This window comes from Hemiscyllium ocellatum, chromosome 28, assembly GCF_020745735.1.
Source record: "Hemiscyllium ocellatum isolate sHemOce1 chromosome 28, sHemOce1.pat.X.cur, whole genome shotgun sequence".
Lineage (NCBI taxonomy): Eukaryota > Metazoa > Chordata > Chondrichthyes > Orectolobiformes > Hemiscylliidae > Hemiscyllium > Hemiscyllium ocellatum.
The window spans coordinates 32,149,710-32,262,724 of record NC_083428.1 but is presented as its reverse complement, the minus strand read 5'-3'; the positions used below and the strand labels follow the sequence as shown (position 1 = coordinate 32,262,724).

Sequence of the window (113,015 nt, the reverse complement as noted above, 5' to 3'; positions counted from 1 at the left end):
CAGCTTTGCCATGTGAAACCATCATCTGGTATATGGAAATTGTGGTCATTTCATGTGACCTGGATGAGCACATGTGCTGTAATTGTCATTGGCTGCAGAAACTCCAGATTTTGGAGCTTGAGTGGAGGCTGGAGTCACTGTGGAGCATTATCAAGGCAGTGGGCTTCATGGATAACACAATTAGGAAATGATTTGGAGATGCCGGTGTTGGACTGGGGTGTGCAAAGTTAAAACTCACACAACATCAGGTTATAGTCCAACAGGTTTAATTGGAAGCACACTAGCTTTCGGAGCGACGCTCCTTCATCAGGTGATAGTGGAGGGCGCAATCCTAACACAGTTTATAGCAAAAATTTACAGTGTAATATAACTGAAATTACACATTGAAAAATCGATTTTTCAATGTATAATTTCAATCAATTTTTCAATGTATAATTTCAGTTACATCATACTGTAAATTTTTGCTATAAATTCTTTGTTACGATTGAGCCCTCCACTATCACCTGATGAAGGAGCGTTGCTCCGAAAGCTAGTGTGCTTCCAATTAAACCTGTTGGACTATAACCCAGTGTTGTGTGATTTTTAACAATTAGGAAAGTAATCATATTGCAGAAAATGGACATGTATGCAGATAGGGAATGGATGACCACCAGGCAGGCCAAGAAAGCCAAACAGATAGTGCAGGAGTCTTTTGAGACAATTCTACTTGTCAATCAGTTTTGCAATCTGAATTCTGATAGGGCAATGGTTCCTCACAGAAACAAGAGCCTCGCCTGTGGTACCATTGGTGGGCAGCTACATAAGAGGGAAGGAAGAAATGAGGAAGAATTGCAGTGATAAGGTTTTTTTTAAAGAGGAACAGCCTAGTACTTGTGTGGTTATAGGTGTGACACCAAATGGTGTGTTGCCTCTCTGGTGCCAGGGTCAAGAATGTCATAGAGTGACTGTAGGACATTCTTCTGTGGAGGGTAAGCAGTCAGAGATTGTGGGCCACTTGTACTAATGACAAGAGTAGGAATGTGAGCAAGGTCCTTCAGTCAGAATGTAGAGAGCTAGATAATAAATTAACAAGCAGAAGATTGGGAGGCAAGGTAGGAGAATGATGCTCACTGGTGCAGATACAGTGAGTGAAATGGTGATGCCCTACACCTTGACAATTCTCTGATTCTAATACATCACCAATCACTCTCAGATTGTCATTAACCCTCCAGGATTTGAAGATTTAATTTGTTACAAGTAACCAAGCAGAAAAATCAGAACATTATTCAGAAAGTTTTCTCATTTTATTTAGACAAATGCAGGAGTTGGGTTGAAAGGTTATTTGAATCATCCAATGAAAAGTTTATTAGCCTTTCATTTGGTGCAGCTATGACAATGTGCCATAAGGATGGACAAATGGGGTTGTTCAATAACCAGAGTATGGGGTAGGATGGTAAGAGGTGAGACTTTAGGTAATGAAACTTTTAAGAGTATGAATAACTGCAATCCTCACTCCTCTGGGTGAGGACTAAAACACCCTTTGATTCATACATAATAAAAGTTATGCCCTTTCCATGTGAAGATTTAAAGATACATTTAGTTCACTGCTTACATTCAGTAAGCAGATTCATGCTACAATAACATTCAATGCAGAGGATTTATCATATTTAGTGAACTACGAAGGCAATAAAAAGGCAATTACAAGATTAGAAAGCTGACATAATCCTTGTCAAAAATGTAGAACATTACCTTTAACAGTTTTATACTTCACAGCCTTTAACAGAGCCCAATGTGCTTTAGAGAGAGGAAGGAATGAACACTAAGCCTAGCGAGACAGCTAGATGTGTCAGAAAGTTAGATCAAAAATTTCCATATTAATGCTTTGAAGGTTGGAAGAGCTAAAGTGTACCAAATGAGTGGGAAGACATTTTAGAGAATGGAGCCAAAATGGTTATAGGTGTTACTACTAAGGGATTAACAGATAGCCAGAGTCAGGTATATGAGGGGCAAATGAGATGCTTGTAGATGTAGGTGGGGCAATTTGGAATTCATTAGTGAGCATGTTGAAGGCTGCTTGTTCAAATTGCTAACATCAATCAAAATCAAATTCTTGTCAATGTTGTTCCCTTTTTGTTTTGGTTGTGATTCAGGTGTCTCCTTTCTTTTCCCAATTCTGCTCCAGAATGTTCTCTTTGAATACTTACCTAAATTATTTTTTTTGAAAGGCAAGTGAACCTGCTTCCACCATAGTTTCAGACAGTGCATCACAGAAGGTAACGGCTCACACCATAAAGATGTTTTCCCTCATTGGCAAAAGAACAAAAGGCAATCTCTTTTAATCTATTTCTTCTGTTTTTCACATCTTACTTTGTGGAAACAGTTTCTCTTTAACTATTCCATCTACTCCCCTCTTGATTTTTAATGCATTTGTCAAATTTCTTCTTGACCATCTCTTCTCCAAGAAGAACATCTCCAAACTATCATGTAATTGAAGTCTCTTATCATTGAACCGACACTTACCAATCCTTTCTGCATCCCCTCTAAAGCCTGAATATAGTCTGAAAGCGAGGTGTCTGGAAATGGTTGTGGGCTTTCGAGCTTTTTATGAAGGTTCACTGTAACATCCTGGTTCCCTGTCAATTGGAGCTGAGACCAGCTAAAGAAAATGATCAATTTGGATAAGGTTATTTTCAGTTCTTTAACTCAGGGATGGATTCTCAAACACCTTCACAGAATTTCCTTTAAAGATGCCTGCCCACTATCTTGTATTTTCTGGAAACCCTGTCAGTTCCAGTGCTAATAATAAGGTTGCAGTCTAGTGAGTGCACATTATAATTATCAGTGCTATAATAACAGTGTGAAGTCACCCTACGCATTTAGAAGAGATGGGGACCTACTGTTCAACTGTTAAATCAGTTTCTTTTGTCACAACTAATTGCATACATTGAAATCAATTCTGCTGTGCTTCTAAGTATTTGGCCTATTTTGTTTGTTAAACCATTGTATTTCTTTAACAAAAAAAATTCAAAAGCTAGAAATCTGGACCAAAAATGTGACATTCCAGAAGTGTGCTATAAATCCATATGGAGAACAGACAGGTTAACATACTAAACATATTATGAAGAAGGACACAACCCAAAAAAACCTGCTGTCTGCATATTATATGCTTCTGGCATTTTCTGTGCTTATTTTCTTTCATGGTTGAGTTTTTCTGTGCTTCTTTCATGGTTCAGTTTTTTTCTTCGTCGCTAGAAATTGTTTATTTTTATAGGTGTGCAGGTTACACAAGCATCAGCCGACATCCTGTTAAAATTGAGGCAGTCAGCAAGATATTTAACTCTTGGTATTCGCTGTTTCTGATTGCTAAAAGAGGCTACTGGATAGTAAAGTGCATGTTTGATTAGGTTCAGATTTTATTGCCATGTGTACTCAAGCACTGGGGACAGGAGTACAATGAAAAGTGTACAATGCTGTCAGTCCTGTGTTGTCTTAAGTACCAAAGTATCTAGGTACAAAATCTTAGGTATGGCATCAGAGTTAGCCCTATTACCTCTACAGTCACAGTCTGTAAACTGCTGGCGTTTGGCCTGAATAACAAGAATGGTCAGTTGGATGAGATACAGGACATTGGGCAACATACTTAGAATCCATACGCAAAATTCTATTGCGCTGTGCTAACTTGCATTAACCATTATCCCTGAGATCAACATTGACTCCCATTCCTACAACAGTTAAAATGTAAAATTTTGTTTAAATCTAACCACCGACTTTACCTTTCTCTACCATAAAACTCCTCCAGCCATACAACCATTTATTCCCCTCACCAAGTCTGACCTCACGCTGATCTCCAATTTAACATTTCCCAGCATTTGGCAGTTGTGCCTTCAGCTGCCTAACGCCTAAGTTTAGCATTCCATGCCTAAGTGTCTCAGTATCACTATCTAGCTGTTTTCTGAGATGCACTTTAGAACTTATCTTTTCTGATGAAACTTTTGATCACCTTTCCAAACATTTACTTATGTCATATTGTGCCTGACAACTTGCCTGTGAAGTGCCTCAGGATGGTTTACAGTGCTATATAAAAGCATGTTATTGTTAATGTGTGGTAAGGAACTAACATCTTCAAAAAAGGAAGGGAGCATATGGAAAAAAGGAAAGAAAAAATGAATAAAATCAAAATTCATGTCAGATGCCTGCTTTGCAAAGAATGCTTACAAATTCAAAGGATGTCTGGAGATACTTAGTTTGCATAAGAGTTATCTACAGACTTCATAACAATAATCTTTGTTAACCAAGATCTCATCAGCCTAATTTTGATCAAACGTATGACCTAGAATTCCCCAGTTTCCTCATATTTGATATTCTGAGCTTGCTGCCATCTCAAGCTGTGTCAATCACTCCTCTCCCCTACAAGTTTTAGTGTAGTTTGGTAGGAGTTGGTGGTCAGCAGTTTAGTGAGATAGGTTCAAGGAAGCATGAAGATCAGTATTATGACTGCTATGGGAGGAATGTGCTCGTAATCATGCTCCACTACTCCTCCGGTCACATCTAGTATACATTTTCAATCACCAAAATGGCCAATTCCTTCTCTTTTGTACTGTAATCCAGAATAAAAGAGACTTTTATTAGATGTTTTTCATTGAACTCAAAAAAAGTCTGTTTGCTACAACCAAAATTTGGTCTTAAAAGTGGCATATAGTGATTAACATCAAAACTATGATCCTGAAATAAAATCACGTCCTCTTAATCCCAAACTCAGACACATTGATACAACACAAAAAGACAATAGTTTCTGCAGAGAAAATGTTTTCTTTCATAAAACTTAAAACATCCCTGTGTGCAAAGTTTCTGAAAACAAAAGAGCATGTGTTGATTTCTTGCAGTCCATCAGATTTTCTGTTGATTAAATCAAACTTGACATTCGTAAACTGATAGTAGTCAGAACTGAACATCTTCTATCAACCTAGATCTATGTCTTGAGAAAGTGATTAAAGTCCAGCTTTCAGATTTTACAAGGTAATTAGAAATACTATTTGAAAACTTTATCAGGTTCTTCCTAGACCTTTCCATTTCTATCTCAAGCGACAGAATCAACACGGACATTTATTATAAACCGACTGACTCCCACAGCTACCTAGACTACACCTCCTCCCACCCTGCCCACTGTAAAAACGCCATCCCATATTCCCAATTCCTTCATCTCCACCACATCTGCTCCCAGGAGGACCAGTTCCAATACTATACAACCCAGATGGCCTCCTTCTTCAAAGACTGCAATCTCCCCCCAGACGTGATCGACGATGTCCTCCACCGCATCTCCTCCACTTCCCGCTCCTCCGCCCTTGAGCCCCGCCCCTCCAATCGCCACCAGGACAGAACCCCACTGGTTCTCACCTACCACCCCACCAACCTCCATATACATCGTATCATCCATCGTTATTTCTGCCACCTTCAAACGGACCCCACCACCAGGGATATATTTCCCTCCCCTCCCCTATCAGCGTTCCGAAAAGACCAGTCCCTCTGTGACTTCCTCGTCAGGTCCACACCCCCCACCAACCCAACCTCCACTCCCGGAACCTTCCCCTGCAACCACAAGAAATGCAAAACTTGCGCCCACACCTCCCCCCTTACTTCCCTCCAAGGCCCCAAGGGATCCTTCCATATCTGCCACAAATTCACCTGCACCTCCACACACATCATCTATTGCATCCGCTGCACCCGATGTGGCCTCCTCTATATTGGGGAGATAGGCCGCCTACTTGCGGAACGTTTCAGAGAACACCTCTGGGACACCTGGACCAACCAACCCAACCACCCCATGGCTCAACACTTCAACTCCCCCTCCCACTCCACCAAGGACATGCAGGTCCTTGGACTCCTCCATCGCCAGACCATAGCAGCACGGCGGCTGGAGGAAGAGCACCTCATCTTCCGCCTAGGAACCCTCCAACCACAAGGGATGAACTCAGATTTCTCCAGTTTCCTCATTTCCCCTTCCACCACCTTGTCTCAGTCAAATCCCTCGAACTCTGCATCGCCTTCCTAACCTGCAATCTTCTTCCTGACCTCTCCACTCCCACCCCCACTCCAGCCTATCACCCTCACCTTGACCTCCTTCCACCTATCGCATTTCCAAAGCCCCTTCCCCAAGTCCCTCCTCCCTACCTTTTATCTTAGCCTGCTGGACACACTTTCCTCATTCCTGAAGAAGGGCTCAAGCCCAAAACGTTGATTCTCCTGTTCCTTGGATGCTGCCTCACCTGCTGCGCTTTTCCAGCAACACATTTTCAGCTCTCAGGAATATCAACTGAGTAAAGGGAGAGACCTGCATCTTCTGAGGTGTCGAGAAAATGTTGCTAGACAGCTATTAGCATAAAGACCTCCATTGTCTTTCCAAACTAAGTTTTCCAGTAAGTAAGGCCCATAAGACCCATCATTTACATCCTTGAAACCTTTGCATTTCTTTTTTCCAAAGTACTTTGACTCTTTTTCTTGATTAATCAGCACGTGGTTTACACTGCAAACTAAACTGTGGATCTCATGCCTTGGGAAAACTACTGAACCATTTGGGCCTCAAAGTAAACCTTTTTCACTCCACAAAGTATCCAAATCATTCCATATCTTCCAATTGTTCATATAAACCTTAAATACAAATACGTATACTCAACATCTACAAAGATGATCTCAGAGAGGGCATGAAGAGAATTAGGAGATTTTGAGCTATGGTAGGGGAAACTTTATGGGAGATTCCTCGCAGGTTACTAATCAGATGGTCTCAATCTTAGCAATAAAAAAAAGTCTGTGGTCTCATTGCTTCTGTTGTTAGAGGCAAGGTGGGGGAGATAGGAGAGAGGGTACTTAATATGATTTACAGTGGAAAGAAGGAGGAAGGGGTTAATTATGTAACTCCTCCTCCTTCCTTCTTAGGCAGCTTCTTGAAATCGAGGATGACTTGCTTCCACTCTGTTTTGAAATTCCAATGAGTGCTCTGCAGACCCTGTCTCTCATATGGTGGGTGATGCTTGGATGGTTGGCTAGATATGCTCCCTCCAACAGTTTGATTTTGCCTCTGAGTTCCTTTCAATGAGTTCAGTATCTTTTCAAATGAGCTTTCTCTGTTTTGTCAGTTATATGCCAGGAACTCCCAAGAATTGGCTGAGATGTTTGTTCTCTTCAAGGATGCTCTCAGGATACTTCAGAGCATTTCTGCCATCCCCTGGGGAGTTTCCTGCCATGACTGAGTTCAAAGTAGAGCTTCACCAATCCAGCGAAGCTGATTTTGGGTAATTAGCACTGCAATGCTGGGGACATCAGCGTGGGAGAAGATGCTGCTTTTGGACTATCTTTCCTGCTATGATATTTCAAAGATCTTACAAAAGAACTGTTGGTGCTGGCACTTTCTCAGTGATTTGAGGTACCTAATTGTCTGGACATGGAGATCTTTGCTTCCCAATAAATCATCACCGTCATCTTGTTTGTGAGATCTATGTCCTCTAATACTCTCTTCTTCACTTTGCCAGAGTTTCAACTGGCACACTGAAGGCAATAATTAATTTTGTCAACTGTCCGCCTTGGACAAGAGGAGTTAGGATTAGATTGCTCCAGTGGAAGATCTAGAACAAGCAAATGTAGGATGGAGTGAATGACTGCCTTTTGTTCTGCAATCTTTATTCTGGATGTAGGTTTGCTCGCTGAGCTGGAAGGTTCGTTTTCAGATGTTTTGTTACCGTACTAGGTAACTTCTTCAGTGAGTCTCTGGACAAAATACTGCTGATGTTTCCTGCTTTCTATTTGTACGTTTGGGTTATATGACTTGGACCCCATTTACCAACTCCTGAGAAAAAGAACAGGAAATTACATCAACACAGGAAATGACATCACCAACCCAAGGAAATCCAAACATTTAATGAACCTTCCAGCTCAGTGAACAAATCTACATCCAGAACCTCAACCTGAGCTACAAATCTTCTCATAACTTGCTGCAATCTTTATTTCTGATTGCAATTTCAATGCAATGAACACCTTCTGACCTTGTATTTTAAATGGTAATTCCTTGCATGACAGCATCACCAGGGCTTACCCATACCCATGGAAAGACCAATAGAGTCTGATGCTGTCCTCCCTCACATCCACACATGCACTTTCCATCAGGAATTAATGCATCTTGATGGAAAGAAAATTTGGCTGCATTCTTTCCCTCAAGTTTAGGGAAGTTATATCTCAAAGCCACAGCTTTTGTCAGTGATTAGTGATGTAGACTTTCCTTTCAAATAAATTGTATTTGAATTAGATTCACTTATAGTTTACTAATCTTTCAAAACTTGTTTCTGGTCACCATGAACAGTGTAATTTAAATGTATGAAGGTTAAAGATATGAATTAAACCACATATTGAAATGACTCTAGAGTTTTTCAGTGTCTATGGTAAGAACGAATGCCACATTTCTCATTGTTTACTAAGAAATGGTTAACAAGCAGCAGATTGTGATCCCAGCAGGAATGCTAACCTGCCACATTGAATATCCTTTGTTATTAAACAGTTTCACATTCTTGAATAATCTTTCTGTCACATCCTATCTACTGCTAACATTGTTATATTTAAAAATATTCAAAATTAGAATTCTAGAGCTATGACTCTGAATCACTTTGTCTTGTCACATCTCTCTCAATGTAACTTTACTAATATTACAATTTCTCTCCTTTTTTCCTGCAGTTGATGAAAGCTATTGGATTTCAACAAACACTTAGCCCTGTTTGTTGGCAAACCTGTGGTCAAGGATCAGTAGTGAATTTAGAAGTTTGTTTTATTCACTCATTGGACACAGGCTTCACTGACCAGGCCAGCATTTATTGTCTGTCCCGAGTTGCCTTTGAGAATGTGTTCCTGGCAGGTTATTGAATTGTCGCAAAACGACTGCCCAAACCTAATTCTGTCCTTAGCCGATGTATGTTCGTACATTTTCCATTGGTTGGGACTGGTTAATAACATTAAATAGTTATTAGGAGTAGAAACACTGATCAATTTCCCACTCATTAGCTCAGGAAAAGCTCCGACCAATGGTAGAGCTATTTATTTCCATTCAAGCTGAGTTCACTTGCTCATCACCCCTGTGTTTGCGGATCTATAGTGACTCCTACTCTAGCAGTGCTTTGATTTGAAATAATGATTATCCTTGTTTTCAAGTCTTTCCTTGTTTCTGAATCATGTCAAGGCCTCAACATTGCAAGGTGTCTGTGTTCTTTCAGTTCTGGCCTTCTGTGTATTCCCAATGTTAATCACTTCACCATTTGCAGACATAGCTGCCTAAGCCCTAAATTCAGCAACTCACTTCCTTATAATAATACAGTTTCTATTTCCCTTTTCCCCTTTGAAACATTTTGTAACAGTACCATCTTTGAGCAAGCTTTTGATCATCCGTTCTAATATCTATTTGTGACTCAGTGTCAAACTGTTTCATAAAGCTCCTGTGAAGCACCTTGGGATGACTACCAATGTTAAGGGTGCTGTACAATTAAAAATTATTGTTGTTGTTTAGATAGACCACATCAAATTTGAGTCTTTCTGTGTCTGGGTGGCTCAGAATCACATTAGATGAATCCCTTGGGCCATTAATGGGATTAAAAACAATTGGGAAAGGGACGTTAGCTGTCTTGCCTACTCCTTTTGCATGAGTTCCATATCCATCTCCCCACAGTCTATACTAGAAGTTCTTCTGTCACAAGACTATAGTTCTGATTAGAAGGAGCCATTAATGCCCGTCCTTTTAATCATGTGTTCTACATTAGTGCTATTGGGAAGAATTAGCAGTGTTAGTAATGTGTTGGTAACTCGCTGTTATTTCAAATACTTTGCTGTATTTGCTTTACAACAAAATTGGTTACTGTGTAAACGATCTTGCACCAGCCTCTGATCACTGTCACTCTTGCCTTGCCCAACATTCTTTCCCAATTCTACAAGCCACTGAATTTAAAACATTTACAATTCAGTCTTGTGACAACTTTGACTTGGAAACAGAACAGTAAATAAAATTTTGTGACTTCTTTAAAATGTGTGTCATATCTGTAATTATTTGTAAAAATACTTGAAAAGGACTTTTAAGTCTTTGAATCAATTGTTACGAAATCACTTGCAGTTTTCTTGAATAATAAGAAATGCTTGTTTTATATGACCCTGGACCTTGTATCATTACCAAGAGAAAGGAAGGAAATCCGAAAAAAACTGTGTGGCCGGACAAAGGACAGCTACAAGCAGAAGATCTGGAAGGTGAATAACTTATGCAGACCCAAAGAGAAAACACAGTTCAAAAAAGTACTATGCAGCATTCATGTAAAGACAAGAAACAAACCTCTGTCAGGAAAAGGTGTGCTTTTCTGTTTGTAAAGTAAGGAAATTGGAGTTCTTGAGCACAACATAAGAACTCCTGAAATAAACTTCTAAAACGTAGAAAGTTGTGTGAATAAGTTGAAGATTCTAAAGGTCTGAGTATTTTCCCAGAAGTGACCAAACTGTGAACTGATATGTTTTTGGTTGGTTGGAAGGCTACATCAGCAGGTCTGGTGTTACCCAAGCATTACCCGAGGTTTGCAGAATACATAAAGAATAAAAGTCAGGTGAAATCCTTAGATTCAGGAGCCTCATGTATTATCATAGCAGCTCTGACCACAGCAGATCTATAAGAAATTTGAAATAGTTCAATAAAATAAATAAAGAGTAACTTTTAACTGGAAAGTGGATTGGTAACCCGATGACAGATTTTTAAGATAAAATTGACAAAAAAAATTTAAAAAATATTCCAAAAGGGAAATAGATTTATACTTGAAGAGGAAAAAAATTGCAGGGTTTTTTTTAGGAAAGAGCAGTGGAGTGGGACAGTTTGGATAACTCTTTCAAAGAGTGAATACAGTTGTGATATGTTGAAGTAGGCCAGTTAGTTAACATGGTTAGAGTGTCATGCTAAATAATGCTAATGGATTAATTCCCAATGCCAGGGTAGTTCCTGGGTTAGTTTCTGTGAAGTTAAAGTACCATGATTATCAACCCTTGGGAACAAGCATGAAGGCAGAGAGATTGGCTGCATGGTCTGTATCTAGCTGTATAATTCTATATACAGTATATGACAACTTTTTGAGTACCACCCCTAACTTTACTGTAGGTAGAGCCTCTCTGCTTCTTATCTGACAATGATGGTCATTTAGCTCAGTTCTGCAGTGTGCAGAGCACATGTAAGCCCTCCATTAAGCAAAGTGAGGTTGGATCATGCTGCCAGTGTTAATTATTAATGAATTATAGAAATACAGAGGTTCACAATGCAGAAAGAACAAAATCAATTGTTTAGCACAAATTAAGTCTACCGTTCCATACAATTCTGACTGACTTTAGCAAGGCAAGAATAAATGATTTGGTATGAAAAACAGGAAGTGCTGGATAAATACAGCAGATCTGGCAGTGTCTGTGGTAAGAGAAACAGGTGATATTTTAAGTCCAATATGACTCTTCTTTAGAACACAAGTAGATGGTTGCCAGAGTTCCTTCCTGCTTGGAACACAAGGTTTAAACAAGATTTTTACTTTGACTTTGGTGCTTTCTGCAAATTGTTAACTTTTTTTTATTGACTATACAATCTCCAGGAATGTAAGTGCTGTAGGTTATCAGCAAACACAATCTTGGTGAGGTTGAATCAGGTGATTTTCAGCACCTTTATCCTCTACTCTTGTCTGTGGAATAATAATGGCAACAAACCTATAGAGGGAGCCATGCTGATACACAGCATAGCAACAAGGAATGACCGGGAATTGTAACTGTCTTGCCCTCACAGTTTTCATTCTGAACTGCACTGACCCATCTCAATACAACTTTGGACAAAAAAAAATTTAGAATTTTGAATAAACTGAATGAAAAACACATATCTAGAGAAAGCATAAATTATTGCTTCATAATATTTTGCGCTGGAAATCTTGAACATTTAAAGATTGTATTCTATCTCATTGCAACCATTGCTTTTATAATTCTTAATTTTATTAATTTATTATTCTGTTTTCATCACAAGATGTGACTTGTGAAGTCTGTTGGTTGCACAGAAGAAGTATCTTCTGAAGCTGATTCCTAAGTGGTCAATGCCCATGTATGAGTCTGGACATTGAGAGTTAGCAGGGTATTCAACTATGTGAAAGTAGAGTAGCCAATCCAAATTTTCATTTACATTTCCAGCAGGGATCACTAGAACAGGAACCTTCCCTGGTTTTCACACCACCGATCTGAGAGATGGAAGTCAAATGCCATGCTGTGGCATCTGTTTGTGCAGATCAGCTGTCTTAGCACAGACCAGATATAAAAGGTGACACTTTCCTAGTCTGTTTGGTTCAGCATCACTTGTGGTACCACATTTAACCATTCAGCCCAGACTGCTGTATTTGCTAATCACAGTTGAAGACAACCGCCAGAATATTTAAGGATCTACCTTTGGGAAAATGCTGAAGGAGTATGAGTGTGGTAAACATTGAATGTCATAACACCAGAAGTCAGGGCAGTCTTTCTAAGATGGTCAGGTGGTGGGCTGTGATCAATCCGGGGACTCTGATCACTGAAAGTCAGGGGGTTATCAGGGACCGGCTGTGGTGGGGATGCTGGGAAAGTCATTTTTGGAATTGGGGTTGGAGAGGGATAAATCAAGATGCCACCATTCCTCTCTTGGTAATCTCTGGCTGATTTCTTTGCTAACGATGCTCTACTCTAGTCTAAACAAGCATCAAGGCATCCATATCTGAGTTAGCAGAGGGTACAGTAGACAGCCTCACCAATGCTTTTAACCTTGGTCTATGTTTGTTAGTGACCTGACATCACTGAATGTAAACTATTGTGCTGTGAAAATTACAGATAGAATCCCTACAGTGTGGAACCAGGCCCTTTGGCCCAACAAGTCCACACCGTCCCTTCAAAGAGTAACCCACCCAGACCCATTCCCCTACCCTATTACTCTACATTTACCCCTGACTAATGCACCTAACCTACACATCCCTGAACATTATGGGCAATTTAGTATGGCCAATTCAGTTAACCTGCACAACTTTGCATTGTGGGAGGAAACCCATGCAGGCATTGGGAGATCTGAGAACAGTTATTTAAAAAGTCCTATGCTGCAAGCAAAGAGAAGGACAAAAACTCTATTTCACTCTGTGTTGCCAGTCAGACTTTGCTGAAGGAATCAGGACAAATGTGTTTCAATTCACCATCAAAGCCAAGAACCATTCAACTACCAACATCAATGCTTCTGGTTCCATTGACTGCAACAGCTACAATGTTCAACTATCTGCTCTTCAAAAGCAAATCTGTATATATCTTTTGAAATCTTAACTTTTTGGATTCACTTCTTAATTCAAATTTGAATGTAGGTATGTTGTGGTACTTTTCCTTCTTGCATTTAGTCATTAATAAACTCACTGTTTTTGTGAATCAAGAAAGTCTGGTTAAAATGACTCCTTTGAATACAAATTCATTTGGGTCAGGGAAAAACAGAAGGGATACTTTTGAATGAAACCTTGTTGTGACTTAAAAGGGAAATGGTAAATAACTAAGTGAAGCCAGTTCAGCCACACTCACTTGAAAGCTTAACAGTTCAAGGTAGCCCATTTGGAACCACAGCAAGTTGAGAAACCTTGCCTGAGGAAAGGTCGTAAGACAAGGTGAAATATGTAGTAGAGGTGGAAATAGATTGTGCGATTACCTATTGTGAAGTTTTACATGCAGTACAAAGTTAAACACAACATTAGGATGGCACACTTTGTGTTGAAGTTCAGGTTACATGGAATCAGGCATAGCAGAACTGAATTGGCAAGAACAAAATTGTGTATCTACATTGTGGAAGAGTTTATTGGCAGTGTGTGGAGGGGGTGTCTTCTTATGCAGTCCATTGAGTTGAGAATTACTTACTGTCTGTCTGGATGGATGAGTTATAAAATGGCTGTTGAGTCTAATGCATAGTCTGCAAACTTTGCCACAAGCAAGGAGTGCTTCTTGGAAGGTCACATAGATGAATTATCTGCAGGTTTGTACACTCCATCTGATATTCTCACTTCTGCAAGTTCCAAACAAAGGTTTTTTTAAAGTGTGCATTGCCTCCTTTACCTTCTCCATTTTGGTCAGTCACATGCCATTTAGGAAGAGCAGTGTATACCAAGGAATATCGAGGATGTTGTGATTATGGCTACATTCAAGAAGACAAACCGAATTGCAGTGACTACAGGGGGAACTACTTGCTCTCTGACGTGGGGGAGATCTTCACAAGGATCCTTCCAGAGTGACAGTGTTTTTTTTGCCCATTGATAGGCAACACAGATTATAATTTTAATTATGCTGCAAACCTAAGAAAAGCACAATTGGTAAAAATTTCATGATTACCATTTACAAAGACTAGCTTTTCAATTTCGGATTTACTAATTGAATTCAAATTTCATGAACTTTTATATTGGGATTTGAACCCATATCTCCAAAACATAACCTGAGGCTTTGGGATTTATAATTCGGTGATATTACCACTATGGTGATGTCCTCCTCTCTTTCTTTCCTTTAGCACCAGAAAGAGTTAATCTCTTTGTAAACCTGATACTTAACTGTAGGGTAATGAGGTGAGAGTTATCCGCCTACTCCTTCACCTAAGAACGGGCGGATTCTCTCTTTCAGTTGCCTCCAGTGGTTTGGTGCGTGCTATAAAACCTAAGAATGAAGAAAATATTTTATCAAGGGTGAGGATTTAAACAGCAAACTGCAGGATTTCCTCACTTTCTACACATAGGGACCTTTATCTTGGTGAGTAAAACTGCTATCTTTAAGAGGAAGCAATACCTGGGAAAAAACTTTGAATCAATGTTTTTCTTTTGGTGACTCCACCAAGTTTCAACCTGGGCACAATTGGAATGAATTTGATGCTGATCCTATTTTAACAGTCTTGTAGTTATGTTTTATTACCTATAAAAGATCAACTGCTAAATGACATTTTAGTATGTAAAATGAAAAAATATTTTAAATAAAGTTATGGTCATCATCCAATGAAATCTTAACGATCTAATGAAAAGGTGTATGAGATAGGTTTCAGATTTCAGCTCTAGTCCTTTGTACTTAATATTTGATTTACCTTGTATCATCTGTTTAAGATAAACCTGTGGCATCATTTCATTTAGACATTTTAATGTGAAAGCAATTGGCTTATCATAAAGTATTCCATGTCTAATTCTAGAATCTAGTTTTGGACGAATGATTTTTAGCTGAGTGGAATCTATAGAGCATTTAAAAATGTATAAGAATGGATTGAAATACTGCAGGTTCTACGTCTGTAAATGGCAGGAGCAATTTGAGACAATGATTCTACTGCTTACCAAGCAGCGCAAAAATGTTTTGAGAGCCACATGTTGAACACACCCAAAGTCAGTCCCTCAATATTATATCTGATATGTGCCTCATATACTCAACATAGAATGATTCTATTGTATCAGAAACTTGGATTCAGAATGATCTGCATCTTATTTTTAACTCATGGTTTCATCGGGAATAATGTAACACCCTGTTCAGTGTTTGTATGAATGCTGCTCTTCAAAACACATAACCCATTTCACATGTTCTGCACCTTTCCTATTCAACTTCTCTCTCCCTAGCTCCTTAAAATGCCAGAGTTCAGCTTATCCTCCAGTACCTCACTCCTCCTTGCTAGTGACTATCAGTAGGTTGTTCAATTGTGTGTGAAGGAGAGAATGTGGGACTTTGCCCAGAATCCACTTACACCAACTTAAAAGCAGGAATCAACAGTTAGTTAGTGAGTTCCCGTACCTCTCATGTCTGACAACAGTGTGACTATGTGTAGCTCACCAGACACTACCTGAGCATCTCACTCTTTATAAACCAGCATTCGAACCAGGGAGCTTCTTAATCAATGTGGTTTCATTATTCACTGGAGCAATCAAGAACCTGTCAATGATTTAATTGTTGGTAATGTGATGGTATTAAAGCTAAAGTGAGGCTAAAATTAATTGATTAAACTGCAGAGTAAGAAGATCTTCAAAGCTTTCGAAGATGATGTGCAGTTAGTGATATTTCATTGTACTAGTACCAATTTTTGTGATTTTGTGGACTCAAATGCAAGGTAAATATTAAGCACCTGAATTCACCAAGGCTCCTTCGAAAACACCTTCCATACCTCTGACCTCTACCACCTGGAAGGACAAGGGTAGCAGATGCATGGGATCACAACCACCTGTAAAATTTCCTTCCCAGGCAAACACCAACTTAGCTAAAAACTGAATTGCTAATCCTTAATTGTCAGTGTGGACACTGTTTTTCAAACTGTTCGTACTTCACTCACATTGTATAATTTGCTTGCAAAGTCCCATGATTTCCGATGGCTAGTCTGAGCAAGTCAATGACGACTGAAAAATTTCCATTGGTCATATTGGTGGATAGATGTATTATTTTTAACATAGGCAGCAGAATACAATAGGGAAAATAACAACTTGTGCATATATTTTGAATCTTTAACATTGTAAAACATCCCAAGAAATTTCACAAGAGTTACCAAACAAAATTTGATACCAACTCACCTAAAGAGACATAGGCAAGTGAAAACTCAAATTGGTTAGATTTTAAAATAGGAAAGAGGGAAACTATTCCTGAGTTCAGGGCCTTGACAGCTGATGATGGATCAACTAGGTTTGAAGGTGACATGAAATTAAACTTGGAGGAACATGGATAACCCTCACGGTGTACTTGGCTGGAGACATTTACAATGACAGGGAGAGCAAGATCACGAAGGAATTTGAATTAAAGTTGAGGCATTACCTAATTGGGAGCAAACATAAATCCACGAGAATAGGGATTATGGGTGAAAAGAATTTCGTACGAATAAGGACTACCCCACTGAAGGTGGTCATACAAGCCTGTGAGATACCTGGGCCCCTCTAATTTTGATCTGATGTTCACCCTTGAGTCTAATGAACTGAGGCACAGATGAAGGTTTGAGCATCAGGCTATGCAGGAGACAAAGAGATAGGTGATCTTAATGATGGAATGGTTGCCCAGGTTCACCTCAGGGTCACATTGGCGAGGTTGCTATCTGTCTGATTCAGCCTCGGATGTTTTCCAGTTAAAGACAGTGGTAAGAAGATTGAGTTTCTGTCAGGACTGAGGACAATGTGCTAATTTTCATAATATCTCATTAGAGAAAGTTCCTGCTTGTCGATTACTAAAAGCCATACATGCTGTCTGATAATTTAGAGATAATAGAGGAGATCAGTGAGGTGGTAGTAAGGTGGATCTGGGACTCACAAGCGTGCATGTGGAAACTAACACTGTTTTTGGATAAAGTTGGAGAATGCTGAAGGTGAGATGTTTTACCATATGTTACAATCACATAGGATTGTAATCAGTTACGACGTTCATAAAAATAATTTTTATAGGTAACGCGGGTGGAACCCTGATTGGAGTCTTTCAATAGAGTTCCCAAGAAAATAAGCACAGATATGGGATACAGCAGCACATTCAAAGACTTTGCAGCAAAAAGGGAGAAGAGACGGCATGATAATTTACAAAGCCAGTGTTATGGGTCAGACATTTGAAGAGCGGGCTGCTGAAAGTAAACTTGAAGAAGTTAGGGAAAGTACACAAAAGAAAACTATGAGCAAAATGAAGTTGGGTCATTAAGGATTAAGTCTGAATACAGTCAAAGGAAAAACAGATGAGTCTCAAGGACAAAGTGAACTTGAAGAAGCCATGAGGAAAGATAAGCTAGAGAAATGTGCAACTTCAAAGTTAAGACAAGAGACGCATTAGTGGATATTAAGCCTGGTGACCTATCTGAACTTAGTGGTAACTAAGTGAATAGTCTCAATCTTCGTGATAAAGAGCATACTTTTTCTTGCTTTTAAGGATTGAGGAGACGTTAAAGAATTCCTTTAAAAGCTATTTGCAGTGAAGGAAAGAAACTGTGAATTAGCTTTGCATTGTGGGACAATCCTGGAATACTGAGAAGTTTTGCCAGATGTGAACAGGATGTATAGTGCTGGATGAGGCTATTCTGATCTGGCAGAGCATGGTTAAACTGATTGTCTGCATTAGCTGTCCCAGTGTGTGAACAAGGTGGAAGGTTCAGCTGACAGTAATTTTTGGTCTATAAGTTTGCAGAAGACTAATGGTGCAACAAAACCAGCAAGTGAGAGCTAATGGCATAAGAATCGTTCTCTGAAATTACCAACCACTTAGCTATGCTGCTGTTCCTGCTGAACAAGTCTGACTGCTCAAAGGTTTCTGCTTGGCGACCCTGCCTAGAAACTCAGTTTCACAGCTACCTAAAAACTCTGAAGTTTTAAAAGAAGATTAGCATTATCCAAATATTCACTGATTTAAATTCAAACACTGAATGAAACATTGTTTGCTCATGAGTGTTGTTTCACTGATTGGATTAGTAAGTGCAGAGAGTTATTATTTTACACTTTAAATAGTAAAGTTTAAAACTTTTGGATAAGACTGGATTACCTGTCAATTCCCCACCACAACGTCTCACAGTCAGTTTAAAAGTTTTACAGACCTTGATTATGATTTATCTAGTTTTCTTAGCTCTCCAAATATTCAAAGATAAATTGCACTGCTTATTGTGGACTCAATCACAGAAACAAAGTTACATTTGTGTAGGGCCTTTCCCAAACACATGATATTTCAAAGTGCTTAGCAGCCGTTTAAGTATTTTTAGAAATATTGTCACAATGACATTGTAAAAACAAGGCAGATAGTTGGCTCACAGCATGATCCAAAAATCAGCTCTCACAGACTTGTTTTTTTTAAACTGATCATTTGTGGGATAAATACAGGAAAAAACACAGAAGATAACTGCCAAGGTCTGCTTTGAATGATGAGAAGGTTAACAGGACTGAGCGGATTAACGGGACCTTGAAGTCCCAGTTGAAAAATGGCATCTCAGCCAATGCAGCACTCCTACAGTCGTGCACTGAAGTGCCAACCTGCAGTTTATGTTGAAGTCTCTGGACTGAGAAATTAAGCAAGTACCTACTGACTCAGAATGTTACCACTAAGGCATGATTACCATCTGCATAAACCAAGAAGGTGCAGGTTTATCCCTGATTCATGTTATAGAGTCAGAGATGTACAGCATGAAAACAGACCCTTCTGTCCAACCCATCCATGCCGACTAGATATCCCAACCCAATCTAGTCCCACCTGCCAGCACCCGGCCCATATCCCTCCAAACCCTTCCTAAATGTTGCAATTGTACCAGCCTCCACCACATCCTCTGGCAGCTCATTCCATACATGTACCACCCTCTGCATGAAAAAGTTGCCCCTTCGGTCTCTTTTATATCTTTCCCCTCTCACCCTAAACCTATGCCCTCTGGTTCTGGACTCCCCGAACCCAGGGAAAAGACTTTGCCTATTTATACTATCCATGCCCCTCAATTTTGTAAACCTCTATAAGGTCACCCCTCAGCCTCCAACGCTCCAGGCAAAATAGCCCCAGCCTGTTCAGCCTTTCCCTGTAGCTCAGATCCTCCAACCCTGGCAACATCCTTGTAAATCTTTTCTGAACCCTTTCAAGTTTCACAGCATCTTTCCGATGGGAAGGAGACCAGAATTGCACGCAATATTCCAACAGTGGTCAAACCAATGTCCTGTACAGCTGCAACATGACCTCCCAACTCCTGTACTCAATACTCTGACCAATAAAAGGAAAGCATACCAAACATCTTCTTCACTTGTTAATTTAACTACAGAGTCTATTGTAGTCAAGCCAATAGCAGTGATCATTGGATAGTGGATGAGTGACTGTTCCTCATCCCTAACCCAATGGCATTGATAGAAAAAGCCACAACTGAACTACTGGTACAGCAAAAAGGGCACTACTAGACTGAATTGCTGCACCAACACAGTTTGTTGCATTAACACAGTTGTAGCACTGCCACATTATGTCACACTAATATACTGCATTACAGTGCTATTACACTGGATTAGAGCACAAATACACAGCATTAGAGCACTTAAACACACACTGTTATACACTTACATCACATTATAAAACTGCACAATTCTGCAGCACTATCAATATATTACAGGACACGGTTTTAATACACAAACGCGCTGTTAAGACATGAGGACGAGGAGCAAGAGTAGACAATTCAGCCCCTCAAGCCTGGCCTACTATTTAATACGATCATGACTGATCTCACCTTGGCCTCAAATCCACTTTCCTGCCCACTGTTTATAATCGTTAAACCCGTTACTAATTAAAAATCAGCCTGTCTCCTTAAATTTACTCAAATATACAGATTTACAGCAGTAACACACTGCACTGCAGCAATAACACACTGTGTTACAGCACTAATGCTCCATTTCATCATTAACAGTCCCATTACATCTCTAACACACTACATTACAGCACTAATATACAATACTGTGTTACAGCACAAGCACATTGCAATCTGAATTTTAGGCCACACCTCTAAATAAGGCTCAAGTTCTGATTGAGTGGTGGAGGTTCTGTGCTTGTTACCTTGCTGCTGCCAAAATACCAGTGGCAGTTCACTACCATCTTCTCAAGGACAGTTAAGGATGGAAAACAAATGCTGCCACTCAGCAACAAAATGTGCCCACCTCTACCACTTCTGAATTACAATGACAGCATTTTTAAAATTGATATTGCAACACAATAATACAGTCTTTTACTGCACAGGAATATAAATATAGTTTATTACTACAACAACCTGCATTTACGTAGCATCTTTAACACAGTAAAGTATTAGGCACTGCACAGGATTATTTTCAGACGAAATTCAGAGCACTAAACACAATGTAATATGGCACAAACAAATTCACACAGGGCAATTATATTAGCTTAATTATACAGCAATACAAGAACTCGGAGTTCTGGTGAAAAGTCATTGGCCTGAAACATTGGGCTGGATTTTCAATGATCTCAACACCCAGTTCGAATCCAGTACCACTCTGTGTCACTGTCAGGATGTGATTTTTAAATGTAACTGACCTAACTTGCCAGGAGTAGAGTAGACACATGATGCCAGTGATAAAGAATGTGTTAGCTGTGTTAGGAGCTGATGTTGCCCTGCCGATTGGAGCAGACAGCTCCTAGAAAAGACATAGAGGTGGAATGAGGTGAACAGAAGCCTGAAAGAACGAAGTCAGGTCCCAGCGCTTGTGACAGTTCTAGTTGAGCCCAAACATCTGGTTTCCAAGGCAGCTGCAGAGAGATTTCAGTTCCACAGTAAGCACGACAACTGTGTGCTGACATGAACGGGATTGTTAGGTCAAGAAATTGAAAACTACATTTAGGAACAGGCAGGCACCTTAACATTTTCCAGAAAGAGCTTAAAGAATTATTCATTTGAAACTGTCTGGAGTCATTTGGATTCCGAGACAATCTTTGAGACTGAGGATTTTGAAGCTCGCCTACATTGGGTCCCAACTTCACCAGATCCTGACCCTGTGGCTCATTGAAAATCCCAACTGTTGCATTTGTTCCCTTCTGCAGGTGCCATTAGTCATACTGAGTATTTACAGCATTTTCTGTTCTTAGATGTAAGCTCTGCAGTCCTGCCACATCCAGTTATGAATGATGGTGGACGATTAAATAACTCACAGAAGAAGGAGGCTTGACAAATATCCCCACCCTCAATGATGGAAGAGCCCAGCATATCAGTGCAAAAGATAAGACCGAAGCTTTCGCAGCAATCTTTAGCCAGAACTGCCAAGTGGATGATCCATCTCGGCCTCCTCCAGTGGTCCCCAGCAGTACAGATACCAGTCTTCAGCCAATTTGATTTCCTCCATATGATATTAAGAAATGGCTGGAGGTACTGCATACTGCAAAGGTTCCTGGCAACATTCCAGCAACAGTACTGAAGACTTGTGCTCCAGAACTTTCCACTCTCCTAGCCAAGCTCTTCTAGTGCAGTTACAACACTGGCATCTCCCCAACAATGTGGAAAACTGACCATTGGTCAGGCGTAAATATAATAGGGTAGGGGAATGGGTCTGGGTTGGTTACTGTTCAGAGGGTCAGTGTGGACTTGATGGGCCAAAGGGCCTGTTTCCGCACTGTAGGGATTCTCAATCATAAAATCAATTTTGAAATTCTAATGTGCAGTATTTTGCTTTTGGTTCCATGAGGTTTCTCTCAATTCCTAATGGGATGAGGGCTTTGCCAGTGAGGTCAGTGTCTATTGTCCAAACCTAACTGCCCTTTAAAAACTGATGGACAACATTTATTTGAATCTGTACAGTTCATATGTTGTTTATACAGACAACACTATCATCCTGTTCAAAATGACAAGATGTGCTGAGTAACTAAACAGAAGAATATGAAGGAGTTGAGTTTAAATGGCAGAGTAAAGAGGAGATATCTTCTCTTATTTCTGTTTCTATCAATGTCAATGGAATCTAGCATTCAGGAGAACTGTTTAACAGGTGGCTGAGCAGCTATTATGCATTTTATAAGGTCCAAGTGCACAAAATTCCTGCCTCCTCACCTTACCCATGCTTGTAGAATGGTTACCCTCAAGCTACAGATAACCAATTGTCCACTCTGATGGAGAGAAATGCTGTGGTCCTTTCTGAATTTTGACTCAAAGAACAAAGAGAATTACAGCAAAGGAAAAAGCCTTTTGGCCCTCCAAGCCTGTGCCAATCCAGATCCTCTATTTAAAACTGTTGCCTATTTGCTAAGGATCTGTATGCCTCTGCTCCCTGCCATTCATGTATCTGTCTAGATACATCTCAAATGGCGCTATTGTGCCCATCTCTACCACTTCTGATGGCAATGTGTTCCAGGCACCCACCATCCTCTGCTTAAAGAACTTTCCACGCATATCTCTCAAACTTTTCCCCTCTGACCTTGAACTCACGTCCCCTAGTATTTGAGTCCTCCACTCTGGGAAAAACCTTCTTGCTATCCACCCTGTCTATACCTCTCATGTTTTTTGTAGACCTCAATCAGGTCCCCTCTCCCTACCTTTTATCTTAGCCTGCTTGGCACACCCTCCACATTCCTGAAGAAGGGCTTATGCCCGAAACGTCGATTCTCCTGCTCCTTGGATGCTGCCTGACCTGCTGCACTTTTCCAGCAACAAGTTTTTCAACATTTTGATGAACCTCCTCTGCACCCTCTCCAAAGCATCCACATCTTTTTGGTAATGTGGCAACCAGAACTGTACGCAATATTCCAAATGTAGTCGATAAATGTCCGATACAACTGTGACATGAGCTGCCTACTCTTGTACTCAATACCGTGTCCAATGAAGGAAAGTATGCTGTATGCCTCCTTGACCACTATCGACCTGCATTGCCACCTTCAGGGTACAATGGACCTGAACACCCAGATCTCTCTGCTCTAAGACAAAGTGAGGACTGCAGATGCTAGAAATCAGAGTTGACAATGTAGCGCTGGAAATGCGCAGCAGGTCAGGCATCATCCAAGGAAGAGGAGAATCAATGTTTCAGGCATAAGCCCTTCATCAGGGATAGGCTTGTGGGCCAGGCCCTGAGAGATAAATGGGCTCACAGACCACAAGTCTATTCCTGATGAAGGGCTTATGCCCGAAACGTCGATTCTCTTACTCCTCAGATACTGCCTGACCTGCTGTGCTTTTCCAGTGCCACAGATCTCTCTGTACATCAATTTTCCTCAGGGCTTTTCCATTTACCATATAGTTCGCTCTTGAATTGGACCTTCCAAAATGCATCACCTCGCATTTGCTCAAATTGAACTCCATCTGCCATTTCCCTGCCCAACTCTTCAATCTATCGATACTCTGCTGTATTCTCTGACAGTCCCCTTCACTGTCTGCTACTCCACCAATCTGAGTGTCATCTGCAAACTTTCCAATCAGACCACCTATACCTTCCTCTAGATCATTTATGTACATCACAAATAACAGTGGTGCCATCAAAGATCCCTGTGAAACACCACTGGTCATAGTTCTCCATTTTGAGAAACTCTCTTTCATTATTACTCTCTATCTCCTACTGCATAGCCAGTTCTCTATCCATCTAGCTAGTACATCCTGGACCCCTTGCGACTTCACTTTTTCCATCAGCCTACCAAGGGGAACCTTATCAAACATCTTACTGAAGTCCATGTATATAACATTTACAGCCCTTCCCTCATCAATCAACTTCCTCTCAGAATTCTATTAAGTTGGTAAGACATCGCCTTCCCTGCACAAAACCGTGTTGCCAATCATTTATAAGCCCGTTTTCTTCCAAATGTAAATATATCCTATCCCTCAATATCTTCTCCAGCAGCTTCCCTACTAATGACGTCAGGTTCACCAGTGTATAATTACTCCTTATCAACTGTCATTGAAAGTCAAATTATTCTAACAGTAACAGACCGAATGGAAGTAGTCAGTTGCCTGGAGCCGTCAGGAATCTCTGGGGTCAGGCAGGGCTACATTTTGGTAAGGCAAACCATGGCAGAACATGTACTGTTAATGGTAGGGCCCTGGGGAGTGTTGCCAAACAAAGAGACCTAGGGGTGCAGATGCATAGTTCTTTGAAAATTGAGTCACAGGTATACAAGGTGATGAATAAAGCATTTTGCTTGCTTGCCTTCATTGGTCAGTACATTGAATTTAAAAGTTGAAGAGTGTGGTGCTGGAAAAGCACAGCCAGTCAGGCAGCATTGAAGGAGCAGGAGAATCGAAGTTTCGAGCCTAAGCCCTTCATCATTGAATATAGGAGTTGGGACATCATGTTACAGCTGTAAAGCACATTGGTGAGGCCACTTTGAGAATACTGTATACAATTCTGGTCATTCTTCTATAGGAAGGATGTTGTAAAACATGGGAAGGTGCAGGAAAGATTTACAAGGATGCTGCCAATACTTGATTCCATTGAGTTATAGAGAGAGGCTGAATAGGCTAAGGCTTTTTTCCCTGAAATGTCAGAGGCTGAGAGGTAACCTTATAGAGGTTTATAAAATCATTGGGGCATGGATGAGGTGAATAACCAAGGTCTTTTTCCTAGGGTGAGGGAGACCAAAACTAGGTTGCACAGGTTTAAGGTGAGAGGAGAAAGCACTAAAAAAAGATCTGAGGGATGACTCTTTCACAAAGAGGGTGATATGTATATGGAATGAACTGTCAGAGAAGATGGCAACTATAACATTTAAAAGGTATCTGGAAGGGTATATGAATAGAAAGGGTTTAAAAGAATATGGGACAAATGCTAGCAAATGGGACTAGGTCAGATTGGGAAGTCTGGTCGGTGCGAACGCGTTAGATCAAAGGGTCTGTTTCCGTGCTCTATGATTCTAGGACTCTTTAATGGATAATGTAATACCCTTTTGAGAAGGTAGGGAGGCAGAAGATAGGTAACTATACGTTGGTTACCAACTTCCATCATTGGTAAGATTTTATGGTCCATTATTAAGGATGAGATTACAGACTACTTGGAAGTGCGTGGTAAAATAGGGCTGAGTCAGCATGGCTTCGACAAGAGGAGGGCATGCCTGACAATTCTGATAAAATTCTTTGGAGGAGGTATCAAGTAAGTTAGAGGAAGGAGAGCCAGTAAATGTGATCTATTTAGATTTCTAGCAGGTCTTTGACAAGGTGCCACACGGGAGGCTGCTAAATAACACAAAATCCGATGGTGTTTGGCGCAAAGTACAGAGGATTGGCTCACTGGTTCTGGGGGAAGGCAGAAGAATGGGGTGAAGAAACATATCAGCCATGATCGAACAGACTTAATGAACCAAATGGTCTAATTCTGCTTCAATATCTTAAGTTCCTATAGTTCATTTTGTTTGCGCATATATTCACATCAATGGGAGACTCCATTTAAGATGGAGGTGAAGAGAAATATTTTTCAGTGTGTTGCTTGTCTTTGGAATTCTGTTTCCTGGAGCAGACTTGATTAGTCAGGCAGCCCTACTCCTGCTCCTGATTCATTTGTTTGTATGTTTGTATGCAACCAGTCTTTGTATTTACATACTCAATGCACCTTTTCTTTCCTATTGGTTTGTTCCATACCCAACTTGAGGAAATCCTTTCAGGTTGTTGCCAGGTTACACAGCAGGAGCTGGTGGAACCAGATGGACTCAGATCTTAGATTCTGATGTAAGTGATAGTAAAACTGAAACAGAAAGATGGTGAGTAGAATAGCAGAATGTGTTTAGCCTTCCCTATTGGGAACAAAAAGGAACTGCGGTTATCCTGGCTTCCTGTTATTTTTCATTTATACACTGTCCCTTGATGACACCACCTGAAAAAACAATGTCATGCTCCCCAAATACACTGACAACACCCAGTTCTATTTTACAGTCCTTGCTACTTGCATTGCCTACATTGTCAACTGCACACCTGGCATTCAGCACATCTCGGACAAAGTGAGGACTGCGGACGCTGGAAAAGCTGGTCAGGAGCATCCGAGGAGCAGGAGAATTGACATTTCAGCATAAGCTCTTCAACAGTAATGTGGAGGCGAAGGGGACTGAGAGATAAATAGGAGAGTGGGGGTGGAGTAGGGAGGAAGGTAGTTGGGAAGGTGATAGGTCGATGCAGATGGGGATGATGGTGATAAGTCAGAGAGGATGGTGGAGCGAATAGCTGGGAAGGAAGATGGGCAGGTAGAACAGTTCAAGAGGGCGGTGCCGAGTTGAAGAGTTGGATCTAGGATGAGGTGGGGGAGGCGAGATGAGGAAACTGGTGAAGTTGACATTGATGCCATGTGGTTGGAGGGTCCCAAGGCAAAAGATTAAGCATTCTTCCTCCAGGCTTGGGTGGCTTGGATTTGGGGGTGGAGGAGGCCCAGGACTTGCATGTCCTTGGTGGAGTTGAGGTGGGAATTGAATTGGTCAGCCGCAGGGCTGTGGGGCTGTTTAGTGCGTGTCCCCCAGATATGTTCCACGAAACATTCTGCTAGTCGGCACCCTATTTCCCCAATGTAGAGGAGACCACATTGAGAGCATCGGACACAGTAGATGAGGTGTTTGGATGTGCAGGAAAATCTCTGCCGGATGTGGAAGGATCCTTTTGGGGCCTTGGACGGAGGTGAGGGGAAGGAATGGGCAAATTTAAATGAGTAAAAATTTCCTTCAACTAAACCTTGGGTAGACTGAAGACATAGTTTGTGATGGGAAATGAAAACAGTCTCCCCTAATGACAGACTCTGTCCTGACCCCTGGAAATTGAACCAAATTGCTCATTATGGTCATGTTATCCTCCGGTACGTCATCTAACTGATAATTCTCCATATACAAGCACTGCAGATACCCACGGCATGGATAGGGGGATGGCTATCATGTACCCACTACCATCTGATCACCAGTGCAGGGCGTCATTGGATTAAGGTCAGGAATGGGTGCCCAGGTGAATATTTCCCTCACCATAGCCCAAAGACAGCTCTACTGTTATTTCAGTGTGGGTCAAATAACACAATTTTGGTTTCAGATCAAAACTATAGATTTCACAGACTCTCGGCTAATGACTGGTGTAGTTTCATCAAAGCTCCTGCTCAGGACAGGCAGGTCAGTCCAGCTATCTGTCCATCTCTGAGCCAGATTATCAATAAATGTCAACATTTGGATATTTTGTGTGCTATCTACTGGGAAATGAGACTAGCTAAACTTTATTTCTTACTACAAACTGCAGACAGCTGAAGTTTCATCTCATTATATGAACTGGATATGAACCCGGGAACTAAAGGTGCAAGGATTGATCTCACTGTGTTATTGTAGTCTACCTAGATTTTAGTAAATCATCGTGAGTGACAAAAAAAGTAAGAATTTAATTTAAATGAAAACAAGTGTAAAGTTAACTAAAGAACCTAAAACAGAACAGAAGGAGCACTTTTTAAGTGGTGAAAGATTAAGAGGTCCGAAGAGACTTAGGCATTCAAGCAATTGAAGTGTCCAGGCAAAGATAATAACCAAAATGGCTAGTGGAATATAGGATTTTATATTTGAAGGACAATAATTCAAGGATTTAGAAGTAATGCTGCAGTTTACAAAGCTGTATTAGACCATTCCAGGAGCCCAATGTTTAACTCTGGGCATTGCACTTTAGGAAAGATATCATGGCCTTGGAGAGAGTGCAGCGTAGATTTACCAAAATGATACCTGGATTCCAAGGATTAAATTACAATTGCATAAACTAGATTTTTATTCCTTGGAATTTAGAAGATTATGGGGTGATTTGTGCAAAATTCTCGATACATACATTAAGGGGAAGAGATAAGGAGAAATTATTTCTACTAGTTTACAAGTCTAGATCTGGGAGACATACAGTAATTTAAAATTAGATTAGATTACTTACATTGTGGAAACAGGCCCTTCGGCCCAACAAGTCCACACCAACCTGTCAAAGCACAACCCACCCATACATTTACCCCTTACCTAACACTACGGTCAATTTAGCATGGCCAATTCACCTGACCTGCACATCTTTGGACTGTGGGAGGAAACCGGAGCATCCGGAGGAAACCCACGCAGAGACAGGGAGAACGTGCAAACTCCACACAGTCAGTCGCTTGAGTCGGGAATTGAACCCGGGTCTCAGGCGCTGTGAGGCAGCAGTGCTAACCACTGTGCCACCGTGCCACCCACAATAGAACCATACATTTTCAGAGTAAAATTAGGAATCACAGAAAGAGTGGTAGAAATTTGAGATGTTCTTCTGTAAATAACAGCTAACACTAGGTCATTGTTCATTTTAAATCCGAGATTTGGAAGATTTTTGTTATCCAAACTAATATAGGACAAAGATGATATATAGGGAGTTATACGTGGATCAACCGTGTTCTCATTGACTGGCAGATCAGATTCATAGGAAGAAAGTTTACTTCTCATCCTATGTTCTTATATAAATGCAGATTCTTGCTTCTCACTTCTTCTTTCTCCACCTTTAGGCTGTATCACACAGAGGTCGTTATAGTCCCAAAGTGCCGCTGTCTCTTAAGAGAGAGCTGACTGGTGGTAACTACACCTCAGGAAAGGGAGAAGTTGAGAAGGAGGGCCTTTATGGTAACCTCAGCCAATGTAGTAATTAAACCTATGGTGTGTTACTTGATGTCACAAATCAGCTATCTAGCCAACTAAGCAAATCAACCCCTAGTTGCCATATAACTATTGGTTGTGGGAGGGAGTTGCCGATTTATGGAGGGTCTACATCATGGAAAGAGTTGAAAACAAGAATGAGTCATTTTATATTGATACATGACAACCAAAGTCCAACATTCATTTGCAGGAATAAGGTTAATGGGTGAATGAGGCTTGGGCATAATGTGAGCACTGCAGGGTTTTGGATGGAAACTGGAGGTTGACTGAAATGCATTGGAATAGTTATTTCCAGAGGTAAAGGCATCAATTTCAGGAACAGAAATATAGTTTCTGATCAACCTGTTCAGAGATGTTGTTGTACACCTCTGAAACAAGTGGGACTCAAACCTGTGCCTCCTTGATCAAAGATATGGACACTACCAACTCTGGGCAAGAGTCCTTTTCAGCAGCAGACCTGTGTTTAAATGAATGCATACACCTGTTGACCAGTGTTACAGGAAGCTATCCTAGAGTTTGAACAGGTGAATCCAGCACTGAGAACTGAGGCCAGTAGAAACAAACGGAAATAATCCAGTTTAGTAACTTGACTCTATGTGTGCGGAGAATTATGGCATGTCTACATCAATCTTGATATGCAAGGGGCACCTTCCCCCATACCAACTGGTTAATGTTTGATGATCTTTATAGTTCCTCTGGGCTGGGATCCTTTCCAGATACTCAGTTCATCAATGTGATTATGTTTCTGGATTTATGTCTGTAATTTTGGAATGTTGAGTAAATTGAGGGCCCTGGTGCAGAATGTATAGTAGGCCTCAAATTTCGAAACCCAAAATAATAGCTGTGTTTACCTGAAGTTGTGCAGTTGCTGTGACATCACTGGGCGGGGGCAGAGGTAGGCTGTGGCTTGTCAGCTCAGCAGGTTTCACTACTTTGTGGTTAAAGGTGCAGGTGTAACTTACCAGCGTGGAATTTGCTGCGCATTCTTTAACCAGGAACTATTGCTTACACCTCAAGCACAATCTCCACCCTCTTCAAACACAGGAGTGGCAAAAGAATTGCCCGAAAATTGGTAAACGCAATCAGGAGGACAGAGAGAAACCAAATCAGGAAATATGAGAAGATAATTGCAAAATGGCTGTCAGATTTCAGGATCCGGTAAGTGTAACTGAATATATTTTACTGGTTGAACCTGGACACTGCAGGGACTATAGGCTTAAATCAGAATGATAAAACCTATTAACTCACCTTGACAGATACACAAATCTCTGCTGTCTAGTGACTGTGTTTAAGTGACTTTACGTGCCAGCCTGACAGAGCACAGAAGGTTTTGTTTGTGAAATAAACGCAAAAGATAGACAGAAAAGAGTGGAGAGGGTTTCAATGCATCATCAAAAAGCTCAGAGGGGACTGGATCTGTACAAAGAGAAATAAGATCATACTCAATGAAATGGATCTTGGTGATTGAATGGTGCTGCATTGATGGGGAGTGCCATCTTTGAGCTGAGATGTTTGACTGTGCTTCTATTTGCCTGCTCAGGGCAGGATCTCGTGGCTTTCATACTATCTCAAACTGATCCAGACTGTTTGTAGCCTTAACATTGTATTTGAAGCTGATTGGAGCTACTGAGCATAGTTTCTGTATCATCAAGGCAGTCTGATTCCACCTGTACAATAATGATCTGTACCCACTTTTCACTGAAACCCTCACACACGCTTTGTTCCTTCCCATGATCATCTGTTTCAATATTCTCCCATCTTCTGCTCTCCATAAATCTCAACTCAAAACCCTACCATCCACATCATCACTTTGCGCCAAGGCCTTCATCCATCACCCTATGTTTGCTGACCTACATTAGATCTTGCCTCATTCAGAAATCAAATTTAAACTGATCAATCTTGTGCTCAAATCCATCTGTGACCTCATCATCCCTATCTCTGTCCTCATCGTCCCTATTTCTGTAACCTCTTTCAACCTTCTCGCCTTCTGAGAATGCTCTGTTCTACCCATTCTGTTTTATGTTAAGTAAACCTAACTTCTTCTACTCAATGAATGCCAGCCCTGCCTTTGCCTCCTGAGGCCTTTACATTTCCCTTTTTCTCCCTAAATCTCTACCTTTGCATCCCTCTCTCTCTCTCTTCCATCCTCCTTTGCGATGATAGGGAGAAGTATTGGAGAAAATTCTGAAGGAAAGAATTGACCTTCACTTAGAGAGACATGGTGTCTCAGTGGTTAGCATTGCTGTCACACAGTGCCAAGGAACCAGGTTCACTTCCACCTTCCAGCGACTGTGCGGAGTTTGCACATTCTCCTCATATCTGCATGGGTTTCCTCCCCCTGTCCAAAGATTTGCTGGTGATGTGGATTGGCCATGCCAAATTGCCCATAGTGTCCAAGTTTGTAGAGACTATTTGGATTAGCCATGGGAAATGGCAGGTTACAGGGATAGGATAAGAGGGAACAGATCTGGGTGGAGTGCTGTTTGAAGGATCAGTGTGGATTTGTGGGCTGAATGGCCTACTTCCACACTAAGGATTCTACGAGCAAAGTTTGATCAGGGACTGTCAACATAACTTTGTCAGATGGAGGTCATGTCTTACAAACTTAATTGAATTTTTCAAGGAGGTGACCAAGTGTATGGGTCAGTGTAGTGCAGTTGATGTAGTTTATATGAATTTTAGCAAAGCTTTTGATAAGGTCCCAAGTGGGAGACTGTAAAGAAGGTAAAAACACATGGCATCCAAGGTAACTTGGAAAGTTCAATCCAAAGTTGACTTTGTGGTAGGAGACAGAATGTGGTGGAGAAGGGTGTTTGATTTATAGAGTCATAGAGATCTACAGCATGGAAATAGACCCTTCGGTCCAACTCGTCCATGCTGACCAGATATCCCAACCCACTCTAGTTCCACCTGCCAGCACCTGGCCCATATCCCTCCAAACCCTTCCTACTCATTTTACCATCCAAATGACTTTTAAATATTGCAATTGTACCAGCGTCCACCACATCCCCTGGCAGCCCATTCCATACACACACCATCCTCTGCGTAAAACATTGTCCCTTAGATGATTTGATTTGATCTGATTTATTGTTGTCACATGAACGTAGGTACAACGAAAAGATTTGTTTTGTGCGTAGTACCGGCAGATCATACAATACAAAAGTGCAATAGAGTAATAGAATGGAACAAATTAAAAAAGGTATGCCTGCAGAGAAGGTGCACAGAGAAGGAGATCAAGAGTAATGTTAAAATTTGAGAGGCCCATTCATTAGTCTAATAAGAAGCTGTTCTTAAATCTATTCATACATATATGCTAATGCTTATATTTTAGCTCAACAGAAGAGGGTGAAAGAGAATATAACCAGTGTGGGAGGGGTCTTTGATAATACTGGTTGTTTTCCCAAGGCAACAGAAAGAACAGATGGAGTCAGTGAATGGAAGGCTGGTTTGCATAATGGACTGTGCTGCATTCGTGACTGTCTGTGGTTTCTTGCTGCCTTGTGAAGAGCAGTTGCTAAACCACACTTGGATGCATCCAGATAGATGCACCATAGAAAGCATCCTATGCTGAATTTCCTTGGCCTCCTGAGGAAGTAAAGACATTGTTGTGCTTCCTTGACTATTGAGTTAATGTGGGTGGACCAGGATAGATTAGCCATCACTCCAAAGAACGTGACACCCTCAACCATCTCCACCTCAGCACCATCGATACAGACAGGGGCATGCCTGCCATTCCATTTCCTGAAGTCAATGACCACCTCCTTCATTTTGCTGATGTTGATGGAGAGATTGTTGTCTTAACACCGTGCTGCTAAGCACTCAATCTCTTTACTGTATTCAGTCATGTCGTTGTTTGAGATCCAGCTGGTTTGTGTGACTACAGGCTGGTGAGCAGTGGATTACCACAGGGATCATGATATGTGTAAATAATATTAGAGAAAATTTTGGTGGATGATAAATAAGTTCATAGGAAGGATGACTGCTGTCTCACAGCGCCTGGAGACCTGGGTTCAATTCCCGACTCAGGCGACTGACTGTGTGGAGTTTGCACGTTCTCCCCGTGTCTGCGTGGGTTTCCTCCGGGTGCTCCGGTTTCCTCCCATAGTCCAACGATGTGCGGGTCAGGTGAATTGGCCATTCTAAATTGCCCATAGTGGTAAGGGGTAAGGGGTAAATGTAGGGGTATGGGTGGGTTGCGCTTCGGCGGGTCGGTGTGGACTTGTTGGGCCGAAGGGCCTGTTTCCACACTGTAAGTAATCTAATCTAAGTAATCTAATCTAATCAAAAGATTGGCCAGGCAGTTGACAGTGAGGAAGAAGGACCTAGGCAGATCAGTGATAGCTGGATTTATCCACTGGTAGGTGTGAGCTGATGCACTGTGGAAGACATTAGAAGACAAGGGAGTACTCAATAAAGGGAAGGACGCATAGAGGAGCAGAGGAAATTTGGAGTGTTTGTCCTCAAATCCCTGAAGGCAGCAGAACAAGTCAATGGAATAGTTAAGAGATGGGACAACTGTCTTTATCAGTCGTGGCACAGAGTTCAAGGGCAGGAAGGTTGGAGCTGTTCAGGACTTTAGTTAGGCTGCAGCTGGAGTACAGTGTACTATTCTGGTTGTCACTATAAGAAAGATGTGATCACACTGGACGGGTGCAAAAGAGATTCACCAGGATGTTGCCTGGGATGGACCAGTTCAGCAATGAAGAGAAGCTGGATAAGCTCAGGTTGTTTTAGAACAGAGATAGCTGACAGGGCACCTGATTAAGGTGTATAAATTATGAGGGGCATAGACAGGTTGGAAACAAAGAAGCTATTCCCTTTAGTTGAAGTTCAAGAATAAGGGGGCACACTTTTATAATGAAAGGCAGAGGTTTAGAGGGGACTTGAGGAAAGCATTTTTCATCCAGAGGTTGGTGAAAATCTGGAATGCAGTGCCCAGGAGAGTAGTTGAATAGAGAAACCTCTAAAAAGTACTTGGATAAACACTTGAAATGCCACAACATTCAAGGCTTTGGGTTAAGTTCTGGGAGATGGAACTCATGTAGATTTAGAGTAGTGTTTTAGTTGGTGCAGACTCAGTTATTTGATTAAGCTGGTTAAACTCCTATCAGTGTGTTGAGAAATTTATGCTAAAAGGTGCTATACAAATGCAGGCTGTTGTTGCTATTCTTCGAAGAAGTGCAGGGTGTTCTTCTCAGCTGAACCCAGCAGTTTACTGGAAGCTGCTAAACATGTGCGCTTGCTGGTCAGTGGCTGATTGGAATCAGAGTTCACATCAAATCGAGGTTAGGAGGTTGGGTGTTGCCAGCAGGCCTATAGCAATACACATTGGGGCTGGGTTGTGGGCTGATGACTGCAGTTGGAAACTGCAGCTAAGTTGCCTTCACACTGTGTTGCTCTCCATCAGCATCAAATTTTTGAAAGACTTGCCTAGAGTTGACAAGAAGTTGGCGACCGTCCCACTTTCAAACAAACGCTGGTTTATAATTGATCATCCAATGCGTCAGATTAATTAAAGCTGCTAGTTTTATAAAAATGTCTCATTTTATCATAAGTTGCAAAATACATTGTCTGCTGGAGCAGAAGTCAGTCTGAGAGTCACCTGAAATAACTCCACAGAGGCCACTATCACATCACCAAGTCATTATTTATTTACACGTAGAAAGTCCTTGACATTGATCCATCTTCCTCAGGGCCAGTTCTCAGAGTGAACAGAACCTCTGATGCTCCTATTTATATCCATCAACCAGAGCTCTTTGATTGGACCAGGTTAACACCTTTAACGAGTGAACTCATTCTAAGAGGCCCACCTGGCTGATCTCATTACAATCTCTACATCCCTTCCCCTATAAATCCAAGGACAGATGCTGGTTCTTTTTTTGTAGCTCCATTGGGGCATTTTAGCACTGGGTCTGCTTTCTCCAACTCTGCCTCTGATATGGGTGGTATCTAAAGCACTGTAGTTCACCTCTTGCTCCTGGAATGCCTCAGAAGAGATTCATTCTCTTCTTCAGGTAGTAAAGGCCTTAAGACAGTGACATCTGCTGTGTCCATCTCAAAATCTGAAGTACATTCAATGCTTGACAGAAAGGAAGAACTCATGGGTTCTGGAACAGTTTGAAAAGCTATTAAAAGGAACTGGGCATGTTTTGTTCATGCACTGGTCGCAAGTTTACAGCTTATAGTACACACATTTGTTCAGGACCATTTCACCTACCTGAACTCTATATCACTGGATCTGACCTCATGTTGACTATGCCTCTTACCCACGCAGACCCATTCCTGTGGTTCCAATATCAACTTGTCCCTGGAAGTAAACTGTCTTTCTCATTTAGCAGAGTCTTGTGCCCAGTGCTGGCATTCCTAATGCCATTTCACCCTTCCTCAGGTCCAGGAAGATCAGATTCAACCTGATGCAAAGATTTCTCCCCATTAATAACTCTGCTGGAGCTAGCCCTGTAGCTGCATGAGTGGTAATCCAATAATTAAATAGGAACTGGGACAATTTAGTATTTAGTGAAGCTGTAGGATGTTTATTTAAACTTGCCTTCAAAGTTTGGACTGCCATTTTGGCTAGAACGTCAGATGATAGATGGTATGGAGCGGTCATTATGTGTTGATTACTATTCAACTTTAGGAAATACTCAAATTCCTTGCTGGTAAATGATGGCCAACACTTCCAAGAGTCAGTGTATTGTAAAAGATGTGCACAGTTTTTCTATCATTCCTGTGTTTGATGAATGAACTCTATGCACATCCAACCACTTTCAATGGGCATCCACAATGAGAACATTGTGCAAGTCCTTCCATGGGCTCAGTCAACATGTAACGAAGTCCAGGGTTTACCCAGCCATTTCCTTGAATGTGGGGAGCTACTGATAAGTGTTGGTGGGATCCGTAATGCCAATAAGGACAAAAATTATGTTTGCATCCAATCCTGGCCACCAGACATAATTTTGGAAGAGCCCTGACAATTCGGATGGCATTCAGCCAGTATCTGGTGGCAACCTTTGCACTAGATAATAAGTTATGCTCCACATTACAATATGCTGTCTTCCACTGTGATCTGGTCTTTCTGGTTGTGATGGCCCTTTGGTTTCCCCCATCACTACCAGATGGGTCAGTTTCTCCAGGATGGGATCTTCCTAAAAAGACTGAGATTATCAGCTGTGACTGGAAGCATGTGCTGAAACTTTCAAGAATGACTCTTCCAGTGCCTGTTGTTTCACTGGTGGTGTACTGCCAGTGGGAGGTGGCTCAATGCATCTACATATGCTACTTAGCCTCCTGGTTGGTGTTTCAGCTTATAAATTTGCTGACTTAGTATTTAGAGTCTACCACTGAATTTCACCTGAAGCTATGGGTGACACTGCCTTGTCCTCTTTAACAAAGACCACCACTAGGTCTACTTTGTTAAAAGGTATTTATTCCAAATATGGCCTTCAAACCTTCCTTCTCTATCTGAGTATTATTTATGTTCTGCATTAGTTCTGGATGCATAGGCTATTGAGCATTCCTCTCCACTGGAACATCTATAAGCTGATACTGCATTGATACCATACAGGAAGGCATCACGTGTCAATACCAGATCTTACTTAGAACCATAGTATGCCTTCAAGCAATGGCTTGGCTACTTGATTATTTCCAAGGCTGACCGTTTAAGAGTTGATGCGAAGGTTCAAGGATGGAAGCCAGGTTAGGTTTCTACTTTCCCTATTGATTCACCAGCTTCATGAAAGAACTGAACTCTGGTACAGATGTGGGAGCTGGGCAGCTTTGATCATCTTCACTTTATCTTCCAACAGGCATAATCTAGTCTTTAGCCCAAGTGAGCCACTTGGGTGCCTGGAACACACATTTTCCCCTTCTAAGGCATATGCCTGCCTGGGAGAAATATTTACAGATATGTCCAAGTTCTCAGAATGTTCCTTATAGGTCTTCCTTGTTATTAGCACATTATCTAGATAACTAGCAGCCAGGGTAGATCTTTTAAAATAGTCTCAACTCTCTGCTGTAAAATTGCAGAGGCTGATACCCCAAATGGCAGTCTTGTAAATTGGTACAAACCCTTGTGTTCATTATAGCATACTTCCAGGAATCCTCATCTCACTGCAATTGCAAGTGCTCATGGCTCATGTCCAGCTTCGTGTAGGACAGTCCCCGCTAGCTTTGTGTATAAATCCTCTAAGCAACAGATTGCTTATTTATCCAGCTGCAAAAAAGCAGTTTACTATTCTTTAAGTCCCCACAAAAGGTAAGTTAACCTATCAAGATTCACAACCTGTACGACCAGTGCTGCCCCATTCTGCAAACTGGACTGGTTTGATGATTCCTTCTCTTTCCAGCTCCCTGATTTTTGCTTCTACTTTGTAATGAGTGGGCCTTGCAGAATTGCTTCCTGGACAATATGCAAGATGGCCTTGGCTCCTTTGATAGTCCCTAGACTTTCCTGAAAGACATCCGGGTTATTTAATTTAGACTCTAATCAGGCAGTCATTTTCTAATTGAAAAATGTTGAGCCAATCAATGTGAATCTTTCTCAAACAATTTTGATGATCTACTTTGGGACTGAGCCTTTTACTACAATCAGTGATAATTGAACAAAATTGCTTCTTATTCAAGACTGAAACCAAAGTTGTACCCTTAATCTGGAAAGGTTCCCCATGATAGGTTCTCCGTCTGACCGAGGTCTTGTGCAAACTTAGGGGTTGAATTTTGTTGAAGTCTGGTTCAGTGATCACTGAAGTGGCTGCGCTGGTATCAACCCCCATTAAAACTGAGTGACCATTTCACCAGACGTTTGATTGGTTCCGATTTGGATGTTACTAAGCAATTTAACTGATCCAAACCAGATGAAGGTGGACTTTCCAGGATACGGGCCTATGAGTCCTCTCACTCCACTTTAGGTCTAGTGAGACAGTTTGCTGTCAAAGTCCGCATACCAGCAGCAACTACAATGGTTTGCTGCCTGAATCCTGAAGAAAACGTTAACAGTTTGGCCAAGGCTTAGCATTGTTTTGAGGTTTTGCTGTGGCTGAACTGGAGTCCCTTCTGTTCAGGATATGTCCCGAGTGGTGCTATGCAATTGCCCTTATTCAAGTGGTGTCCCCCAGCCTCCAGACTGGCAGAGGTATCCACTTCCAACAGAATACCCTGCAACTCATATGCTCCACTTGCTACATTTTCCAGTAAAGAAACCAGTTGTAGTGCCAGTTTGAAGTCCAGTGGGTTTGAGCTATCAGGTACATCTTTAATCCCACATATCAAACAATCTCAGCATTTCGTTAAGGGTTAAACCAAAAAGTCACATGCTTCTGCCAGTCAAAAAATCCCAATATGTATTGCGCTGATTCTTGAACTGCCAAGTAAAACAGATAGCCTCTCAGAATTAGAGGAGATTTGGGGTCACAATATTCATTAACTAAATCTGTCAACTCTTGAAAGGTTTTAGTTTCTGGTGCCTCGGCGAAAGTTCGGCTCCTAATAACTGAAAAAGCTGCAGGTTCACAAGCTGTCTGGAGAATTACTTGTTGCTTCTCATCTGGCCCAATGTGACTTGTCCAAAAAAAAAAGCATTTTTCCACATACTAGGCCCAGTCTTCAGTAGCAAGTTTGGACAAGCCAAGCTTTCCAAATAGTGGAATATACCAGAAATGCTTACCCCAACTGAAAGACAACTGTTGTGAGCAAGTTTCTTCAGCAGCATACTATTCTCTCATCGCCATTGAAATAACCTCAGAGGCCAGTATCCCACCACCAAGTCATCCTTTATTTACATGTAGAATGCCCTTGACAGAGCTTCCTCAGAGCCAGCTCTCAGTGAGCAGAACCTCTGATACTCCTGTTTATATCTAATCAGCCAGGGGACCTTGATTGGACCAGGTTAACAGCCCCTATCAGGGAACTCATATTCTATGAGGTCCACTGGCTGTGTGCCAATCAGTACCTCATCCAGCCTGCTAGCTTGTGGGTAAATCATGGCTATAGTACAGGACTGATGACAAGAGGTCATGAATTAAATCTCATGACAAATTGTGTAACTGAATTTTACAAACTTTAAAAATTGTGGGCTTGAACCAAGCACTCCCAGATGCTTGTAAAATTCTGGCCTCAAATCCCAAGCTAAATGATTGGCTGTTATTCCCTCTGAAGTGGTCTAGCAAGCCCCTCAGTCATAAACAATCAGTTCAAAACACGACCCAAGAGTAAGATCATGTCAGACACGGTGGCACAGTGATTAGCACTGCTGCCTCAGTGCCAGAGACCCAGGTTCAATTCCCACCTCAGGCGACTGACTGTGTGGAGTTTGCATGTTCTCCCTGTGTCTGCGTGGGTTTCCTCCGGGTGCTCCGGTTTCCTCCCACACTCCAAAGATGTGCAGGTTAGGTGAATTGGCCATGCTAAATTGCCTGTAGTGTTAGGAAAGGGGTAAATATAGGGGTATGGGTGGGTTGTGCTTCGGTGTGGACTTGTTGGGCCGAAGGGCCTGTTTCCACACCAAGTAATCTAATCTAAAAAAAAACTGATAGACATCAACCTAATCATTAAAAACAAACGGACTTGTCCCTGCTAAGTTTTTATTTTCCCTATCATCAAGGAACTGATGTCCAAAAATTGGGAAGACTCAACTATTCACTTATCATTTTACAAGCTAGGGCTGACAGGGTCTTGGTAAAAGAAGTCCAATATGTGAAGACTCATTATTTGCCTGGATTATAGCAGCAACACAAACAAAACTTGACATCATTTTGGAGTGCACTACTATTGTTTCAAAACAAATTTCTATCACTGCTGTTCTAAGGCCAGAACCATCAGAGGATGAACTTCACAAATAGGGGATGGGGGGGGGGGGGGCGGGGAAAAGAAGTTCTCATACTATTTTGAAAGGAATAGGAAAACAACAAAAAAAGTTCCAAAAATACATCTCTGTTTACAGATAGACAAAGATTAAAATAGTTTTTTTAAATTCACCTCCTTTTGATAGTAGGAAAGATTCTAAACTTTAAGTATGAGCAAGGCCTTAGCTTGGGTGAAAATCCAAATGGGGGAGCCTTTACAGATTAACAAGTAAAACTGTGGATCTGGTCTCTTATGAAAAGCAGCTGGTTCAATTATAATCGGGCCACTGATTGTAGTAAAAAGCTTGGGTCCAATCTTGATGGGGCAAGATTGGTTAAGGAATACTCCGTTTGGCTTAACATTTTTCAATTGGAAAATGGCTGCCTAATTTAAATTCCTGATTAAATACCCATATATCGGAGGGCTACCATCTAATGATGTAATGCAGCACTTCATTGGACTTAGTTAACAAAAGCTTCCCAGATTTGAGCACTACCATCAGGAAGGACAAGAACAGCAATATCAGAGTTAAACCTTCACCTCAAGGTTCCCCTCTTTGAGCAATTAGAAAGAGCAATAAATATAGTTTCAGCAACATGGTCACATTCTGAGAAAAATGAAATATTACTCCAATATGATATAAAGGCCCCACAGATTCTCCCACTTGATTTATATTGGTAGTGTTCAGGTGGATCCCCTGCAAAATGCGACAAGTAGTGTTATAACACCTCCTTTCCATTTGCATGTGATTTAAATGCTCTAGCTTGTTTCTCTCACCCCCAGGGAGGAGGACCCAGGAAAATTAGCATCATGCATAAACAAAATGCTGTCTTCCAAGGTTCTAGATATTAGATGCAGCAATGGACCCAATATCTAGCAAAGACAGCAAGTTTAACAGTTTGATGGACTGGGTTATATACTAGTCATTCCCTTATGGGTTCAGAACAGTCCAGATTAGAGTGAAATGATTTCTAGGGAAGCGATTTAGAGAAATCTCAATTTTCTCAATGATGAGCATTGATTCAGAGCAGAAAATTGCCTCAGTTCAATAGTTTCATAGAGGCCACAGAATGCAAAGTGGATAGCATGGAAATTTGGCACATGGGCACAGTAAAGGCATCTCCCTGAGATGGAGATGCAGCCCACTGTTGTACTCTACATCTTATCAATGCTAAACCTGGCCTGGCATATTTGATGAGAAATTGGGAACTTGTTTGGGTCATTTCATTCCCCAGCATTGGCCTTACTCAATTTAAAGATCATGGAAAAAAAAGGTGTAAATTTTAAAATTCTTGTGTATTTCTCATCTTAGCCACATGACCAAAGAAAAAAAAAAATCACAAACAAAATCAAAGTAATCTGAAATAGATACTAAAAGGTCAGTGGCATTTAAAATTACATACATAATCAAGATAATTAACAGAATTTACATGTACTTACTTCATCCATGGCAACAGAACTGAACACACAATGTACAACACCATCTGCTTCAAGTGACTGTGCAGTGTCATGTGCTTAATAACCGTGAACTTACATAAAATGAACAGACCAGCTGCACTGCCTGACACTGGAACAGCCTCCTATTTGTACTCTGTTATCACTGGCACATCAACCCCCCACTTGAACTCATTCCATTTTTAACCCTTATCCACCCAGGCACTCAAAGGGGCACTGTTGAGCATAATGGAGAGGCCAAAGTCCACAGCTGCTCTGTTACAACTTCAATCCGCCTTTATCTCATGGCAGTACCAATGAAAACATCACCTAAAATATTCTAAACCTAGGTGTAGGACTGAACAAAAATCATACTGGAATCAAAAAGATAACCCTGTTTCTCTTTCCAAAGTTACTGCCAGACCTGCTGAGTTTCTTAAGCATTCTCTGTGTTTGTTTAAAATTTCCTGCATCCACAGTATTTTGCTTTTACCCCGGTTTAGGACGTCTCTTACTGACAAAAAGAAGTGAATTAACACTTTATTATTTTTCTCCTTGAATATTTTTAAGCAGAGGTGATTTTAGATTTTTTTCTTGTTTTCCTTTTCCCTTTCAAAATAGACTGGGTGTTTCTCTCCAACAAATCCCCTGTTTGCGAAGTCAAAATTTTAAATGACTCACAACAGACTCTCTTTAAGGTTAAAAAAAGGCATAGCTTATTAATGTGTTGAGACATGAACATTGATTATCTCAAGAAACATGTGCAACTGTACAAGGAAGAATAAAAGGAATGGAAAGCGGTTACAATTAGGAATAATTTAAAGCTTCAGGTTATGAATGTTAACTAACATTATTTTTGACTGAGTCCAGAAAGTCTGTGTTGAGTAAAGGTACTTTTCCTTGGGCTAATCTTGTATCATCTTGACATTCAATGATTGGATGTGTAGCAGTGTGGTTGGTTCTCTTTTCAAGTGAAAGCAGGATTTCTAGAAATGGATTTCAAAGCGATTGAGGTAAAAGCAGGCTCAGCTGATCCTTGAGTTTGGTCTTCTGTACAGAGAAATTTGCAGGTTAATAACAGATTAAAGTGAAGCAGACCGAAATTTATCATTAAAATTTTTCCAAAAACTAGGATTTTTTGTTATGTGCAAGGGTTCCTGGGATGAGTAATTCTAATAATGAGGTAGTTTCTGTATTTTTGGCCCTGACTATTGTTTTATGGTGTGAGGTAAATGGTGACAGCAACATCACTTCAGGTATAATGTGTTGCGATAGCCTCCTCCTTTGTGGAGGCAGAGGATCTACTGCTCCTTTGTGTGTTTTATTAATTACAATTCCTACAAAATGGGAGGTGTGACAGAAAGTTGTCATCTGAGTTCTGTTCTTCACCCTGCAGATTGGAAGTTTCCATAAGTTATGGTCAACTGGCAACATGTTTTGGTCATAGAATCATACAGACGTACAGCATGGAAACAAACCCTTTGGTCCAACCCGTCCAATCCAACCAGATATCTCAACTCAATCTAGTCCCACCTGCCAGCATCCGGCCCATATCCCTCCAAACCCTTCCTATTCATATACCCATCCTCTTAAATGTTGCAATTGTACCAGCCTCCACCACTTCCTCTGGCAGCTCATTCCATACACATACCACCCTCTGTATGAAAAAGTTGCCCCATAGGTCTCTTTTATATCTTTCCCCTCTCACCCTAAACTTATGCCCCTCTAGTTCTGGACTCCCTGACCCCGGGAAAAGACTTTGCCTATTTACCCTCTCCATGCCCCTCATAATTTTTTAAACCTCTATAATGTCACCCCTCAGGTTCCGACGCTCCAGGGATAACAGCCCCAGCCTGTTCAGCCTCTCCCTGTAGCTCAAATCCTCCAACCCTGGCAATATCCCTGTAAATCCTTTCTGAACCCTTTCAAGTTTCACAACATCTTTCCGATAGGAAGGAGACCAGAATTGTACGCAATATTCCAACAGTGGCCTAACCAATGTCCTGTACAGCCGCAACATGACCTCCCAACTCCTGTACTTGTGGGCATGATGATCTCCAATGTTCACATTTAGACAGTACTGCATGAACTGCAATCCTACCTCTTACTTTGCCTCACTTATGTTGCTCCTGACACCATCAATTCCAATGTATTTTTTATCCTGGAATAAATTCCTCCACAATAGCATGCTAGCCTCACATTAGCCCCTTGTTCCAGGTTGAAAGTGCACTCTGCCAATCTTGGCTGATCATATGTTTCATCCCCATTTCATCAGTGGTTGCAAAGCCTTCCATTTTAGCCCCATTCACTGCAAATGTTTGCCATTGACAATTCCTTTTCTCCCCTTTATTTTCTTTCTTACCTTGCGTTTGACTATGCCTTTGGTCAGTTGCCTGAATTCTCCTCTTACTATCATTCAGGGCCATTCTTTCCAATACCACAATCAATACCCCTCAACTACCATCATCCTGAAGTGACCCACATGTTTGGTGCACGGAAGCTTCTTGTAAAAGCACAGATTGTTGTAAATATTTAAAATCTGGGCTGAAAAATCATTCTTTAAGGTGAGCTCTCTAAAGGTGGTTTTTGGAAAATATTTCCTTCAACAAATGTGTAAGATTCAGGAAGAAAATTTATTTTTTATTTTTCTTGACAATTTTCTTCTTCAAACAGCATACATTTAAAAGGCATTTGGTTGGGTATATGAATAGGAAGGGTTTGGAGGGATATGGGCCGGGTGCTGGCAGGTGGGCTGGGTCGACATGGACGGGTTGGACCGAAGGGTCTGTTTCCATGCTGTACATCTCTATGACTCTATAACATCAACAAAATGTGCCCTCATTTGTGTGGAAATTAGATTTTGTGTTTCCAACTTCAATTCAGGAATAGTTAATTGGTCGTAAGCAATCTGGCATGCTCTGTAATTTATGATAAACAGTACAGACAGTGCCCATGTCTTCCGAGGAGGGGCAATTTGAGTTTTTTGCATTCAGACTGAGCTCACAGTTTCCACCAGCAATTCTAATCCTTACTTCTTCAGAAATAAAGAGTATGTCTGAAATCCACCTGTCCTCTTATAGAGTAGGATTGTCGGGGAAATCATCCAAGTCTCATTTTTAAGACAGTGGATACCATATTCTGTTTAGTTTAAATTTCCCAGGCTATGACTGTCAATTCTTTGTTTAGTATGAGCATCCACCTAACCACATCCTCCGACAGTGATCATTCCCATTCCATTGTCCTCCCTTCTTCACTCCACGAAAATACTCAACTCCAGGTTTCCCAATGTTTACCCCAAACACCCTTCCTGATGAAGGGCTCCTGCCCAAAACGTTGATTTTCCTGCTGTTTGGATGCTGCCTGATCCACTGTGCTTTTCCACAACCACTCTAATCTTGGCACTATTCTTCAAGTGTCGTGCTGTGCTCTTCCAGCACCACTAATCCAAAATCTGGTTTCCAGCATCTGCAGTCATTGTTTTTACAATCTACAACCCAGCACAGGATGCAGGTTGGCCCTTTCAACTCCCTGTGCTATTGAAGGAGCTCATTTTCAATACACTGCTGTTTGGTGGTTCCAGTTTCACCTTGCAGTTATAGCATTATTATTAGTTCATTTAACTTGTTCATAAAATCATAGAGCATACAATTAGGACATATTATGTCTGTTTTTGAGTAATACAGTTGAGTTTATAGGTTTAATATAGAATCTGCTGTGCGCACATGTGGTTCTGAGTTGTGTTGAAGACTATATTATTAAGGATTTTAGTGAGCTCTCATTTAGCAATGACCAGGAATATGTAGAGTTGGCAGAATAGGAAACCTATCGATGTGTAATGCTGCTATAATAGAGGTCAAAGCTTTTGCTAACACTTTCTGTTGATGACGTATGTCAGAATATATGTTCAGCAGGTTAAAAAAAAACCTCCCGTCACTGATGTTTAAAAGGATAAACAAATATGGCTCATGTGGCACTGTAGCAGTGTCCCTACCTCTGAACTAGAAGGCCTTGGTTCAAGTCCTACTATCCCAAAGTTGTACTGACATCCCTGAACAGGGTGATTAGTGAATATAAAAATAATTTCAGAAAAGTGGTCTATTTTGGTAAGAAAAATGCAAAGATTACAAAGGGTGTGATTTTAAAAGGAGTGCACTATCAGAAGAATGTGGGAGTATGTTCAGTTATAATAATCATTGAATGTGACAGGGAGGATTGAGGGAGTGGCTAATAAAGAATACAGAATCCTGGATTTTTAAAAATAGAGATATGGACAAGGCTAGGAAATTATGATAAACCTGTAAAAACACTGTTTGACTTTTATTTGAGAACTATGACAAATTCTGAGCACCACACTTTAGAAGGCACTTTAAAGGTGTGAAGGCATTAGAAAGGCTGGAGGAAATGTTCACAAGAGTGATTCTGGGGATGATGAACTTGAGTTAAGCGGATAGAGAAGGTGGGACTCCATTTTCCTTGCAGAGAAAGTTGAGGGGAGATTTGCTCTTCAAAATCAGGAGTGGTCTGGGCAGAGCAGATATGAAAAAACTGCTTCATTTTTGGAAAGATTAAAAACCAGAGGTCATCAATTTAAACTAATTAAGAAAAGAAGCAACAGCAACAAGAGGAAAATCTTTCTCACACAGTGTGTAGTTAGGATTGGAAATACATGGGCTAAGAGTGGGTGGGGGCATTTACAATTGTGGCTTTCAAGAGTGAGTTGGATCACATTTCCAAGAGAAAAATGTTTGCAGGATGACAGGAAAAAGGCAGGGAAGTGGGACTAAGTGACAGGGTGACAGAGTGATAGAGATGTACAGCATGGAAACAGACCCTTCAGTCCAACTCATCCATGCCGACCAAATAGCCCAACCCAATCTAGTCCCACTTGCCCACACCTGACCCATATCCCTCCAAACCCTTCCTATTCATATACCCATCCAAATGCCTCTTAAATGTTGCAATTGTACCAAACTCCACCACTTCCTCTGGCACCTCAAAGAACTGATAAAGATACAAGGGCCAATGCCATTATATGGCAACACAGTTCCGCAATTGCACTTCTTTTTTCAAGCGAGCAGGTCAGGAGTCCGTTCCTATCAGAAACTAAGCTGCCACCCAAGCTGCTGAGTATTTCCAGCATTTTCCTTTTATTTTTAGTTCAGGTTTCTAGCAAGGTGTTTTGCTTCTTAGTTTCTTATCCATTCCCAAGTTTTACCCTGGATCTCCATAGTTTGATTTTAATTATTTGAAATTAGCCTGTTTGAAATCTACTTTCTGCTCCCCAGACTCCCACATAACAATTTTCTGTACCGCCCTGAGATACATTCAGGTCTAATATTCCATGTCTTTTTTTTCACTGGAGAAGGATGTGGAAGCTAGAGAGTTTGGAGAAATGAATTGTGAGAACTTGAAAAGTGTCTGTTACAGAGGAGGAGTTTCAGGATGTCTTAAATTGCATCAAGGTGGATAAAGCCTTGGGACCTGATCAGGTGTATTCCAGAAATTTGTGGGAAGCTCGGGAAGTGATTGCTGGGCCCCTCCCTGACATATTGGTATTATCGTTCCTGACAGGTGAGGTGCTGGAAGACGGGTGCCATTCTTTTTTTTAAAAAAAAGGTGTTAACAAAAGGCCAAGGAACACGAGAACAGTGAGCCTGAAGTCAGTGGCAGGCAAGTTGTTGGAAGGGATTCTGAGGGACAGGATTTACATGTATTTGGAAAGACAAGGAATGATTAGAGAGTCAGCATGGCTTTGTGCATGGGAAATTGTTGCTCTAACCTGATTGAGTTTTTTTTTGAAGAAGTGATAGGAAGATTGATGAAGATAGACTGTGGACATTGTCTATATGGGCATTGAACAAGGTTCCACAAAGCAGACTGGTTAGCAAGGTTAGAGAACATGGAATGCAGGGAGAACTATCTATTTGGATACAAAACAGGCTTGAAGGTAGGAGACAGTGGGTGGTGATGAAGGGTTGCCTTGTGGACTGGAAGTCTCTGAAAAACAGTGTGCTGCAGGAATGGATTTTGGGTCCTTAAATAAATGACTTTGATGTGAATATATGAGGTAGGTTTACAGAAAATACAAAATTGTAGGTGTAGTGGACAGTGAAGAAGGTTAGTTTAGAATACAACAGGATCTTGATCAGATGGGCCATTTGAGTGAGGAATGGCGGATGAAGTTCAATTTAGACAAATGTGAGCTGCTGCATTTTGGTAAGGCAAATCAGGACAGCACTTAATGCATTTAATGGTAAGTTCCTGGGGAGTGTTGCTGAAAAAAGAGGTACATTGTTCCTTGAATGTAGAGTCGCAGGTCGGCAGGTAGTGAAGGTGGTGTTTGGTATGCTTATATTTATTGGTCAATGCATTGAATACAGAAGCTGGGACGTCATATTGTGGCTGGATTGGACATTTGACAATGAGAACCTTTTTCCACATATGGAGTCAGCTATTACGAGGGGGCATTGCTTTAAATTAAGGGGAGGTAGGTATAGGACAGATGTTAGGGGTAGATTCTTTACTCAGCGAGTCGTGAGTTCATGGAATGCCCTGCCAGTAGCAGTGGTGGACTCTCCCTTTTTATGGGCATTTAAATGGGCATTGGATAGGCAAATGGAGGATAGTGGGCTCGTGTAGGTTAGGTGGGCTTGGGTCGGCGCAACATCGAGGGCCAAAGGGCCTGTACTGCGCTGTATTTTTCTATGTTCTATGTTCTAAATACTGTCTAATTCTAAGGATGTATTCCTTTTCTGTCCTTTTAACATATTTAGGGCTTGCATCTTGTTTATGTTCAACCCCCCTCTGACCACCCATCTCACTGCACAACAGTGCATGGACTCTAACTGTCACAGCCGAGTTCTGTCCCAGTTGAGATTTGTTAATCCATCTTCAATCATTGATTGAACCTGGGGCCTCTCATCTAAACACCATATCACAATTAGCAGTGCATTTCACACTAGAGCCAACAAGGTGAACTGTGATTAGAAGTCTCGATATCTAAACTCAGTCCATATTGCTTGTGATAAAGAACAGTCTGCTGGTTGGTGACTTTCTTTGCAGCACATGAATAAACAAAACTGTTTTGGTTATCACTGCCTAAAATCTCTACACTCACAATTAATTATCCAGAAATTCTCATTACCTTTTGCTTTTGCATTGCTGCTGAATTTTATTGAGAGTCCTGTCTGGGATAAGAATCTGTTTTCCAGATGGTTGAACAATTCCATGCTGCAAAACAGTTCATGTCTGCCTCAGGTACAGAAGTCACATAGTCATTCCAGCTTCAAAGATAAATTTCTCATATTTATTTAAGGCCAGCTCACATTCCTAATACAAGTTACTGTAGACTGTGGTTGAGTGCAAACAAGACAGACTTTAATAAGGATTACCAAAAAAGAGCCATTTGTATAGCACCGGGTGTTTTTTAGTCAAGGAAATACTTTTGGAGTGTGATCATTGCTAAAATGTAGAAAACACAGCAGCCAATGTACAGGCTGCAAACTCCCACAGGCAGAGGCAACAACCAGATAATCTGATTTTATTTTTGTGACGTTGTTTGAGTGACAAACACTGCCCAGGACTTCAGGGATAACTTCCTTGCTCTTGTTCAAATATTTGACATCGACTTGAGATCACAGGTGACTTTAGTGAATCATCAAAAGGAGGAAGTTAAAACCCACACAACACCAGGTTATTTGGAAGGACAAGCTTTCCGGGTGCTGCTCCTTTGTCAGGTACAGGATGCTATAACCACTGGATGCATCTGAACTATTGTCTGACTCTTCTGAAAAATAGTCACTGGACCCAAAATGTTAACTCTGCTTTCTCTCCACAAATACTGTCAGACCTGCAGCAATTCCTGTTTTAGTTTAAGATCTCAGCATCTGCAGATTTTTGTTTGCTGTTGTCAGCTCCTGGCATTCTATGTGGCACACTCTAAACTGTCTGATGCAGTCGCACACTGAGCTACAGTAAATTTAAATAAAGTGCTTTACACTTAGGGAACCCAGGCTGCTTCATATTTGATGAATCACCTTAGAAGTGCAGAGAATTTTTCACCATGCAAGCCAGTGATCAATTTTCACGCAACAAGATGGCATAAAGAGCAGTGAGATAAATTATCAGTTATCCTTCTTCATTAATGTTCACTGAGGGAGAAATTACGGCCAGAATATCAGGTAAACGTGCTACTCTACTTCAAATAGTTCCATGGGATCTTCTAAATCCATCTGAAAAAAGCATGCAGTTTTGATATCTCACCTGAAAGATTGCACCTCAGACAAAGCAGAACTCCCTCAGTGTTCCATTGAATTATCCGTGTGGATTATGTACTCAAATTCTGGACTGTGTCTTGAACCCAACAGAATGAAATGGATACATATATAAACTAGTAGGTTGAAGAGAAACTGGAAATCTTCCCATCTCTTTTCCCCCTCCCCCAAACACCCCAACACCAACAATGTGGAAATGAAGTGATGCTGCTGTATCCCCTTTCTGCTAATTGGGCAAAGTTAGGTTTTGACATGCACTGGTTAAACAAAGACATTGCAACTATATAGGGCATTATAGATTCAACCTTGCTAGAACAATTTCTGGAATGTACCGGGAATTCATGCTGAACAGTGTAGATTAGAAGATAACATTGATCTTCTGGAATTTGCTCAAAGGTCAAAGGAATATTTCTTACTCAGCTTCTATCTTTATGAGGGTATCAGTAAGATTTCAAAATTTGAATTAGTTAGGCATCCTATCATATTTTAATTCAAATTGATTCTTTATAAAAAAAACATTCCTGTTATAAAGGTTAGTATGGTATCAGCAGATCCGACAATGAAAATGAATTAGCAGATAATCTGTTTTTGGGAAGAAAAATGCTGTCAAGAAAATATGAAATGCTTTGCTCCTCTAAAGTAACATTCACTTCAAATAGCAGTACAGGTTTCACAATGCTTATTCGTTACTGAAACATCTGCCTGCATTATATGTTCAAGTTTAAATGTGGAATTTGAACTCACAGCTTTGATTCCTAACAAAATTATATCGGAAATATTCAACCAATAACTAAGCAATGCAGATCATTTACTGTACCAAAAGATTCCAGCCACTGAGCTCCAGTTGGTAAACTTCAAACTATACAATACAAGCAGAACCCAGGTTATACTTCATGTCACTCCCTGATGTGGGTAGTGAGGTGGGGACATTTAATTGAGCTGGCAAATTCCTCCCAGCCTAACCCTGACCCATCTCCCCATTGATACTGATTAGATTAGATTCCCTGGTGTGGAAACAGGCTACTTGGCCCAAGAAGCCCACACCGACCCTCCGAAGAGTAACCCACCCAGACCGATTCTCCAACTCTATATTTATCCCTGACTAATGCACCTAACGCTATTGTGCACGAGCAATTCACCTGACTTGCACATCTTTGGATTGTGGGAGGAAACAAGAGCACCTGGAAGAAACCCATGCAGACACGGGAAGAATGTGCAAACTCCACATAGACAGTCGCCTGAGGCAGGAAACGAACCTGGGTCCCTGGCGCTGTGAGGCAGCAGTGCTAAACACTGAGCCACCATGCTGCCCTTTTGATACTGTTGATTAAGGCACAGCCCCTGCTCTCTAATTGGCCAGCAGCTCCTGGGAAGTAGGATTTCCACCCAAGGTCATTGGCACACAGAATGACCATCACTGCCCAGTGAAGTGCTTGATTTAAGTGTTTCATTTGGTAGCCTTCCCAAAACTAGACATTGTGGAGCTCAGACTGGTTTTGCAGCTGGTGGCTGAGGTTCCTATTGCCTACGTTAAATGATGCTCCAAATTTCCATTTGAATGGCTACAGATGGAGCTGAAGAATACCAGACACCAGACCAGCTCAGCAGTCTCTCCCAATTATAAAAAATGGTGGAAACAGGCCGGTCACATGACCAATACCTGTCTGGGTTCAAAATTTCTTTTTCAAATATGAGTCCAACCACCAACTAATCAAAGATAAATGATCCCTTTAAAGTTTGGGAGGATTGCAGTGTTGAGATTTAGATCAGTTTTGATTTTACCTTTTTGAGGTGGGTGTCCTGTGGAGGCTCCCAGATTGAGAGGGTTGTATATTCCCATGCCACATGATCATACAGTTCAGACCAATATTTTTCACTCCACCTCTCACTACAGACAGATAATTTAAGAATGGATGTCTGAGCAACATAAAGAGAGACAGTTTGACCCCATCATAAGCTACACTATCAAAAGACAGTCCTGAAGAAGGGCTCATGCCCGAAACGTCGATTCTCCTGCTCCTTGGATGCTGCCTGACCTGCTGTGCTTTTCCAGCAACACATTTTCAGCTCAGTATCAAACGACAGTGCCTAGTGAACTGTAGCCCAACAAAATTCAACAACCATGGAGCTGTATCACAGCTACTTATTGCCCAAGAGGGACAGAGCTCCAAGATAAATCATTGCCTGAGAACAAGAACTGAATAAGGTCAATGGCTCAGTCAGTATAGCTGCGGAAGATACACCATGAGACGTGTATCTGAGGAAGAGTTAACATTCATAATGGAAAGGGGTGTAATAAAGTTTTAAACAGGAATGTAATTTAATAATAATCTGTTTTATTCTTTGCAGTTTGTAGAAATGGAAGAAACTCTGATATGGGAGCAGCACACAGTGGTGATAAATCGGGTAAGTTTATGTTTTTTTATGTCTGCATAACTTTAGGTAAAAGTGAGAATGGCAAAGACTAATGTGCCATTTTTCATTTGTCTGAATGTAAACGATATACCCCAAAAAACAAAATTAGTGACAACATTTGGAATGTGGGTAGGGTGGTCCCAAAGAGAATGTTTGCTTTTTAGCAAAAATGCAGATCTGGATCCTGGAATTTTTTAAAGGTCTGTTAACAGTGGGAGATAAGGCAAATTTGCCTTTTTTTAAGAATGTTGTGGGTAGTCTCAGTTTGAATTTTGTTGATTATTTAAAAACGTTGTAGATTGTCTTAGCTATAGTGGTGAAATTTGTTCCAGCTGTCGAAATGTGAGCAGCATTTCCAGAACAGATTGTTGGATGTCGATTGGCCTGACGTTTCATTGGTGAAATGGAATCCCTTCATAAAAACACTTATCTACTTTAAAAACTGTGGTTACAGAGCATCAACCAGATGCTGGAAAAGCCTCAAGAAAGGTTTTGTGGGGGCGACAGGGACTCACGTTTGGTATGTTGCCTCCCAGGTGCAAGGGTACGTGATGTCGCTGATCGTGTTTTCCGGGTCCTTAAGGGGGAGGGGGAGCAGCCCCAGATCGTGGTCCACGTTGGCACCAACGATATAGGTAGGAAGAAGGGTGAGGATGTAAGGCAGGCTTTCAGGGAGCTAGGTTGGAAGCTCAGAGTTAGAACAAACAGAGTTGTAGTCTCTGGTTTGTTACCCGTGCCACGTGATAGAGAGTCGAGGAACAGGGAGAGAGAGCAGTTAAATGCGTGGCTACAGGGATGGTGCAGGAGGGAGGGATTCCGGTTTCTGGATAACTGGGGTCCTTTCTGGGGAAGGTGGGACCTCTATAAAAAGGATGGTCTACACTTGAACCTGAGGGGCACCAGTATCCTTGGGGGGAGGTTTGCTAGTGCTCTTTGGGAGGGTTTAAACTAACTCCGCGGGGGCATGGGAACCAGGACTGTAGCTTTAGGGTACAGGACCTTGAGTGTAGGGAGGTTAGGAATAATGCAGCGATCTCTAAGGAGGGTGACTGTAACCAGAAAGGTGGATTGAAGTGTGTATACTTCAATGCCAGAAGTATAAGGAATAAGGTAGGTGAACTTGCAGCGTGGGTTGGTACCTGGGACTTCGATGTTGTGGCCATTACAGAGACGTGGGTAGAACAGGGACAAGAATGGCTGTTGCACGTTCCAGGGTTCAAATGTTTTAGTAGGATCAGACATGGGGGTAAAAAAGGGGGAGGCGTGGCATTACTTGTCAAAGACAGTATCACAGCAGTGGAATGGACGATGGAAGAGGACTTGCCATCTGAGGTAGTTTGGGCTGAGGTTAGAAATAGGAAAGGTGAGGTCACCCTGTTAGGTGTTTTCTACAGGCCTCCTAATAGTCCTAGAGAAGTAGAGGATAATATTGCGAGGATGATTCAGGAAAAGAGTGAAGGTAGCAGGGTGGTTGTTATGGGGGACTTTAACTTCCCAGATATTGACTGGGAGAGCTATAGCTCGAGTTCATTAGATGGGTCGGTGTTTGTACAATGTGTGCAGGAGGGTTTCCTGACACAATATGTCGACAGGCCAACAAGAGGGGAGGCTATATTGGATTTGGTTCTAGGTAATGAACCAGGCCAGGTGTTGGACTTGGAGGTAGGTGAGCACTTCGGGGACAGTGACCACAACTCGGTGACTTTTACTTTAGTGATGGAGAGGGATAATCGTGTGCCGCAGGGCAAGAGCTATAGCTGGGGGCAGGGAAATTATGATGCAGTGAGGCATGACTTAGGATGTGTGGATTGGAAAAACAGGCTTCAAGAGAAGAACACTAATGAGATGTGGGGAGTGTTCAAGGAGCAGCTACTGCGTGTCCTCGATAGGTATGTACCAGTCAGGCATGGTGTAAAGGGCCTTGTGAGGCAGCCGTGGTTTAGTAAGGAATTGGAGTCCCTTGTGAAAGGGAAGAAGGCGGCATATGTAAAGATGAGGCGTGAAGGTTCAGTAGGGGCGATTGAGAGTTATAAGGTAGCCAGGAAGGAGCTAAAGAGGGAGTTAAGAAAAGCGAGAAGGGGACATGAAAAGTCTTTAGCTGGTAGGATTAGGGAAAACCCAAAGGCTTTCTATAGGTATGTCAAGAATAAAAGGATGACTAGGGTAGGTATCGGTCCAGTCAAGGATAGTAGTGGGAAGTTGTGTGTGGAGGCGGAGGAGATTGGAGAGACATTAAATCAGTACTTTTCATCAGTATTCACTCAGGAACAGGACACTGTTGCTGATGTGAATATGGAATCACAAATAATTAGAATGGATGCCCTGGAAATATGCAGGGAAGAGGTTTTGGGAATATTGGAAAGGATGAATATAGATAAGTCTCCTGGGCCTGATGGCATTTACCCCAGGATCCTATGGGAAGCTAGGGAGGAGATAGCAGAGCCATTGGCCTGGATTTTTATGTCATCGTTGTCAACAGGAATAGTACCAGAGGACTGGAGGATAGCGAATGTGGTCCCATTGTTCAAGAAAGGGAGTAGGGATAGCCCTAGCAACTATAGGCCAGTGAGTCTGACTTCAGTGGTGGGCAAAGTCTTGGAGAGAATGGTAAGGGATAAGATTTATGAACATCTGGGTAGGAATAACGTGATCAGGGATAGCCAGCATGGTTTTGTGAAGGGCAGGTCGTGCCTCACAAACCTTATTGAGTTCTTTGAGAAGGTGACCAAGGAAGTGGATGAGGGTAAAGCAGTAGATGTTGTGTATATGGATTTTAGTAAGGCGTTCGATAAGGTTCCCCATGGTAGGCTAATGCTAAAACTTCGGAGGTATGGCATTGAGGATACATTAGAGGTTTGGATTAGGAATTGGCTGGCTGGAAGGAGACAGAGGGTAGTAGTTGATGGATTATGTTCATCTTGGAGCGCAGTTACTAGCGGTGTACCACAAGGATCTGTTTTGGGACCATTGCTTTTTGTTATCTTTATAAATGATCTAGAGGAAGGACTTGAAAGCTGGGTAAGCAAGTTTGCGGATGACACAAAAGTCGGTGGAGTTGTGGATAGTGAGGAAGGAAGTGGTAGGTTACAGCGGGATATAGATAAGTTGCAGAGCTGGGCGGAAATGTGGCAAATGGAATTCAATGTAGCTAAGTGCGAAGTCGTTCACTTTGGTAGGAATAACAAGATGATGGATTACTGGGCTAATGGTAGGCTACTTGGTAGTGTGGATGAGCAGAGGGATCTTGGTGTCCATGTACACAGATCTCTGAAAGTTGCCACCCAGGTAAATAGTGCTGTGAGGAAGGCATATGGTGTACTGGGCTTTATTGGCAGAGGAATTGAGTTCCGGAGTCCTGAGGTCATGTTGCAGTTGTATAAGACTCTGGTGCGGCCTCATCTGGAGTATTGTGTGCAGTTCTGGTCGCCATACTATAGGAAGGATGTGGAAGCTTTAGAACGAGTGCAGAGGAGGTTTACCAGGATGTTGCCTGGAATGGTAGGAAAATCTTATGAGGAAAGGCTGAGGCATTGGGGCTGTTCTCATTGGAGAAGAGAAGGTTTAGGGGAGATCTGATAGAAGTGTATAAGATGATTAGGGGTTTAGTTAGGGTAGATACTAAGAACCTTTTACCGCTAATGGAGTCAGGTGTTACTAGGGGACATAGCTTTAAATTAAGGGGTGGTAGGTATAGGACAGATGTTAGGGGTAGATTCTTCACACAGCGGGTTGTGAGTTCATGGAATGCCCTGCCCGTATCAGTGGTGAACTCTCCTTCTTTATGGTCATTTAAGCGGGCATTGGATAGGCATTTGGAAGTTATTGGGCTAGTATAGGTTAGGTAGGATTCGGTCGGCGCAACATCGAGGGCCAAAGGGCCTGTACTGCGCTGTATCCTTCTATGTTCTATGTTCTAAAGAATTGTGTAATTGTAATACTGTTGGGCTAACCCACTGTGTCTACTTCATTGATCCTCAGTTTTACTTCAGCACCTATGATATTGGAACTGGTCAGCCTATCAATCCCACCTATCCCACATATCACTTCGCAATCTACTCTGTTATGAATCTCACCTCATCCACTGAATCTCCCTCCAGTTTCCAAGCATGATCCATTTACCATGGATCCTCCTAAATTATTTAATTGCTTAATACTTCTTGGTTCTCAGTGGGATCAATCGATGAAGAATTTTGCTTCTTTCCATTGATTTATTGTAACAGATTGAGCTTAAAGAATAAAAAAAACCTTTTAGGAAAAGAAAAGGATGCAGTGTCGGTAAACAAAAATATCTTAAGCTACTTTAATTCTGGTTGTTATTTTAATTCAACTTCCTGAAGACTGTGAACCAGTTCCCTATATTTGCACTGCTAAATCAGACTGTCTTATTCAGGAACAGACTCATGAACCAGAAAGAATTAAATCTGATAACAGGATAAGTGAACCAGATTTAGCAGCATTTCAATAAAAAAAATAAAAGCATTGGCCTTAATGATCCTTCCCAGCTATTTTTGGATCCTCGACATTTTGATGAGAACCTGAGATTAGGAGCTCAGGCAACCAGGAACAGGAAGAAACCTGTTTAATCTGTACAAGTCTGGGTTCTACCCAGTTAATAGGCCCACATTGGAGCATTGAAATGCCAATGGGTAGAACATAGGTCCTGCATGCTCTGAATATCATTCACTGGCTGTGACCAACCTAATCAGTGAACTTAACAGGACTGCTACATATCACTGAAAAAAATGCTTTAAAATAAAGATTGTACAAGATTGTTGTTAGATTAGTTTAAGAGGCTTGTCAATGATTTCTGTCGATCCAGCAGCAGCATTAAAGCCCTAAAATAAATTTTCCCTGTCCCTCAATGCCCAGCTTGCTGTAACTCTCCCCCATCATCATATTAATCCCATCTCCGTCATGCTAAACTTTTCATTTAACAGCTAGGATTTCTCACCCTCTTTGAGTGGCTTGCTGCTCAAACAGGCAGGCAGGTCTCCAACTTCCATCAGACTGGAGGCTCTCCAGTGGCTCTATGTATGAGAAATCAGGGTAAACCTTTTCTTTAGCAGTAACATAAAACCAATATCTGTTTACATTCTGCATCATTTTAATTCCCATTGGCTTAGTGTAAAATTAGCTCATAATGTACAATCGCCATTTATGCTCCTGGTCAGTCAATTTCAGTCAATGTTTACGATGGTAAGAATTAACCAATTAAGCACAGGTTGGTTGGGGGTGGTGTAGGGATGTCAGTTAGTTTAGCTAGCTAGGATGTGATGCAGAATGGCATCAATGGGCGTGGCGTCAATCCTTGTACTGGCTGAGATGATTCATGGACACCTGTTCCTCATCTTACCTCATACATGCAGAGTACTGCCCTTCAAGCTAACAGTGAGGCTAATAGAATCTGTCTAATGGAGAGAGACACCTATGATCATTTGTGGAGTACAATAAGTTCTCTCTACTATACCTTCGACCCAAACTCATAAAAGTATCTCCTGATGCACCCATTTAACAATCATTTCATCTTGCTGCCTGTAGTAATTCTTTGTCTTTTATAATTTTGTTGCAGGATTCAAAGATCGGATTTGGTATTGCAATATCTGGAGGAGTAGATAAACCCAACAGTACCACTGGAGAAACTGCCATTCTTGTTTCAGATGTTGTACGATTCGGACCAGCTGAAGGGAAAATTATGTGAGTAAAAAGATCAAAGTTACTGTATCCATCATTTAAAGATGCAAAGATATATATCACAAGTCTTGAAATATGTGTACCTGTATCTCTTTACGTGCACACTAGAGGGTTCCCAAAAATGAGTTAGTATATTGTAGCAATTGCTCTTAGAAGTTTCCTTCTGACATCTCAATCAGATATTCCAAAATGTTTGATTGAAAAACACCTATTGCATTGTTACACCAGCTTCAGTGCTTCTAATATTATGATCTCTTCCAGTCAGCAAAGCTGGTGATTTAATTCTGGAGTAAAGCAACACAAATAATGGCTTATTATATTTTATTAATAGCTTGTAACATTATACTCCAGATCATCACAGTCGTTCAGAATTCATTGGATCTACAGTTGTACATGAAACTATCACCAGGTCCCAAGTGCACCTCAGATTATAACGACAGATCATTACAATAGTGGCTGAAAGAAATAAAGAGGAGGAGATGTGATTCAAACTTCATCTCAGGGAATATTAATAATTATAATAACAGCTAGACCATTGGCAAAAATAAATCTTGATTGGTCTGCTGTGCTGATGCATTCATCACCTTGAACCAAGAGGACAGTGAGGCAATCTAATCTTGGATCTCTTGATGAGCTGCTAAGAGACAGGCACATAGAATAATTGTTCCATGACGTGATTGAGATAACGAACTCAAATTCCAGAGCATTGTGAGAGTTACAACCCAATCACACTCCCAGAATTCAAAATACTCATTGTCAAAATTCAGCCATTTTATATTCTTACTTCAAGTGTAAAACTGATTTTGATGTGAGATCAACACAAAGTACAAATTATCTGTCTCATTTCCGTGCACAAGCCTCAAGAAACACAATGATAGCTTGATCATTTTTGTGCTGATTGAAGTATCCTGTCAGTGGTGATTAACCACTGTCAAACCACTTTTCCAACCTGGTTCTCCCTACACTGTTTGTTCCCAGAAGGCTAAGTACTGACTGATAAGATGCAAATTAAATCCTCCTCAATGCTGTCCCATCACGCACATCCCTGTCATCCACGTCAGGGGTTTACTACAAACTGAAGCCCCTTTTGTACTACCCTAAGAAATTACAATGCCTATTCCATACAAATGCCTCTGCTACGGCTGGGGGATATCTTTCCACCATGTGAAGGCTGCCTGATTTAAGATCCATGCATAAGCAGGTTCCAACAGGGGTAACAGAATAATAATCACAAGCAGGAAACCTGGTGAATATTTTCTGTTAAAGTCCAAAAACCAGTTACAACACACCCTCGAGACCATCCCAGTTGAAATCAGCCAATTCAAGAGGCAAATCTGAGGCAGATTTTGCCAATACAAGAATTGGAGAGAGTTGATGGAGGTGAACTGAAACGCTGTAACAAGTATCATCAAACTCAAAACCACTCATAGAATAACATTGAATAAATTCATTAGCTCAGTGACCTTACTCAGTAATGAAATAATGAACCAAAACCTCAGATAATACCAGATTTATTCTCTGTCTGTCTGATCCCAGCAAAAACAAAAGCTGCGGAGCAGAATTTTCCTCAGCTCTGTCACTACTGTTATGAAGATGTGGGTGTACTGTACCTTTAAGAAAGTTAAAAGCTAACAGAACTACCTGACAGCACCAAGTGTTCTGAAAAAGATGTAATATAACCTTTTACTCGAGCAGTTAGTATAGCTGGCTGCCTGGAGACAAAAAATTTTAAATTATGCCAATCAGTTTAAATTATACCCTGAAAAATACCAAACTCCAATCAAGTTTGAATTTAGTATACTGACAATATTAAAAGCCAATGACACAATCTGATGCTTTGTGAGTATAAGACCAGGAAAAATTGAACAGTTGGGAGAGAACTGCCATGCCATCAGCATGTACTGACTGCCCGAAAAATAGCTCTCTTAAAGGTATCTTTATCGATCAGTGACCTATGAAACAGAAATCCCTAAGAAGAAGAAAAGAAGATAGAGGACGATGAAGAAAAGATTCAACAGCTGGCTGGTTTAGAGATTTCAATTTTGATAAATCTTAATCAGGGGTTTTATCAGACTCATATTATAGAAGGGTAAGTAAAATATAGGTTAGAGGAAGGGGTTGTAGATAGTTGTTAGTTAGCTATTCTCTGCATTCCTTTCAGAAATAAAGTTGTTAATTTTTACTTAAAGTAGTTCTTGGCCTCTCGAATTTGCACAAATTACTGCACGGGATAAATCTTTTCTATGGTTTAAATTAAGCAAGACAGTTTACCCCATGATGTAACGCTATTAAGAGAGGATAAATTATACTGGGTATCTGCTCCTTCCAGGTTTCATGTAGAAACTGGAAGCTAAATCTGAAAGGACAGAAATCAGGCAATATCCTATCAATCACATCTTACACGTTCTGGTCAATACTCACTTGTCCCGATTTCAATTACCTAGTGCACTGTATAATCAACAGTAACTGTGATTCAAGTCTTTAGAGATCCAGTCCATGTCCTATTTCAAGCCTAGTGTTCAAACAACAAGATTAGAGTTGGATGGAAATCTGGCTACAATTTAATATCCTGGAAACAATTCTGCCTGAAATTTCTCTCCAGAGTTGGAAGTATAGGTTAGGGACAAGCCCCAGTGCTGCAAATCTGACTCGGGATTGAATTTGAATTTTGAATTTTCATTGAAGGAAGGGGCTTTTGGGAGCTGTGGCAGGTGACCCTGGAAATAGCACAGAACTGCCAGGGGTGGAGACAGGTTGTGCATAAGGCCTGCATCTTTGTTCTGATACATTGTTGATAATTTAGAAAATGGAATGAAGTAAAAATCATGCCTCTGATAAATGCATTGCCCCTCCTTTTCTCTATTCTCCATTCATAGTAACTCATGCCATCGCCTGCCCTCCATACTATCTCCCAATGGAGCTTCATACCAGCCCATGCCTATCAGTTAACTCCCTATAGCCCTGTATAGACCCTATGCTAACAGTACCGACTCATGCCAACCCATGACGCACTCACTATCTTTGCGCCTATACCTCCCATGCCATCTCACCCAGTATCCATATTAGAATGACCTTAGGATCCATGGTGAGATTAAATACATCTTTAATCTACTTGAGGAGTTGTGGATCTTGTCTCCTGGCTGGAGAGCTGCAGAGAGACATGTACCACCCCATTCAGGAATGGCCCACCAAAACACGTGCCAATCCGACAAGGTCACAAGCCCCCATCCAGGCCTTCCCCTGGAATCAAGACCCTGTGGGTGCAAGTCCTGCCCAGGAAGAGCTGGTTGCCAATCAGGACCCTAGCAGCTCTTGTGTTCAATGGCAACAGAGAACACAGGACAAAGGTAAATGATGTGGGAGGTTAGAGATTTCTCAGGAGGAGAACGGGGACAGATGGTCGAAAGGATTCGGGAGGTGACTCCCAGCTCATAACCCCTGCATGATGTCCAGTTGCTCAAGCAGGCTTAACTGATTATTTTTACCAAGGGTGCCCCTGAAGGAGTGACAAGCCACCCACAGGTTGGCAACTGTCGTAAATGCTGCATGGTGAAATGCCCGCCTGTAAGTGGGTAAACCACAATGTTCCTACCAGTTGCAAGTTGCACTTGTCATGTTTCCCACTCCTGGCAATGAAAACCAAATTATTGGAGGCAGCTGCTGTTTTATTGGGCAGCTGCCTTCCTGAACCATGGATGTGCAATTTGAAACCCCCTTTAAATCCCATCCTTTTAAAATGGTTGGTGCCATGTTAAGGGACAGGACTCTGGATTATGCCCTCTGCAGCTTATTTGGAGAGAGAGTCTCCATTGTTTCAAAAAGTTGGATCTCAGTATCTTGGACTTGCACATCAACATGCTGAGACCATCTCCTGCAAAGGTTTAGAGAGGAACGGAACAATTTGCTAACAGGAAATAACATAAAGCTGTCTTGTGATATGGTGTAATTCCAACTTTAATTTGAAATGGTTCTTTCTCTTCAGGATAAAGGACAGGATCGTTATGGTGAATGGTGTTTCTATGGACAATGTGACCTCCTCTTTCGCCATCCAGAATCTAAAGCGTTCTGGAAAATCTGTGAACATAGTGAGTATGAAAAAATTCTGTGTTGGTCTTAGGCAAAAATCCTTAGAGTCTGAAATATCTATTATTATCTCTTTGCTCTGAGTCACAACAGTATAGGTGTGGCAACCCAAAAATTATGCATTAAATTGCACCAGACAGAGTGTAAATTGAGTTAAGTATTTGTTCAGTATTGGACCAGCAACAGAAGCAAAAAACATCTGCAAGCTGCCTCCTCATCAGCAGAATTCATTCAGTTTAATTTGTTCCTTTAGAATGCCCCTTCTAAACTAGCTTGGCCCATTTGTAATGTCATGCCAACATTTTTTGTTCTTAATCGCCTCAGGGTAAACAGGCATAAATAATAATCCCTGGTTTGTCAGTTTTAACTGGATTGCAAGAACATATTGTAAAAAGATTAAATAGAAGAGACACAATTAACTTGTGATGACCTAACATAATGTGAAACATTTCTCGTCAATGAAGGTCTTTTTAACTAAAAATCACTTTTGTAATATAAGGAAAAGCAGCAGGCAGTTTAGCTACAGGAAGATCCTCCAGATGATGATCAATTAAACTGTTTATTGCTTACTTGAGGGATAAATATAATCATAGAGCTGTACAGCACAGAAACAGACCCTTTGGTCCAACTTGTCCATGCGACCAGATATCCCAAATCAATCTAGTCCCATTTGCCAGCATTTGGCTCATAGCCCCCAGTACCCTTCCTCTTCATGTACCCATCCAGATGTCCTCTTTTAAATGTTGTAATTGTAATAGCCTCCACCACCTTCTCTGGAAAGCTCATTCCATACACACACCATGCTCTGTATGAAGATATTGCCACTTAGTTCTCTTCTAAATCTTTCCTTAAACCTACGCCCTCTAGTTTTGGACTCCCCGACCCTGGAGAAAAGATTTTGGGTGTCCACCCTATCCATGCTCCTCATGATTTTATAAACCTCTGCAAAGTCGCCCTTCAATCTCTGACACTCAGGGAAAACAGCATCAGCCTATTCCGCCTCTCCCTATAGTCCAAACACTCCAGTCCCGGCAACACTCTTGTAAATCCTTTCTGAACTCTTACCAAGTTTCACAACATCTTTCCTTTAGCAGGGAGACCAGAATTGAAAGCAGTATTCCAAATGTGGCCTAACTAACTCTTCTTTAAATAGTGTCATGGGAATTGTTATGTCAGCTTGAAAGGTTCTCAATTTAACACATCCAAAGATGGTACCTTTGAAAATGTAGCACTACTGCAATGAAGTGCCAGTTGAGATTTTGTGCTCAAGTTTTGAAGAACCCATGAGGTGCTGAGCTGTCACTGAGTAGAAGGTGGTAATTAAATAACACTATATATATTATAGAAATGGGAATAATGCAATGGTTGTGAATTTCCTTTACTTAATCAATGTTCCAAATGAAAGAGAGAGCAAACAGAATCATTGTCTCGTCATTAACTGAAAAATGTTCATGCAAACTTATCTGTGAGCTCTACCATGGTCAGTCAGACAGTCAGCACTCTAATCTAATCAGAATCATTTTAATGTTAGTAATATTTGAACAGTCAGAGACAGGAGGAAGGGACAAACCATTGGACGAATGCAACACAAAGTACTGGAAAGAGCAAAGGCATGGCCAACTCCTGCCAAAGTTCCACTAAATTCCTTTGCTTTTAACAATAAAAAGGAAACCCAAATCTTTCTGTGATTCTCATGGAATGAGATCAGATTGTATAAATGTTGAGAGAATAACTTTACAGAAGTGCATTGTGTCAACAAAAATCAAATATTTAAACATGGGAGGTTTTCTTGGATTTAATTTAAGAAGTAGAAGTTAAGGTATTTTATGGAATCAGCAAAAACCTTTAGTCCCAGCAGAGCCAATTCTTTTCAGAGATTAGCCTTACCTATGCCCTTCTTATCACTTCTATTAATGGTGTACACATACCCCACATGGAGCATGAGCTAAAGATGGGGCATTATCAATTTCTCCAACCCACGCTTACTACAAATGCTGATCCACACTAGAAATGTGAAGTTGTGGGATACAGCCTTGTATCTTCCTCTAGAAACACATTCATTCATTCACCCCATTTGAGACTTATCAATTCAACATCTTCCCAGTAACATATTCTACAAATATATTACACTTAGGGTGATAAGTTTTTGGCTGACCTCCAATCTGATTCCTCACATTCTCATTTTAAACTGACTGCATTTACTTAACGTGTTCTTTTTGGAAGTCCTTGTTTTGATATACAAGTACTTGTTTGACTTCAGTGCTGAGTGATTTCATGCTAACTAATGGCTATGGCCTTTCTTTCAAGACACTGAAGAGGCCCCATAAAGTACAGATTCCTGTGACTAACACAGCACCAGCAGCCAGCTATTATTCTAGTCGATCAGACTATGCTCACGATGATGCCTCTGATGAGGATGAGGACTATGATCCAGCTGACAGGAGATTGAGAAGGATTCAAAACCAAAATCTATACCACGGTGACTCCCATCATAATAATAACTATGATCAGGATTCTAGCAGAAACAATAGCTATGATCGAAGTCCGAGTCCCTCAAGGAGCTATGATCGAAGTCCAAGTCCCTCAAGGAGCTACAATCGAAGTCCCAGCCCCTCAAGGAGTCATAATTATCAGCACAACCACCGGGATCACGATGCTAGAAGGGCTGAACGAGAACACAACCCAAGTGGAAGTTACTATGATGAGTCTGATGATGATGATATTCATTATGACCAGGTTAAGAAACCCATCAAGAGTTACCTTATTAAAAATAGTGCTAATGAAGGTGAGATTTCTCTTGATGGAAAACCAGTATTTCAAAAAGGGAAACATATTTAGCATTGTACACTATGAATAATTGTTACTACTGCTTTCTCTCTGTATGACTGTTCTTGTTGCTGTCTATGAATCACCATTAGTACTGCTTCCTCTGAATCATCATTAGTTCAGCTCTGTCTGCATCGCCATTAGTACTGCTCTCCCTGAATTACCACTAATACTGTTCTCTCTGAATCATCATTATTACTGTTCTCTGTGAATCACCGTTCATACTGCTGCCTCTGAATCTCCACTCGTACTGCTCCCTCTAAATCACCATTAGTGTTCCCTCTGAATCACCATTAGTGTTGTTCTCTGTGAATCACCATTAGTACTGTTCCCTCTAAATCACTATTAGTATTCTTCTCTGTGAATCATCATTAGTTTTGCTCTCTGTGAATCACCATTGCTATTGTTCTCTCTGAATCACTTGTTTGCTACTCTGTCTAAATGATCATGAGGGCTATTATGCCTGATCACCTTTGAGGTAAATATTTTTGATAAATTTTGTCATTGGATGTGATTTTGGGGAAGTGGTATAGTTACTCACATAACTATTAGCTCAGTAAAGTTGTCACTGAACTCAATATCTCTTTGCAAAAGCTGACCAAGTGCAAACTAACTCCACGGCTTTCTTCTTCGAAAATGGTGAAAGGTTTACAACTGGATATTTATCTACAATCGAATGCCTTTGGCAGGAATTAAGCACCAATTTGTCCTGCAAAAATATGTGAATAGGAGGACATCATTTAGCTCCATATACTTGGTCGGCCATTCAATGAGATCATGACTGATGTGTCACCAAACTATGACCCATCTGTGCTCTCAATACCTCTGGGTGACAAACTGTTCTCTAAATTCTAGGTTTAATGAGCATCAGTTGCAGTTTGCTAAAGAAAATTCCATATTGCTACCATTGCTTCTGTGTAAAAGTATTTCCTATTTCACTCCTGAAAGGCTGGGTTTTAATTTTTAATTTATATCCTCTAGTCCTAAGTTCCTCAACTAGCAGAAATTTATATTTCTATCTATCTTTTCACTGCTCCTTAACAGTTTAAAAATTTTAATCAAGTCACCTCTTCTAAAGTCCAAGGAATACAACCATCTCTTGTGTAATCTTCTGTTGTAATTTATTCTTTTGAGTTAGGTATCATTCTAATAAATTTACACTGTAATTTCTCCAAGGTCAATATATCCTGTCCTTGGTACTTCAATTGTGTCAAAGCTAGGACTTTGTAAGCTGAGGCATAATTTTTACCACCTTGTATTCTATTCATCTAGTTCTAAAAGCCAGCATTCCATTCAGTGTTTATAATTGTTTTCTCTCCCTGTCCGTGACATTTATCAATTTATCTGGACTCCCAAGTCTTTTTGGATTTCCAGTTTCCAATGTTTTGCTACTTATCCTTCTTTTATAGGTTGAAAGCGGATGGCCTCACTTTTGATTACATTGAAATTCATTTGTCGCAATTTTGTTCCATTTGCTTCATCTACTAGTAGTCTAGGTTTTGCTGTCAGTGGTAAAGTCATGATACTCCCTGATGACTTTGAAGAAAGCTGCCTACAAAAATCTAGTGATCATTATAGTGTGGATTCCTCATTCTTGACAGCAGTTTAAATTTGGGACCAAGCCAAAGAGAGTTCAAGGCATCAGCACAAATCATGTCAGCAAGTAAAGTAAGCAGCTAATCCAGTGGAGTGTTCTCACAGAAAGCAATGCATGAAAATTAAAAGCACTCAATCCTTTCACTTATAAGTATTTCAGATCATGACATAAGTTATGATTGAATTGAGCTGGAAGCCAATATATCACAGAAAGCTTTAGAATTTGTTTTTAATTATATGAAACACTTGTATCATATGAAGAACTTTGACATTCCACAAGTATAAAATTAGCATTTCAGGGCCAGTGAGGCTGTTTAGAAACAAATATGTACTTAAGATGCCACTAAAAACCCAACAAGAAGACACTTCTTTGGATGTTTTTTACAATGAAACAGAGTGTGAATGAAGCTTCTCCTTGAATCATCGACTGGGAGAGCTAAGGCATTGATCCTTTAGAAGAACGTGGAATCCCCGACAGGAACGACTGGACTTCCATGTTGCATTGAACAATGTGGATACCCAACATTGCTGCCAATTTCAATGGAGTAATAATGACAAACACTGACATTTTTACAATCAATACCGCAGTAAAATCTAGGCCTTCATTTCTCTGTAAACTTATTCTTCCAGGTTAGAGCTGCACTTAACCAGTCTCCCTTGTGAAGGATCATTGTACAAGCTTTGGCTTTCAGTCTCTACTGCTTGTATTTATATAAAATGTACAATTCAATTCAATTAAACAACCGGTGGTTGTTTGATGCTCAGAGTGGACAATGAAGCCATGGAGAGAGTACCCAGTCTGTTATCTTATTTGGCCCTGTCATATTGTCTCCATTTTGGTGTGAGGGTATTGGCCCCAGGTGGGTGACATTGCATTTAGACACCACGATTTAAGTCCACACTCCTGCCTTTAATCTTCCAGAAGAGGGCTTGGAGATCTGCTTTAGTAATGTTGTGTGTTTACCTCCAGCTTGTGGGCACATATGATACTTACATTATCATTCTTCTGTAAAAGTGCATGACAATACTGATGTGACAGGCAGTGAGTAAAGTTCTGTTTCTCTTATATCCATTGTCCTCCAATTCACTGGTGAAGTGCATTTGAATATATTTTTAGGGACAGCTCAAGATTTTTTTCACCAGTTTCACCCTGTCATCTGTTTGTCTTCTTGTTAAAAAAAAAGTTACATCTTGTTCAGTGTACTGGATTTTTAATGGCATACTAACTATATACTTGCAGCTAAACAGCCTCTGAGAAGCTAATTTCATATTTGTGTGTGTCATGTCAAATATTGAATTAATTAGCTCAGATCTTTCCAAGTGCCTATTAAGAATTTCCCTATTGTCACTAACATCTTGCCACCACTGATGTTAAAATGACTGGCATGTAGTTTCCAGGAATGTTTTTAGACTTTATTTTAAATATGGCTGCCGCATTGCCAACTGGAGAAGAAATTTTGTGGACCAAGCCACTTATCTGTTGTAAGCAAATCTATCGCATCATCTCCTTCTTGTCATCTTCTTCCCATTTGTCAACATTTTTTTCTTCTATAAACTACTGAATAAAGTACTCATTAAAGAGTCTTACTTTTCACTGTGTCTTTGGGAGGCTATCATCTTTATCCCTAAGGTAAAGTTCTTGGTCTTAGTGGATCATAGGGCTGCTCAATCATTAGAAAGATATGACAGTGGTGACTTAACCTGAGGGGCACTGTGCCTCAGGTAAGGGGAGTGGTTGAGAAGAAGAGTCCTTCATGCTAACCTTAACTGGGATGTGGGAATTGAATCCACAAAATTGGCATCACTCTGCTCTGCAAGCTAGCCATCTAGCCAACTGAGCTAACAGTCCCCCTTTGTCCCTAGCATCACTGGGGGGTTTCTAAAGTTTTAATAAGCTTTACACTTTGTAAGCTAACATATCTGAGTGGGCTTTTCTCAGCTACCTGCTGTGAAGTTATACATTTGTGTTGCTGACCTATCATTTTGCCTTTAACGAACTCTCCGAAGAATAATTAAACTGCATGTGCCCAGCTTTAAACCAGAGCAAGGTAGCAGAGAGATAAAATTAAAGTCTTGCATTGTAAGCATTTCAGAGCAGTTTAACAGGTGAATTCCTAACTATCTTTGTGTGCCATTTTTTCTCACAGAATATGGCTTGAGGTTGGGCAGTCAAATTTTCATTAAACATATGTCATCGGATGGCCTTGCTTCAAAGGAAGGAGTCTTAAAGGAGGGAGACATTATACTAAAGGTAAAATATCTATTATCAAATACCATGGAGCAACTAATTAATGAAGATAAGAGGTTATATTTGCAGATCTACAGTTGGGTAAGTAGCCCGTTTAGAAGTGATGAATGGATGGCACATAATCAATGGGATGCAATGTTCACAAGGTGCTTAAACCTGAGAATCACAAGAAGAAAGGGTTGAAGAAAAAACTATGATGCTGTAGTGTGACTCCCTTGACCTGAAGGCACAGGTGCCCACTAGCAATGTGTGAACTATCCTGGAGAGCCATTGTCTGATGATGTTCAACACCCAGTTTAGCTTAAAACTACCACATATTTTCCATGAATAAATTATAAAGTGCAGCTATTGTTAAGGGAACAGATTCCTAATAGATGAAAAGGGGAACAGAGAGTTAGAATCAGTTGGTCCAAATCCTTAATATCGCAATCCAATCATTTCCCAGTGTGTTCAACCAATGTAGTAGAGTCAGAGAGTGAGAGAGATGTACAGCATCTTCAGTCCAACTTATCCATACTGACCAGCTATCCCAACTCAATCTAGTCCTATTTGCCAGCACTTGACCCATATCCCTCCAAATCCTTTGTACTCACATACCCATGTAGATGCCTTTTAAATGCTGTAATTGTACCAGCCTCTATGAAACCCTTTGGCTGCTCATACCAAAGTCACACCACCTTCTGCATGAAATAGTTGCCCTTTAAGTCTATTTTATATCTTTCCCCTCTCATGCTAATCCTATGCCCTCTAGTTCTGGACTCGCCCACCCCAGGGAAAAGACTTTGTCTATTTATCCTATCCATGCCCCTCATGATTTTATAAACTTCTATAAGGTCACCCCTCAGCCTCTGACACTCCAGGAAAAATAGCCTAATCAACTTCTCCCTATAGCTCAAACCCTCCAACCCTGGCAACATCCTTGTAAATCTTTTCTGAACCCTTTCATGTTTCACAACATCCTTCCGATATTCCAATATTCCAAAAGTGGCCTAACCAATGCCCTATACAGCTGCAACATGACCTCCCAACTCCTGTACTCAATACTCTGACCAATAAAGGAAAGCATACCAAGCGCCTTCTTCACTATCCTACCTACTTGTAACTCCACTTTCAAGGAGCTATGAACCTGCACTCCAAGGTCTTTGTTCAGCAACACTTCCTAGGACCTTACCATTAAATATATAAGTCCTGCTAAGATTTGCTTTCTCAAAATGCAGCACCTCGCATTTATCTAAATTAAACTCCATCTACCACTCCTCAGCCCATCGGCCCATCTGATCAAGATCCCATTGTACTCTGAGGTAAACTTCTTTGCTGTCCACTACACCTCCAATTTTGGTGTCATCTGCAAACTTACAAAGTATACCTTCCAGGGGTTCACATTCAAACCATTTATATAAATGACAAAAAGCAGTATACCCAGCACCAATCCTTGTGTCAGACTGCTGGTCACAGGCTTCCAGTCTGAAAGGCAACCCTCCACCATCACCCTCTGCCTTCTATCTTCGGTCCAGTTCTGTATCCAAATAGCTAGTTCTCCCTATACTCCGGGTGATCTAATCTTACTAACCAGTCTACCATGAGGGACTTTGTTGAACGCCATACTGAAATACATATAGATCACATCCACCGCTCTGCCCTCATCAATCCCCTTTGTTACTTCCTCAAAAAATTCAATCAAGTTCATGAGACATGATCTCCCACACACAAAGCCATGTTGACTATCCCTAATCAGTCCTTGCCTTTCTAAATACATGTAAATTTTGTCCCTCAGGATTCCCTCCAACAATTTGCCCACCAGCAATGTCAACCACATTGGTCTGTAGTTGTCTGGCTTCTCCTTACCAGCTTTTTTAACCAGTGGCACCACATTAGCCAAACTTCAGTCTTCTGGCACCTCACCTGTGACTATCAATGATCCACATATCTCAGCAAGGGGCCCAGCAAACACTTCCCTAGCTTCCCACAGCGTTCTAGGATACACCTGATCAGGTCCTGGGGATTTATCCACCTTTATGCGTTTTAAGACATTCAGCACCTCCTCCTCTGTAATATGGACATTTTTCAAGATGTCACCATCAATTTCCCCACATTCTAAATCTTCCATGTCCTTCTCCATAGTAAACATTGATGCAAAATACTCATTTAGTATCACCCCCATCTCTTTCAGTTTCATACATAGGCTGCCTTGCTAATCTTTGAGGGGCCCTATTCACTCCCTAGTTACCCTTTTGTCCTTAATGTTTTTATAGAATTTCTCTGGATTCTCCTTAACCCTATTTGCCAAAGCTACCTCATGTTCCACTTTTGCCCTCCTGATATCCCTCTTAAGTATACTCCTACTGCCTTTATACTCTTCTGAGGATTCACTCAATCTCTGTAGTCTATATCCGGCATATGCTTCCTTTCTCTTAATCAAACTTCAATTTCTCTAGTCGTCCAGCATTCCATACACCAGCCTTTCCTTTCACCTCTTGTTATCCCATTTTTGAAGGCTTCTCATTTTCCAGCTGTCTCTTTCCCTGCAAACATCCACCCCCAGTCAACTTTTGAAAGTTCTTGCCGAATACTGTTAAAATCGGCCTTCCTCTAATTTAGAACTTCAACTTTTGGATTCTGTCCATCTTATTCCAACACCACTTTCAAACTAATAGTATTATAGTTCCTGGCCCCAAAGTGCTCTCCCACTGACACCTCAGTCACCTGCCCTGCCTTATTTCCCAAGAATAGGTCAAATTTTGTACTTTCTCTAGTAGGTACATCCATGTGTTGAATCAGAAAGTTTTCTTGAGCACACTTAACAAGTTCCTCTCCATCTAAACCCTTAACACTATGGCAGTCCCAATCTATGTTTGGAAAGTTATAATCCCCCACCATAACCACCCTATTATTCTTACAGATAACTGAGATCTCCTTACAAATTTATTTCTCAATTTCCTGCTGATTATTGGGAGATCTTTAATACAAGTCCAATAAACTAACCATCCTTCTCTTATTTCTCAGTTCCACTCAAATAACTTCCCTGGATGTATTCCTGGGAATATCCTCCCTAAGTACAGCAGTAATGTTATCCCTTATCAAAAACATTATTCCCCTGCCTCTCCTGCCACCTTTCTAGCCTTCCTGTAGTGTTTTTATCCTGAAACATTAAGCTACCAGTCCTGTCCATCTCTGAGCCATGTTTCTGTAATTGCAATGATATCCCAGTCACATGTTCCTACCCATGCTCGGAGTTTATCTCCCTTCCCTGTTAGGCCTCTTGCATTGAAATAAATGCAGTTTAATTTATCAGTCCTACCTTGTTCTCTGCTTTGTTCCTGCCGGCCCTGACTGTTTAACTCTCTCCTTTTCCTCCTTTTCCCAACCGTACCAGTCTCAGAGTGATCTCTTTCCTCACTATTTCTCTGGGTCCCACCACCTGCACACAACCCCCAGTCCCTCGTGAACCCCCAACCCCCCCCGGACCAACTCTGGCAAATCTCCCTGCCAGTATATCAGTCCCATTTCAATTCAGGTCCAATCCATCCACTTGTGCCATCATCCCCTCCATTTTCCAAAACAACATACTTGATTGAGATGGGGATAGCCACAGGAAACTCCTGCACTACCCCAGAAGAGATTCCAATGATCCGAAAATGTGAACCCTTCTCCCCTGCACCAGCTCCTCAGCCATGCATTCACCTGTGCTATCCTCTTATTCTTATCCTTACTAGCTCAAAGCACTGGGAGTAATCCAGATGTGAATACCATCAATGACAACCTTTTTAAATTCCTGCCTAACTTTCCATATCCTCCCTTCCGAATCTCATCATTTTTCCTTCTTATGTCCTTATTCCAATATGTGCAATGACCTTCTACTGGTCACTCTCCCCTTTGAGAACATTCTGCACCTTCTCCGAGATAGCGTTGATCCTGGCACCAACAAGGTAACACGCCATTCTGACTTTTCACTGCCGGCCACAGAAACATCTGTCTGTGCCTCTGACTAGAGAGTCCCCTGTCACAATTGATTGCTTGGAACCTGATGTATCCCTTGTTACATTAGAGTCAGTCTCAGTACCAGAAACTTGGCTGTTTGTGTTACATTCCCTTGAGAGTCCATCACCCCCTACATTTTCCAAAACAACATACTTATTTGAAATGGGGATAGCCACAGGAGACTCCTACACTACCTGCCTCCCTCTCCTATCTTTCCTACAGTTAACCCATCTACCTTACTGTATCTGTGGCTTTTCTCCCTTCCTATAACTGCCATCTATCATACCCCTGGCTCCTGTAAATTTCTTATTGTCCCTAACTGCTACTCCAACTGATCCATGCAATCTGATAGGATTCACAACCAAAGACACTTCCCGCAGACATAATCATCAGTAACATGGAAACTCTCCCTAAACTCCCACATCTGACAGGAAGAGCACATCACTCTACTAAAGCTCATCATTGTTCCTTCACAATCTACAGACCAAAGAAAATAACCCTGCCTTATTGTTCTAAAATAAACACTGCTCCAAGCTAACTTAATGCTTTTGGTTTATATTTTTAAAATTTAATCAAGAGATAGATCTCAATAAAATATGTAATCAAGAAAGAACCCACTCTACTCACTATTGTTGATTTACAGCAAGGTTACACTTAAAACCTATGCACTTACCTGTTCCCGTGCTGTGAGGTCTCCCACATGGGTTCCTCCAAGGTCAGCGACCTTGATTTAAATAATCCACCTTGATTTCCTCTCAACTTGCTAGAACAATGACAAATAAATATCAGGGAATGAGTTTAACTATGAGAAATGCAAAATGGAAAATTAAATAAGTTTAAGGGTAAACAGAGATCATTTTGGGAATTCATGAGCAGGGAAAGCATTCCCAGTGGAAGGTATCAATAGGGTGAAGAAGTTAGGAGATAGTTGCTTAATGGTGCCATCACAGGGCTAGTAATCCAGACATCCAGGCTGATTTTCTGAGACACATTTAAATCCCACTACAGCAGCTGGTGGTGACTGCATCAGCTATCATTGATTGTCACTATGCTCTTTAGGGAAGGAAATCAGGTCATCCTTACCTGATCTGGTCTACGTGCAATTCTGGACCCAATGTAGTTGATTTTCAACTTCCCTCTGAAATGGCTGAGAAAGTCATTCAGTTCAAGGAGGATTAGGAATGATCAACAAATGCTGCCAGCAACACTGAGTGTGTGGAAAAACACATGGCAAATGCAGTACAATGTGGATAATTGTTTCACTTAAAAGTTTATTTTCACTTTGGTGTGGAAAATAGATTGGAAAAGCTTTTTGATTAATGGTAATATATCAGGAAATGCAGATGTCCAAAGGCATCCAAGCATCCTCATACACCAATCAATGAAAGTTAACAGGGAAGTGCAACAAGCAGTTAGGAAGGCATATTTGTATGGTGGCCTTCATTGCAAAAGGATTTGAAGTAGGAATGTCTTACAGCAGTTATACAGAGCCTTGGTGAGACTGCACCTGGAGTATTATGTGCAGTTTTGGTCTCCATACTATAAAGGTATTCCCTCTATTTGTCATAGAGGGAATATAGTGAAGTTTCATTAGACTGATACCAGAGATGACAGGCTGAGAGAAATTGTTTTAACTAAGCCTACAATCATTAGAGTTTAGAAGAATTAGAGTGACTTGATTGAAACATACAAAATTCTAGCAGAGCTCGACAGCCTGGACACAGAATAAATGGATCCCCTGGTTGTGGAGTCTTGAGCCAAGGCTGTCCAAGCCTCAGAATACAGATTAGGTCATTTAGGACCGACATGGGGAAATTTCTTTTTCCCTTCACAGTGTGATCAACATACTACCACTCGACTGTGACGGCCAGTTCACTCGATATAACCAAAAAAGAGGTGCATACATTTTTAAAGGCATTAAGGGGTATGGAGGGAAAGTGGAAATGTAGTATTGAGATAAAGGATCAGCCGTGATTGTGTTGAATGGTGGAGAAGGCTTGAAGAACCAAATGGCCTACTCCTGCTCCTACATTCTGATTCTACACACATTCCGTTCAAAATTAAAAAAAATCTCTTGATCATGAAGGTATGAAGGATTATATGATATAGTTGGTAGGTTATGTTGAGATCGATTTAAATAGGGCTAGATTAGCTTATTTTGAGTATCTTTATGTTTCTAATGGACAAGTGTTGGAAGACGTGATGGTGATGGATCATTTCCTTTGTCTAGATTAATGGTGTAGTAACTGAGAATATATCATTGGAAGATACAAGGACATTAATTGAGAAGTCAGAGGGGGAGCTGAGGTTGGTGGTCCTACGAGATAATGAACAGTTTCTAATCAATGTTCCTGAACTGATGGACAGTGAGGAAAACAGCTTGGAAGGTAAGTGGCCAAACTACAAAACAATATTATGAGATTCTGACTTTAATTCCTCAATTACCAGAATCTCCAGGGGAATTCTGTTGCCTTTTGATTTGTCCCCATTTCACATCCTCTTGGCTGAAGTTTTTGCTCTTGCTAGTGATAAGCTTGCAGGTGGGAAGGGATTTGGTTGGGCCAGCAGTGTGGACATGAACCCTCCCTCCATCAGAATGAAGTTCGGGGTGGAACAGCTTTTGGCTGATTCTTCCATTCCACTAACATTTGGGGCCCTAAAGTGGCCCATTAATCACCATTTAAGGGCCTCATCCCATTGCTACTGATATTAACCTTGCTGGAGGTGGCTTGTCTTCATACAAGGTGCCAAACAGCTGAAACTGTGCAACAAGCCTGACCCTTCTTGAGGTGGGACTAGTCAATCTCATTGAAGCATCAGGGCTGTTGCCTGTTGGCTGGGGAACTGGTGAGATATCGTTGAACCACATGCCAATTCATCAATGACAAGGAAAATGGAGCAACTTCCCCAGGAGGGGAGGTCTCACCCACTGAAAGGTGCCAGCCAATCAGAGACCACCAACACTTGTGCTCAGTACCACCACTTGCAAGGCCACAGCACCTGCTGGAAGGACAGGCTGCAGAGTCCCAGAATAGTGGAGTAACCCAGATCACCAGAGGGTAATGTAGGAGTGATGAGGTTTCACAGGATGTACATCACTTCAACAAGATTCCACCCTACAACACTGAAACACACATTAACCTTGCAATAATAAGCTTACTGCATGGACAGCATGCTAAATACTATGTGATATAACTTTCAAAAGGTTACACCAATCTCTCACTGTAACTTTTGCAGAAGATTGGTAGAACTGTTGAAAAACAATGTTAATGGCTGTATACTCCATGACTCCAGGGTTTGTGCTGACTTCAGCCAAGAACTCCACTAAAAACGGCCAGTAGAGAAAAAAATCAATAATCATTGGCTAATATCACGGACAGTAATTTCCACTGCAATCTCTTTCCAATGCTGAAAATCCATAGTATCGCCATCTGCAAATGGACCAGAACGCAATTAGGTATCGATGATGGTGTTTGTGGTTTTAAATAGGGGTTTGAGTTCTAATATTCACTTGGTTGCAGCTAACTCCTTTGCAAGACAGAGCTGAAAACTTTTAAAGCAGGCTTTTGATGTCCAACTTTCTCTTTCGAAACTTCCAGTTAAAAACCACATTACCTGTCCCAATCTCATTGGTGATGACTGTTGTCATAAGAGACAAAAATGGATTAATTTTTTCAAAGCAGATGTGGAATAAAGCTTCATTTCTCAAATCATTCTGATGATCTGTATTTTTCTGTATAGAATATTCAGACATTGAGCCTGAACGTACAGATTCACCAATTGAGAATTGGCCAAAGCATACTGTGGGGGATCCTCGCAACACAATGAAGAGCAATGGAAGGTAATCTTTTTACTGAGCACAGCAATGGAGAGGCCAATTTACAAAGTGCAGAAACTGACATGAAGGCCGCTTTGTCTAGTACTAAGGCCAGTGTTTTTAACTTCTAGTTAGATTCCTTTAAATACTGACACCGTGGTTACCACATCTTCAACCAAGAAACCAAAGGCTAAGAATCCAATATCTGCTGTGCCATGATTTATGGTCAGTATACCATTCAGAAGCATGCTCATGATGTCATCATTGTATCAAAGTATATGAGCTGAGGGAGTAAACATCTCACACTCCATCTTACCTCAGAGATCACGTGATTACTTGCATACTGTTGAACGTATGCTATTCCTTGTAATATAATGTTTGTGTGTAATATTGGCACAACTTAATAAGGTAGTGCACTGGAAATCAATCCCTACTATTCCCAGAGTGTCACAAAATTGAAAAGATTTAATTTATCTCTCCAATATACCTGACTGATGAGCCTAGGATAAAAGAAAACATCATTAGGTTTCTGTACTTAACAAGAAAGCAATTATTTATTGCAAACAGATTGTGTTACTTGTCTGCTATTGATTAAAAACAAATTATTAATTCACTGACTCTACCCTTTTGTTAAAAAAGAAGTGTCCACATACTGACACACGAAAGAGACAAGACACAAATATTTTGGGTGAGGAAGCAACAACAAATGATATCAGTAAAGCATAGTTCTGGCAATAGTGTGGATTACAGTTGTCAATGAGACATTTTCCTTCCGTTTCCCTCTGCTTCCTTTATATACACTGAGTAGGATGTGGGATTGTAGACATACCAATTCTCAATTTTACAATCACTTGTTGAAGATTTGTCCTATTAGTGTCTTTCAAAGTTCTTTTCCATTTGCTTTTCAAGAAAAGAATTTGCAGAGAGAGAAAGTGTCACTGATGATTTGGAATGTTCTTTTACCTCACCACTCACAAAGATATTTTCTCCTTCACCAGCTGGATGTTTCTGCTATATTATCCACATCCACTCCTGAATCCAGGCTAAATACCCAGGAATTAATCAAGTCACTGTACAATGCTGAGTTCTCCTGAGTGCCTGCAATGGTCCTGGTGGTTGAAGAACCAATCAAAACTCTATCATTGGACTAAACTGCACCTGGATACTCTCAGAGCCAAGATGTCTAACATCTACCCCAAGTGCTTGAATAAAGCAATGTTGTAGATATGGCACACAATGAATTCCAATAACTCATTTTATTTTTAAAAATTACAACACCTTCTACAACAGTCCCTATTTAAATCAGTAACTTCATATTTTCAAGTCCACAGTCCAACTAATAAAACATAGTTTATTATAATAGTTGGCTGTAATCAATGTCGGTTAGATTCTCCAGTCCAGGATGTCTACAGCCAGTTACCGAGATAAGGTAAGCATTGTTGCAATAGGTAAAGTACCCTGCCAGAAACAAATTCATTTCATTGTCCATTATCATGTGCCCCACAGCCTTGTGGGTTAAACCTTTAAAACCCAAACTGGTTGAGAGATAACAATGTCAATAACAAATCCGTGAAGAATAATAAACAAATTCTTAACAGCTCTGGACATAGTTTGTTTGCTTTCATGCCTTAAGCATTAGCCCGTTTAAAGTGAATGAACTCCTATATTGAAATAATGCACAAAGAGAATTGTGTATACATATGATCAATGTTTAAATTTCTTGTGATGGATGCCTGGATTAAGTTGGTGCTGCAAACCAATCCTTTTATTTTGCCTTATGTTCAAGGCTTGGTTGATGCTGATAAGAATTCTCACTTCTTTTCCAGCTTGAAGCCAAACACAAAACCAGTGTCAGAGTTAGAGGTCAGACCTACAGCCTCCAAACCTCCTCATGGTGAGTACCAGTGAGAATCAGTCCATTCCTAGTGCAAAATCTCAGTTGAAAGTCAGTTCTACTATTTTGGTGCTTACTGATTGATTTTCACAGCCGTACTTCACAGCAATGAGTGCATTTAGTTTAGCAATTTATTGTTTATGAATTACTTTTAATAATCATTTAATTGACAGCTCTGCTGCTGACAGTAGCCATGACTGGGTCCAGTGTTCTACAGTAAATTAGATGGGGCTATTCGCTCCATGATTTGAAGACACACAGCTTGAATTTCCTGTGAGCTGTGGGAACCAGCCTAGAGGGGAAATGAGGGTCCATAGCCCACAATGGCTAAGAAGCTGATGAACAAAGTTATTTTCCAGAGATGACCTCCTGATTTGAAATTTCCACATTTGCTGTCCAATTGAGGACAATGAGCCATTCCCAAATTGGTAGGGTTCTAAGGAAGCCATTCATCATGGAAAGTCAAAAAGTCAAAAGTGCAATCTCAATTGTGGCAGTGTGTGTGTGTGTGTGTGTGTGTGTGTGTGTGTGTGTGTGTGTGTGTGAGATAGAGAGTGAATGAGGGCAAGAGGGACACTATCCTCTTATGACATAGGTGGGCTTGAGGAAATTGCTCATCTTGGTCACAAATGATGGTCATAAAAATCAAAAAACTCCACAGAGGCAGGTATCCTGTCATCCTTTATTTACACATGTATAGTACTTGACACTGGTCTGGCTTCCTCAGAGCCAGCTCCCAGAGTGAAGAGAACCTCTGACAGTCCTGCTTATATCTGTTAACCAAGACTCCCTGATTAGACCGATTAACAGCTCCAGTCAGGGAACTCATATCTTGTGAGATGCAATTGGCTGACCTCGTAACAATCACTACAAAAGTGAATGAAATGATTAACACCACTGAACAGTAAGAGGATAGTGTCCCTCTTGCCCTCATTCACTCTCTATCTCACACACACACACACACACACACACACAGAAATGCGCACTGCCACAATTGAGATTGCACAATAACTTTAAGCATAAGGCTTCCACATGTGATGGGAGCACTATCTGCTCTTGGACAAATGCCACTGAGCCCCTGGATCACTCCTATTTGGAGCCTTAAATGTGCAAATTGACTTCCCGCCTTCATGAAATAGGCAGCCATTCCTGAAATTACCCAGTCATTAGGAATGCATCAAAAGAAGAAGTCACAGCTCTGCTCTGTTTACTTGAGACTTCCCTCTTCCAAGCCCACTGTGCCCTGGAAGGGAAAATTTAGCCCTGCTTTTAGTAAACTCCAGAATCAGCAACTCAAATATTAGCTCTAATGCAACCTGTATTAATTCTACTACTGCTTAATTTGACCACTAATATTCATCAGTTCTAATTGTCAAGAAATGCAAAAACAAGGGGCCGAAGATTGAGGTGATTTCAGAATGGAAGGCAAGAAAAAGGACAGAGAATTGTGAAGTTAAGGAATTCATTACAGGAGTTAGTGATTGAGACAATAGCTGCTGCAACATTCAAGTTGAGATTGGAAAGGAGGCTGAAGATATCTGAGAACATGCTGTGTGAATGTTATTTGAATTGTTTGGTTGTGCAGAGTGGGAAAGTTAACATGAGCTGCTCCAACCAACATCCTGTTTCTTTGTTGTAAGTTCTCTGTTCATATATCACTGGCAGAAATGGGGAACCTGAATCTTGCTGCATAGAGATCAAATACCTCAGTTCCATCAGTCACACCTATCATAGAATACATTTCCTTCCAATATATGTAAAGTCACTACCTGTTTCATTAATTTCATTTCTCAACTGAAGGTACTGCATCTCTGATGAATTACACAGTTTCTCAGCAGCCCTGTGTAGTCTCAGCTCAGTGATCATGTCTGAGCCTGGGGAGCTGGAGTAACCAAGCTGTCCAAACCCAGTAGCTGAGAACACAAGGTCAAACCTAATCTAGTCTCCATGGCCCACCAGGTAACTGCACAGTGCAGTAGAAATAGCCAGAATAGAATCAAGACCAAAATCCAGACTGATCTTACCCACCATACCAAAGTCAATATTTATGAAACAGTATGAGAATCCAGAGCTACTCCCAAATTGCTGCGCTGAAAAAACATTTTATCTTCAAGAAGTGAGTGGCTGGATCAAATAGTATAGTCAAGAGTTTTACAGTGCAGTGAGCAGCTGATTGTGTAGGAATTTTGTTTTCTTCATTTCTTGAAGGTCGCTTCTCACTGTAATTCTTTGACTTCACTTTTCCAGATGCAGTTGTTGAGGAGCGAACATATGCTTCTCCTATAAAGACTTCAAACACAAGGCCACAGGATGAATATAATGTTGGGTAAGTGCCAATAGACTATGAAGCCAAATTAGCAAAGGGCGATGTGCAATATCTGCATGACTGCAAGTTGACGAAAAGTTGACTTACTCATTTAGCCGAGGGAACAACAAAATCTAACTCATTCACCTCTTCTCCTCTCCACAAGGTGCTGACTGGTGCTTGGGACACAGTCTCAAGGCCATTCAGTATCCTGTTGCATTCTTGTTGCTAGTTGTACCCTGGAGCATGATGAAAGGCCATTTGCACAAGATACAGTCGGTTCTGATACAGCATGATAGTGCCGTTCTTGTGCAACCTCGCGTTATAAAAAAAAATCACGCAATAGCATGATTTTAAATTAATGGGACCAAAATCGCATTATAGCTAATATAGGTAAGGAAAACTTGCATTCTACAAATAATGGTCTAAATTCTTCAATTGCGCTTAAGCAGATTTGCTGAAGAAATACGTATTATAGCAGAACCGACTGTACCAGAGGATGACCAGGGCTATTAGGGGAGAGGGGAGAAAAGTATGTTGTCCCACAATGTAAATTTATTAGCAGATCTGTTGATGATATGAAAGTAAAAAACTAAAAACATAATGTCATGATTTAAATAAACTTTGGTCTCCTGAAGGCTAAAGTATCCTGAAACTCTCTTCTCCCTAATCAACTATTACTCCTTGTTGTATAAACAATTGATGTTAACACCTTTAGCAAGCATCTCCCATAAGATGTAAAAATGAGACTTATGGTAGTAGAGGCTAGCTTTACATCATGCTAGCAAGCAATAAGTTTGGCCCCTTGCTAATGCTTGTAGTCAATGACCAACTCAGAGCAGACAGCATGAAATTCCTGTGATGCTTGCATCCAAATAAAAGGACACAAGATAATCACACATTACAAGTTCCATGCTTGTTTTTGGGTCTATTAAGTTTAGTCCCTAATATGTGCTCACTAACTAAATAACCATGTATATCAACATTTAGCTACAGTCCAGACATGAAAGTGGCAAGGTTTGTCAAGGATGCCAGTGTTGGCCTGCAGTTAGCTGGAGGCAATGATGTTGGAATATTCGTATCTCGAGTTCTCGATGAAAGTCCTGCAGCCAGACAGGGAATCCAGAAAGGAGACCAGATTCTGCAGGTAACTGAATGCTCAACTCTAATTTATTAGTATTGATATTCCAAAACCTCTCTTGCCATTATCTTATGGAGTTTTTAACATGAATATTTGGCTTATTAATGTGAAGAATTTATCTGGGTAAAGGTCGTAAGTGGTCCACTTTCACCCATAACCACCTACTGAGGCCCAGGTTCAAATCCCATTTGCGTCAGAGGTGTATAAGAACATGGCTGAGCAGGTTATTGAGAAAATATCTACCCCCACAATAGGTGTTCACTGAAATTGGATCATCTGAAAGATGTCCAAGGAAGGACAAAGGCAACTCTCAACAAGAGGCACAAAATCGGGATGATCACAGGATAAAAGGGGAAATTAGAAGATTTAGTTTTGTCACAAAGGGATATTAAAATATGGAGTAATTTACCAAAAACCTATTGCAGAGGAAACTAAAATACAATTTAGAACAATGTAAGTGTTCATAAAGGAAGAATACAAAGGATTCAGGAAAGAGGCAGTAGGAGGGATTAGAATAGATTCCATAATCAGTTAGAATGCGGAATCCTAAACTAATTGTTGCTGAAATAGGAAGCAAAGATTGGTTTAAAAGAGAACAGTGTAGTTTCTTGGAAAAGAGAAATATCACAGGATACCAGGAGGAACTTTTTTGTTCATGAAAGAGAAAAAAGCACTGGTACAGTTTCTGGGTTAATTTTGAACTGAACGTTTTACTATTCTGTACTGGTGCGAGAGAGCCAGATTTCTCACTAAGGTTGATGCAGTGACATTGACCTTTGATGTGATAAAATAGACACTAGACAATAGACAATATGCCTAAGACCAGAGAGTAGATGTTCCTGCTCACTCCCGTGTGCCGCTGCCTGTAAGAGTGGCTGTTTGTACAATTTAGTTTGTCACCATAAAGAGAGAGCAATGCACTGAACATGTGTGGAATTTCAGCAAAAGGCAACAACACTCTCCATCAGTTAATAGATAACCATGTAATATTGATCTGTACAGATTGGAAAAGCTGCATCTTGGATGAGTTTTGCAGTGGAGGTGCTGCGTCTGGCTTGTTGTATTACTGCTCATTATTACTATTCAGCAATTCTTGTTGAAAGGGCATAAATTGATGTTAAGTGAGAACAAGGTTGAATGTGTTTGTGATTTCATTGCAGTCCAGAGCCTGCAAACAAACACTGGTTCACTCATGAGAAATGGCCCATAGACACTCTGCTCTGCAATTAAAGAACAACGTTGAAAATGTCAGTTCTCACTGCAAAGCTCAACCATTGTTTTTCTTTTCCCTGAGTAGGTGAACAATGTCAACTTCCAAAATCTCACCCGTGAAGAAGCAGTGCTGCTCATGTTAGATATCCCCAAAGGAGAGCTGGTGGAAATTAAAGCTCAGAGGAAGGAAGGCAGTAAGTACTTCTAGATTTGTATCTGTTTCAAATTTTTCAGCCGATCAGTCATCCATCCTCTGCTGAAGACTGATCAAAATATGAATATAAATTCTCAGACTCTTTCCAGTACCTCACCCAAAGTAAGTAATTGTCATGTGTGAACTCAGTTCAAGAGCTTCAGTTGACCAGTGAGGGCATTAACATAATGGATGATGCTGTCCTTACTCTGTGTCCATACCCAGTTTTAGCACCTCCATTGCCAAACTCAGTGGATAATGATCAAGAACAAGAACTTGCTGAGGTTCCCTCCTTATCCCCAAACCATCGTGCTCCCTTACTGTTGCTTAAACTGAGATTAACTGTGTTGATACAGTATCTGTTATACATCTTTTAAAACCCCAATACCATGGCTGTTTGATCAGCAGGATACCTAATACATGTGAAAAACTCATCTCCATGTTTAGCAGTCTCAAAACTAAACTACTAATTAAGATACATCTGCAGAACTTGTGTGTACTTGATAGAGAGTGGATGCTTGCTCTTTCTGTAGAATCACGCCTGAACTACCAGAGCAGAGAACGTAAGGTGTAGCCCCAGGTGTCCACAGAGATCGCTCAGGTTTTAAACATTTAAACCTGTGGATGCAGTTGAGCATTGATGGTAGAATGATCTGGGAAGAAACCCAGCCCCAAGTGTCATATCTACGACCCATACTCTAATGAGCTGGGTAGGTTCATCAATTATCATCAATGCCTGTAGACCTGTCTAGATTACCATGTCTGCCATGGAGAGTTCCATACCTGCCTCCCCAGATGTGCCATGTTTGATGTTGCTCCCAAAAAAACCTGATCTACTTCTCATTAATTATTCTTACCCTATCTTGTATGAAGATAGTCACAAATTGGCCTTCAAACAAACAATAGGAGTGGATATTAAGAAGAAAGTTTAAAGACATTGGTAATACACAGCAGGTGACTGCTAGTTTAGAGTTTGGGTGTACCCTATCACCAGGACTGTCCTACTCTTTGCATGTGATTGACCTTCTCAGCATTGCTCACAGATTGGAATGCAGTTTGGATGTTAAATTTGTCCAATCCTTTCAATGTCACTGTTCAGATCAGCTGTGTGGATAAATATCACATGGAGCTGGTTACAGAGAGGAGCTTCTATTCCTTCATACCTGGAATAAACGGCAGATCATGGTATTATGAAAGACTGGCTCACCAAGTTTAAAAAAAAACAATAGGATAAGTTTCAGATTCCTGTTTTTTTTGTGCTTTGACACTTGAAGTTTGACACATCTGAAGTATGAGTAATAGGCATTAGACTAAAAGCTTTTAGAAAGAGTAATGAAGAAAACAGATATCTAGAGATTAAATTTAGTTTAAATATGAGCATTAATATTGACAATAGAGGAATGTAAGTTATTTGAAACATTGTTCATAAATGCAAAATTATATATTAGTCCCATCCTTTTCAGTTTATCAAAAGATGATCAACTCAAATGTCGGAGACTCCTTCTATGTACGAACGCACTTTGACCATGAGGTAGAAGGAACACAGGAGCTAAGCTTCAGGAGAGGTGAGGTTTTCCGAGTTGTCGACACCATGCACAAAGGAAAGTTAGGAGCATGGTATGCTGTGAGAATTGGCCGAGACTTCAAGGAACAGGACAAAGGCACCATCCCCAGCAAGAACAGGTCAGTCATCTGACTGGGATTCTGTAAAGAAAGGTCGCTAAGGGATGGCGTTATTTCAATCTGTCTCAGGATTGACAAGTAGTTCCTTCTAACAAAATTATTTATAAGTTGCATCAAGTTAATGAATCTCGCACACCTTGGCTCTTCAATGTGCTGACTCATTAATTACAATGATACCATCTTACCCGCTACCTTGGCTAAGATGAACAAACTCAGGATGAGCCAGAAATTGAACCCGGGCCCTTTTATGCTGTAAATACTCTGTGAATCAATTTTAATTAAATTAATTCCCCATGCCCACAGTAATTTTCTCCAGGAATCTTTGCACAGCAGGGAGCTATAGGTTGTGATAAGCTAATAATATAAACTGCAGATCCAATTCAGGATGATCTTCACCTGCAACTTTTACATATTTGCTAGCTTAACCATTTCAGAGAGAAAGCTGTAAAATTTGGACTTTAGAAGCAAATTGAATAGCGTTGTATTTACTTTGAGTTTCTGACCTTATAAAAGATGTGTTTCAAATTAATTTTTCGGATGTTGGTGACACTGGACAAATCAGTATATCATGCCCTGAGAAAGTGGTGGTGAACTTTCTAACTGAATAGTTGTTTGATGTAATTGAGTGGCCAATCAGTGACTAGAGAGATCAGTTATGAATTAGCCAGTTTAGTGGAATCACACATGGACCAGACCTGATAAGGACACTCAGTATCTTCGCTCAGGTACATTGGTGAGCCAGCAAGGTTTTCATTCAAACCTGACAATATGGTCACTTTTACCCATCGCAGATTTTAAAAACTAAGTTTAAATTCTCAAACTACCATGATGGAACTTAAACTGACATCCTTGTTTTTTCTGTTCTTCTATGGGATATGAGCATCACTGGCTAGGCCAGCATTTATTGCCCATGTCTAAATACCATTGCGAAGGAGAGGGTGAGCTCCCTTCTTGAACCACTGTAGTCCAAGTGGCTGTAGATTGACCCACACACAATTAAGAAGGGGAGTTTCAGGATTTTGACCAAATAACAGTGAAGGAATGGTGATATATTCCCAATTCAGAATGCTGTGGCTTGGAGGGGAAATTGCAGGCAGTATTGTTCACAGTCACCTCCTTCCCTTGTTCTTCCAGATGGTAAAGATGGGTTTCAAGGTGTGTTGAGGGAGCCTTGATAAGTTGCTGCAGTGCATCTTGTAGATAGCACACACTGCTGACATTGACATTAACCTTAGGGTCACCATGCCTCAGGTGAGGGAAGGATTGAGTGTTGAAGGTGGTGGTTGGACGGTACAAGAGGGCAGTGCTGCATTGGAGGGTTGGATCTGGGATAAGGTGGGAGGGAAAGGAAGTGAGGAAACTGGTGAAATTGACATTGATGCCGTGTGGTTGGAGCATCCCAAGGTAGAGCTCTGGCATTATTCCTCCAGGTGGCTAGGATTTGGCAGTGGAGGAGGCCCAGGACTTGCATGCCCTTGGTAGAGCGGGAGGGGAGTTGAAGTGGTCGACCACAGTGCAGTGGGGTTATTTGGTGTATGTATCTCTGGGACACATGCACCAAACAATTCCACCGCACTGTGTCCCACACCACCAAGGACACGCAAGTCCTGGGCCTCCTCCACTGCCAAATCCTAGCCACCCGACGCCTCATCTTCCATTTTGGCACCCTCCAACTACATGGCATCAATGTCGATTTCACCAATTTCCTCAACTCCCCTCCTCCCACCTCATCCCAGGTCCAACCCTCCAACTCGGCACCGCCCTCTTGTACTAACCCACCTGTCCATCTTCCTTCCCATCTATCTGCTCCACCCTCCTCTCTGACCTATCACCATCAACCCCCACTTGCGTGTACCTATCGCCTTCCAAATGACCTTCGCCCAGCCCCACCTCCTCCTACTTATCTCTCAGCCCCCTTAAACCTTCCCCCCCACATTCTTGATGAAGGGCTTATGCTCGAAGCGGCAACTCTCCTGCTCTTTGGATGCTGCCTGACCTGCTGTGCTTTCCACATTTTTTGACTTTGATCTCCAGCATCTGCAGTACTCACTTTCTCTTCGGAATTAGTGAGTCAAAAGATGAATTACTCATTGAAGATTTCCCAGCCTCTGATATGCTCTTGTAGTCACAATGTTTTAATGGCTGGTCCAGTTCAGGTTCTGGTCAGTCATAACCTTCAGGATTATTAGTCCAGACTCCTGGATTATCAGCGTAACACACGACGATATTGCAGCCTTGTGCAAAGCAATTAGTCCATGTTGCTTTTACTTATGGGATGATTAACTGTGTAATGACAGGGGTTGGTTAATTCACTTGGTTGGATGGCTGGTTTGCAACGCAGAGAGACCCATGGGTTCAATTCCTGTACTGGTCTGACTGCCTCAACTGTGCCCCTCACTTGAGGCATGGTGACCCTCAGGTTAAAATCCCTACCAATCATCTCTGTCTAATGAGTGAGCAGCCTGGGACTATGGTGACTTCACTGTGTTTCCATAATTTTATGTCAATTTTGTGCTCTTTATTTCCTAACAGGGCTGAACAAATTGCCAAAGCTGAAATTACTCAGAAAGCTTCATCCAGTTCATCAAGTGGAGCACGGGCAGAATTCTGGAAAATGCGTGGCCTGAGAGGTGCAAAGAAAAACATCAGGAAGAGCAGAGATGACCTTTCCGCCTTGACTATTCAGGGCAAATATCCCCCCTATGAAAGGGTCATTCTGAGAGAAGGTACAAACATACAGAGTGTTGCTGGAACAAGGTCTAAGATTTTTTTTTACATGACTTAGCAAGTGTCAAGAGTTAACTGTGGGGGATTCAATCATTTAAAAGAACCATAAAGCCCAATGATGCATGAGCTTCAGAGACCTCCTGCTGAAAAAGAGTGGAGATGGGGCAGGAGAGAGAAAAGAGAGAGTGTGTGCTTCAGAGAGAGACACACACAGATACACTGAGAGCAGAAAGAGGAGGAATTAAATTCAAGAGCAGGAGAGAGACACAAAGACAAATGTAAAGGAATAGCAATAGATAGCAGAGAATAGAAATGGAAAAGACGTTGCCAGAGAGACATGCAGAGAAAGGTAGGGAAAAGGAAGAAAGGGTTATTGAGAGTTATAGAGTGTGTAAATTATGAATTTCACAGTGAGAAAGGATTTGGAAATCTATTACAACCAACATACCTAAATCCTTGGAGGCAACAGGACAAGGTGGAACAACGTTATTTAATGTAGGAACATAGGAGTAAGAGAAAGTCATTCAGCCCCTCAAACATTATGGGGATAAGGCAAGAACAGGATACTGCTTGAGGATAATCAGCCATGATCATAATGAATGGTGGTGCTGGCTCGAACGGAAGAATGGCCTACTCCTGAACCTATTGTCTATTGTGTATCTATTGTGTACTCCATATTCCAGATGATCACTGATCAACAACCTCAATACCGTTTTCCCACACTATACCATATTCTGATCTCTGGATGTCATTAGTAACTAGACATCAATCAATCTCTATCTTGAGCTTGCTCAATGACTGAGCTTCCTCAGACCTCAGGAAGACAGAATTCTGAAAATTCCCCACCCTCTGGCTCTGAGTGGAAAAATCCTCCTCAACTCAGTCTGAAAAGACCAGCCCCTCATTCTGAGTCTGCGTTCCTTGGTTGTAGACACCCAGCCAGTGAAAATATTTCTTTTACATCTACCATGTCTATACTGTTGAAAATTTTGTAAGTTTTAATAAGGTCATTTCTCATTCATCTAACCTGTAGAGAACATACCTTCTCAGGAATTAGTTTGGTGAACCTCAACTCCATTCTCTCAATGGCACGTCTATGCTTTCTTTGATAAAGGATCAAAACTCATAGTACTCCAGGTACTCTCACCTGGATCCTATGCAACTGATGCAAGACATCTTCACTTTTGTATTCAAATTCTCTGATACTTATGGCCAGCATTGTGTTTGCCTTCCTAAAGAAAAGCATATGGGATCCCTAGCTTTATAACTAGATAGATTTTGGTATACACAAGCAAGGAAACTTTTTAAAATCCATGGTCAGGTCTCATCTATTCAATTCTGGGTACTACAGTTTAAAGAAAAAGGCCTTAGAAGGAGTTCAGAGGAGATTTACCACAATAAGAGAGGAGGGACTTAAACTATGTGGAGAGACTAAAGAAGCTGGGATTATTCTTACTACAGAAAGTTTAAGGGAAAATTTGGTAGAGATTTTCAAAATCTTGAAGTATTTATTAGTAATTTACTAGAATTACTTGAATGGTTGCCAACCCAACAACACAGATTTTACAAAATTGACAAAAACAGAGGGGAGGCGAAAGTGAGGATTGCAGATGCTGGAGATCAGCGTCAAGATTAGAGTGGTGCTGGAAAAGCACAGCAGGTCAGGCAGCATCCGAGGAGCAGAAAAATCGACATTTCAGGCAGGAGCCCTTCATCAGGAACGGGGTTTTATTAAAAGAGAGAGGAGATGAGCATTTGTTTCCACAGTATATTGTGATGATCTGTAATACACTCCCCCTGTAAGAGTGATGGAGGCAGACTCAATAGAACATAGAAGGAGGAGGAGATTGTTCAGCTCTTCAACCTGACTTCCCCATTCTAAATCACTGTGAATGATCTATGTCAATGCCATTTTTCCATGCTATCCTTAACATCCTTCTTTCAACTATTCTGTCTATCCAATTAGAATTTTATAAGCTTTGAACTTTGGAAAAAGAATTGAATAAATACTTGAAAATGAAAATTCTGAATGTCTCAGAACAATAGCAGGGGAAATGGAAGAAATTGGATCTCTCAGTGGAGGGTGGCTCAGAGGTTAGCACTGTTGCTTCACAGCACTGGGAACCCAGGTTCAAGTCCACCTTTGGGCAACTCTCTGTGTGGAGTTTGCACATTTGCCCTGTATCTGCATGATTTCCTCCCAAAAATGTGCAGATTAGGTGGATTGGCTATGGGAAAATGCAGGTTTAAAAGGATAAGGTAGAGATCTGGGTCTTGGTGGGATATTCTTTGGAGGGTCAGTGTCGGCTGATTGGCCTGCTTCCACACTGTATTTTATCTCTGGCATACGCATAATCATCCAAATGGCCTCTTTCTCTTCTGTATGTATTCATGTACACAATACCAGATGAACTCCCTTGACAATATTAACCCCTTTACAGTATCAGTTCTCTGACAGTCTTAAATGCCCAATAGATCAGGTATTTGATAGTATCAAGTCCTCTACAGTCTCAGATTGGTGACAACTTTAGTGCTCACAATCTATTTGGCCTCTCTCTATATATATAGTTTTATGTGATCCTCAAAACGTATTTCCTTTGACATTGAAATTTGGTTGGTGCAGGGGCAGAAATCTGGAAATTGAAACAGCTGATATGGAAATGACATTTGGGGTTGTTGTATATCGAACCAACAATGATAACATCAGTTCGTGTATTCGCTGATTCACCAATTATGTTTCTCTTGATAATTTATCTATTTTCATCCATCATGGGTCATGCCAGTGACTTGAACTCCTACTCTAGTACAGTACTGAGGGAATACTACACTGCTGGATGATTTATTTGGAAGGTTTAACAGATCACACCTGTACTTTGGTGGATGCAGAACATCCTGTAGCTCAATTCATAGAAGGGAAATGGAGTTCTCCAGATATTCTGACCAAATACTTATCCATAAAATGTTACGAAAATAGGGGATTTTTCTCATTTCTGTAGAGACCTTATTGTGCATAAACTAGCTGCCATACAAATACCACTTTTAAAAGTGTTCAATTGATTATGAAGTCTTTTGCGATATCCTAAAGTTGTGGAAAATTCGATACAAGATACAGGTTTTTTTTCTAATCACATCTCTTTGAAATGTCTGACAGCCTTTGAATATAACAAATTCATTATAATGCACTATCGTGTTATTGTGGGCAAATGCTACCTCCATTTTGTGCAAACAACTATTGGTTGAATGTCTAGTTAATGTACTTTCGGTGGTATTGGATGAGGAAGGCCAGGGTCTAGAGAACTCTATGCTTTTCTTTGAATAGCATCGTGAGGTCTTAAACATCCACCTGAGGCACTGAAGCAATCAGCCAGGGTTTCCAGTTTAACATGCCATCTCAAGGACAGAGAGTTGATATGAACAAGACTCTGGGTTGCCTCATTTTGGTGCAGACAAAACTAAACTGTGGTGAACACCAATTCTAAACGGCTATTATATTCACTAAACAAAGATGTATTTTTTTCTGAAGTGCAAAACATTATATTATTTATTAATCGACATTGCTTTAATAAACAAATGTCTTTGTTACAGCCCCTTATAAAAGGCCTGTTGTGATTCTTGGACCAATTTCTGACATTGCTACTCAGAGACTGGCCAGCGATCTGCCTGACCAGTTCGAACTTGCCCGTGAGTATTCATGGTACTCTGGCTTCAGTCATATGGCAAAATAGTCAGTGGTGGGTTGGTTGGTTTTAGGGCACAAGCTCAGTTGGATAGGTGCCATCTTGCATTTACACCTTCATGTTCATTCAGGTGTTCACCAATCCCAGAACCATGAGATGAGAAAAAAAAGTGTTAGTTATTTGAAAATTAACCAATAATCGGGATTGTGCAATCAAAAAGGCACTCCCTGCCCAAGGGAGACTTTTGCTAGTCATGTCTATCTCTCTCTCTCTCTCTCATTTGACAAACATAGAAACTAGCAGATAGGAAAAAATAAACAATTTTATTAACCCTCTCTCAAATCGTGATCCTGGAGCAGAATGATTAGATGCTTATTTTCTTCCTGTAACCACGTAATTACCTGAAAGAGGAAATAAACAGAGATAAAATACTAGAGAGCCACAAAGGGGGAAAAAATTTGGGAAATTCATCTCCAATCCCCTTAGGTAATCAAAATAAGTCCGTGGCATCACATTAGCCATGCTTATGGGAATTGGTAAATTGCGAACCTTTTATAAAATGTGACATCTGTTGTAATGTAAATCATTTTCTGTATCCAGATAGAGTATCAGCAAATATCTGACAAGCTGACAATGTAGTTTTACTGCTCTCTGGGAAAGGAGGGGCTACTCAACATTGACCTTATTCTCAGCCTTGCAAAGTTTAAATGCACAATCTCTGGTTTTCCCCAATCTTTCAAGCAGAAATAATCAATCAAATGCTGCCCTTTTGTTACTTTATACACTCTTATCAGGTCACCTGTAAGTCAATCTAATCTATAAATCTCCATAACAGTAATTTATGATTTTTCAGATGAGATTTATTCACATGCCTCTCAGAATTTTTACCAAAACTGCCGTGTCGTTCACCGTGCGAGAGAAACAGAACTGAACTCAGCCAATATAATGTAACCAATGACCTGGACAAGGAAAGGATAGTATCCTTCAATGTGTGTTCAATGGTTCTATTATAACCTAGTACTCTGCTTTATTTGGCTGTGACTGCTCTGTATTGGTCATGAACCCAGAGTGATCTGCACACAATATCCATACCCTTTTCTAAAAGAAGTGCAACATATTGTAGATGCTGTAAATTTGAAATAGAAATGCTGGAAATGTCAGCAGGTCTGGCAGCATCTGTGATGAGAGAAAAAGTGTTCATATTTCATGTCATTACTTTGTCCTTTAGATAACTTATTTTCTTCCTTGACTAGATTAGATTAGATTAGATTAGATTACTTACAGTGTGGAAACAGGCCCTTCGGCCCAACAAGTCCACACCAACCCGCCGAAGCGCAACCCACCCATACCCCTACATATACCCCTTACCTAACACTACGGGCAATTTTAGCATGGTCAATTCACCTGACCCGCACATCTTTGGACTGTGGGAGGAAACCGGAGCACCCGGAGGAAACCCACGCAGACACGGGGAGAACGTGCAAACTCCACACAGTCAGTCGCCTGAGGCGGGAATTGAACCCAGGTCCCTGGCGCTGTGAGGCAGCAGTGCTAACCACTGTGCCACCGTGCCGCCCACTACTTTCAATATTCCTCATAAATGGTAATAAGCATATTTAGTATTCATCTTCCCTACTTATTCCCCACTGAAATTGTCTACTTTGAATGCCATTTGCCACTATTTGGCCCATATCTCCAGTGTATCTCCATATCTTTGCAAGAGACTATTGCCTTTACAATAGTTTGTTGACTTTACAGACCGAAAAATTAAGATATTCCTCAGTGAGAGCGTTTTCAATTTGTGCATGACAAACGTGCTTCAATTTGAAAAATAAAGACCCTTTCCCAAGGTAACCTAATGTGTTTATCATCTTGGCTAAAGGTTATTGTTTGATTATTTTCAAACATATCCTGAACTAAACAGCTCTGAAATAACAAAGTATAATGCTTTCTTGCATTTACATATACTAACATCACATCCTCAGGATGTCCTGAAGCATGACAGGTTCACTTAGTTAGATTCCAAATGTAGTCAGGTTTTCAAGGAGGCTGATGTGGTTGACAAACTGTATGCAAAAAGATCCAACAGTAGCTTTTAAGATCAATGACCAGGTTATTTATTTGCATTCATCATTGCATTATGATTGACATGGATATTCTGAGTTCTCACTAATCTTGACAATGTGTCCATTCTAGAAATGGTACAGAGGAATTCTGAAGAAGTAGGATCATCCTCTGTCATCAAACTTGAAACTGTACGGCTAATTGCTCAAAAGGTGAGATGAGCTTGGTTGATTTTGTAATGGTTAATCGTTGTTTATTCAAATTTTTAACAAGCAAATAATAGCTCTTTAGGTTAATTTGGCACATTTGGACCAATACAGACCAGGAAAATCCCAGGTTTAGTATCTGACGTGGGTTCATTGATCTTCATTCTAGCAGAGGTTGGGATATTGCTTCAGAGTTAGAAAGGGAGCAAAATGCAACACAGTAATCAATCCATTATACACAAATGTGGACATTAGTAAGCACAAAGAGAAATATTTGCTCTTGTGAAGGAGTCCATAACAAGGGAACACAAGGTCACATTCAAGCGAGGCTGTTCAGCAGTGACGAGTTCTTCACACAATGCATCATGGAAATATGGTACTGTCCCTCAAAATCACTGTTAACACTAAGGGAGTGGAGACATTTGAAAATTCAAACCTTATTCTTTAATTTTTGTGAGGCAGGCATATTAAAGATTTCAGAAGCAAGTCAAGGGGTTGGGGTTCAGTCATGTCTATTTGAATGGTGGACCAGACTCGAAGGATGACAGTATTGCCTACAGTTGAATACTTTGTTATGCTGACTCTTTATGCTCACATTTACATTAGAGCCTCAGACACTGGAGGGTCATCAATGCACACGGAAGTGGAGCCTATCCAGGATTTAGGAGAGAGAAGGAGCAGGAGAATAATTAATTAAATAGACCAATTTATTGACCAAATAGACAAAGTATTGGAGTGACTCTCAATGATAAATATAATTTCAATTCAATTCACAGAACAAACATGGCCTGCTGGATATCACGCCTTCCGCCATAGAGCGACTAAATTACGTCAAGTGGTACCCGATTGTGGTATTCTTTAATCCAGAGAACAAACAGGAAGTGAAAGCCATGAGGCAGCACCTCTACCCTCAGTCAAGGAAAAGCTCCAAGAGTCTCTACAATCAAGCTGTAAAGCTGAGGAAATACTGGTCTCACCTCTTTACAAGTAAACACTTCTGCTTCCAGTACATGAGATATTTTGGTGACATAATTTCTCAACAGCTTCCCAACAATGATTATTATTGACTTATTGTTGCATTTTGTTACCTTAGCTCTGAAGTGGTTTGTATAAAAATGCCTCTGAACACATTTCACAGAATGTGGTGACTGGATTTATCCAATCTGTGTTAATAAGAATTCCATCTTGAGAATTGATCTATCTCATTAGCAAAATACTGCAGCCAAATGTCCTGCCATTGCTGTCTACAGTAATTACATTTAATTTAGTGCGCTTCAGGAAGTCAGATAATTACACGAGGTAAAATGGATGTGCTGATAGGGTTGGATTAAGGCTGGGTGGAGGCTTACATGGCGCATAGAGCAGCTGGGCCAAATGGTCTGTTTCCCAGGTAGACATTCCCTGTAATTTCGACTTTCAGATTATGTATCAAGGGATTTCCAACAGCTTTGAGGAATTGAACTGACCAGAGGCATCTGCAGGAGATGAGGGGAGGCCAGCAACTTGCATCTGGGAATGGTTAGTTAAAGTCAGTAGACCCCACCCATCTCTACAAGCTTTACGTATTTTCCAACCAACCTGCTCAAAGATGTTCTTACACACCGATGGAGTTGCTGGGACTTGAACTCAGGTCTCCTGGCCCTCTCAGAGATGATATGAGCATGATTCTGGCTCCTATTTAGCCAATTTCAGCTATATTGAAAAAGCTGATGACAATGTTCTTTTTCTTTTGCTGACAAGTTGCAGATTGAAGTGTTAAAGCAGCTGAACTCATACTCAGTCTCCAACATGTGAAAAGGGAGAATTAATTCCAATACCCTTGTTAACATCAGATGATAGATTTTATTTCACCTGCTGATGGGGCTGAGGAGTGAGGGGCTTTGTTAAATTCAACGTGCAGCCTGCCCACTGCCAGCCTGCCTGTGCCCCATTGCAATGTTACCAAGGTTGGGCAACATCCACCTCCCAGCCCTGCCAGTGGATGAACTGAGACCATTAAATAGTCAATTGATTCCTACTTAAGGGCCTGATCCCACTGCTATGAGGAATTAACAATAGGTTGGAGCGGCCCAACACAGTCTGGCCGGGCTGGCAATGGACACAGTTATCCATTCCTGGGCTCATTGAAGAGACTTCACAAGGTTTGACCCCAGATTGCCTTTCCCCAAATTGGCTTCTCAAACTCTAGTGCCCCCACCTACTTTATTTTCTGCCTTGGGACCCTTCAACCACATGGCATCAACATTGATTTCACTAGTTTCCAAATTTCCCCTCATCCACCTCATGCCAGAACCAATGCTCCATCTCGGCACTGCCCTGTTGAACTGTCCTACCCGTCCATCTTCGTTCCCACCATCCACTCCACCTTCCCCACTGACCTATCACAATTACCTCCTACCTATACCCACCTATTGCCTTCCCACCTACCATTCCCCCAGCCCTAGCCCCCTATTTATCTCTTATCCCCCTTTCCCCTTCCACATTCCTGATGAAGGGCTTATGTCTGAAATGTCGACTCTTCTCCTCCTCGGATACAGCCTGACCTGCTGTGCTTTTCCAGTGTCACCCTTTTCAACTCTGACTCTTCTGCAGTCCTCACTTTCACCCAGTGACATCTCCAAATCTTGATTTAACATTGCATGTCTGTCCTGAAGCACTGGAGTATTTTGTTGACCTTTGGTTGGCAGCTCTCTGAGGTTGGATGTCTGTCCTGATGGTTGGAAACTCTGCCTCCTGTGCAGTAGTAATGGCTGTGAGCTATTAGGCATTCCCATTGATGATTTCCTTCCTGTCCTTTTAACCAGGGGATAGCAAGTTTGGTGCGCCATGTAATTCAGCCCCATATATTTCAGGGAATTACATTTATTCATCTATGATAACTGAAGAGGCATCAGCTATGAGCAGGGATAATAGATTTTCTGTGGTTGTGTCTCTTTGAATACAGCTCTCATCGAAGAGTTGACAGAGATATAAGAAGATATATGACTAGATAGAGATATGTTAGGCCATGGAGGAGATGAGAGCACATGTTCTTCATATAAAGAGTGATTTTCAGACTCAATGGGCTAGATAGGTTACCATTGCTCATATACTCCTCTGTGTTTCTCTATGTTTCTATTAACTGTTGTCACGGGTTGGCAGGACTGGTTTTAGGGTGTTTGAGAAACAGTTGCTTTTATCGAAGAATGAGATACCTGTTTTACCTGCAGTTTCGCAGATTGTCCCAGACGCACCTCAAATACATGAAGGTCCAACTTGATGCAGACAATGTGGTCAGTCCGTCTATTGGCCAGCTTCCAGTCTGCTTAACACTCTCCACAGCAGAACTGCACTAATGCACTGCAGTGAATTTACATTGCTGTTTTCCTTTGTTCCTATAATTATTAGGCAGCGACTAGTCACAGCCACATCCCTCATAATGGGTTTGTCAACTAAAATGCAAAGGATTGTTTTATGACATTCTGTTGACAGCCTCCTTAGCAATGAATGTGGATGGGACTTGTCTTGGTTACAGTCCTACAACCATTACTCTGGCAGATGATAACCTCTCTCTCCTTTACCAAGTGACTTCTACAGAGCCATTCAACATTTGTGCAAATTCCTAGTTTGTTCCTATTCAAATACAAGTCCAAACAGAGTGGTGAACCAATCTGAATAGCTTTTTGGATGAGTACATTCTTCAATTTTATGTACTTTATTCACAGGTACAATAAGTCTGAATTCTGGTTCTAGTGCCTGGTATGAAGCTTTGAAAGCAACAATTAAGGAGCAGCAGACTCAGGCTGTGTGGTTTCCTGAAGAAAAAGTAATTATATTTTCTTTTTGAATATTCCAGTTGAGTTATTCCATGCAACAAACTCCAAATGTTATCAGCTCACAGTATGTTCCCACCTCATGTGGAAGGTGTCATTGAAGATGGCATATCATTAGCTTCTCAATGAGTCAGGCAGTAAGTACACCACCTGAAGAGATTCTGAGCCAAAAATGATTAGAAAGGTCTGAGATTTTGTTCTGAGTGAGTTGACCTCCTGGTGTCCTGGTGAAAAATCTTCTCTCAAACAGCATTGTCAAATTGGAGCTAGTTTATGGGGATTCTTTTGCAAACAATTTTGTTGTTAATCTGTCAAATAAATATTGTTGTAACACACTTAATCCACTCCATTTTATGGTATACGGCTCCAATGATGTCGGCCTTAGAATGGGTGAGGCTGGTGATTAAGTATTGCCTGTAGGAGCAGCAGTGTAATGAAGAATAATGGAACAATGAGGATGAAATTTTGCCACATTGCTAAGGCAAATCTGAATACTTAGATTAGATTAGACTTACAGTGTGGAAACAGGCCCCTCGGCCCAACAAGTCCACACCGACCCGCCGAAGCGCAACCCACCCACACCCCCACATCCACCCCTTACCTAACACTACAGGCAATTTAGCTTGGCCAATTCACCTGACCCGCACATCTTTGGACTGTGGGAGGAAACCGGAGCACCCAGAGGAAACCCACGCAGACACGGGGAGAACGTGCAAACTCCACACAGTCAGTCGCCTGAGTCGGGAATTGAACCCGGGTCTACAGGCGCTGTGAGGCAGCAGTGCTAACCACTGTGCCACCGTGCACTTACTTAGATCTTTGTATTAAACTAATGGGAGAAGTGTCTGTGATAAGGTCAATAGTAAGTAGCAAGTTAAACAGGACAATAGGAACAAAAAAGGAAAGACTTGCATTTATGTATACTTGTAATTTTCGCAACCATTAGACATCTCAAAGCAATTTATTATCAATACAGTATTGTTGTAATGTAGGAAACATGGCAACCAATTTGTGCACAACAAACTCCTGCACAAACAGCAGTAGAATGAAGATTACATAGTCTGTTTTATTTTGTCATGTAAGTTGAGGGATAAATATTGGCTAGGTGAGTGGGAATAAACATCCATCCAGCTCTTTTACATCCACCGGAGCAGATGGATAGAGCCCTAGTTTAAAGTCTCATACAAATAAGGGTTTATCTGACAATGCAGCACTCCTTCGGTGCAGGAGTGTAAGTCTAAATTTATTTCTGGGAGACTCAAGTACAATTTGAACTCAGAACCTTGTGATATCGATGCGAGAGTGCAAACATCTGAGCCGTGGCTGACACCATAAGGAGTAGAATTAGAGTTAAAGGACCAAGCAGCCTTTCCTTATTCTGTACTTTCTTTCAGTCTGACGAAACAGACACTGAAAACCTGGAACTGCTGAACCGAGCGACCAGCATGAGTATGGATTATCTGAGCTGTGATGAGAGCAGAGCAAACAGCGATTACGAGGACACAGACGCAGAAGGTGGAGCTTACACTGATAATGAATTGGATGACACACTCGATGAGCCTGCAATCATTAGATCTTCTGAACCAATCAGGAACGAACCATCCCACATCTCCAATGAAGCAACCCAGGAAGCACCAAAGACCTACTCACAGGTAAGTGAAGTGATAGATGCAGTCTTAAATCATGCTTAAAAGATGCTTAAATCAGAAAAGGGTAACTGTGGGTCCAACAGAACTCTCCACAACTTCTAGATTTGAAGGCCTGAATCCTAGGATTGTAAAAGAATTGGATGCACTGGTTATAGTCTTCCAAAATTCCTTAGACTCTGGGAAGTTTCCAGTGGATTGGAAAATCACAATTGTAACTTCTCTATTGAGGAAAAAAGAGAGACAGGAAAGCAGGAAACTGTAGGCTAGTTAACCTAACATCTGTTGTGGGAAAATACTGGAATCTATTCATAGGAAATCGTAGCAAAACATTTAGATCACAATACCATCAATCGGAATCAACATAATTTTGAGAACAGGAAATCAATGTTTGGTAAATAAAGCAACAAGTTGGATGGATAAAGGAGAATTAGGAGAAGCTGTGTACTGTACAGGTTGAAGATTGTGGGGGTGGGAGTGATATATTATTTAGAACAAATTCAACTGTTCACAATTTAATAATAACTTGGAAAAAGTGGCAGACTGTACTATAGTCAAAGTTAGGAAAACAAATTATGAGGAGGAACAAATTGTCTGCAGGGAAATATAGAAAGGTTATGTAATTGAGGAAAACTTTAGCAGATAGACTACAATGTTAGGAAACATAGCTTTTTAATAAGTGAGGCAATCAAGGGTTATGGGGAAAAGGCAGCAAAGTGGAGTTGAGAGTTACCAAATCAGCCCCGATCTCATTGAATGGGGGAGAAAACTCAATGGGGCAAGCAGCTTATTGCTCCTAGCACTTATTGTTTTAAACATGTACACTTTGGCGGGAAGAATAGGAAATCAGAATATTTAAATTGCAAGAACAATGCGGTTGACTCTTAAATACCCTCTGGGCAATTAGGGAGGGGTAATAAATGCTGCCCTAGGCTGCAACGGCCTCATCCGTGAATGAATGAAAAAAACTACATAATGCTGCAGTACAGAGGGATCTGGCAAATTGGCAAGCAGGTGTGGAGGGAATTACAAAAGTAAATGGAATGTTGGCTCTTACACAAGGAGATAGAGTTGCTACAAGCTGCACAGGGCTTTGGTGAGACACACCTACTGTAACTGTGTACAATTTTTGTCTACTTACTTGCCTATTTGAGACCAAGACGAGGGGCAATGTTACCTCTCAGAGGATTGCTAGCGTCCAAAGGGAGCAGTGGAGGCTGAGTCATTAATTATATTGAAGGCAGAGTTAGACAGTCTTTTGATGCTCAAGTGAATCGAAATTTATGGAGGCAGGCAGGAAAGTAGAGCTACGCCCACGTCACTCATGATCGTTTTGAATGGTGGGCCAGGCTTGATGGGCTGAATGGTGGACTCCTGCTGCTATTTGTTTTTATGAGGGGGTGAGATAGCTTAGTTTGCGATGCAGAGTGATGCTAGCAGCTTGGGTTCAATTCTCATGTTGGCTGAGTTTACCATGAGGACTCTCCTTCTCAACCTCTCCCCTCACCCAAGGCACAATGATGCTCAGGGTAAACATCACTATTTGTCTCTTTCTAATAAGAGAGCAGCTCTTTGATCTGGTAAGTCTATGACAACTTTACCTTTTAGTTTCTTACGACCTTGAAATTTAGAACAGTAACTGGAATCATATGGTGATCAAGCCAGTCATTTTTTCATTTGAAAAGTCAAATACAAAATTCCTAAAGGTAATGTTTTGCCCAACAGATGGGGAAATAGAAGCACAGGATTATAACAACCCTCTCTGGATCTATTAATAGAAGTATAAACAGTCTCCAACCAGTCTCAGTGGGAACAACTTCCTGAACTGTGGCACAAGAGCAGTACCAGAGTAACATTATCAATTAACAGTGTTTAGAAAAATCAGACCAAAGGGAATGAGAGGTATAATTGTGTATAGTAGTATATACAACATTGTGACAGTGCACAACTCTGTATTCTACCCGCCACAGTTATCGGGCAACTGGTCCTGATTTTTCATTTCAAAATAAAATGAAGGACCTTTTTTCTTCAAGCTTAGTTTTAATATTAAATGTGGGAAGCCAACTTCAGCATTGCACTTTTCCACAACTCAAACTATAGAAATACTCAATGTAAACCTTTGTGAAAGTTGTTGTATTGAACCACTTGGGTTTGTTTGTTTGTTCCCTAGATCCAGCCTCAGGGTCAGTACAGGGATCCTCACTTCACAAGGTGAGTATTGATGGGGAATCTCTCTTATGGCCATTTCATTACAGTAGCCTTCTGTGCACACATTCCAACAGACCACATGGTTTTTGCACCATGAAACTGTAATTCTCCATTAGGCTAATGTGAGAGCACAACTCTCACCAGATTTCTTTAATATGAGAAACATCTAGAATTCAAGGTATAACAAAAGAGGGAGGAATATTGAAATTTTCATGGAGATGACAGCTCATTAAACTGTTGCAATATGAGACCTGGAAATGTGAGATTTACTGTTCATTATGAGTGTACATCTTACATTTTGATAAGTTGTTAATGGGTGTTTCATTTTAGAGAGATACAATGCCATATCAGGAGTTAAACATTAGAGCTGAGCCCCTGACTACCCATGAACAAAGGTGCTGCAGATTTCCCAGGTCACACACTTAAACACATTTGCAAGCTTTTAATAATTCTAATTCTAATTCTAAAATTCTAAACCTGATCACAGTTCTTCAGTCAAGCCTCTTTCTGATTTCTTCAGCTGAACTCCAATTTGCCCATTGGTTAATGTTTGTTATGTGTAAATCCCAAGTTTACAAATAAAGAATTGGCAACCTCCTCCCAACTCCAAATCCAGTCTTAGTAGTGCTTATTGCCTTTGATGAGAAGGAACGTGGAGATAGTTGTTTGGGGAGGGGTTTAAAGAACGATTCTACAGTGTTGAGTCAGTCAGTTCAGAACTTCATTCATTCAGAGTCAAACAACTCCATTCAAGTCCCCTACATGACCACATAATCTAGGCTAACATCAGGACAACACTGAATATTGTATCAGTGGAGGTGCCATCTCCTTCGGGACGGCACAGTGGTTAGCATTGCCGCCTCACAGCACCAGGGACACAGGTTCAATTCCAGCTTTGGGCAACTATCCATGTGGAATTTGCACATTCTCCCCGTGTCTCTGTGGGTTTCCTCCGGTTTCCTCCCACAATCCAAAAATGTGCAGATTAGGTGAAGTGGCTGTGCTAAATTACCCAGGTTAGATTAGGTGCATTAGTCAGTGGTAAATCTGGGGAATGGGTTTGCACGGGATACACTTCAGAGGGTCGGTGTGGACTTGTTGGGCTGACGGGCCTATATCCACACTGGAGGGATTCTGTGAGAAGGTAAAATGGGCTCCTCCATGTGGACTTCCATGGCACCATTTGAAAAACAGCAGAAAGTGTCTTATTTCTCAACCAAGCATCAAAAACTTCACAAAATAGTTTGGTGACTGTTATGCATTCACATTTGGCAGTTTCTTGGTTTCAGAATCTTCTTCCTTTAATTGGAGTTGGCCCACCCTACCCAATACCTAATTGTTACAGTTAGACAATAGAAATATATTTTGGCAGGATCTATTTGTGATGTAGATCAAATTAACTTTGTCTTTGTCTGTCAGGAGACTGGGTGAGATGAAGCTTGATGAAACATAAAGAGCAACGAATAGAATTAATAGTTTTGTTGGTACTACTCAATTCACTGTAATATAAAACATCATTGTTGTGGTTCTGTTCACCGAGCTGGGAATTTGTGTTGCAGACGTTTCGTCCCCTGTCTAGGTGACATCCTCAGTGCTTGGGAGCCTCCTGTGAAGCGCTTCTGTGATCTTTCCTCCGGCATTTGTAGTGGTTTGTCTCTGCCGCTTCCAGTTGTCAGTTCCAGCTGTCCATTGCAGTGGCCGGTATATTGGGTCCAGGTCGATGTGCTTATAGATTGAATCTGTGGATGAGTGCCATGCCTCTAGGAATTCCCTGGCTGTTCTCTGTTTGGCTTGTCCTATAATAGTAGTGTTGTTCCAGTCGAATTCATGTTGCTTGTCATCTGCGTACAGTTTCCAGTTCACTTCTTTGGACAACTTGCCAAAAATTCCAGAGAATGACTGTTGGGAAAAAGCAAAAACAAATTAACTGATCATTCTCTAATTTTGTTTGTTGGGTTTTGCTACTTCAAATTGACTGCTTGAAGTCACCACATTTCAAGGTAATTCACTGGATTTTATAGTATGATATGTGAATGCAGGCTATTAATTTGGATAGGTGTTGAACATCTCTATTATTCTCTTTAAAAGATTGGATAGACAGGATCTCAATGCAATCACGTCCAGGCGAGATCTAATCTACAGTTCGGATGAAGATGATGATGACGATGAATGGAATGGTCCAGCCACTGAGTTATAACCAAGCCCCATCAAACAACTCATCTTGCAATGGAACAGTGTTGAAACAAACAGAGGACAGTTCTACTGCTCTAAGCAGTAACTAAATTTGTTTTTAACTCTTTCATAAATGATTTATTTTAAACAAACATGACGTTGTTACAATAATTCCCATTTCTCAGTAATTAGAAAAAAGGCAAATGCTTTGACATACATGAGCTTCTGAAACACTGAATTACTGTGTCATTCAGTATGGTATGGGACTCCATGTTTCCATTCAATCCTTGGTCTGTGAAATTAACGGCATACTGTGAAGTGATTTTAGGGCTGTTCTTGGAATCATGCCCTACCTCTTCCCAAGTCCAGGAGGACAAATCTGTCGAGGCTTCTGTTCTGTAGTTATTCAGCAGCTCCTGATGGAAGGTACTTGTGTCGATGTCACTTCCACTCTGTTGATTTCATGGACCAAAAAATTAAACCTGAGACTCTCTGAATCTTGTTCTTCTTAATAGAATCATCCTCATAAGACTTTTCGTCCACATTTTTATCATCCGCTGTACAGTCACAGATAAGAACGAAAAAAGCTGGGAGTATCAGCAAGTCAGGAAGCATAGATGACTGTTGGGTGACTGGTCATCAGAGGACCTGCTGCCCAAAGTTTTCTTACAGAGGGTTTATGATTGAGCTTTCACCAAGCAGAAAATTTGTGGCTTGTTTCTGTGAAATGTTTAGAGTAATGCACTGAGTTATTTGCAAATAAAGATTGTTTGAGGATTTTTTATTTAAAAATTCCCCACCATCCCAATAATTGTGAATACTCCACCTGCCACTTGATGGCAGAAACAGATGAATATTTCAGATTCAATGATGGTGCAATGTTTCTTTTGATTCACTCACAAGATGAGCGCAGCTGGCAAGGCTGACAATCATCAGCCTTCCCTAATTGTCCTTGGGAAAAGTGAGCTACCTTCTTGAATCACCTCAGTCCATCTGGCATGGATACACCCAGAGTGCTCTTAGGGAAGAAATTCCAAGATAAGTGCCCAGGCATAATGAATGCATGGCTTGGAGGTGAACTTGCAAGTGTTGGTGTTCCAAAGAAGGGTATTTAAATAGGACTCAATGTCTCGAGATAGCCTCTGACCTCTCACCAATCTCTGCTGAAAAGGGCACAGTAAGTGACTGCAGTGAAATATAAACAGAAACATTCTTTCAGTAATCAATGGTTGGGCAGCCATCTATTGGAAAAGCAACACTTAACATCTCAAGTTGATGGAATAGGCTTTAAGCAAGTACAGACGTGGGGAACAAAATGAGAGGTCTCAGGTTAGATGGCTAGAAAGATTAAACAACAAAAAGGGATGCTGAAGCAAGACAGGAGAGCAGGTGATTGGACAAGAAACAAAAATGGATTTAAAGGAGGTTTAAATTTAGCTGCTGTATAAAAATAGGAGAAGAGGTTATGATTTGAAATTGTTGCACACAATGTGAGTCCAGAAGCTGAAAAATGCCTAATTGAAAGATAAAATGCTGTTGCTCATTCTAAATCTGAGTGTTATTGAAATATAGAAGGTCAAGGACAGAGATCTGAGTGACAATCAGTTGGATACTGAAGTGACTGAATTCAATACTGATCCCTTAACATCAATCATTCGCAGAAATTTGAAGGAAAATAAATCATGAGTTAATTCAATGACTTTGAAGAAGTGATAAACGTATTTCCAAGTCAGGATGATGTCTGGCTTGGAAGAAATCTTGTAGGTGGTGGTGTTCCAATGCGTCTACTGCCCTTTTCCTTCTAGATGATAGAAATTGTAAGTTTGGAAGGTGATGCTGGACATTTGCTCCAGTGCACCTTGTATATTGCACACATAGCTACCCCTCCTTAAGGTGGTGGGTAGTGTGTCACTGATAATTTCAAGCTTCTTGCATGTTGTTGGAGCTGCACACATCCAGACAAGTAAACAGTATTCCATCACACTCCTAACTTATATCTTGTAGATGGCAGATAGGGTTTCGGAAGATAGAAAGTGAGAAAATCACCACAAAATTCTCAGTTGAGTGCACAAGTTGGAATGTCTTACTTCTTCCAAATTTAATGTATTCTTTAATCCAAACATGCACATAATCAGTTTAATCTGAATTTTGATATGATATTCAATGCTTGAAAAAGAGAGTAACAGGTATGCTGAGGTAATGTGCAGCCTGAAGCAGTGAACTCAGTTCGTGCCCAGTTTGACCAATAACAAACAATGCCAACTGCATTGCAACCCTTTATGCTGGGAGTATGGTAAAGAGGGAGGGTAATCCTAAACTGTATGAATATTCGGTCTGCTGGGTTATCTCATTTAATCATTGGAGTATTCATAGAATCGAAATCAGAGCACAGGACGCCTTCCAGTCCATCTTGTCTGCGTCAGCTACTTTGAGGGCAATCCACTCAAACCAACATTCCTCATGTAGCATCAGAGCAAGTTAAGAACAATTATTCAGCATTTCCCTTCTCTTGCTCCGCTTTCAGCTCTTTTCACATATAATATTGTTGCTCATTGACTGATTCTGTCAACAATTCCTGCCACTTTCCTTGCCATATTTATCTGTATAGATGGCATTAATGCCCTTCTGTAAGGGGAGACATTTTACAGGATTCTGTGATGTTACGTACTGACCTGTCCATGAACACCATCCAGGATCACACTAGTGCCAATGGAACTGAATATGAACAGGAGAAAGTTGATGCATGTGCAGAGCAGTGAGAGTTGGAAGTAATCTAAATGTCAACTTAATTGAGCATCCAAATCATAAAGCCTTTAAACATCCACTATGTGGGTAACTAGATTCAACTTAAGCTTTTTTTTTTGTAAATGTTGTTGCATTGAGAATAAAAGTAGACAATCTTTAAAATGTACTCATAGTTCTTCCTGTGATGTTCAGTTTAACTTATAAGAAATAGGTTTGGCCAACCTCACTTAGTGATGAGGAAAGGTCCCCAGCATGAAGCTATCCCTAATTTGACATTTAACAACTATTTTCATTCTTTCATGAAGTGGGAAATGATGGAAAATGCATGGATATCAGAATGTCACTACTATTCTCCATCGACATTACAGACCAGGAATTGAAGTTGGGACTTTATGGCCTTGCTGCATTCAGTAATTTTTTTTAAAAGATATTTTTATTAGAAATTTAACATTTTTACAAGTTTACAAAAATAAACAAAACTCTCAAATACAAACATTGATGTACAATTAAATCAAATATACAATAGCCAAAATTTAACAAAGGAAAAAAAAATTGCCAAAATAAAAAAAAACAAAACTCAACTTTCTACTAATCTAACCTATCACTAACCAGAGTGTGGACTTAAGTCTCTTACATGCTCGGAATGTAATAACATCAAATGTAATAAAACCCGTATTCGTGCGGGATTCCTCTCCCAAGGGGCCCCGGAGCAGCCAGGTTTGTGATCTTCATTAAATAAAAGCCCTTGTTAGGATGGCCGAAATATCTGCATTTATGTAATTCAAAAAGGGCTGCCATATTTTATAAAATAATTCAGTCTTTCGGTGCACCATATTTGTAAGGAAGTCAAGGGGAACACATGCATTCAGTAATATTGATAATCCTTTTGAAGTACATTTTTTTAAAAAATGAATTCTACAATCATAAGTGAATTATATCAACTGTAACTGCCACTAATTAGACAGATGATACACTGAGCCTAGGAAATTCCCACATTGATCTGGGTTCAGTAGTTGGGATATCACAATTGGTGCTCAGTGTCTCTGAGGCAGGAAGGAGCACGTTCCGAGGGATGCACCTTTCTGAGCGGGGAAGACTTGACAGTCACACATATGCTGTCTGAGCTGGACACGTGTTCAGTTACCCTGTACCTTGAGCATGCAAAAATTACCGTTGGATCTATAATCTGCTGAGGAGGGTAAGGAGTCAGCAATATCTTGTATGCAATAAATGAAAGGCAAGGAGTGTAGAACTCCGCTGCAGCATTGGTTGTGCCAGATTACCTTTGAAGAGGTTTGTGCTGGAACACAGGCACGTGCTGGCCCTTTCTGTAACCTTTCTATAATCAGGAGCTTTTTGTCTTGACAAGTTCTCTTGCAAGCAACTGTTTTTGTAAGATTACACACATATATGTCAATAAAATGTCTGTTTTTACTATATGTTAACTCATTCATTACTGGTAATATACCGTTACTATGTAACCTTGCCAGAGTTCAGAAGATTTGCTGTCCTATTTATTCTCTGTTCAGTATCGTATTCAAGCACCTGACACATTGAGCTGGGAGGTAGGCAAACAACAAATTAGCCTCTCTCCCACCCCCACCCCCCAGCTGCCTTTTAAATGTTGCAATTGTACCAGCCTTCACCACTTCCTCTGGCAACTCATTCCATACACGTACCACTCTCTGAGTGAAAACGTTGCCTCTTAGGTCTCTTTTAAGTCTTTCACCTCTCACCCTAAACCTATGCCCTCGAGCTCTGCACTCCCCCACCCCAGGGAGAAGACTTTGTCTATTTATCCTATCCATGCCCCTCATAATTTTATAAATCTCCATAAGGTCACCCCTCAGCCTCTGACACTCCAGGAAAAACAGCCCTAGCCTATTCAACCTCTCCCTATAGCCAAACCCTGGCAACATCCTTGTAAATCTTTTCTGAACCCTTTCAGGTTTCACAACAACTTTCCGATAGGAAGGAGACCAGAATTGTACACAATATTCCAACAGTGGCATAACTAATGTCTTGTTCAGCCGCAACATGACCTCCCAAATCTTGTACTCAATACTCTGACCAATAAAGGAAAGCATATCAAATGCTTTTTTCACTATCCTATCTACCTGTGACTCCACTTTCAAGGAGCTATGAACCTGCACTCCAAGGTATTTTTGCTCAACAACACTCTAGGACCTTACCATTGAGTGTATAAGTCCTGCTAAGATTTGCCCTCTCAAAATGCAGCAACTCGCATTTATTTAAATTAAACTCCATCTGCTACTTCTCAGCCTATTGGCCTATCTGATCAAGACTCTGTTGTAATCTAAGGTAACCCTCTTCACTGTCCACTACACTTCCAATTTTGGGGTCATCTGCAAACTTACTAACTATACCTCTTATGCTCACATCCAAATCATTTATGAAAATGATGAAAAGTAGTGGACCCAGCACCGATCCTTGTGGCACTCCACTGGTCACAGGCCTCTAGTCTGAAAAACAACCCGCCACCACCACCCTATGTCTTCTACCTTTTAGCCAGTTCTGTATCCAAATGGCTAGTTCTCCCTGTATTCCATGAAGTCTAACCTTGCTAACCAGTCTCCCATGGGGAACCTTGTCAAACGCCTTATTGAAGTTCATATAGATCACATCTACCGCTCTGACCTCATCAATTCTCTTTATTACTTCTTCAAAAAACTCAATCAAGTTTATGAGACATGATTTCCCACGCACAAAGCCATGTTGACTATCCCTAATCAATCCTTGCCTTTCCAAATACATGTACATCCTGTCCCTCAGGATTCCCTCCAACAACTTGCCCACCAACAGCGTCAGGCTCACTGGTCTATATCCCCCGGCTAGTCCTTACAACCATTCTTAGACAGTGGTACCACGTTAACCAACTTCCAGTCTTCCAGCACCTCACCTGTGACTGTCTATAATACAAATATCTCAGCAAAAGTCCCAGCAATCACTTCCCCAGCTACCCACAGAGTTCTAGGGTGCACTTGATCAGGTTCTGGGGATTTATCCACCTTTATGCATTTCAAGACATCCAGCACTTCCTCCTCTGTAATCTGGACATTTTTCAAGATGTCACCATCTATTTCCCTACATTCCATATCTTACATGTCCTGTTCCATGGTAAATACTGATGCAAAATATTCATTTAGTATCTCTCCATCTCCTGTGGCTCCACACAAAGGCTGCCTTGCTACTCTTTGAGGGGCCCTATTCTCTCCCTAGTTACCCTCTTGTGCTTAATGTATTTGTAAAAACCCTTTGGTTTCTCTTTAACCCTCTTTACCAAAGCTATCTCACATCCCCTTTTTCCCCTGCTTATTTCTCTCTTAAGTATACTCCTACTTTCTTTATACTCTTCTAAGGATTCACTTGATCTATCCTGTCTATACCTGACATATGCTTCTTTCTTTTTCTTAACCAAACCCTCAATTTCTTTAGTCATCCAGCATTCCCTAGACCTACCAGCCTCTCCTTTCACCCTGACAGGAATATACTTTCTCTGGATTCTTGTTATCTCATTTCTGAAGACTTCTCATTTTCCAGCCGTCCCTTTACCTGCGAACATCTGCCTCCAATCAGCTTTTGAAAGTTCTTGCCTAATATCGTCAAAATTGGCCTTTCTCCAATTTAGAACTTCAACTTTTAGATCTAGTCTGTCCTTTTCCATCACTATTTTTAAATCTAATGGAATTATGGTCGCTGGCCCCAAAGTGCTCCCCCACTGACACCTCAGTCACCTGCCCTGCCTTATTTCCCAAGAGTAGGTCACGTTTTGTACCTTCTCTAGTAGGTACATCCACATACTGAATCAGAAAATTTTCTTGTATACACTTAAATTCCTCTCCATCTAAACCTTTAAACACTATGGCAGTCCCAGTCTATGTTTGTAAGGTCAAAATCTCCTACCATAACCACCCTGATATTCTTATAGATAGCTGAGATCTCCTTACAAATTTGTTTCTCAATTTCCCTATGACAATTAGGGGGTCTATAATACAATCCCAATAAGGTGATCATACCTGTCTTATTTCTCAGTTCCACCCAAATAACCTTCCTGGACGTGTTTCTCAGTACCGTTGTAATGCTATCCCTTATCAAAAAGGCCGCTCCCCTTCCTCTCTTGCCTCCCTTTCTGTCAATAGACAATAGGTGCAGGAGTAGGCCATTCTGCCCTTCGAGCCTGCACCACCATTCAGTATGATCATGGATGATCATCCTTAATCAGTATCCTGTTCCTGCCTTATCTCCATAACCCTTGATCCACTATCTTTGAGAGCTCTATCCAACTCTTTCTTAAATGAATCCAGAGACTAGGCCTCCACTGCCCTCTGGAGTAGAGCATTCCACACAACCACCACTCTCTGGATGAAGAAGTTTCTCCTCATCTCTGTTCGAAATGGTCTACCCCGTATTTTTAAGCTGTGTCCTCTGGTTCGGCACTCACCCAGCAGCGGAAACATGTTTCCTGCCTCCAGAGTGTCCAATCCTTTAATAATCTTATATGTCTCAATCAGATCCCCTCTGTCTTCTAAACTCAATGGTATACAAGCCCAGTCGCTCCAGTCTTTCAGCATAAGGTAGTCCCGCCATTCCAGGAATTGACCTTGTGAACCTACGCTGTACCCCCTCAATAGCCAGAATGTCTTTCCTCAAATTTGGAGACCAGAACTGCACACAATACTCCAGGTGTGGTCTCACCAGGGCCCTGTACAGCTGCAGAAGAACCTCACAGGAGGCTCCCAAGCACTGAAGATGTCACCTAGAAAGGGGACAAAACGTTTGCAAGAAAAACTCCCAGCTCGGCGAACAGAACCACAACAACGAGCACCCGAGCTACAAATGTTCTCACAAACTTTGAATTCCTCATTGCTTCTAACTGCCTCTCTAACCGATCCAATCGATTTCATTGAATTTTCAACCAATGGCATTTATTGCAGATATAATCCTCAGTAACCCGTAAACTCTCCCTAAACTCCAACATCTGACAAGGATATCACTCTACTAAGGGCCATTTTTGCTTATTTCAACCTACTGACCCAGAAAATAGCACTGTCTTATTCGTCTACAAAACACTGCTCCAAGTTAAATTAATACTTATGGCTTATATTTTAAGTTTAATCAAGAGGCATAAATCAATAAAACATATAATCAAGAAAGAACCTTCTCTACTTACTACTGCAGACTAATTTTAAGACTGCGCTTAAAATCCACTTATCTGCTTCTGTGCTGTGACCTTTCCCAAACAGGTCCCTCCAAGATCGTACTCATGATTTGGAGATGCCGGTGTTGGACTGGGGTGGACAAAGTTAAAAATCACACAACACCAGGTTATAGTTCAACAGGTTTAATTGGAAGCACACTAGCTTTCGGAGCGACGCTCCTTCATCAGGTGATAGAGCCTATCATCTGATGAAGGAGTGTCGCTCCGAAAGCTAGTGTGCTTCCAATTAAACCTGTTGGACTATAACCTGGTGTTGCGTGATTTTTAACCCTCCAAGATCAGTTCAAAATTCACTGTTTTTTAATTTTCCCAAACGCTTTCCGATGTTCAGCAATACATGAACTCAAACAGCAAAGGCAGTAACTGTGCAAGTTCACTGTGGTGTCAGTTTCTTTCTCTCTCTCTCTCTCCTGCACTGACCTGACCATGTGTTTCCTTTGTCTGTCCCTCTCCCTTTTAAAACTGCTGATGTTTAGATTTTCTTTTCTCCAAAAGTTTCAAAACAATGCAACAGCATATAAAACAGTAATTGCTGCTCTTGAAGTTCGAGAAAGTCACCTCCAACACCTAAAATACCTCAATAAAGGGACAGCTGTTACAGCCAGGAATTTTTCCTGTCCTCCATCTTGGATTACCCAGAATCCTCCATTGTGTCTGTGCTGTTCAAAAGTGAAAAAACAACACATGGCTTATTTGAGTGCCACCTTCCAGCACTAGATATGTTGCCTTGCAGGTAATTGTGCTTCAGATGTATCTTTTAAATTAGTTGAAGGTTTCTGCCTCAATCCAGGTAGTGAATTCCAGACACTAACCACTTTATGGGTGAAGAGGTTTCACCTCATGCCTCCTGGTGATCTGACCTCTCCACTATGAGAAACAAGACTTCCTCATCTATTTTATCTAGGCCTCTTAAGCCTTTCTTATCAAAGGTTAAAAAAAAAATCTAGCTTATCCAATCTTTCCTCATAACAGCAATTTTCAAATTTAAAAAAATTCAATCATGGGGTGCAGGCATCACTAGCCAGGCCAACAGTCATTACCCATCCCTAGCTACCCTTGAGAAGGTGGTAGTGAGCTGTCTTCTTGAACCACTGCAGTCTATTTGGTTTAGGTACACCCACAATGCCATTAGGGAGGGAATTCTAGGATTTTTACACAGTGACAATGACAGAACAGTAATATATTTCGAAGTCAGGAAGGTGATTGGCTTAGAGGAAAACTTGCAGGTGGTGGTGTTCTCATGTATTTGCTATCATTGTCCTTCAAGATGGCAGTGGTCTTGGGGGGACCAGGATTTGGAAGGTGCTGTCTAAGGATTCATTTACTAAATCATTCATCCTCACAGCTGTAATTGATTCCAGAACCAATAATGCTGTAGCCTCACCTGTTGCTATCCTCTTCTCTATACTGCTTGAAAATTCAAAATCCAGGGCTGTTGAATGCTCCTATTCAAGCCAGGATTTTGTTATAGAAATGATATACTGCCAATTATCTATTTGTGCCTTCAGTTTATTGGGCTTATTTGCTATTCCCCTCTTATTTACGTATATACCTTTTACCACTGACATTTTTATATTGTACACTTTAGAACCTTCACTTCCATATGAACTTGTTCATCCAGGTTCTGTTCGATGTAGACCTTCTGCACTGTTCCAACTGGTGCCAAACTCCCAAAAACAATAAACAATGCCTCAAAACTTAATGTCCTCCCATTTCCAACACCTTTCCAGCTACTTGTTCAATCACTCAATTATCCTTTACCTTGTAACACTGGCATGTGGGACTGGCAGTAATCTTGAGATTACTAATTTTGTTCAGTTTTTCAATTTCCTTTCTCGCTTGCTAAAAACT

The 113,015-nt window shown here is 41.0% G+C and overlaps 1 protein-coding gene across 2 annotated transcripts; it reads left to right on the top strand.

Moving 5' to 3' along the window:
- Positions 1–14,644: 14,644 nt before the first annotated feature.
- On the top strand, positions 14,645–103,332 carry LOC132828926 (tight junction protein ZO-3-like). 2 transcript variants are annotated; one of them, XM_060846129.1, is made up of 22 exons: positions 14,645–14,784; positions 30,085–30,198; positions 51,936–51,992; positions 57,571–57,695; positions 61,675–61,777; positions 64,083–64,560; positions 68,345–68,448; positions 74,654–74,810; positions 76,165–76,264; positions 78,067–78,134; positions 80,382–80,460; positions 81,430–81,586; positions 82,878–82,986; positions 84,449–84,668; positions 87,201–87,394; positions 90,981–91,076; positions 93,269–93,348; positions 94,119–94,329; positions 97,047–97,147; positions 98,549–98,806; positions 100,971–101,011; positions 103,097–103,332. In XM_060846129.1, the coding sequence occupies exons 2-22, from the start codon at positions 30,175–30,177 to the stop codon at positions 103,203–103,205; spliced, it is 2,871 nt and encodes a 956-aa protein (XP_060702112.1). In that variant the 5' UTR covers positions 14,645–14,784; positions 30,085–30,174; the 3' UTR covers positions 103,206–103,332. The 2 variants fall into 2 exon arrangements, with proteins under 2 accessions (XP_060702112.1, XP_060702113.1); XM_060846130.1 differs by lacking the exon at positions 30,085–30,198.
- The last annotated feature ends 9,683 nt before the right edge of the window (positions 103,333–113,015 follow it).

Coding starts and splice junctions, on each gene's coding strand:
- LOC132828926 (XM_060846129.1), top strand. CDS start 30,175: ATGGCTGTCAGATTTCAGGATCCG. Junction 81,587..82,877: donor AAGGAGACCAGATTCTGCAG/GTAACTGAATGC, acceptor TTCCCTGAGTAG/GTGAACAATGTCAACTTCCA. Junction 101,012..103,096: donor AGGGATCCTCACTTCACAAG/GTGAGTATTGAT, acceptor TCTCTTTAAAAG/ATTGGATAGACAGGATCTCA.